Raw genomic sequence first — 143285 nt, forward strand, 5'->3', positions numbered from 1 at the left:
ACATATATACCTAACATCTAAGAACTTATTTATGTTACAAGACTGAACATTGCTATTGACATTCTCAGTCATACTTACAATATCATAATAAAATACAGAAGAAAGTGTGAGAACACATTTTTGGTCTTCCCATGGCCTTCAGGAGACTCAATATCACTGAATTACAAATAATAACATCAACATTTTTGTCTAATCATTTTATTTCAAAATACTGAACCTCAAAATAAATGACTGTAAAGTGACATTGGTGTTGTCTTACCTGAGAATCAAAGCATAAAAACTATTTTCAATTCTGCATGGGTTCTGCAGTAATGTTAACAATGCTCTTATCAAACACGTCATGTTATTCCTGTCCTATCAATTAGCCACACACGGAACATGTCACCTATTCACCTATTCACCTATTCACCTATTCACCTATTCACCTATTCACCTATTCAAAGCACATTAATTCACCTTTGACAAGAGATTGATTGAGGAGTGTAACATAAATATAATTCTGGTTATTTATTTAAATTTAGTCTAATTTCCCATTAAAAACAAATTGAAATACCCTCATATCTGATTCTGGTTGTTAATTTAAACTGAATTATCAATTTCCATTAAAAAGATATTGAAATATTGGTTAGGGTAAATATCCTTCATTAAACTCTTGGTCAAGAATTAAAGGGAAACCAGTGGTATCTAAATCCTTAATCATGATTGGCATGTCTACCTTACATAACACCAGACTTAACCCAGAGCTCTGAATATAATAGCTTATTTGTCAGCTTCAAATTAATCAGATCAGGTCCGTATAACATTATGACAATCTGGTATGGCAATCTGAGCGTGAGGAGTAAAAACTAACTGACTAGAATAGAAAATGCAGCCAACAAAGTAATTGGTCGGCCACAATCACAAGACAACCGACGGGAAGGAACAAGGCTGTCGTTGGCAACCACACCAATTTGCTCATTTGTCATGCAGCTGACGTGTTAATTATAAATAATGGCATTGGCTTAATAGAAACAGAACCGTACACACTGTAGCTATGACCCCGATAGGAGTCATAGGCACAATAGCAAATTGAACCCAAAGCCTTTCAACACTCTGAGACCATTTGATTGGTAAAAGTAACATGGTGAATCTCACCTCTAGCCTATCCAACTGCAAGATAGCTAACATCTGTTAGACCCTTTCAGATCTCCACAAGGGGCAAAGGGTGTAGGCCATAGGAGTCTTTGGACTGGGATGTTATGACATAGTGATGCACCTGGAAACCACTAGGGAGTTGCTATCATGGTGAAGTGGAGCTGATTAGAGAGTCCGACAGCACCTCCTTCCATCCAAGTTGACAACTTATTATTAACAATGTTGTTTAGTGATGACTAGTCTGGGTGGGCTGGAGCTCCGACGTCGCAGAACATTTAAGTTTTCAAAGTGAAGGTTGAAAACATGGATATAAATGTTCCAAACAACATTTCCAAATGATGGCATTGTTCAATTTCCTCTCATGAGCATCAGCTACAAACACATTCTTACTATAGACAATTCTGTCATTACACCCTTCAATATGACTGGCCTATACATTTTAGATAATTAAACAAGCTCACACTTTAAGTGAACATAAAGAGGAAACTCGTTATATAAATAAAATTCACGTGAACAATTGAGCAGAGGAAAATATTCATAAATATTAATTTTGAGGGAGGGAAAAATTAGTCATTTGTGCCGGCAGAATAATGAGCAACAGCACCTGGAAAACCAACAGTCTGCACGGTGCGTGTTTGAGGAGAATTTGCTGCTTTGAATGGCAATAACTGCTGCTCCAGACCTCAACGCAATTTGGAGGGTATATACTGCCTGTTTTCAAGTGAACTCACAAACTTTCACGGAGCTGGCATCTGGGAATGGTGAAGCTGTGTGTGCAGTCTTGTCTTGGCAGAGATGTCAAAAAAGGTACATTTTGAACCTGCAGTTGAAATCAAAATTGATTGGGAGTTTGGTCATTTAGTATTTTCTGTGACAGAACACTACATTTTCATGTAGATTTTTGTTACACCACATTATTTTATCAGGCTGTTCAGTGAGCGGAGAGCTAAATAAGTGTGACGTAGCTCTGATGACCTCCCAGATTAAGAGAGCTGTGCACCCAAAAAATACTTTAAGACATTGATGAACACATTTTACATATTCGGCATTGCACATGCTTTTTCGATAGAGAGGTCCGGTTTATTAGGTGGCATTTGTTTTATGACCTTGAAAGGTTATCTTTTCCAAATGGTGTTTTTGGAAGCAAATCTACATTGTTCAGTGAAAGACTGTGTGTGACAGTTGCCATGTAGACACTTTATTCTTTAGAGCTGTCTGTAGAGTACTGCCGTGGATACACACTTTTGAGGCTCTCTGCCATTCTAACATTTCAGAAGATGTGCCTTTTTTCTTCTCTTGAGCGGCCAGGCAAAATTGGTTGCTGCTTCTTCATTGCTTTACTTCTTAATATTTTGGCTGTTGCTTTGTCTACATTGTGCTCGATGTTGCTACTGTATACTATGCAAAACGTATATGAAGTGCTTCTAAAACAATAGTTAAAAGTGCCAGAACATGACAGGAACAGAGATACACAACTGAAGAGTCATGTGGGACTTGAAGTGAATTCCGAGGAACCATTTATGGCGTTGTGGGAAGTGGGCTGGACCGGTATATACTGTGTGTGAATAGCAGCAACAGCTTCAGAGGACAGGCTGACTCTCCTCTGTTTCAACACCCCCCAGCATCCTAAAATGTCTCTCACTGTGTGTGTGTGTGGGGGGGGGGGGGGGGGGGGCTGTGTGTGTGTCTGTCTGTCCCTCTGCGTGTCACACTCTGCCTTGTTATAGGCAGGTGTGCGCTCTGCATAGTCGGCTGCACCAGAAAGAAATGGATGCTATAAATAAATGTACCGGTTATATTTGTCCACCGGCCGTACGGCCAAGTCTGTGATCCACAAATCAGAGAAGACCCCCACAGAGGACCTGATCTACGACTGAATATTAAATAACGAGGAAGCTATTTTCAGTAACAGAAAAGGGGAGAGTGAGAATCTTCAACTTGGCTCTACTGTTCTTCTAAGACTGTGGCATGTCTTTGAAAGGGCATTCAATTCAACCATAAAGGTTATTGAGTTTTCCAAAAACACCTGTTGTATCTTGATATAATTGTCTGAATATTTTCTTTCCATGAGGGCTAGGGCTGAAAAGTGATTTGGAGCAATAGTGTGGAGGTGGGCTTACAGTCTGTGTCTTTGTGTACTTATGTTCTTAGTTTTCCCTTCATCTTCCAATGCCACTGCATTACTATTTAAAACACATCCTAATGTAAAGCTTCTTGTCAGCTTACAGTTGAGTTCAGTTAAAATCTTTGCGTTCAGGTACCTGCTAGGCCTCTCTGTGTTCTGCCTGTGAAGGTAAAACAGTTTAAACTGTATGGAAATTTTTGCATTTATCACATCCATCATGAAAGCTTATTGCTCATCACAGTCATCATACATTTGGTGAACTGCAGATTGGAAAGTCGTTTGTTAATTAATTAAGTCATTATTTTTAATTATTGATCTGTTCCATAATGATTGGCAAGGTCAGATGGGGAATTCACTTTTGAAAGTGCCTCTTACATAAAAAGATGTATGTTTAATTTGGCTTCTCATCTCGTTCTGGAATGCCCCATATTTCTTGGGATACCACGTTTAATCATGTAGCAGAGGCTCTTATCCAGGGATAATAAGGTTAAGTGTTTTACTAAAATGTTTTACTATGCCCACTCAGGGTTCAGGGTTGGGTAGGTTACTTTTTAAATGTAATCAGTTACAGTTACAAGTTACCTGTCCACATTTTCTGAGATGCAAAGCAAAAGCAGGATCACCGCCTACTTGTATGGACGGATCGGTGGCTATGCAAATGCAAATCATCATCCATCATTTGGCAAAGTGCTTCCCAACACATTTTATCCTCACATGTTGTGATAAATTCCTTATAATGTTTTATCTTGAAGGTAGTGCCATGTTACAGCTATCAAACAAATAGTTGCCTAATCTTCGAAACTCTTCCTGGCTGATCGGTGCGTTTGACAAATAGACCTTGAAAATGTATAACACCAGGTAGGCCTATAATTGTTCTGAGAAAGATGCGTCGAGTGGATAACTAAATCACATTTTATATGGGTAGGCTTATATTATCGTAGATACACTCTGTTTTCACCAATAAAAATAGCGCTTCGGTCACTAATCTGGTTTATGCGCGCCCACTTTCGCGCGCATGATGATCACACCCAACAACTGAGGCGCGCGATTGTTATTTTGGTTCAAATAACGATGTTTTTAAAACATTATATAAAAATATCAAACATACAAAGTGTCATAATTATTTACCACAACTATTCTTTTTCAAATGAAATAATCCAAAAGTAATCATATCATTTTCAAAAGTATCTGTAATCCGATGACAATATTTTAGTTGGTAACGTAACGGATTAGAGTTACTGTTGTTTTGTAAATTTGTAATCAGTTACTCCCCAACTCTGTCCGGGACTAGTGAACCAGCCCAACCTATACTTGACCACAATGATACCTGCTAACACTACTAAGGTCATAAAGTGTTATTTTAGATTAATGTTAACCTGGGCTTCCATAACATTTTAATCTCATTGATGCCAACAAAAGGTCCACTGGCCAAAACCGTCCAGTGAAAAAAACACATATCGTTTTGAATACAGTAAACAGTTCTTTTAAATTTTTTTTTTAAATGTTTCCCTATAATTAACTAATGCATGCTCTGAGCTTGGCTGACGCTTTAAAAGCATGCTTAATTATGAAATATTACAGTACAAATGACTCAGATTCCATTATAATATTATTATAATTACACACCCCAGTGTCCTAGGAATTAAATTCATATGAAACTAATTTGTAAAATGTGATTACATTCAGTATCAAAATATGACCAGGGCATTTACCACTGTGACCTGGTCATGTTTATTAGCACCGTTGGTGGGTGGAAACACAACCAACCTTCACCTCAGTGGTTCCAAGATCAATTCCATTGAGGCCAAATGTTTTCATTTTGTTAAGACCTTTTTCTAGACATGTGATTATGCTATTTTGGTCATTACTGCTTTTGTAACTTTAGCCTTAATCTTAATCCTAAACCTAACCTTACCCCTAAACCCTAAATGCAATGGGTAACGAGACCTCTTTCATAGTCCAATGCAATCAGAACAGAATGTTCCATAACATAACGTGCATTAGGGCACCCACATGATAGCGAAATGTTAAGGACCAAAATATTAGAACCATGTTAAGTTGCAGTGTAATATCAATGGAGATACTGACTGTTAGTGTATATGTTAGTTGTAAGTGAACACAATAATATGGCTGCAATTACCGTATTTTCCAACCGAGACAAAAAAAGTATCTGTAATTGAATCATGCTGCTTACACCTCTAAGGTTTTGCCTGTGGTTAAGGTTATGGCTAGGAATTGTAGAATATTGGTTGTATAGGATTAGGGGTGGTGGTTGAGGCTTGAGTCAAACTTTAACCCAGATATGTAAATTAAGCTTGGTTTAGGTTTGTAGATCAGACCAGGGTTGGATTAGTCCTTCTGGGTTAGTTGATGACCCATTGCTAAGACCCAAATTAATTTGACCATTTGTTTACAAAAATATGCTAAATGGAGAATCTCTTCATTTAATTTCCGTCTAGAGACTAAACAAATGGTTGAACTGTGTCCTCCCAGTGTTGTGATGCAGTGAAACAGCCTCTGTTGAAATCTAGACATACAGCCTGAAGAGATCAGAGAGAGGCAGGAGGGAGTACAGCCTTGACATGCTTCAGAGATTAGTTAAACACACACACACACAGACATATGCACACAGATGTCTTAACAGTAAAGCCTACTTGTGAGGACAACACTTTACTTCATATTACTATAAAAATGATTTTGCCTAAACCTAACTTTATCCTCAACCCCCCAAAACCCTAATCCTAACCCTAAATCCAAACACATATTTTAGATGGTCTATCCTTGTGAGAACACAAAAAGTGACATATTTAAAAGAACAAAGTAACAATTACAGTGTGTCACAAACCAAGCATTGTCTCCCCTGACATACTCCTACTGTGTGTGGGGTTAAATGATTGCCAAATGTCGCACACACACTGAACGGCTTGCAAAATTATACATCACGGAGTGAGCAAAGAACTTGACTTGTGAGCAGAGATCCAGTGCAACCCACTCATAAATGACATTAAACACGTAACAGTCAGTGTTGGACGCAGAAATTACACTTGAGAGGTTGCAAGTCTTGACATACAGCAAGCCGAAATCCAGTGTCACACGCAACAAATTAGTTTGAAAGTATTTATCGAAGCCCAAAGTACAGACGTTTCTGTCATCTCACAAATTGACCCTTGCAATATTACATTCGTACTGCCTCATCCAAAAAGTATGTTCCCACAATTGTATTTTAAGAAATAGCAGGCATTGTTACAGTACTGCCTGCTGTTCACTGACAGTCACATTGGCAGCCACATCAGACGATTTATTTAAAGCCAATATGCTGCATCAGTTGGCCTGAAAGCATCAGTGCCACCTTCATTTACCCGAAAGATTTACAATTTATTATCCCTTTCTGTGGTCCTGAAAGTTATTAGATGTATACAAAGGTCTTGTCCCAACTCAACTACAGCCCAGTAGTAAGGTTTCAGGTGGCAACAAAGGTACAGAACATGCAACTTCACTGGCTCCAAACAAAGCAGAACACATTGCCTTTAGCATTAACAACGTGTGTGCTTCTCATTTCGTTGAGGGGTTGACCTGAGATTGACTTCTCTTTAGTTTTCATAAGAAATACCACTGTAATTAAGAGTCCAGATTTTCTTTATAATCGAAAAACACACAGCTCAGATGTCCACACATTCACCGGTATGGCATTATAGAGAACAAGGATACCATAGAACTCCCTTCCATCTTCAATTACTCAAGCAAACAGCAAATGCAAAGACTAAAAAGACAACATCTCATGGCACTAGAAAAACTGTTAAGAGAAACACAGACTTAGTTAAGAACGTTAATCTAAATCCCTCCTGTATGGAAGCGCATCTGCTAAATGACTAACATGTAAATCAAAAAATAGAAGCTGCAGGGGCAGGTGCTCAAGATGATGTAATGGCACAAAATACAGATGAAGAAATTATTTTTGAAGTTAAACTTCAGAGGACCTTGGACAGTTTTAGATTGCTGGGTGGTTTAGTTGCAACAGGGTTTCCAAACTAAGATATTACTGTAGCCTCTTGTAGATACAACTAGCTTGCTACTTATTCCTGCTATGAGCTTTAACACAAATGCTCACCTCTAAACCTTTTCAGTTTCCAGAATTACTTAGCTCTGCATTACATATTCAGTTAGAAAGCAAAGGGAAGTGAGGTACGTAATGTAAATAAACACATATTTTTCTTTCCTCTGCATGTTCCACCATGAACAATGTCATTCATATGTACTTGTTTCATAGCCTAGTTACTAAGCAAAGTTAATAGCTTGGTTACGGTGAGCCGAAATGGCTCATTGTTTTTGTTGCTTAGTACTGAAGTACACCCCCTAGACAGGAAGCTTCGCTAATCTAGCAGGGACACTTTTGGTACTTTTTTTACAATCTGGAACTTGCAATTCAAACTCCTAATCTTCTTTTTATTGAAAACATTAAGCACAAGGCGGCTTAGGCTACAGTAGAAACCTGTCATGTTAGGGTAGTATGTGCTGGACATGCTCAAACAACGCAAATAAACAACACTAAATTCAGATGGATCAGTGATGAAATTATACAATTGGAGATTATGTTAGAGGCCTAGTCTAAAGACAATGACCCTCATTCATGAAACGTGCGTATGATCATTTAATCGAAGGAGCTGGTATTCATCAATGTTATCTTTGTCGTATCCTTACGATCAAACTCACGTCGACCTGATCTTATTTTCCGAACAGATGGTCGGTGACCATGTAAACCAACGTCAAAAAATCAGATCATGCTTGATTCGCAATAAGACCATCATTATCACGCAAAACAACAATCGTAACAGCCTCAGTAACAACAACCACAATTATAATTATAAAAATATGTAATATAAAATAAGATGACGAGGAACATATATACAAACGTTACACGTACCACAATACCAAATGTTGTTTCATTACCTTATATCAATTTATTTCACTTCATTCTGCATTTTCTCTCTTCTGTTGTTCATGCGTTTGTTATGTTTGAAATGCCTTTGTGTATGTAATGCACTAGACAAATAAACCTGCTTTGCCTTGCTTTTCCTAAGTCACTCAAGCTGTATACTTGGAGATCATAAATGGTCGTTCATTTCGGTGGCTGGCATCTTGATTAGCAAACAGGTCTTAAATTGACTAGTGAGAAGATAAATTAACCAGTTGTTCTGGATTGAGCAGTTACCCTAATGGCAGAGCCTGCTCTTTTAAAGGACTTCGGCTCTGGGCTGAGACGCAGAAGTGTTCTGTAACTGCACTGATTTCATCTTGGATAATGACGAACGGAAAATGAATGCAACAGCAACCACAATTTGCAGATCATGAACCTGCAGCACTAATTAGCTCAAAGAAGGGGAGTTGTCAACCATAATGGGGAGGCCTTGGAGTTGGAAGGCTTCTCCCGAAGGAAGACCATCTCAGTCTTGTCAGTGTTGATCTTGAAGGGGTGGGCCAACATCCATGCTGAGCATAGGCGCCGATACCGTGGGTGCTCCGGGGCTCGAGCACCCACGGAAAATAGCGAGCACCCACGGAAAATAGCGAGCACCCACGAAAATACCGAGCACGAGCACCCACGTGTGCCAGACCGCCAGTCTGCCAGTAGGCTACATTCATTTAAAATTAAACTTGCCGTTGGTGATATGTAAAGCGTCTGTCACACTGTGATTGGTTATGTCGATGTTAGTGACAGCGACATAACCAGTCGCCTGCTCCGGGTGCTCCCTATCCACCAATCACAGCGTTTCTCAGATGAAAAAATGCCACTATCAAAAACTCGTAGCAGTAATTAGGGAGAAACTCCCAGAAACTATATGTGTAGTTTTTTTTAATCGATATTTAGATAATAGCGCAAAACATTCATTTCCTACGAACTGATCGCGGTTAGGCCTACGTGTCAGTTAAACTTTTCATCTCCAATCCTGTATTTGTGATAAGTGGTACATTTTGAAAGATCTACTTTACGGCTTTATTAATAAGTAAATGAATAGGTGTGCGTAGTGCGTTTATATATGTATATATAGGTGTATATATAGGTATATATAGGTGTGTATATATAGGTATATAGGTGTGTGTATATATATATATATATATATAAATGGCGTGCGCCTATGAGCACCCACGGAGGAAAACATAAATCTATGATGCTGAGATTGTGACCGAAGTGATTTGATGTAAAGAGAGAAGAGGACAGAGCCTAGAACCAAGCCATGTGGAACACCAGGACTATGGAACGCCAGCACTCAGATGCTACGGGGTAGACGTTGATCTTCCCATGCCATGCCAGGTAGGATGCAATCCAAGAGTGCGCAGAGGCCATTGGGACGATTTGTTTTCCACCATTTAACCCCGGCTGCACTCAGCACCCTTCAGCTAGCAGCATGAGTGGTGAACCGTCAGGGAATGTGTTTATCAACGTGTAATGCTCATCTGGGAAGAGCACCTGGAGGATAATAGGTGACAACCATTTGAAGCCTGAATGCAGAAGTGACAATGACAGCATGGAATTCAAAAGAGAACAAAGAGAGGTGAGCAAGGCGGAGAGGGAATGAGAAGCCCTGTTCAACCACCACCAACAGGAACAGATGCTGAGAATGGCAGCGTAGGCTGGAATTAACTTAGCCTAGTTGACAGCGGATCGACAGTTCCAGACACTGCGTGAGACCAGGTGTTCAAGGTTGTGCGGGCAGGGATCACAAGATTAGAGGAGCTTGGTTCAATGCCCCGGTCCAAAGAATCTGTGTCTCCAAAGAAATCAAAATGTCATCTTGATTGAATCCATATAAAATTGTGTTTACACAAGCACATTTTTCAGCAAGAAGTCTGTTGTGAATAATCTGTGACATGAATATATGTTCATAAAAGCTTCACCCAAGCCACATAGCTCCGCATTAAGGTTTTAGATAGGAAGAATAGGAAAGAGATGTATGATAAATAATTAATATTAAATATGCACATGCATTGCTATTCCTCTGCCTGCCCACAAAACAGGAACTACAGACTGTATCTATAAATAGTGCACATATTTACTGTAATTGTTTTTTTATAGGATAGTTGCTATGCAGAAGAGTCATTGTATTTTTATCCAGAGCGACATACAGGAGCAATTAGGGTTTAGTGCCTTGCTCCTGGGCACAACAGATAGCTTTATGCATTTCCTGTTGGGAAGTTAAGACTGACTAGCAAGTCTAAGTTAAAGGCTAAAAGCAAAAATCGGAAACTAAAAACTTTTACAGTAAATTTACAGTATACCAGAGCTGGGAAGAGCTAGCTTTCTCTGTTTGCAAACCATGCTGCAAAAGGGCTGTAGGAGGGAGTACATGTAAATGAATTATCAGTATATAAAACTCTTGACAACAGACCTAATGTTGTTGGACAATGCCTTTTAATTCTGCACATCATGGGAGGTAAGAGGTAGCCTAAAAAAATCATTATTTCATTTGAAAAATAAAATGACTAAAATGTGACTAAAAGTCTGTCCTTTTAGAACTCTGTCATTTTAGTAAGTGTTCTATGAAATTAGTATATTTAGCCACCTCTTATTTCTACTAGATACACATTCAGAATACCTTGCTTATGTACAGTAGACATGTCCCCCAGAGTTGTAGTAGACTGATAAAACTAAAACAACCAAAAAGACTAAAAAGCTGCCAAAGTAAATTCTGCAATTGCTGAATACTCCTATAATGCTCTACTTTGCACAACTTAATATTGTGTTTGTATTTCTCAGTATTTTGGTAGAATGATTTTGCTAAACTAGATGTTCTGTTCTTAAAGGGGTAATCCTCACAATACCACAAATTCCTATAATATGAAGTGCAATGCATATATACGACAGCATCACAATGGTCCCCTCAGACAGACTGGCTAGGTGAATTTACCCTCAGTGGCTAAGTAGTAACAATGACATCTTCATAATAATAAAAATATCATCATGTGAACTATTTACGTAGTTATTAAATCAATCTAGGAGTTTAACTTTGTTCATGTTCAACTAGCTCAGATCTGTGTGAATCAAGTTGCTATGGCAACGTCCAAGGGATGCTGGAAACTTGGGAAGAATGGAGACAGCTGCTTTGTGTCATTGCAGTTGGAAGAAGAAAGGACATTTATCACTGGGCACTTTGAGGACATTCAAACAGAAAAACATACACTTTATCATAACCAGACAGATGGGTGTGTTCTAGACATATTTGAATACCATATCTACTGACGTTATGACATTTGATTTGGTGTTCCCTCCTCTCCAAAGTCAAAATATAGTCTGTGGTTGTGAGGTGTATTCTTATTCTTCTAAAAACAAAGGACGGTAGCAACAGGCATTGCCTTTCAATCTACAACATGATTACTGAATACTGTGCCATTAGTCTTTTTACCATTAATCACAAAATCTTCTACAGATTATATGTTCCCTAGCCTTAAACCTAACCCCTAACCTTAACCTCAATAACCAAACTTCTATGCCAAAACTTAAATGCCAAATCCTAACCGGTAATGCTTAAACCATAGGTATTCAACCCTCTCCTGGTGACCCCTGAGCCATTCCATCTATTAGATGTATCCTGGAGCTAGCACGCCTGAATCAACTTTTTAACTAATTAACAAGCCCTTACCTGTTGAATCAGGTGAGCTATTTGAGGGCAAAAACTAAACTGTGACCTATGACTAACAACATTGCAGGGACTTATTTTTCAGATCTTTGTGGAGACATCAGATCCCCACATGTAACACAGATGACAAACACTCACACATGCAAACCCTCCCCAAGTTTAATGGAATCAATTAAAAAGAAATGTAAGATGAAAGACAGGATCATAAAAGGTTGTATGTTTAGTGACACAAAAAGCAGATTTGTCATGAGCAGAGCTTAGGTGCATCTACAGGGAATACTCCACGGTGGTACCTCAGAAAGCAGCCGTTCCTACATTTTGCCATGGTGTACCTGGGAAAGCAGTAGTGTGTGCTTTTAAGCGTACGGGTGTGTGTCTGTTTGAGGATTTCCTCTGCACATGCATTTTTTGTGTGTATTTTCACGTGTATGTGTGTACTTGTGCAAACTGTGTGGATTTTTTGTAAGTGTGTGTGTGTTTTTGTGTCGGGAGGCCGACTGATTCATAGTGACAGCGTCTTGAGGAGCGTGGGCAGGGAGACCAGAGAATCCTCTCTCATAAGATGACATCACTGCAGCCCACTGCCGAAGTGCACTCTATTAGCACTGTAGCTCTGTATGCCACCTGAGACACAGCACTCCCTGTGTGTGTGTGTGCATGTGTATGTGTCAGAGTATGCAATGCATTGTATCATAGGATCTGCTAGTATCTTTTTTTCCACTGCTAGAAAATCACTAAAGACATATATTTCAATAATCTGTCTTCTTCCAATTGATTTTATTTTCAGTCTCTGTATCACACAGACACATATAGTTGATGTATTTGATTCCCTGCATGCAGAATCCTCTTGTTTAATAGTGGCATATGTGTGCAGTCTTCATGAGCTTCCAGTTCAAAGATGTTCTGTGAAGAAATAGACCTCTTGTGCTCCTTTTTCTTCTTTTCTCAGCAGGGTTTGGGATAAAGCCTGAGGCTTCTAGGTAGAGCCTTCAAAACAGATTTATATCTTTTGTTCCATATGCAGTACTACCTTTATCCTGCATGACAATTAAATTGACTTAAGGTAAGATAAAGTAAAGAGAATCAAAAGGGAAAAGAGAAATGTAAAAGAGCACTTGAACGTTTTCCACATGGTGGCCGTAGTGCTGACAACTTCTCTGGCATAGCTGGTGTTAATTAGGGGACCAAGCATCAAAGTTGCTGGAACCCTCTTATGTTTGTACGTTTATTATTATTATTATTATTATTCTCCAGGGCCATTTTCAGAGGTCCATAGATCGGTCCCCTCTAGTTCAAAACGCTCCAAACTTTGCCTGATTGTAGACAAGCCATCATGGTACCCATACTCCTCATGGTGGCGCTGTAACACTCAGTCGAAAATTGAAAAAGTGAAGCTCAGATCTCATGAACCGAATGTCGTAGAGACATGCAACGAAGTTCCAGATATACCCCTTCTCATGCTGACCAAAAAAGTCTCTGGGGTCTTTCAAATTTGCCCCTGGGATTTTCCTCCATTTTGAATTTGGTGAAAAACACGTTAACGACATCTCCGAGCCCGCTGAACGGATTTGCATGCCGTTTGGTGTGAAGGACCTTTGAACCATTATCTTTAAATGTTATGTAAGGAAGGTTGATATGTCAGACAATATGGCTGAAATCAGCGAATGAAATTGAGCTTGGCGGGTCTATGACTATATAAGGCCATAAATCCACATGGGAATATCTGACAGCTACCAAACGAATCATGCCCATTAACATCTCTGACACAAATGGACAGCAGAAGTCAAGTATAGAATGACCTTATGGGGGCGCTATAAACCTCACCAGTGTTTTGCGTTATTTTGACATCTTAAATGACATCTCCGAGACCGTTGGATAGATTGGCATGCTGTTTGCTGTGAAGGATCTGTGGACCATTTTCTCTAAAATTCTGTAAAAAAGTTGATAACTCAAACAATGTGGCCACAATGCGCAATTTAATTTGACATAGTTGTGGCAAATCTTATATAAGGCTAAAAATCCTAAAACGGTTATCCAAGAAAGATGCTACTTGCTTTACAGATAAACACCAAAGCCAGAAATGAACCCTGAAAGGTATAAACAGCTAGCTCTCATGGTGGTGCTACAAACCTCACTGATTTTACGAGATTCATCAAAAAATCTGCCAAATATGTCAGAGACATAACTTTCTGGAGATGTTAATCACTAAATGAGGTAACTGAGCCAAACATTCTTCAGCTTAACAAGCTAAACCCTTTCCCATTCAAAGTCAATGGTATTAGGAATTCAGCCAGGGTGACATTTCATTTTGGCCACTTCGTGTGCATGTGACGTTAGAGGAAGAGGATTTTAGCTGTCACTCAGCTGTGTGGCTAATGCAGGGTGGCTAACGCAGGGTGGCTAATATATGCACTCCTCCCTCCCCACTAACACACACATTATATTCTCTCTTCACACACAATCCACACACTCCTCCTTCCACTCCTCACCAAGACACATTCTTTGCTCCACACACACATTCCTACCCTACCCTCTACTCCATCCCTCCAAATACACTTTCTCCCGTCTCTCTTTACACACACTCTTATATGTCCACATAAAATGACACACACATTCTCCTGTCACTCAGCAAACAGACATTCCTATTTTCATCCAAGAAACCCAACTCCTCCCCCACAAGCACAATGTCCCATATCTCTATACATAACACATACGCACATTCTCCACTTTATACAGACATGGTTTTTGCCAGACCGCATAAGTGAAGCTGGCCAAGAAGAGTGAATGTCTCTTACTGAATAAGTGAGGGAGTGATAGGCTATCCCTTGTTAAAAGGCGTAGTGGTTAGAGACACAGACTGCCATGCAGCCAACTGCTGTTCCAGCCTCGCTGTAGACAAAACAAATGACATATTAGGATTTGTTCAGAATAGACAAAAACTTTGCTGGCTGCAACCTTCAGTAGCTGTGTTATAGTATGCCTAAAACAAAACAGTTTACAGTTATGTTGTAAATGTTTCAGGTGGATTTTCAAAAATATACATCTGTCTATGCTATTTGGGGTATTATAGATCACAACCCATTCAGACTATTTGGACTGCCAGCAGGCCCTGTGGTGTAGTGGGGACATTCCGGTCCTTGAATATTGTGACCCCAGTTCAATTCCATTCTCAGACATTCCAAAGTCGGTATCTCTTGAATGTTTATCCACTAGGTGCTTTTCAGCCTTCACACAACAATACATATCTGAAATACCATGATTTTCATATATCTGAGAGAAGAATTGTATTACTTGACCCTTTTATACTGTTATTGTTTTCCAAAGAAAGGAACCAGCCATGGAGTGATTGGAGTCATTGATTTAGTAGGCTGTAGGCTGTATAGCTATTAGCTAGCCATCTATAGTAATCTTTGTACAACAGTACACTTTAGTTCTGATTACAAATGTTTTGTTGCCCACTTTATCTGAGCAAAATTATAATGGCTGGGGTAAAATTTACATTTGGAGAGGATAGAGAGCTGTAGTGACAACCAGTAGCCCCTGTGGTGTAGTTGGGACATCCATGTTCTTCAATATTCAGACCATGTTTTGATTCCCCTCTGAGATGTTCCAAATTTTGTATTTCAGAAATGTATATCCACTCTGTACTTTTCAGCCTTCACACAACAATATATACCCCCTCTGTAATACCATGATTCTCATATTTTTTTCCAACGAGACGAATCAGCCATGGAGTGATTGGAGTCATTGTTTTCGTTATAAGTAGGCTGTATAGCTATTATCTATACAGTCTTTGTGCAAGACTACTCTTTAGTTCCGTTAATAAATGTTCTGTTGTCCATGTTATTTCAGCAAAAATGTAATGGCTGAGATAAAAGCTGCATTCTGCTGTTTAAATAGCATGATTAAAGACAGTCTGCCACATAGAAAACCAGGGATTGAAACCTGCCAGTGACAACAATATTCTAATCGGCTGAACTAGGATTGCCTGGTTCTTTTTCTGGTTTCAAGGTCTTTTTGTTTTTTTGTGATTTCCTCTCCTTCGATTGGACATCCTTACTATTAGTGGCATTGGCCATTTTTAAATAGCAAAAACTGTCTTTAGTGAGAGAATGCAGTGAAATGCTTCCTGTGCCCCGCATGGCCCCCTGAAACGCTGCTTGCAGCTTTAATTAAGATATTTCTTGCTCCTCTATGTTCTCTCTTTTTCTTTTTACCCTTTTAGAGCAAAATCTTGCAGCTTCAGTGAACAATTAAATCCTAGAGCCTGATTAAATTATGAAGTATCTAACATTAAAAAAAAGAGATTTTGTCCTCATGTTCTTAGGGCAACTGACGCCTCTTTTCTTTCTACAAAAAACATTATTAATTTCACTGATATAGTCACACAAGTGTTTCAGTGCCTAATGATAAGACACACTAATTGTCTTTGTGCAGTAACAATTACAGATGGTGAGTGCTAAATTAAAGAGTAATGAGCATGAAAATAATCTTTGCTACTGTTTTGTTTAGAAATTATGAATGTTTCCTGAGTCATCAATTTTATTGTCTTGATAAGAAAAAACATCTACCGATAAAACATGAATGTATTATAAAAGTGTCCTTTTTGTGCATTTGAGCAATTGGTTGGCATGTATGTTTGTTTGAGGAAAAATGAACACTGAATTTTCTACTTGACCTTTCTCTGTCCATTGGTAGTGATAGCAATAAAAGGAAAGCTAATTTTACATGGGAATATTTCTGTGTTGGTAAGTGTATTATTTATATTTGGTTTTGTTACAGAGTACATTTGAGAACAATAAATATTATCATGGACATTCAGCAAAATGTGACAACCAAAATTTTTTTGGGATCATCTACAAAAAGAGAAAACAAGGCCTTGTGTAAAATAGGCGAACATTTAAAACAACAAAAACATCAAAACATTGTGACAATTACCTTTCATATGGACAACCATTGCAGTTAAATTATAGGTTGTTAACCAAGCAACCTTTTGCGGAATAGTGTACCTAACACTGTCTGATTATTCCTGTTACATCCTGCTTTTGTCATTATTAAGCACCTATGCAAACAGCGGATAACTCATGTTGAGTGTAATTATTTTGAAGTAGGCCAGCATAGATGACGATTATTTTCATCAGTGTAGGCTGGAAGAACACTTCATGACACTTCTACAATGTAATCAATACCTAATTTACAGTTACAGACATTCCTTCTTGTTCAATCTAGCCTGACCAGATATGTGTGTCACATGGTTTATTTGTTTTCTCAGAACAATGTTTCCTAATCAACCAAGTGGGGCAGAATTCAGGACTGGGTTCAGTAGATACGAAACTGTGTTAGATCACCACCATGTGGTATAACAGCCAAATTAAAGAATATAGCAATGGCTGACATCTCATGATGACATTGACTAAAAGTGAATAACTCCACAATGTCGGCATCATATCCTTTTATTGCATCCTTGTGATCGTTTAATCACAGAGACCTACAGGGACTAAAAAGATCAGCAATAGTCAGACAGGTAAAGACACAGGTAAAAAATACAGTTAATACATTCTGAACAAAAAAACCTAAGGTACATGTTATTTTTGAAGAATCTGGGCTTGTCAAAGACTAACAGAATAGATGAGCTACTGGATATCTTAGGCCGGGACATAAAGGGATTTTAGGGTTTGCCAAACAAATTCAAGAAACACAAAATTTGAAGAACATTATTCACAGGAATACAGTTGAAGGCAAAATAATTTCACAACATTAATCTTAAGAGTATAACAGCAAAATATCCATTAATATCAGTTGGTTTAAATGGTTTATGGAAGCTTTCCATTTAAAAAAAAATGAAAAAACTAATGTATTTGAACACAGAGATCATCTATATTGAAAATGACTCATGTTGAAAGCCGCATCATTCTGACTGTCAACCCCCAAGCAACTTTGGTAAATACATTGAAAAAATAGAGATAACACAACATAACTCCACAACAGAGTTAATATAGTTCATCCACGTTCTTCATTGGCAAAACCCCCAAAACTCTATCAGAACCATACAGTATACTGTACATAAATAGATCCCAGTTCAAAAATATGGCTTGTCTAATTTTTTTTGGTCTACTCATCCTTAAATGCACAGTTGCAATGTATTGGATAACAGTCTTCAAAGAAGTCTTCACAGGAAATTATTCTCAAACTGAGGCCCAGATTTTCTTCCTGACCATGACATCATACCAATAGGAACAACGCCTGGCTCTATTAGTTTAAAAATGTATTACCTATACGTGTTTGGTAACCGCTGGCTTCCTCGTTTTCAGGTCTGGCTACCACATAAATCTCTGTACAGCTGGGTTGTTTGGCCACTGAAAAGTCTTGTAGACAAAGATGTGAAGTGTGGCTGCATTGACGGCGGTGTAGAGGAGGAACTCCAGCCCCAGTCTGGTGAGGGAGGGCAGAGGCATGTGAAGGCGGTAGAGCAGGTACGGAACAATGAAGTACCTGAACTCCAGCAGCTTCTGAGGAACTGTGGCTGCCAGCAGACACAAGAAGAACGCCAGGCTCCAGAACAGGGAGCGGTACTTCAGAGTGTCCATGAAGTTCCACGCTGCGAACAGGTAGGCAGGGATGAGGGCGTAGCGCACCGCCTCGTGCTTCTGGAAAATCCTATTCCACACATAGAAAGTGAAGTGCCGGTTGTCAGCTAGGAGGTACTTGTGGACGTAGGTGAACTTCCACACCAGGAGCAGGCATACGCCTGTGATGAAGAGGTAGAGGAAGGGCTGCTTCTTGAGGGTCTGAAGGAAGCGGAGAGCACGGCTGTAGCAGAGGGATGTGGGGGCAGAGAAGAAGAGGGTGAAGGAGAAGAAGTAGAAAAGCTGAGGGAAGTTCAGGCAGGCCTCGTGGCTGGTCCGGTCGCCGACTACGATCCCGTCGTTAAAGGCGACGAATGTGACGAATCCCACGGCGACTAGGACGTACGGCCACGTCACCAGCAGCACGGCCTTCACGTGATTGGCAGTGATCAGGAATTCCAAGAGGAAATGCATCACTCTCTTCACGCCGCTGACAGACAGAGGGATCTGTGAAGGCGACTTGTCGTCCTTCTTCTTCGACTGTTCCATCCGCCATGTCTCGTCCATCTTGTTGGCTATCACTGTACCGGCACAGAACGCTACCCAGATGATGTTGGTCTGGCGAAAGAAGATGGCAAAGACACTGAGAAGTGCTGAGGCCTTGTGGCAGCCATAAAGCGTCATGAGATAGGTGAAGAGTATAAAGAACGTAGAACCGGCATCTGTGTAGTAGAGAAAGTTGAAGAAGTAGAGCACAGGGAACATAGACAGGGATAATGCCAAGAGGACTCTGCGAGACGCGGTCTTTGTCTGGAAGAGAAGACAGAGAATGGTTGTTAGAATTAACAGTGGAATGCAAGTTATAATGAAATACATTTTTAAGTCTTCAATTCAGGCCTTCTTTTACCAAGGTGTGCATGAGCTTGGCAGAAGCAAAAGTTTGCATATTACCTACAGTGTCTCTCCAGAACAGGAGTTGGTCACTCACAGAACAAACATGAAATAAAAAATAAACATGTTATAAGCTAGGTACCTTTTCCTTGAAGTGTAGCTTGCAGATGATGAGATAGAGCAGGTAGAGGATGCCACAATTGAAGAGGAGGTTGATGAAGCGCAGCATGGCAGTAGAACACACCACTTTCCCTGTAAGGTCTGCCAGCCAGATCACTGGCTTAATCACACCCACGGATGCGAGGTAGAGGCCTGGGAGAGTGGTAATCATAGGGTCCCACTAGAAAAAGAAGTGGGAAGAAGAGATACATTAGAGGCCAGATTTTTGTTACATAGGCCTATACTACATCACAATTGCAAAGCGTTTTAGGATTCATGCAATGGCTTCCCATTAACGTCACTAGCGAGAGTCTGGTCTGTATGTCAATGGTCACAGATTGCTTAAGGTGGAAAGGTCTGTCAACCTGTCCCACTGTATGTCCAGAGATCATGAGACTCACGTTATTCTGGCAAGAAACAATGCAACATAAAGGAAAGTGAATTGCATTGAGTAGCAAAAAAAATACCTCGTTAAACTTCCCGTGGCAATACTTCTGTGCTTGAGGAACGTGAAATAGTTCGTCCATATAAGGCTCCCTTTGCTCCCGTGTTATTTTGGAGAACAGAAGACATGAAACCAAAAAGTTGATGCTGCAAAGAGCAGTGAAAATATATCCTTCAAATTTCTCCATGTTCATCGTTTACCAATTCTGCTACACGGAGATCAATGAAAAATGAAATGCTAATAGGCCGTTGGCTAAGAAAAACGTATTATTACATGTTAAGTAATAATTAAATTAAAATAAAGCTACAAATCTAAATCTTTCTGTAACTAGCTAGCTAGCTAAAAGGCAAAAAGACAGTTGAGATTTTTAGTTTACAGGTCCGTCAGTGAAAGAGTCCGTACGCAGCATAGAAGCTGTTTTACAATGAAAGGTTCATATAATTATACAAAGTAAACAGATTCTCTATAGTGGGCTGTTTTAATCATACGCACAATTATCTTCAAGGTATAACTGTATTATATGTATTGACAAATTTAACAGCACAAACTAGATTTCGTTAGTAATCAAGACCGGAACCTTTCTGAAGGCTTGTGTTACTATGTTATTGTTCCCTCTACAGTGAAATATTTTTCAACCGCATGTAAGGTCGTCTACCTCGGCGTTTTATATCCAATAATTCCTATTTCTTCAGTTATGCAGTCAACCCATGAATTTGAACTATTTCCTGACCACAGTGTAACTCAGTTGCTATTCAAAGATGTGAAAAACGCGTCCGAATTGAGAAAAAATGCAATGGAAGGAAAGATCAATGGTGCTTTGATAAACCCATCTATGGTAAAACAATGGGGCTTGCTGGATATCTTAGTTTTAAAGAATGTATGCCTGCTTAATTGGAGTTGATGCATTGATCCACAAACCGATTATTTGACATGTTCCCGTTGCAGATAGTAAACCCCTTCCAAGTGCTAGTGGCAGCTAACAAAGCAGTCCACTTACATAGAATCGGAAAAATGAAGACAAGGAGCTTGTATTCTGAAATAATCTACAACCTTTCACCCACTAATAATGTAAGTAGCCTCTGTAAGTTAGCTGAGTAATAATTACTACGTGGACTGAATTTTTTTTTTAATAACACTTCACTTCAGGACCTAAATAAGACATTTACAGTACACACTATTCTTTTGGAGCTCATATATGTAGTTTTTGTTAAAAACGTGCTGTTTATGACATCAGGGTGTTGGTCTGCATACACCAACCTAAAAACGGCAGTATCTGAAAGTATGACACACACACATACAATTACACTCCTTTCAAAGTAGTATTACATCCGATTTTCTCTTAACGGATATTTGTTTCCTTTAGATTTCAGAGGCCTTTAAGAGGTTTGGGATATCAGACAGTGACTCTGCAGTCCTCATTGTTCTGGTCCATCCAACAGAGGAGACACATCATGTGACTGATGTCATGGTCAAGGTAGATGGAAAACAGATCCCAGTTGAGGATGTCTCTAAGATGACTGACACTGTTCAGATCAAAAAGGTTAGTCTGGATTTCCTTTAACCCTGCAGTGTTGGACAAACGAAAGACTCAGTCAAAGTTACTAGCATTTATTGCACTTCACTCAGTATGTTCTTATTTTTTTCAGCTGTACAAAACCACACCCCAGGAAGACAAGTGTCTTCTGGATGCTGTTGTCTGTAGGATGGCAATCAAAGATGTTATATAGCTCCTCTAGAAGACATGTCAATATATTGAAACTTTCGTGTCATTGATTTGTGTTTCTGAGATTTTTATATTGATGGTGTTACATAAAAGCAAGTATTTTCTCCTTAAATATATCACAAAACATGTATTTGATATAAAAAAAAAAACAGGACTGTTGAAACCAGTTAGAAGATATAGATGTGGACAATGTGTGAGGACCAACCTAATTTATATTTGTCCATTGGTTTCATGACTTTGGAGGGACACAACATACAAGAAACAGTACCCTCAGTAGGTGTAGGGACAGTGAAGTTGGAATGACTATTTTTGCTGTACAATCAACACATGAAAATACCATTAAAAGATGAAGAATTTCATCTTTATTTCTGTCCATTTTAACACTTACATGTTACCAACTAAGAGTTCCATCCCCCCATTTTACCTGTGGCTGACCGGTTTGCCTGATCAGATGTTTTCTATTGCATTGATTGTTCACACTTAAAAGAGCTGTAAATACATAGTCTGAGTTGCTTGTGCTATGAAAGAAAAGCAAGCGCTTGGATTCTGAAATAAAAGAGGAAATAAATTTGAACCATAGAACAAACTTTCGGCATAGCCAAATCAACAGTTTGGAATGTCCTGAAAATCAAGAGACCACTAGTGACTTCACCAATTGGCAATGACAAGGTCTGCCAAGGAAAACAACAGCAGTTGATGAACGAAAATTGACCGGAGCTGTGAGCAAAAAACCTAAAATAAAATGTCAGTGAAATCAACAATCTTAAGAATGCTGGGGTGTCACTAACTGTTTGCAGAAGACTTCAGCGGCAGAATTTTGAGACTGAAGTTTAGAAACTCCCCAAAACAAGCAACAGCTCAAAATGACGGTAGCAAAGGCTTGGAAAAGCAACTCAACAGATGACACCAAGAGTCAGTGGGTCACAGACTCAATGCTGTTATTCTTTGCAATGGATTTGTGAGAAAATACTAGCCTTCATACTTACTCCCAATACTTATGCTCGCATGAAATGGGTCACCCTGAAAGTGATGTTATTAATAGTACGGTTAGGTTTTATTCCAGATGAAGACAAAGCTGTCCTCTTTCCTGATCTGTTGTTTTGTAGGTCAACATTTTTCTATAGGTTGACTTATTTGGGAGATATTTTGGTGCTGTAAGTCACAGAGACCTTTGTTGGAGTATTAGAATCCAGGGCAGTGAAAAAAGACAGCTTCCAACAGTATCTGAGCCATGGGAGAGCACTCTAGGCCATTCATCAGCTTTCCTTGAGGGTCGACAAAGAAATCCTGATTTACCACATAAAAAATTTCACATGGATTTAAAAATAATTTTGTTACAATATACACTAAATAAGCAGCGTGGATACCACTAGACTATTCTAAGGATATTTAAAATTGAATCATACATGGTTTACTGTAAAGTTTCAATACACAAATAATCCATCCCATTAACTCACTCTTGATCTCACACCTTTCTTTCATCCCCCTGGTTCAGGTGGGACAGTATTGTCCTGACGGTCCGGTCTGATTCAGGTGGGACAGTACTGTCCTGACGGTCCGGTCTGATTCAGGTGGGACAGTCCGGTCTGATTCAGGTGGGACAGTACTTTCCTGACAGTCCGGTCTGATTCCGACGAGACAGACCTGTCCTGACGGTCCGGTCTGATTCAGGTGGGACAGTAATTTCAGCCCAGCCCAGAGACCCAGAGGAAAGAAGCTCCTAATGCAGAACTGTGACCGGTCTTGTGGTGTCAACAATGTTCCCACTTTCCTTCATATTTTAGTATTGGGATTTCTTACTTTTGGCCTTTTGTGAAGTTACAACTCACAGACACTCGTTGTTTTGCAACATGGTATGATCTGCAATCACTACATTGTCTCCAATCCCATAGTTGAGTAAGCACAGGGAAAGAAACAAATGTCAGCAATTCCCACAACTACGCCCACCTATTCATCTGAAATAGAACTATTCACATGTCCACGCTACACAGTATTCAGTCAATTATGTGTATATAGGCACGTACCAACCAAACATTTTGATATTGTGTCGACACTAGTTCGTAATTCCCTAGATCCAACGATGAAAACCGCGTTACCTGTGAGGTATAGATATGACAAGAACAGCCCTATTTATACCTAGTTTATGCAGTCTTTGTCCTGAACCTGGACAGATTTTGATTATTCCCACATCTGTAGATATGTAGACAATTTAAAATACATTGTAATCTGATCTTACAAATGTAAACACAAAATCAGGTGAAGACGCGGGACGCTTGTTAGACCAGCTATGAACAGAGCGTATCTAGTTTATAATGCAAATAATGCAGTTTTTGTATTCAGATTCTGATAATAGAATTGAGAAAACATTAGAATCACCTGATCAAATGATTGCTATGTAGTATGGATATGAAAATACAAAAAATATAACATCAGAGTATAAAAAGTCGAATCCAGACAAAAAATGAATATAGTTCTAATATTCATTCTCTGATATTCAATGAAGATAAATGATACTGCCTAATTTCCCCTAACTATACATATATACAGCGAGGGGAAAAATAATTAAACCCCTGCTGATTTTGTACATTTGCCCACTGACAAAGGAATGATCAGTCTATAATTTTAATGGTAGGTTTATTTGAACAGTGAGATACAGAATAACAACAAAAGAATCCAGAAAAACCCATAAAAAATGTGATAAATTGATTTGCATTTTAATGAGTGAAATAAATATTTGATCCCCTCTCAATCAGAAAGATTTCTGTCTCCCAGGTGTCTTTTATACAGGTAACGAAGCTGAGATTAGGACCACACTCTTAAAGGGAGTGCTTCTAATCTCAGCTTGTTATCAATTAAGCAGATTCCAAAGTCTCCACCATGGCCAAGACCAAAGAGTTGTCCAAGGATGTCAGGGACAAGATTGTAGACCTACACAAGGCTGGAATGGGTTAAAAGACAATCGCCAAGCAGCTTGGTGAGAAGGTGACAACAGTTGGTGCGATTATACGCATATGGAAGAAACACAAAAGACCTGTCAAATACTTATTTCACTCATTAAAATGCAAATCAATTTATAAAATTTTTGACATGCGTTTTTCTGTTGTTTTTTTTGTTATTCTGTCTCTCACTGTTCAAACCATTTAATCAAGGAAGTTCGTGAGCTCGTCTTGGCCAATATTTCCACCACTCAGGATAACCACCACATTCCTCCCAGCGATGTCAGGGATTCGGTCGTTAGCGATGGCGGCGAACGCTGCGCACCCGGACGGCTCCACCAGGAGCCCCGCACCGTACAGGGTTGACACCGCAGCCTTGATCTCCTCATCATTCACCAGAACAATGTCCTGAACATAACGTTGGCACAACTCATAGGGCAAGGTGCCTGGGAGTGACACAAAAGTGTTTGGATGTAAATATGGTACCCCTGCAATCGAGTTGGTTTTCCTTGAATAAATAAAGAAATTAACTAACCTAAAAAAAAGAGTTGTGTGTCTTATGGTACACGCCGCATCAGTGAGTTAGGTCAATTGTCCTAGATTTACTTGGGTGATTATGTTTTAATCCAGGTGAAGACAACATTGTTTTGATTGGTTTGGATTTAACTAAGTCTCCTCCTCTTAGATGTACTTTACCTGCGAAAGGTGGAGCCAGTCCAGATGCAATGCTTTTGCTGTCCATGCCAACAGGTTTCTTCTCAATGAAACTTTTGTACATGGTGCAGGCTAAGACAGGAAATTGAGGATAAAACTAATGGTAATATGTACCTCAACACTCAGTATATCGTCCCAAAATGTTGAGTTGAACCACTATAAATTCACCTATAAGTGGTGTATTAAAAGTACAAAGCCCTGCCTTATTGTCTAGGTTTACCAAATAGGTGTTACATACCTCCTTCTGGCTCTACTCCATAGATCCTGGTCTTCTCACACCCAGACAGTTTAATGGCAGCAGCTACTCCAGCAAGCAGACCGCCTCCTCCACAGCATATTACCACCACATCAGGCTGAGGCATCAGCTCCAGTACCTCAAAACCCAGACTGGAGAGAGGAACACACATTTACTTTTGCCTCAGAAAAGGCCTGGATTGAGCTAATTGTCAACTATTGAGTACCTTGCATGTCCTGCGATTAAATCCGAGTCATCGTATGGGTGGAGGAATGTCATGTTGCTTTCCTGGACACAACGATTCACCACGTTCATCAGACAGGTCATCGGCACCCGTTCCACATCACATCCAAAGCTCTGGCAGGAGAACACAGCAACTGTTTCCAAAAACTCCCTGCTGTGTTATTTTCAGATGTACAATTCCAAATGAAACAACTAAAGACATAAGAGGTGAATAGGAAACAAGAACCATACTTGTATGAGTGTTGCTCTGGATATGGGGGCTGTTTCTGGCATCAACACTTTCCCTTTGGAACCATAGTGTTTAGAGGCATATGCAAATGACTTCCCATAGTTCCCTGCAGACATGGTGACAAAATTGCCACCTTTTGGTCTCCTGGCGAACTGGTTTGCCACTCCTCTTATCTTAAATGAACCTGGCAATTAATGCAATGACAGAAACTGATATTATTTCATTACCCTCAATGTCCAACGTAAACAATCTCAATTCCTACATCTACCACACAATAGCACTTGTTTTTTATTTTTTATTTTAGACTTTCAGCAGACAATTAATTATACAATAACTAGATGGGACAACCAAACAACCCATTAACCCAGTACCCATTTTTCTCAATGAAGTATCATTCAGCAAAGTCAATGAAGGGCAAGGCAAATAAAGAGTTTTTTTGGAATCTCATTATGCAGGTAATTTAACATTGTACAGTATTGTAATGTAAATGTACCTGCCTACTATTAATACACAAGTGTACCAGTTCTCTGCATGTTCTCCAGTTTGATGTGAATATTACAGGGGATGTTGAGCGGTAGTGTTGTTTGGCACCATGGGATCATGGGTGTGTTGATGACTCTCAGTGGACTGGTCCTCACAGTCTCTCTGGCATCTCTCAGCAGATCCAGGGTAATGGATTTCACTGACATTGTCACATCCCCCATGCTGGATGCACGACCGCAAAGTTCTATCAAACAGGTTTTGATTAACCGTTTGGTTAATCCAAGACAGTAATTGCATTTGCATAGACAGCTAGGATTATCCTCTGATGACCTACATTGCCAAATAAATTCTGCATACTTTTTCATTCTTCTGCTATTTAAGACATGGCAAAATATTTTTGGGATAAAAAATGTATTTGGAAAAGGCTGATTTCGTTACAAACAAGTTTGTTATCGTTGGTGGAATTTACAACAGACATACAAACACGCAGTTTTTGCCTATAGCAGACATACATTCAAATACATTTATATAATTATAGGTGTAGGTGTATATGTTATGTTAAATAATTCTATTTCACGTACCTTTTTAATTTCTAAAAATATGCCAATAATTTTCGACACTTCACGGAGCAGAATAACTGAGAAAAATGTTACAGTGTGTTACAGTTATTCTACGACGTCTGAAACAAGAGTACGGATCCTATTTTACGGAACGTTTTTTTACTAGTCGGGCATGGTTTTGAGACGGACCGAAACTTGATTATATCAGGACAAAAATGAATTAGTGAGCTTATTGTACAACAAATGAACATATATTAACATAGTGAATAAATAATAAAATTATGGGCGTAGTTAGACATGTTGTTTGCGCGATGTCTGGTGGAGTTGACAGCTCTGTCGCGGCTTTGTTGCTCCGAAAAAGAGGTGAGATATTATTTCTCTGTCGTACAGTACTCACGTGTGTTGATACCAGTAGTTAGCTTTCCAAAATGTATTTAGACGATTAAATTGGGAATGTCTTATTAATGTGTGTGTAGGGATGTTTGTAACGGGTTTACGTCACAGGGTACCACGTTACTGGAGTTTTTATGAAGAACTGGGATTCCCTGGATGAAATGGGTGTGTGTTCTTCGGAAAGGGACTGCGAAGACGCCTACAAAGTGTGCCAGAATCTTGACATACCCTTCCATAAAGTTTCTTATGTCAAAGAGTACTGGCACGAAGTGTTCACGTGGGTAGATGATTGTGTCATCTGTATGATTAAAAAGACTTGCAGTCTGCTTTTCACTCACGTTAACTGAAATTTGTTAGAATTCGTTTGGTGTCAAGGTTACAATAATTGAAGCGTACGTATGTCAATTTTCGTTCTCTTTCTTATACTCTCTTGTCTCCGTCTACTCTCTTTAGCAATCTTTTAAATGAATATGAGCAGGGTAGGACACCGAACCCAGACATTCTATGCAACAAATATATCAAATTCAATCATTTCTACAAGTATGCCATCAACTCCTTGGGTATGTCTCCTAATAAACCAATAATTCACAGTAATATTAGTATGCATAGCATTATAAAACATGATCAAAATTATATCAAGTACAATTAAAGAGACTGAGCATGTACAAAAAAAGTAAATATTCTTGTTGATTATCTCCCCACCAGGTGCTGATGCCATAGCGACTGGCCACTATGCCAGGACGTCACAGGAGGATGACGATGTGTTCCAACAGAGACTTGTAGCTCCTACCCCTAAACATGTGTTCAGAGACCGCTTTGAGATCAGGAACCGTAAGAACAACCCACTCTTTCAGTGCATTTATCACACCAAGACGTGATTTATTTAGAGACATTCTTACAATTTGTATTAAGTACAACCCTGTGTTGACAATATAGGGATTTCTATTATAAGACTCTCATTGTATTGGTGGCCCAGTATTTTAACACTTTGTTTTCTGTGTTGAAGCGGTGAGGTTGTACCAGGGAGCAGACCGTTTTAAGGACCAGACATTCTTTCTCAGCCAGATCTCCCAGGATGCATTGCGTCATACAGTCTTTCCCCTATCAGGACTCACCAAAGACTATGTGAAGAAGATGGCAGCTGAGGCTGGCTTCCATCATGTCCTGAGAAAGAAAGAGGTAACTGAATACATAGATAGATAAACCTCCCTTGTTGTTTAGCTTTAATGCTAATTATGCTGTATTTACATAGTTTGCTGTATTTAAATAGATTGCTGTGACTTACAATGTCAAAATGTAGGGGTCTTTATGGCAATACTGATTATCTGTTCCCAGAGTATGGGGATCTGTTTTATTGGAGAGAGGAACTTTGAGGATTTCATTCTAGAGGTACGGAATGAAAATACACATAACATGAACTGTTTTAAGTTAATTATTTCGATGGACTTTACCTAGTCATGAATAAACATGTATGGAAATGTATTAACAACATTTGCATCTTGTTCTTGTCAGTATTTAGATCCCAAGCCAGGGAACTTTGTCTCCATTGACAATGGGAAGATCATGGGTCAACATAAAGGTGCTGCTGTCATATCCTCAGTTGTACCTTGTGTGTTACCTCGTATGTTCCTGCTTTATCTGTAAATAGTACTGCTTATCCGTTGGTCTCTTTAGGTTGGTTCACCTTGACACTAGGACAGAGGGCCAGGATTGGTGGGCAGTTGGACGCATGGTTTGTCGTGGACAAAGACATCACTACTGGAGAAGTGTTTGTGGTAAGTGTTCTACCATGTCAACACTGTTATGATTAGCGGCCACCAGTCCCAACCCGCCTCACTGTAGTGGATCTCCTGGCTCCTTCACAGTTTTTTTCCCCTTCGCTGTTCGTTTTGAATGGTAGTCTGATTGTAAGCTCTCTAACATCAGGGTGCGACCACCAATCACCCGGCACTGTTTAGAGACACGTTGCGAACTGACCGTTTTCATTGGATAACGGAGGACCCTCCCACTGAGCTGATCCAGACTAAAATGATGGAGTGTCACTTCCGCTTCATCCACCAGATGCCTCTCAGTGAGTCCCATGACACATTAGGGTCAAACTCCATTTTTTATTAATTGCCATTAACAGTACATATACCGCACATTGCTTGAAAACCGGCTACAGTTAATGAAAATATTAATAATTATTATTTAATTAAGTATTTGGGACAATGTGATAACACAGTGTGTGTATTTCAGTTCCTTGTACTGTGACTTTAAACATGGATGGCTCTGTCTGGATTATGCTGTCTCGGCCAATCAGAGCACTCACACCTGGCCAGGTAATTTATCTTTTGATTCCTGTTTCATGAAACTGTCAAGCTGCTTGTCTCACTTTTGCAATCCGAACAGTTTGTTTATGTGCCTTCTAAGGGCAAGTTTTTGTAATACTTTTTCAAGCCAGTTAAGATCCGTTAATTGGCGTTAGCTCTGTCTTTAGGACTTGTGCCAAGTCATGTAGCGGTACAGTGGTTTTAATTCATCTGCATGAGCTGGTGTGTTAGGGCCACAGTATTATTTATTTAGGTCCTGATTAGCCAGTGAACACAAGCCTGTCGTTGGCCCAACAGACCTAGCCAGCTGCTCCAGTGTGTCGCCGGTTTCCCTGACAGGGATTACTCCGGACTCAAGTTGGGGTACAAAGAGCCTCGTCCACGCTTGGATTGCGTCCTTTCTTCGTGTTCTATCCCATAACCCACTGCTCTGTGAAAACAATATGGCCGAGACACATTTGTCTTGAAGCTCTGGGCTTGATGCCAGCCTGAGCGTAGATGAATAGAGGTGTGTGTGTGTGTGTCTGTGTGTCTGTGTGTGTGTGTGTGTGTGTGTGTGTGTGTGTGCGTGCGTGCGTGTGCGCACGCGCATGCATGCATGAGAGAGCAAACTTAGAGTTTAGGTCAAAGGGCAACGGGCTTCAACACCCGGAATCAATGTGTCCCAGTAATGTACAGTAACTTTTCTATGGCCATTTCATCTACCTCAGGGGACATTGGGTGAATAGCTTCCGCCAGTGGTCTGCTCCTCTACTTAGTCACTTCTCTCTCCCCAGTTTGCTGTGCTCTACAAGGGGGACGAGTGTCTGGGCAGTGGGAAGATCGTCCGCCTTGGCCCCACCGAACACACGTTGCAACAGGGACGAGACCTTGTTAAGGGAGCCTCTGTGGCCAATGAGAAGACACCAAAACCAGTCAGCTGAAGCTGAGAGACTTCCTGGATAGGGACCTAGACCAGAACTGTTCTCTCTCCACTTAGACCTATCAACACCTCGTAGTCACACTGCTGCCCGTGGACCCGGTCCACTAGCCTCGAAACACTGGTCCAAAAGTCTGTTCTACTGTAGGGCACTAGAAAATGTGAAATATATTTTATTATTGAGTGCCTTTTACTGTGGTGTAATTTCACCTCTTTTGGACTACTTTAAATATACACCATGTAAATAGAGATTAAATGTAATTCTGAAATGATGACCAAGTGATCACATTTCATATAGTAAGTGTTTTATTGTGTTTGTCTGGCTAATGGAAAACCTCAGTGAAGTTGCTGTTCCATGTTCTCTTCCACTATTGCCACAAGGGGGTACACTCACACAGACTATACTGACCCTTCCATACATTTTCCATCTGTTGTTTCAGATGGCAACATGTAAATATTCATCTCATTTAAGTTCATTTTACTCTTGTGCATACCTTCATTTTACAGTGATATGATTTCCATTGGTGTAAAAAAGTTGTAAATGAGTAAAAGTGCCATTAAACACAAACAGTGCAAAAATCTCACCATCACAAGGCTACATTATGTATGCCATATTAAAATATTTGTGTGATATAGGACATGGAAGAAGCTTTGAAATATAATCTATAGATTTTCCAATTGATGATTTTCATGGTATTCTGACAGCATTATATAATGGATAAAATAGCAAGAATAGTTGTCAGTAATAATTATCCAACACACCTGGACTTAATGAACTTTTTAATATATTCAGAATTGATTTGTCAAGTTCTAACTCCTACAATAGCAATTGACTGACCAGAAAAATTTAATTTTTCCAATAGGTATATCATTTTGAGGATATTTTCATGGGACAGTGGTCAGAGGCATCTCTGAAACAATGTGCCTTTTTCCGAGATGAAAACCTCTTAAGCTGACCTACCCACGCCTTCATGTCAAGACATTGGTTAAAAAGGCAATAATACTTGTTTTATGACAAAATTCTAGCGGCCCTCAAACACACAATGCACGTGTTAACTCTCGATCTGTGGTGTTATAACAACGGTCCAGAGGCGCAATTGTTATCAGCTCAGGACACTTCCGAATCTCAATGAGAAAGCCCCCTGCGAAAGTGTCCCCGGTGAGGGAACAGCAGGTTTATGCTAATTTCCTCACGGAGGAGGGGAGCCGCGGAGCCATTTTGTAGTCATTTAAAACTTGTCCGTGGAATGAGACGTCTGCGCTCTATGGATATGGATACAAAGTGTATTTTTCCACTTTAAAATGTCACCATGAAGGATAAAAGAAAAACGAATTGTTGGGAGAGCGAGTTAATTTTTTTCTGTAGGTGTTTCGATGAAGTTTAATGGGATTTGTTGGAGTTTTACACCATGGAATTATCGAGGTATTGGATCTGGGTTTGTGTATTATTCAATGTGCGGTTGCTTGGATGTTTCGAGCTGCACCTTTCGGAAACTTTACAACCTGGGGCCGTTTTGGCAAATTTATCGCTGGGGTCGGATTGGACTTATAAAATCGACAGGACTTTAACTCCTAAATACATTCAGAACTTTTTACAAGTAGAATGGCAAGAAGGGGTTCTCCTTCTGTCCCGAAAAGTGGATTGTGCGCGTTTAATGAAGAACCCGGTGCCTGTCTATATCAGGACAGGCTCTTTGACATCTGAAAACTTTGTTTTGACACATTTCAATATATTTGTGCATGGACAAGACTGTTTTATCAAATACAAAAGAAAGAGTACAATAGGTAAGCCCGACATTCACATCGTTAACCTTTCCAAACTGGAAGCAACTTCCTGCTTATCCGCAGGTAATATGCTCTTGAATGTAACAGAATGGTTGCCTGCTTTTACTCGGAATACCACTTTATCTTCCTTATCATGTACTACTGGGGAAGGCTTAAAAGTAGTTTGTAAACACGGGAATGTATTGTTGGAAAATGATTACTGTGTGAGGCGCGGGGAACGGAGCGAGTTGAATTTGCATTGTGCACTGCATTCTCTGAGTGACGGGAGCGTCCGCGTCTCTGCGTGCGTAAGGTTGCGCTTGGCGACAGTGGACGGAGAGGGGCATAAGCCAATATCGTCACCCAGTGTTCAGATTTTGCCTTACAAATGGAATCACCGAAAACGTAGAAATGTGAACACACCTCCCCAATTTCAACTCCCTAACTACCAGGTCTCTGTCCCTGAAAATGAACCAGCAGGTACTCGTGTCATCACACTTAAGGCCACCGATCCGGATGATGGAGAGGCTGGTAGAATAGAGTATGGAATGGAGGCTCTCTTTGACAGCAGATCAAACGACTTTTTCCTTATAAACCCTCAGACAGGGGCTATAACCACCGTGCAGCCTTTAGACAGGGAGGTCAAAGACACGCATGTCTTCAAAGTTATGGTAACTGACAATGGTTCCCCACAACGCTCAGCCACGTCTTACCTCACAGTTACTGTCAGTGACACCAATGACCATGGGCCTGTGTTTGAGCAGACGGAATACCGGGTAAGCATACGAGAGAACGTAGAGGTGGGCTTTGAGGTCATGACCATCAGGGCAACAGACGGAGACGCGCCCTCCAACGCGAATATGATCTACAAGATCGTAAATGGCGACGGAGTCAACGCAGGTTTCGAGATCGACCCTCGTAATGGGCTGGTGAGGATCAGAGAGAGACCCGACAGAGAGACAATGTCGCAATATCAGCTTATCGTGGAAGCCAACGACCAGGGGAAGGACCCAGGGCCACGGAGCGCCACTGCCACTGTCAATATCTCAGTAGAGGACGAGAACGACAACTACCCCCAGTTCAGTGAGAAACGATACGTGGTCCAGGTTCCAGAGAACGTGGCGGTCAACACCAAAGTCATCCAAGTGGAGGCCACGGACAAGGACGAGGGAAACAACGCTAAGGTCCACTACAGCATCATCAGTGGGAATGTGAAGGGACAGTTCTACATCCACTCCCCCACTGGGGTCATCGACGTCATCAATCCCCTGGACTATGAAATGATTAGGGAGTATAATTTGAGAATTAAAGCCCAAGATGGAGGCCGGCCTCCTCTGATCAATGGGACAGGGATGGTGGTGATACAGGTGGTTGACGTCAACGACAACGCTCCGATGTTCGTCAGCACGCCGTTCCAGGCCACGGTGCTGGAGAACGTGGCCATCGGCTACTCCGTGATCCATATACAGGCTATAGACGCCGACTCCGGGGACAACGCACGGCTGGAGTATCATCTCACCGACACCTCCCCAGGTTTTCCCTTCACCGTCAACAACAGCACCGGGTGGATCACAGTCGCTGCGGAGCTCGACAGGGAAACCACAGAGTTCTACACCTTCGGCGTAGAAGCCAGGGATTGTGGGATTCCTGTGATGTCATCTTCGGCTAGCGTGAGCATCACAGTCCTGGATGTGAACGATAACATCCCAACCTTCACGGAGAAGGTGTATTCTCTGAAGATTAATGAGGACGCTGTGGTAGGGACCAGTGTGTTGACGGTGACAGCAGTCGACAGGGATGTCAACAGTGTTGTAACCTATCAGATCTCTAGCGGAAACACCCGGAACCGCTTCGCCATCACCAGTCAGAGTGGAGGCGGGCTCATCACCCTGGCGCTACCTCTAGACTACAAACAGGAGCGCCAATACGTCCTGACGGTGACGGCCTCGGACGGCACGCGGTACGACACGACACAGGTATTCATCAATGTCACGGACGCCAACACACACCGTCCCGTGTTCCAGAGCGCCAACTACCAGGTGATGATTAGTGAGGACCGGCCCGTGGGCTCCACCGTGGTCATCATCAGCGCCACGGACGAGGACACGGGTGAGAACGCTCGCATTACCTACATCATGGAAGACAACGTGCCCCAGTTTAAGATCGACCCCGACACGGGCGCCATCACTACACAGATGGAGATTGACTACGAGGACCATGCGTCGTACACGCTGGCCATCATCGCCAGGGACAACGGCATTCCTCAGAAGTCTGACACCACCTATGTGGAGATTATTATCCTGGATGCCAACGACAACACGCCGCAGTTCCTGCGGGACATGTACCAGGGGACCGTGTTTGAGGACGCACCCATCTACACCAGTGTGCTCCAGATATCCGCCTCGGACAGAGACTCCGGGACCAACGGCAGGCTCAGCTACACCTTCCAGGGTGGAGATGATGGAGATGGGGACTTCTTCATCGAGCCCTACTCTGGGATCATCAGAACAGCCAGGAAGCTGGACCGAGAGAATGTCCCTGTCTATACCTTGAAGGCCTTCGCTGTGGATAAAGGGATTCCCCCTCTGAAAGCAGCAGTTGACATCCAGGTGTCTGTACTGGATATTAATGACAATGCCCCAGTGTTTGAGAAGGACGAGCTGTTCATCCTTGTCGAGGAGAACAGTCCTGTCGGTTCAATCGTGGCTCGGATCAGCGCCACCGACCCGGACGAGGGAACCAACGCCCAGATCATGTACCAGATTGTCGAGGGCAATGTCCCTGAGGTCTTCCAGCTGGACATCTTCAACGGCGACCTTACGGCCCTCACGGATCTCGACTATGAATCCCGAACCGAGTATGTAATTGTGGTCCAGGCCACTTCGGCTCCGCTCGTCAGCCGGGCCACGGTCCACATCCGCTTGGTCGACGTCAATGACAACGACCCGGTTCTGCAGAACTTTGAGATTATTTTCAACAACTACGTGACCAACAAGTCCAATAGTTTCCCCTCGGGGGTCATAGGAAAGGTTCCAGCCCATGACCCAGATGTATCGGATAAACTCCACTACAGTTTTGAGACGGGGAATGAGTTGAACCTGCTGGTGCTGAATGCAGACACTGGGGAACTGAAGCTCAGCCGAGATTTGGATAACAACAGAGCGCTGGAGGCACCCATGACTGTCTCAGTATCAGGTAAGAGACCCATTATAACAAACGGCAGATCCAGTTATGACCTGTCTTACTACCTAATGCATAGGTCTTCAACCCTCTCCTGGGGACCCCCCCAGCCATTCCATCTATCAGATGTATTCCAGAGCTTGAGCTGAAAATGGTTGAAGTCCTATGACCTAAAGCGAATGCACTGTTCATATTATCGTGCCGGCCTTCTATTAAGCAGGGTTATAAAGACTTAGTTTGCTGCATTCTAAATGTAGCGACATGGCTTACTCAGCTGTAATTTGCTTTGCATGGTATGAGAGAGAGTTGATTTTAAATTAGGTGAATCACAGCTCATCTGATTTTCCAGTCACATGAAACCATTTGTTGCTTGCAAATTGGAGTAAGTGGAAGAAGTATAAGTGGAACAGATCCTCAATATTACAGTTTTAATATCGCTTGGAACACTGAATGTGGACTAGATGACCGTGTTGTGTTGAAGCGAGGTGGAGGGTAGGGCTGTATGTGCTTAGTGGCAGCTTGAGGCTGTAGGAGGATCTGGTTCTGCTGCTTTGTACTGTTTGTGGTGGTTGATGTCCCAGGTTAATTAAAAGTGCAACTGTGCCCAGCGCTCCTATTGTATAACCAGTAATGTTATGTTCACCGCAAAAGTGCAGTTTGCCATTTATCAATCTAGCTATTTGCTATCATGCTTATTTTGACCCTTTATCTCTTTGGTTAGTGCATTGTTCAATACAGCGGCACTTGTCTTTGTCATGCATTCGCTAACTCTATACAGTAGCTCTCTACTCTTTACTTTGATTTGTCAGCAGTTCATACAGGATGATTTTCATTCTGTTTGGCTTTAAACCAAGAGTGGCTTTTTGTGGCTTATTATATTGTGATGTCTATTCAGACTTTTTAATAAGTGTTAGGCGGGTTTTCTACGTTCATTGGCAAGTTAGGCTGAAATGACACATGTAAAAGAGGTCTTCTGAAACATACAGCAGTAGACTTTGTTCTTTAACGTTAAAGATTACACCAAATGCAAACAAGTCCCACCCTGGGAGAGACACTGCTTTTTTTCAGAGGCCGGCTATTGTCGTGCAGTAAGTGGGTAAGACACATCCTTTCCCAATGAGAGAATGCTCTCCAAGGGTGTCATATATTGACAGCTGTTTGTCTTTCTGTGAAGGCTGCTCTTTCAAATCGCATCAAGTTCCTTCTATATGGCAAACTGCCAGGCATCTCATAATCTGTCCCTCTTTTTTTCCCTCTGTCACACTCCTTTCTCCTTAGGCTAATAAGAGTGAAACCTTTGGAAGCCTTTCTTCTCAACCTCTTTTTTTGTTATCTCAGCAACATGTGTCTTTCTGCGCAACAACAGACCGGTTGAGTGTCCAGAGTTGTTGTGGTCAGGGGTGGACTTTTTAAAAGGGCCTTAGCCCCTTGTGTCCCGCATTCTGGGGCCCTGCTTTCGCATTTGCACATAACAGTTGGGTCTCTTGTGGTCTCCTTGACAACGCTGCCCCCCGGCTGTCCCTCTAGGGGCCCCCCCTGCCCCCTCCAACAGACAATCAGTGTAATGTGCTTTACACACACGTGTACACACCCACTCAAATCCCCCTGCCGCACTTCACTTTTGTGGTTTTCAAAGTTCCATTTTCTGCGACCTAAAGTAATGAGTGGATAATTTATTTTCAAATACTCTGGCCACACACTCAACCCTCAGTACTACTCTAGACACCCTGAAGTCAAATGTTAGGTAACTGTTAACACTGGAGCCCTGACCCCTCACCCCAGGCCCATGGGACAGGACGGTCCCTCATGGCCAACACACTGACTCAGGAACCTCGACAGCTTGCCACTGAGTCCTTCACCAACACACGTATACTCTGTCTTCGATCGATCTCTCAGTGAGCCTCTTTTATATAATGGAGTTCTTGTTCTAAAAAAACAATGATGTTAGTTAAGTCTGATCTGCTTCTTTCAAAAAGAAACTTGAATGGTTGGCTGGCTACAGTGGTGTGACGCTGAACGCTGATTTAATTAGAAAGCCTTGCCAGTCTGTTCACCTATAAAAACTGCACGTTTCGAAAACGTTTTGTTTCACCAAGTGTTATCTCTTAGTCTGAAGCGTGGGTAGGAACAGGTGTTTACCCAGAGAAAGGGTTGAAATTGTTCATCTATCCCTCCCAAAACAAGCAGTACTCCCGACAGTCTGATATCCTCTTAGATAGCGCAGGTTAACATCCTAGACTCAACACCCTCCTGTCTCCAGCCAGCCTCACCCGTGACGAATGGGTAGGGGCTGAGTGTTCCCACTGTAATACAATCCCTCTTATCTGACGAGCTCAGCATTCAACAAGCTCTACCCCTTCCAACTCATCTTTCTTTCCCTCTATCTCTCTCTCTTTTCCTCTATCTCTCTGTCAACCTCCCTCTGCTTCTCTCGGTTGTTTTATTCGAAGTAGTCTTCTTAAAAGAAGCCAGTGACTATGAATTGTGTGGTCCCTGATTTCTATGTCAAAGCCCCAGTAAGTGTTTCTGAGGGCCAGCCTTTCTGTGATAATCAGTGTGTTTGTGTTGCCCTCAGGGCATCACGGAGAACAGTGATATATATATATCTAGTGTAACATTGCTCTTCTGTTTGCCTACTCTCAGACCAACCATAATGATTTGGAGTGATTGGTGCTAAATCATTATTTCCCCTCCATCTCACTCTTTCTTCTTTTTGAGGGACTGAGAGCGAGCGAGCGAGGGAGAGCTTGAGGCTTGCCACTACACGCACGCACTCAGTCTCCCCCCTGGGGGCCTTCAGCTAGCGTCACTTATAGGACTGGTTTGGCGTTTGGAGGGAACCATACAGGAGTCGCGTAGTTGGGCTTTTTAAACTCTCTCTTTTGGTTGAACCGCTCCAACTTTCTCTCTCTCTGCCACATTCTCTATTTCTCTCTGAAGTGTATCTCTATATAGCCCACAGGGGGTCTACTATTTCCACTAAATCCAACAATCAGATTTGTGCTGGTCTCTAAGAGGGCTGAGTGCCAGAAGAGGTTAATTGTGTGAGAGCGAGGAAAGGGAGCCCCTGGTCCAGCTGTGTCGGTGTGTATCCCAGGCCTGTCACAATACCACCACTGCCAACACTGACAGCACTTAACCAGCTGCTACAGAGAGGGACAGTCAGACAAAGAAAGAGAGGCATTACAGATGAGTGTTTCCAAAATGGCTGGTCAAGACTCACTAGGAACATAAGCTTAATCTGTTTATAGTCATACTGCTATAGCTAGATCTAATAAATAATAATAATACATTAAACCTATATAGCGCTTTTCTAGGACCCAAAGACGCTTTATATCAGTTACAAAACCAAACAGCGTCCGAGGACAGAGAGATCTGTCTAATGGAGGATGACAAGTTATGACTATGCATTCGTTTAGTTCATATACTTGCATTACCAAAAATGTAAAACAAAAAAAGAACAAAGAAGAACAAAATAAACACTTTTTGCTCCAATTGCTATCAATCTGGGTCCATGTTTTTCAGTGTTAGCCCATCTTTCATAAGATCTGAGTCATTTCCATACTGTAAGCCAGACATTTCTCAGACATCTATCCGAGTTTGGGTCAAGGGTCATTTGTAGAGACACTGGAAGGAGCCCCAAAACATCACTAACCTTCTATATGAGCGTAGCCCAACCCTGGAAGCCTTTTTGATGTCAGAGGTGAAAGGTTGTGTGTAAACATGGTGGGTGGGTCACCACACCTGGAGTAGACCCTCTTGTTAATGGATGACAGGAGCAGAATGGCTGACAGGAGGAGAAAGGATGACAAGGTGGGGACAAGCCATGTGGGGCGGAGGGGGGGGGGCTGCCTAGGTAGGTATTACTCTGAGTGCTCATAAAAAAGTTATCTTGCTAACCTTTGCTTAGCAGACAATGTGTAGAAATAGAATGAATGGGATAGACACTTAAGTGACTAGAGTTGGGAAATCCTTTATAATTAATTTGACCTTATCTGAAATCCAGGTTGAAACGTTCCATACGGAAGAGAGCGTTATCATAGGCTTTGTAACAGTGCTAAAGTGTATCCAGCTTATTTTATGTGTTGTAAGCAATTCTCTGTTCACAGGCCCAGTTGGTTAGACGATTCACCACATGTGGCTGTATATTGGGCACTGAATGTAACTAATATTATTACCAAGCAATCTCCCTGGACATTCCTACTCCTCTGTATTATGCCTCTCTCTGTCACTCTTTCCCCTCCCTCCCTTTCTCCCACCCTCCCCCTTGCTCTCTTTATCTCACTCTGTCTTTCTCTCTTTCTCTCAGGAATGTCCTCATTATGAGTCACCAGAGTGGTTTTAGTTCCCTGCCCCTGGTAAGGAGGCTATATATGTCCTTGGTGTCTGTAGGAACACTTATTAGATTACAGCGACATTCTGCAAAACACACAGACATCTCATTGGTTTGGGGATGAAAGTCTTTGAGCAGAACAGCTCTCTACAATAGCCAGGATAAGGAAACTCTCAACTATTGGGAACTCAGCGTTTGATCCTTGTATTGCAATACTGATATTGTTTTATTCGCCTGTTAATAAAGTCTAATAAGGTATATCTGATGCACCAGTAACCATGAGATTGAAAAACAATCTGTCTTTATACTGCAATTACTTTAGTAGAACTGCAGAAAGCAAGAGTAAAGACGGTCAGGGCCCAGGAGAGCCAGCCTTTATTAACTCCTCCATGGCTTCAGGCTCAAATCCACCCCAGCCTTCTCCTGTAAACGCTAACCCCATGGCTTTAGGCTTGACCCTGTCCTTCCCTGTCTGTTGTACCTCAGAGCAGATGAGAGAGTAGGGCGGGAGAGAGAGACTTATACAGAGAACGATGAGAGGGCTTTGAATTGTGATCAATTTAGCTGAAATAACAGTGTGAGCCTGGTGAGCCTGCCTCGCTTTTTGTTCAATGAGCGGGAAAGGAATCTGATTCATGTTTAATCTTGCACGCTGAGGGGTGGGTGTCGCCTGTGTGTGTGTGTGTGTGTGTGTGTGTGTGTGTATGGGAGGGAGGGATGTTTCTGTCATAGGTGTGTGTCAAGGTGCCTGACATTTTTGGGAAGCTTAGAAAAAGTGTATCTGGATTTAAAGAGCAAGAAAAGGGAGGAGCGCCTGAGAAAGGGGTTAACCGGGAACAATGCAGAAACACCTAGATCACCGATCGGACAGATCCGGCTTCATTTACACCATACCCTTAATGCCCTGCTCGCCGATTACCTGAGGATCAGATCGGACCACTTGTTTCAAGGTCCAGGAGTGCAGGGGACTGTTGGGATTGATTGTCTGGTGCGGTGTGTTCAGCCCTTCACCACCCGCAGGGAAGGCGACACAGGCCTTGGTTGATTCACAGGCCTTGTGGCTATGGATGGGGTTCCTGACAGAAAAGGCAGGGTAAGGAGGTTTTATGACCACCAATAGGGGCCTGAATGGAATTTCGGAACCCGGCCATGTGGGTTATGTGTTACCAGTTGCCTTAGAACCATGATGTGATATGGCTAAAACATTCATGCTAGTAGCAGTGCAATTCTGAGCGTATCGGATGCATGTTGTGGGAGCTACGCTATACAGGAGATGTAGGCTGCTGGAGGCTACCTGTTTCAGTAGAGCAGCTGGTGCATGCCCCTGCCATTTTGTTTTAAGACCAGATGGAAAGTAACATTTCAAGTTGTGGGCAAAAGACATTCATCTTCATAATAATTGATGGATTCAACATTACACATTTTCTCCAATGAGCACCAGATTTGCATGAACAACGGCCGCACCCAATTGCCATGTACTAAGCCATCGAACTCTGATTTAAACTATGGATCGGAACTTGATGAAAAAGGTCATAGAAATTGCATGCCTTTCATAAGATTCTTCCCACATTTATTGCAGATCAACCCCTCCTACTGCCATAAACCCTCTTACATATTCACATCAGGGTCTTTTGTCTTGGGCAGGACATTCCTGTCAACGTGGGGGGGGGGGGTTTCTATAGGTGAGATTATTAGAGGTGAGAAATGCCCCTTCACCCTGCCCTCAAACAGAGGACCCCTAATCGTCCACGGAAACACGCGAGAAAGCGACACTGCAGTCACGTTAGCGTAAAGTGCGTGGCGGCCTTCAGCCCTGTGAAACGATCTTGAGTCTGTCAGCGTTCACACAGGATTAGGACCAGATTGTTTGCCAACAAACACTTCTCTGGGTGGAGAGTGGTGAGGCGGGTGAAAAGAGGGAGGGCACCTGTCCTGTTGATGGGTGGTTGTTTGACAGGTGTTCCTCCCCCTTTCACCTGGGGTGGGGAGAGGTGAGACGGAGGTGTGAACCCGCCGATCTACATCGCCAGAGCAGTTTCTCTCTCAGACCCATCGCGGATACTCTGACACATGGACAGAACACACGCATGCACGGGCGCGCACACATGCTCGCGCACGCGAGCATGTGTCCATGTGACGGGACCAATGCGCCGCGGGACCCTGATTTCACGGCTCTAGCCTGGCTGGGGGGGACGCATTTGAGTGTAACACAACACACCTGCCCCTCTCTGTCTCTCCAACCTAGACAATGGAGGTCTTTGTCCTACACACCGAGGGGCTGGAAAAGCATCTCGTTCAGCCAACGGCACAACAGTGTGAAATTACATGGGTCGGCTCTACAGTGACCAACCACTGGAGTGTGTGTGTGTGTGTGTGTGCGTTTATTATTATTTTTTTTGGGGGGGGGGGGCTTTAAAGTTTCTGTGCCCCTTCTTAGCAGGGCAGTGAGTGACAAGGACCTGAGGGGTGTGTGTGTGTGTGTGTGTGTGTGTGTGTGTCTATACCCCCTGCGGTGCAGAATCCCTCTCCCCTCCGCTTTTCAACTTTGAAAAAAGGTGTTGATCCTACTCAACGTCAGTGAGTGGAATGTCCAGGCCGAGCTGTAACTCTAGAGCACTGTGATTACCAGTACACAATCCGCCATGTACAATACTCTGTATGAATCTGATAACCTGCCCTTCATCTACACCCACCTATTAGAACTTGGCAGTGCCACTGAGAGACAGACTTAGGATGAAATATCAGACGTAGTGACTCATTTACAGCGGGGACAAGTAAAATGCGTTTGCAGTATTTACAGTGATTCTTATCTTGAGCTCGGTCAAATATTTTCCTGTAATTACGGAAAACAGTGTAAAATATGCAGCGTGTAACTGCTGTTACGACAAAAGATGCAGCGAATGCAGGTGTGCAAGTCAGTGGTGGTTTTGTTTCCTCAATGCTGAAGTTCCCCATGGTTCGTTTACGTTACTTATAAAAACATTTCAAAACAACAGCAATAAAAAAAAAAATATTAACCGTCTAATCTGACAAACGTCTCTCATTCCACGATCAGATGGAGGCGTTCCCAGGTCACAACACCTCCCTCAACAGTTACCAAAAGTAGCTCCCTGGAAGAAAGGCCACAATCACAAACAGGGATGCACTGCAATACTAACAGCTAATGAACACGTTTAGTGTAAGTAAAAGCGTCGCTTGAATTGGAAGCAGGATGGAATGAGGAAATGCCAGCAAATATTTAGAAATATAATAACGTAACAAAGGCAACAATAACTTATAAAGGCAACAGCCAACACAGTATCGTAGAACAATGAGTCTCTCATATTGCAGTGGCAACTGATACAGTAGATTTAGTAGCAGTATCGTTGTAGAACATCTGTCCTGTCTGTCTGTATGTCTGTCTGTCAAATCCTAATCCTTCTAGGTAATAGTTAGTGTTTATATTAACATGTTGCTACATGGCCTCTGCTCAGTACTCAACAAGAAACATAACCTCAAAACAATTGCTCACATCTGTAATAGGCATAATAGCGAATACAGTTAATACATTTTTTAACCCCCACAAACACACAATCATCTGGGTGTTATTTTACAACCATCTGACAACCTTTGAAAGTCCTTCCTGATGGCAGTTAATCGCAACAACATGGTGTAACCAAGCACCTGCACACACACACATACATTTGTATTTCCATATTTGTGAGAACCAGCATGTTTTCTCTAAATCGTAACCTAAACCCTAACAAACTAAAATCCCATTAGAACCCTAAACTTAACCCTAACAAACTAAAATCCCATTAGAACCCTAACCTAAACCCTAACAAACTAAAATCCCACTAGAACCTCAAGCCGAAAATGCCTTTTATAAAAGTAGGGGCCGGCAAATTGTCCTCCGAAGTCATGATTTACAGTTGATTACTGTACTTCCCAGGACATCTGGTAAAACATGCAATAAAAACACAAACACCACATACAACAAACTCACATCCCACGCCTGTATCGCCAAGCTGTACCAGATACTAGACCATATTTAAACATATCAAAGGCCCTGAATAAGGCAAGTGTTGAATGGGCCGAAGTCTTCTAGATTTTCTCATCCCTTCCAGGTGACGTATTCATTCTGAGAGAGGAGCGGACGCTACACAGACCGATGTAGTGTGTCCTGTTCATTGTAAAGGTGTCGGGCTACCAGCGCTCTTTGAACAGGCCATCCTCCAGTTACTGTTAAGATGGTGTCACCTGTTACCTTACACAACATGATAGACATATTCAGTTCATGACCCCTCCCTCTCTGCCATGTGTGAATGTGAGGGTGTATCTGTATGCCATTTCACAATAGGATCCTTCCCAACTTAACACTACATCGTTCAAACCTTCTTCAATTAAACTTACTTTATACCATTGTGTGTGTGTGTGTGTGTGTGTTCTGCTCCCTGTTGGGATCAGAGGTCTACAATGGGATCCTGGGTTGGCATGAGTTCCATGGGACAGCGGTGGTGAATGATGTCCGTACCGCTGCCTCTCTCTACTGACTCATAGAGAAACCATTTAGATCAGTGCCCTTAAGATAAGCTAGTTTCCAGGGGAGTGTCTGTCTGTGTGGGTAGTGCTGGAAACCACGAGGAAGGCTTTAGTATCTCGTCTCCCGTGAGAGGAGGGCCGGTAGTGAAGAGACGGGGTGGGGGTGGTGCCATCGGGGTTAGTTGGCCAGCCCCCCAGGTGAGCTGACGACTGCGTGCCAGTCAGAGGACTGCCCATGAACCTCAGTGCAACCGTTCAGGCTGCTGGCCAACTGTACTCGCTCACGGAGTGTTTCCACTGTGCGGACAGCCTGACTTGCTGTCTCGGCACACACACAAACACAGGTCGGCTGCTGTGAGCTACTGCAAACCACTGATGTTCGGTTGTTCTGGATGGTGAGGAGTCTGGGCTGAGTCTTACAAAGCCTGATTTATTTTCAAAGACCGTTTTGTCATTAAGGTGATGACGTCGCTGGTTGAGGAAAGGCAAGTGTGTGGCTGTCTATATTTCGTTCTTAATGCACCCATTGATCTATGGATGTATTGATTTTGAAGGGATTTATGTACCCTGCTTTTGAGAGGGAGGGAACGGATCCCAGGGTCATGACCCTATTACCGACAGTGATTTGACCTTTGACCCTAGAGGTGAACTAGACTCCAACGTGTCTTGTCTTAGCAGCATGGGCAATAGAGCTGGGAACAATGAGGTCAGCTGCTGTGACACACAAACACTCGTGCATTAGAGCAATCTATCCTTGTGGGGAAACTGCATTCTGATTTCTCTGCACCTTAATTATTACCTTGCCATAACCACTAGCCTTAATACTTACTCAAACCCTCTGCCTAACCCTAATCCTTAAGCTGTAAATAACCTTTTTTGTGGGGACTTGTGAAAGGTCAATACAAGGTCAAATAGTCTTTGTTTCACTGTCCTTGCCGAGGTATTCGGGGATGCATCAGGTAAGTAAAACACACACACCCCTCCCCAGGACAACACACAATCATCTGGGTGTTATTTTTACAGGCGTCTGGCATCTAACAACTCTTCCTCATGGCAGTTAAGAGCAACAGCACGGTGTTACCTGGCAGAGCCCACACACACTTTCTATCCTCCCACTGTCTCAATATGAATACAATTCAGTTGGAGTCCAAAACCTATTTCCAATGTTCTACGGAAGAGCAGTGGTTCCCAGGATTCAGTGTGTTAGAATCATTGATCCTGTCCTGTTTGCTGTGTTTGGATTATCTTGTCTTTGACTGACTGAAGGCTAGTATTTACCCATGCATAGAAGACAGTGTTAACCATTGACTGACATTCCTCAGACACAGGGTCCTTGTCTCTTCATGGTAATAATTATCTTAATGAACTATTTCCCAGCAGTTGTAATGACGGTTCCTCTGTAATCAGTATCCTCCATTTGGACTTTAAAAACAAACCTATCTGATCATTAAAATCTTAACACAATGACAATGGCAAAGGGCTTGTTTTTACATGTCAAAGCCCCCAGTAGACCAACACATCTCCTAGCCACTCCCACTGCTTCTCCTCAGCTCAAAGGCCACTCCCACTCTTTCTCCACTGCTCTTAGGACACTCCCACTCATTGTTCACAGCTCCCAGGCCACTCCCACTGCTTCTTCTCAGCCCCCAGGCCATTAGGGGCTAGGTGTTGTTACCATAATGGGCTGTCAGGATTTACACTGACTGGAATGGGCTACAAGACAATGGATGTGAACTGTGCCCAACACATTCAGACGCAACATGTTCCTGAACTCAGTCTCTCTGTGCCACCTCTACTGTCAGGTCTCCCCCAGGCTGTTCCCCTGTCTGTGTTCCGAGTATAAGACTGGACCTCGTGGGGGTTCTGGGTTGGTCCGTGGTGGGACATGGAACTCTGTAGCCAGGTCCAGTAGGGTGGGAGGCCCCAGTCATGTGGATGATGTGAGGAATGAGATCCTTCAGCCCGGGTGATGACAGTTTCCATACTGGTCTGATGCTGCCGGGGCAACAGCTGGCCTCTGCTGACACAATTAACTGACCTCCTTATCCCCATCCATCAACACACACACAGACACAGTACAGTTCAGCATGCTAAGCTGAGACTGAACTGGACTTAAACGGAGCTAGCTCTTGCATGAAGTCACACGTCCTGCCTAGACACTGTTTAGCCTACAGCCCTGGGGGGCCGTCCTCTCTCGGTTTACATTAAGGTCGGTCGTTTGACCAGAGGTGATACTTTGTATACAGTATCTAGGTGCAGACCCTGTTTTCCTCTACTCTGGTGTAATGACACAGCCATGTCGAGGGGATGTTAGTCCACTGAGGAGAGTGGTAACTGCCTGAAGGAACACTCTAAACACAGGATGGACTTTAGCACTTCCTCGGTCTGGCCTCTTGCCATGCAACTTCAAAAACACTGAGCTATACACCTCTTAAGGAATAAAACAATCTGTGTGTATGTGCGTGCGAATGTAAACGCACGCGCGCGTCTCTGTGTGCGCATTCGTGAGCGTGTGAGGGGCTGGGGAACCCGTCGAAAACCCGGCAGCGTGTGTGTTGTGACGTGAGGACTTGCATCATGTGTGCTCTGACAGTTTCCATTGGGCTACAAGTTTAATAGGGTGTTGTGGCGGTGTCTTCAGAAGGTTGGTATGAACTCAGCTCATGGTAAACACACACACACACACAGGCTGAGACTGATGTGTGTGTGTTCTATTTTTATAGTGATGATGTGTTGCTGATACATTACATTGTCATCGTGGAAGTCAAACTACAGGCTAGATTCCTCTCTCTCTCTCTCTCTTTTCATAGATCACTCGTTCGTCACTCTTTGTCTGCCTTTTTCTCAATTTTCTTCCTCCTATTTTGTCACCCTTTCATACTGTCATACACTCCCACACTACCCTGCTCTATCTCACCCTCCTGCTATCCTTCTCTCTCTCTCTCTCTCTCTCGCTCTCTCATTATTTATCCCAAAAGCCTTTAGAAGGTTGATACAGCTTGCTGGGTTATCGCTATAGCGACAGGAAGCCTCTCAGGGCTGTTCTGGGGTGGTGTGGGGTTCCTGCCCTCAGGTCATATATTATGGTTGTGTCCTGGGTCTGGAGACCTGGTGAATGAGAGACCAGCGCTGGGTGTGTCGTCTTGCAGTGGACCCCTGCTGATCTCTGGGACTGTAGGAGGGCCAGTTCAGTTCTACTAGCACTTTCAAAGGAATTAGATTGGCCAGAACCACCCGAATGGAAGATGAATGGAAAATAATGTATTGAAAAGCCATGGGCCTAACAGCCTGGCACTGGTTCGCACCCTCAAATAGGGCCCGTTTGGACAATCCCGGTAATGCCTGGGAAAACATAATAATAAACACCGTCTAGCAAGTGCTTCTATCGAAAAACGTCTTGCGGTCATGCGCGCACACATTTTAAATGTGAGTGGATCCCAGAGGGTGCGCCATGACTCGGTTACAGGACACGGTGGGTGCCGGGACGTTAAGGCGACCAGGGCTCGTGTTGGTGGTACGGGTGGAGCAGGGATGGAGCGGCAGGCAGGACGGGTGGCGGGGGGCCGGGGCTTTGAGGGACGTGGAGCCGGGCCTAAGTGGACCAGCTGAGGAGCCGGTCATAAGATCTGTTCAGAGCAGATCACAGGGGGGCCATGAGTCAAACGGTCCTATTCAACCTCCGGGAGGGAGGCGCAGTGAGGCGTGACCGTGCTCTCACACTGGCCGGCCGTGGGCCCCAATGCCTTAAGCCCCGCCCACCCCACTGGCGGTGTAGTCCCTAACCGGGTTTTTATGAGACATGACTGCCAAACGGTCTGAATGTGTAGCCCCCCGTCCGTAGCAGTCTGTGGCACACTGTCTCACCCCGTGTCACAGGGCCCATTTGATTTACTAAGCAGCTAACTGAACAGGTAACAGGATAGTGTTGTTCTGTGGTGTGAGAATCCAATGCCTTAATATAGGTGGAGCCCCATTGGGTGTTCTCTTTAAGACCCACTAGGTCTTAAAGAGAACCTAACGTTGCGCTCAGTCTCTCCAGGCCCATGTTTAATCCTGCTGACTTCCCTTTCTCCTGTCATTCCCGCTCTTTCTCCGACTTTCACTGCACGCCCTCGGTCTTTTGCCTTTTACTTTTCTTCAACTGTCATTCTTCCTCCCTTTTCGCTCCCTCTCTTTCTCTCCCTCTCTTTCTCTCCTCCCTCTCCTTTGGGCCGGAGTCAAGTTACAGTCATTGTCCGTCCTGGTTACTGATAAACAGGAGGCTTAGTTACGCGCCCGCGGATGATTGGCCCTTTTGAACAAAGCCAAGACAGGGTTGCCCGGGCGACACGGGGACTTGTAAACGTGAAGAAAGTATTGAGCAGCTCATGGAGCCGTGTAATGAGGGGGAGTGAAGGCATTTTCACAGATATTACCAACACACAGCGAGAGATGGGATGTCCCCCAACACCCCCAGGAGCAGTGAGCAAGCATTCCAACGCTCCCAGTGTCAGACGTACACATGGAAAGCGAAGGCACCATCATAGAGTTATCAGTGTCCGCCTTCCTCCAACTCTTCTTTTATCGGCAGTTCCAAGGGCCGCGCAGCACTCAGCCAGGAGACTGATTTAATAGGACTTTATGGAGGGGCCGTGATGTCATTGACAAGCAGACTCTTATTGTATGAAATTGGCTGTTCCATCAGTGGATGTCTGTGGCTCTAATGGGGTTTGAGATCTCAAGTGATTCAGTGTATTACCCTGCGGAGGCAGGGTGCAGTGGCCGGAGGATTGACGGACATTGTCTCCTCACTGTTTGGTGCTCTCCGATGTTACGACATGAAGCCCTGGATTGTAACCGTGTAGACCACATACGAAGATATCTCCGATTCTGTCGGATTTATCTGGAGGCACAGTTTGCATTCCTCCCTTTGGATCTCCTGTCACGTCTCTGAGTAAACCAAATAAAAGGTGAACAAATGACTGCTGTTCAAAGAGGCTGTTATAATTGTAGTTCTCACCTAATTAGTTGCGGTGAAACTCCCCCACATTTTCAGCACTCTCATCGCAAGACATCTTTTGCTGCCTGTTTGCCGCCAGGCAAGCCTTCAGCCACGCTCATATCTCTAGGAAAGGCTTCAGTTGTAAACCGTTCATCATTCTCCGGATGTTTAAAACTGTCACAGGGGATTTGACAGCTAATAATTATCAAAACACAGTAGAGTCGGTCACAAAAAGTCAGATTTTACTTTTTTACTTCCCCCACCCCACCTACCATAAAAAATTATCCTATATAAAATAATTTCCAGAACTGTTGTCGTTCTCTACGCAACGTGAATATAATCTGAACCAGAGTATATGTTAAAAAACCAATCATATGAAGTGCCGGTCAATACAGCCTTTACGTTTCTGAACTTCAAAACACCTGAAGATCAGTCTGTCATTTGTGCCATTGAGATATGGAGCCAGAACCACATGATATGGGCAGGCTTAGGGCCACCTGGTGCTCCTCTTGGCTCACTTATTGATGTTTTAATTGAGTTTTGACTGCCTGCCTCGCCCCCTAACTCTCTCTCCGGCCAGGACCGGGGCAGTCTGAATACGGCAGTAGCAGGGAGGCAGCCCTGCTCCCCCCTTCTTTCCCTTCACTGTGCCTTGTTTGGTTGAGGTTCCCCTCTGCAACAAAGCTCTACTGAACCAGCCCACCGCATTAACTGGGGTTTAGGAGGAGAGAAAGAAAGAGGGAGAGAGGCAGTACAGAGAGAAGAGGATTAGGCAGGGAGACAGACCAGAGGAAGGCTATGGAGACAGGCTAGGCCAGGTGCTCCCTTTTACCCTCCAGCTTTTGGCTGGCTGACTGGATGGATGATAGGCTAGATGGATGGCTGGATGGATGATAGGCTAGATGGATGGCTGGGTGGATGATAGGCTAGATGGATGGCTGGATGGATGATAGGCTAAATGGATGGCTGGATGGATGATTGGCTAGATTCTTAGCTAAATGGATGGATGAATGATTGGCTAGATGGAGGGCTGGATGATTGGCCAGAGGGATGGCTGGATGATTGGCCAGAGGGATGGCTGGATGATTGGCCAGAGGGATGGCTGGATGATTGGCTAGAGGGATGGCTGGATGGATGATTGGCCAGAGGGATGGCTGGATGGATGATTGGCCAGAGAGATGGCTAGATGGATGATTAGCCATCTGGCTGATTGGCTGGATCAAACCACACCACAGCATTTCTGAGGGCCAGCCTACACAGGTGTTTTACGGCTTTTCTGGGTTCATCTAGGCCCTGTGTGTGAGTGCGTGTGTGCGTGTATGTGCATGTGTGTGAGTGCATGTATGTGTGCGTGCGTGACTGTTTTAGTTCTGAAACCTTACTAGTCCTTCCAAGTTAGAACAAAGCTTATGACTGAATATTATGAGGGCGTCAGTTTGCAGTGGAATAGAATGTAATTGTGGTCTTTTTCAGATTGAAATGAAGCTTTCTGCCTGACTGGGGGCGAATAGTTCCTGGCTCACCGGGAGACTCTTTTGATGTGAGAGAGAGAGAATTTGAAAGTAAAGGAATAGAGAGGTATCCCCCCTTCCTCTTCTCCTCCCCCATCCTCTCCTCAGGGGAGCCGTTAAGTCCCAGTGCATTCTGGGCGTCAGTGAGGGATGACAGGGAGGACAGGAATGAGGGGAGAAGACCTGCTATGTCTAGTCAGTGGAGGAGTGTCCTCTGATGGAGTCTAGCTCCATCCCTCTGTCTGTTAGGAGGTTAACAGGCTGCCCAGGTCCAAGCAGAATTCTTCTGACTTAGTTCTAATGCTCCCACCGTGACTTATTTCCCTTCATGTCTACCTCCATATCTCTTTCCGCTTATCTCTTGCCATAATGCCTCATATTTTCCTTTTTGCTGAGAATAATCACTTCAAAAACCTATAACATGTACCTAAAGTGGACTCTTTAAAAATGCTTGCTCTTTCTGTTGTCCTACTCCTGTGGAGGAAGGGCTGGCCAATCAGCGGCCTAGAGGGAGGATAAGCTGGCCAATCAGAGATGTGCTATTCAATACCTAACTACGCCTGCACCATTTTATTTTGTTGTACATGCAGTTCCTATTTAGCAAAGCTGCTTTTTAACATGCTTCGTGACTATACTTTCACTCAAGTCGTAGGTAATAATAGACACTGGACAACTTTAATTGGAAACAGATTTCATGACTAGGAGTCACTGTGGGAGAGACAACACTCACTTCACATCATCACATGTCTGTATTCTATCTCACCTCAGACACAGATGCCTTTCATTCTGCCGGCTTGGACGCTCGGTGCCGGGCCCTGCCACACACAGCTTAGACACATATCAAACACCTGCACTGCTTATTAAAACACACACAGTTGTTGAAGCATCCGTGTTACTGCATGTTGACTAGCTACCTGTGTGGTGTTGATGACCGCTTGAAATTGGAGGGAAATGAATTGTTGTCAAAATGGAGGGAGGAGGGATGTTGTCACAAGAGATAGAGAAGACAGTTTTGACCGCCCTTGGAACTCACGACACACCACCTGATCTTAAAGTGAGACTGTTTCTTTCAAAGGGAGAGGCGTAGCTCTTGACCGGCGCTCTTCAGAAGTACTCCAGAGGTTTGTTATTACAATGCTGAAACATGTCAGAACCGTCATTGGAAAGTAGTTAAATTTCATGCTGCCTGTTGACCGACATGACATATCTTTTTTGTCAGACTGATAATAGAAGGACCAGGTTCAGTTTACCTGTCTGACTTCAAAAGATGGCTAACCCCACTGTTCCACCATAACACCTGGATACCATTGGTTCCCACAGCCCCTTAAAAGTTTGTGGGAAGGAAGGCATGCCTTTAGAAGTTCCCGGTTGCTCAGTGATGGACACCAACACACAGTATCCCTCAGCCCTCCACAAAGGCACCAATAACATCATAGATTAAGGGAGTTCCTGAATCTGTCACAGGTGACAGTGTTCCTGGGGAAGAGCTTCGTCTGAGTTATTAAGAGCAGATTTTGGTGTAAGACAATTACACACTGCAGCCTTAGCATTCTAAGGAGAAGGAAATGGCAGCAGATGACATTATACCTGGCAGCTTTGATGGGGATGAGATAAAAAGCACCTATGAATTTAAATGTGATAGGCTTCCGAAAAGTGCACCTAAATAAGCAGAGTGTGATTTTAAAATTGACATTTCAGTGAGGGACTCCTGACATTCTGGTTATCTGGACTTGCTATGCATGATGATCAGCGTATGTGCAGGGAATGATTCACAACATATTTTCAGAAGCATACTCTTCTGCCAGTCGGCTAGTAGAATATTTGTACTTTCATTAGGCCTTTCTGAAATTCTGGCGATAAAATCGCCAAAACCTTTTGGCCGGTCAAAGTAAGTTCATATTAAAAACATAAGAACACCAGAGGAAGTGTTTATAAAATGATTAACTGAGCGTTTCTTGGTGGGACTTTGGGTAGGCTGCTTTGAAGCAGGGAAAGACAGGTTTCAGACAATGATACACAGTGTTTTCTGTAAATAATGCGGGGCTCAACAGGTACTTACTTGTCTTTCTTGTGAGCATTTTATTTGAAGGATTAGGATGTTGACAGAATCAAACTATAACCAAGCATTAAGGCTGATTAAAGCTTTAATACAGACATTTTTTACATGTCCTTCTCCCCAGCCCATGTCCTTCTCCCCAGGTGCTATCAGGACCATATTATACTGATATAAATTCATATCAAAACCCATATGTGGAAAAACCCTGCTAACTCCTCATAGAAAAAATGTGTACTAGCTACTTACGTGCATGAATATTTGTTTAAACATGACATCCTATTCTGATTCAGCCATTCTCTTCTGTATTCCTGAACCTGAGGCTTGCGCTTTTAAATCAAGTCCAAAATAGATGTATTTATTTTTTTCTAGCAAGTGAGCTCCTTAATATGAAAATCATATGTCTGTCTCTGCTGGGGTTTCTTCTATATTTTCAACAATTTTGACACTGAAGGATTTTAATTCCTCTTTCTCCCTGCCTAAGCAAGTTCTCTCTGACTCTGGCATTATAACGAAAAATAAAGGGAAAAGTGATGCTGTTGGATGACTCCTCCATTCCCCAGCCTCCAACTGACTCCACCATTCCCCAGACTCTAACTGACACTCCTCCAATCCCCAGCCTCTAACTTATTACTCCAATCCCCAGCCTCTAACTGACTCCTCCAATCCCCAGCCTCTAACTGACTCCTCCAATCTCCTCCAATCCCCAGCCAGTCAACTTCCACTGAATCTTGAATTTCATTGGAACAAAGTTCTTTCAGCTGCAGTATGTTCTACAAGCATTGATGTAAAACTCCAGTCCATATTGCACCTTCATTAACCAGTTATTTTTTCTGGCACTGTCTGTCAGGTTTGGCAGGGGCCTGTATATTCCCCTTTCACATAGGTGGTGACCCTTGTGACCTAAATAACTATCATCTAACCTTTTCCAACCTTTTTGTTCTGTGATGTCCTCTTCATTGACATGTCAAAGGCTTAGGACACTTTCAATCACTTTATACACATTCAGACATTTTCCAGGCATTTAATCGTTATATGACAGAAAACTGGTTAAAGAAAGAGGAGAGCGTTTTTCCTGAAACAGTAGCAGGTTGGATTCAAACCCATCCTGCAGCAGTACGAGTGCATTGAGGCAGAGGCTTATATCACTAGATTACCATAGACCACTGCATTTTTTGTTTTACAGTTGTTCATTATGCAGTTGTTCATAGTGCACTGTTTTGTACTGCAGGAAACCATTTTAGTAGCCATTTCTCAAAGTTGGCTCGTCCTCTTTGTTGTAACAAAGGTTGATACATTGCTATGTTTTCATTAATAAAGCCCTTTTACTAAAACTCCCACTGTACCTTAAATCCTTATTGACTTTAAGTCATAGGAATTACCAAACACAGTCTCCGGGATGAATAATGGGAAATTCCTTTCTTCTCTACTAAGTAAATCAGATTTTCATATTCCTGTATTTCAGGACTCGTCCGTGAAAGATAACTTGATATAGAATGACTCCCTAATAAAAGAAAGATTGTATATAATAAAGGGGAAAGATGGGAAGGGAGGTGTGTTGAGAGGGTTGGAGAGATGCCGAGAAACATACATTTTTTAGGGGGTAGATCAGCTTAACCGTGGCTAGTAGAGATCATCAATCAACATTTCTTGCATAATTTCAAATCCGCCTTTTATTTTAGAGAGTTTCCACTGCAGCAGAAAGCAGATGTGTTCCAGGTGGGAGGTCTATAGCTCTCTGAGACAGAGAGAGAGAGAGAGAGAAGGATAGAGCAACACAGAGAAAGAGAATGGAAAGGGCGAATGCTGTCTGAGTATACCGTAACAAAGTTATCACTGTGTGAGTATATGGTCATATAAAAAAGTAAGTAAACCCCCTGGAAAGTTTTTTCTATACATATTTGGACATGTGGATATGCGAGCTAAATCTCAGCCACATTAATTGATGAAGGTAACCCTATTTTACATGAAATAGTTTATGCATTTAAAGTGTAATTCCCATATGCAGAAAAAGGACAACCGTACCTACACCATAAAACATCTGAAATTAGAATCAGGTGCGCTCAATTAGGTGAACATTTCTAGAAAATCGTTAGAGTAACTTGGGAGGATTTAACTTTAAAATAGGTTACTTATATCTGTCAATAATTATGGCCAAATATGTAAAATAATTAAAATAAATTAAAGACAACTTTCCAAGGGGTATGTTTACTCTTTACAACTTGATATGGTCCTTAAATTCTGTTAAAGAGATCAGAACATTGTATCTTCTTTCACCACCCAACAGAATTCAGGATAGCTCTTTTTCAAAGTACTTTTTCTTTCATGACGTTTAAAATGGTTGCCAAATGTTTTGAGTAGTTTTGACAGGCCTGATTGACTGTGCTGCGGTGTTGACATATCTTGTATTTTCTTTTGATTCAGTCGGCTGGTTTCTCAATTGTGTTGTTGATCTGCTGAGTGAGTATCTCTTTATCTACAGGTCTTCCATGTTACTGTAACAGGCCATGTCTATTACACATTAGATAACTCTTCCTTGGTTTATTTTTACCTTCCCAGCACTGTTATTTTGGATCTGTTTGTCATCTGCTGTCTTTCTCTCTCTAAAGAATAATCACTGCAACTAAGCTTTTCTCTCTCCCATGTCCATCTCTAGTAGTATATAGTTTATGTATCTAACAGAGGTGAACTATTAAGCTTGACTGTGAGCGTACAGTAGGCTGATTATATCTGTTGTCATAAATCTATACAACTGATAAGGAAAGTATAAAGTAATAGGTAATGAGGTTTTATCTTGTCAGGAACATACCATAAAATCCTCATAGAGCGTTTGTCAAATCATGCTGTTTCTGTTATCTTTCTTGATACATTTGTCTTTATCTAGTTAAGATCTCCCTAGTTACTGTGTCTCTAGTTCATTACATTTCCAAAGCTTTATTGGCATGACAAAGACATTTTGAAGTGTTGCCAAGGCAATACAACGATACAGAATAAAATAACAACAACCACAATAATGATACTTAATATAGTAATAATATAATGAATGATAATAAAATATCATATCTAAGTAAACACAAACATATACCTTTACATAATAAAAAATAAAAAAGGTATTTCAATGGCTGCCCCTAACATTATGGCAGGTTGTCACCTATTTGGCTGCTAAAAGTGAGCAATTGGGTTTTTCTCTTAATAAGTATTGGATTTTTTCTTTATCTGGTAGGCTCACAAATTCTTTATATTTATTATCCTTTTTCGGGAATATATTGCTTCTAATTTCTTTCATCACAATGTAATTAAAAGTGATGCTCGGTCCTTACCTCTCTCTGAGGGCACAGTGTGCATACCCTCTCCTCCCTGGGTCTCTGTAGTTACTGTTTCACTCTATCTCTCTAGTTACTGTCTCTCATTTTGATATATAACCCACAAAGAAACGCAATATTAGTTAGAAAATGCTATCAAATGTTATGCATGTTGGTGTAGCCCTACTTCAAACCATCTCTCTCCTTCTTTCTCTCTCTCTCCATTTCTCTCCTTTCTCTCGTCCTCGGTCCATACGCCTCCCTCTCCCTTGCTCTGACACTCGTACCCTAAGACCTGGCGATGTAGAAGTATTTAGGTCAACAGTTGGAGGCTGTGCTGTTGCCGTGGCCACCATTCTACCAGAGTCAGTGTGCATCTCCGTGCGAGACTGCCACTCAGGGTGTCAGGTAGCCCCTGCCTTGATCTGTTCCGGACAGACCCCACCCCATCTCCCTTCCCTTCTACCTCCCCCCCAGTCCTTCCGTTAGGGTGTGGATGGCGTCCCATTGACAGCGCTCAAAGGTCAGTGTGGCCCCTTACCCACTGACTAGCTGTGGTTAGCATTGGGGAGGATGAACTGCACCCAGATCAGCGCCTGAGGGCAACGTCCACCCTTCCACCTGGCGACAAGTTAACCACCTGGATAGCATGACCTCTGACCTCATAATGAGGGGGAAGTAGAGGGCCATAACTCGATTAGAGGGAGAGAGAACAGCGTTAAAGAGAGCTGGGTTGTATATCTTAGCAGTGAAATCTATTAGGACAGAGTGCATTTTCAAGCGAGACAAGCAGAGTGCTTTATTTGCTGCACATCTGAGGCATTAATAAACCCTGTGCAACAAGACTCTCACAGCACCCTGTGATCTCATCCACACGTTTTGTGAGACAGAGAGAGATAAAGAAAGCACTATTGTGGACCTGTGGACTGTCTGATTGGTTGTCTTTAAGTTCATAAATACTCCCAGACATATTCTTTCTCACTGTCTTCCTGGCAGCAGATGAACGTAGCATGACACCTGGTGAGTTACTGGCCGATAATTTAATAGACAGTGAAAATGACACTCCCTTGTCACTCTCTACACCTGTCTCCCCCGCTACCTCCCCCATTGCTTCTTAATCTAATAGACGGGCGAAATGCAATTTGACGCTTCAGTCTGAAACTAAGGCCCTTAGTGACAGCTAGCAGTAGAGCAGGCCGTTGTGTTCTCCCTATCTAACGATCTCAGGTCCAGTGTAACAGTTCATTGAGCAGGGCCCTATCTGAGAGATGGAGGACAATGGCCTAGTCTGAGGTGGGTTGGATGGAGTAACAACAGTTAGCCTTAACCAATCAGCTGTCCTTGTGCGTCCAATCAAACTGTTAGTGCTTCATTTGCAGCCAATCAAACTGTTAGCGCTTCATTTAGGTCAGGTGGTGTGCCGCTGTAACTGCGGTTACTTTCTTCTACCTGGGTCTAGCCAGAACGGGGACAGAATCTGTAACAAGGAAGGCCGTTCCCTGGAGGTGGTATGGTTAAATGACTGGGGCGACACGGGGGTAGCTGGAAGTCATATTACAGCGCTGTAGCAGGGATTATGTTCACTGATCTGGAATCACTGTGTTGTAATCCCACCTGTTAGAAGGCTATCATAGGATGTTATATTCTGTTAGACCCCCTCTACTCTTCCTTTGGTGAAAGGAGTCTTTTGTGCCCTGCCTGTTTCCTGGTCTGTTCCTCGCAACTATGGCAGAGAGAGAAAGAGAGATGGAGAGAGAAAGAGAGTGTTGTTTGTTAATGGTTAATGTATCACTATGAAGGCTGGTCCCAAAGACATTGAATAGGCTCTGAAGTGCAGGGCAATTATTTTCTTCACTATTTTTGTTTTGGCCCAACTTCCGCAACAAATCCTAAAGTCCCCAGTGTTTTGAGTAAAATGTTTTCACCAGGAAAACTGTATGCGGCATACTATGAGTACCTGGATGGACACACTATCTGTAAGATTTCACAGATTCCGGCCAGGCACCCAAGCAACCTCAGAGGAGTAGTGAGCAACATTCGTCACCATTAATGTAATGTCAAAATACAGTTCTGATTGACGATAAAAGGCTGCAAAATTGAGTAAAATACTAATGTTTAAGTGAAAACAATATTGACTGTATTATTGCATAGAAACCATTGAAATACAAAATCAATTTTTGTTCTACTTTGAGGTTATATTACATGCCAGGTAAAAAAACAACATTTTGCCCTTGAATATGTTTAATTATTATGTTGATTTAATAATATTTTTAGAAAATGAATTATTTGCATAAATCATTAAATTAATCTATATCCGTCCTTTCCGCCATTCTCAATCTCCTGGCAACTTTCCGCATTGGTTTTTCCCAAAGATGTTCAATATTACTTATTCGTGATTGATGTAATCTAGAAATATCAACAATGTTCTGTCCCAGAAATGGAACAATTTAATTTTTTTCTCTCTTCACCTAGTTTTTGTGTAGGTGGGTTTATTTTCCATCCGCATTTTGGTTCCGATAATCCTTTTTGTGCCCCATTGCAAATCCTGATGACACCCCATTGTTTTGAGACATTGTTTCATTCTTTTCCCTGAGAAAAGAAAAAGGTGGTTTTCACAGGTATTTGTATAAATATTATATATTTCTAATGTGTATGAAAGCAATCTGTGAAGTGGCAAATGGTTGACAGCTAGACCAGTGTGTAAACAAAAAAAAAATCTATTAAAACCCTTTCAGAAACAATAAAATATGCACAATATTCACAGAGCTCACTGCATAAATGTACTTCCAGTACCATTGCAGATAAAGAACTATTACTTTGGACAAGATCCCATGGGACTCTGGTAAAACGGTGGTCAAACTCTAGTCAGAACTAGTGCTATATTAACTAGTGCCTTTTCAAAGGCAGTCGTTGCTCCAGCTGCTGCCAGTACTATAGCTTCGGTGGTCTCTCTATTTTCCTGTGTGAACTCAATCACTCTGCACATTCCTATAGAGTTAACCATTGATCCTGGAGCATGGCTCTATTTAAAGGGCCTCTGGTCACGGACGAACAGGGCAAAGGCCCTTCTTGCTGTCCCAGAGGCCTGTGTTTAAACTGAAGCCGAAACGATACTGTCATATCCAGTAGGCTGTCAAGAGAGTTTATAAATGAAGTTGCTGTAATGAATGTTAGTTTTGGCATTCATAGAATATGCTCCAAGTTCTGTCCTCACTCATTGATACCAGTTGTTTGAAAATACGATGTGAGCGTTTCTGGAGAGATACCTGGTTGTCTGACTCAGACAGTGAGGCCCCAGGGCTGCCGTTCATCCTCAGCCATCCACAACCATTATCTCTGTCAGACAGTTTAATTCCTCTCAAAACACACAGACATTTGCTGTATCAGTTTGCTGCGGCAGGAAAATAATCATCAAAGGAAATGTGAAGAGTGCCGATCAATGTGTATTATTTTGTAAGAGTTGATCCAGTTTTTGTAAGGGCAAGTCTTTTAAAATACATTCTACAATTGGAATTGTAAACTTTAAAGGCCTTTTTAAACCTTGCCCTTCAGGAATAGTCCCTCAACAATGGAATACATTAGAATACATCGTCCAAGAACTTTAGAACACATAATTTACTTCCTCACTTTATTAATCTAGTAATTTTCTTAATGAATCATCTCATCATGAATAGGTAGATTCATTCTGGTATTGTTGTTATAAGGTTTCTGTCAAGCAAACAGGTTTTTGTGGTGTGTGTGTGTGTGTGCAAGTAAGAATATTTCAGAGATACCGGATAGATTGAGAGATTACTCTTTCACTTTTAAATTGTTGAGAAAGCTTAACTGTGCACAACTGACTGTGGTCAAACAACCTGTTTGTTTGCTCTACACCTGATTGTACAGGTGTTTCAGAATGGGTTGGGGTGACCTAATGAGACTCTAAGCACTGATTGGTCGGTGGGTTGGGATTCATTGGTGGGATTCAAAAATTAGATTTTTCAAGGAGAGAAAAAGGTTGTTTGGATTGTGGTGTTTTATCAGCAACCACTAAAAAGCGCTCCGCTTTCAGTGGTTTTTGGTAGTCGCTGTACTTTCAAGCTTTTACTGCACAATAAAACATGGTTGCCAGTAAAAAATGGGGAAAATGTTTTACAATGACTTGCTTTCTAGTTTGTCTGTTCTAATAACTGTTGCCTCGCTCAGGGGATAAAACCCTTTTCCTCATATTACAATCTTATTTGACTCTGGTAAATGTCAAAGTGATTTAAAGATTCAAATTTCCACCACAAACAAGCCAATGCAGGGAATGATTGGTCTGTGAGTGGAATGCAGGGTTTGTGCTTCACTCTACCCCTGTCTCAGTGATTTAAGAGCGGGACGTACCACTCTCTACCTGCTACGGGGGTGTCAGAATAGTCTTACTCAGGTGCGGTTGACAGGTTTGCGAGGGGAACCTGTTGGCTGCCTTCTGTACAGATGAGACGTCTGTTGTTTGTTTTACCACCCTCTCCAAGCTTCTTCTGGTATCTGTAAAAACACTGCTGTCGTTGGATGGAGTGACCACCAGGGAGGTCTATTCTACAGTTACTGTTGTATTGAGTCACCTGTTACTTCCTATGAGGACTTAACTTTTAATATGTGTATTAACAACATTTAGAAAATGAATAACTTTCTGCAGAACATTTTGTCCGCTGCGCACAGACCGCTATTGACAAAATTGTTACCGATCTGCTGTGTGTGTGTGTGTGTTGTTTTGTGTTCTGGGGGGGTGGACGGGTGGATGGGGGCAGATAGTGCCACAGGCCAGGTTGTTGTTGTCAGTCAGAGTGACAGCTGTGAACCGTGGTGAAACGTCCCACCCAACGTGGAGCTTCCGTCACAGTTACCGTGGTAAGACCTCCAAACCACATGGAAAGGCAGGCGTCAGGCCTACCACCGCTTCACATTCAGGAACCGTTGGTCATAGCCTCGTAAAACAGGAGGTTCCTACACAGTTTTCAGTACCTGTGCGGTCAACTGGGTTCTGCCCAGAGTAACCCTGAAGTACTCCCCTATGTGCATTTAACCAGTAGGTCTATGGTCTCATGAGTTTTGTCAAGTACCCTGTTTAGGTAGGTCAGTCACCCCCTTGGGTCCTACCAGTGTTGAGAAACACTGGTTTAGCGGTTCTCTCACAAAGGTCGGTTCTCTGCTGCTGGTTCTAGTTATTACTCAATGTGAAATGAGTAATGAGTTATTTATTACACAGGATCTTGATATTTTATTAATCCAATAAAGAAAATGGCAGCGTAATAATTTCTATGATTCGTCGACTGCTGTTTTATAGCATGCAGTCTGGACTGGCTGAGGTGACTAATACAGCAAGTTGACACACTGTGACAGTAATTGGTTGTATAGTGTTTGCATGATATATGACTGATAAACTTTATGACTAGTCTATCAGGCTTATGATTGGATTCATGATAACAACTCAACATCGTCTTGATAAAAACACTGTTAAACAGGAAAATGTCTAGTGATCTCCATGCTTATTTATTAGAATTTATTAGGATTAACCCCTTGAGATGTATCATCTCGTTTTGCTTCCCAAGATGTAATGAAGTTCTTTCACCAGCGATCTAACTCACAGCGCACTGGGTTTCAGTCTGAGTGACACCCTCAGATACAGGTCCGGAAAAAGACCGCCGCACCTTTTTCTTTCCTTTCCAAAAAAGTTGAAAAGGGACGTTTTGAGTGAGGAACAAAAGGGTTAAAATTAAGAGGCCACTGCAAATTGAACGCTTCTGTCCCTCACTCAAAACCTTCCTTTTAAACTTTTTTGGAAAGGAAAGAAAAAGGTGCAGCGGTCTCTTAATTTTTTTCTGGGGTTCTACTCGTTGGGGGCTGGACATGCGTTTTGTGTTGTTTTTGCCCTCAGATTGATCCCAATATAACAGCTGGCCTGATATAAATAACATCTCTTCCTCAGTATCACACTGTCGTTTTTTCCCCTCTCTCCATCTCCTGGGAGGTCACGGGACCGAGAGAGGAAAAATGTGTCCCGTCCTGTAAAACTATCCCTATATTTAACCTCCTTCTCTGGTTGTAAACCCTCGTCCGCTCAGCGTTGTGTGTGGAGGGAAACAGGCGGTTGGGTGGATCAGCGGGGTTTGGTCATGACGTAGTCCGAGAGAAGTAAGAGTGGCTACAGCAATGTGAACGGGCGTAATGGCCGATGCTCTGTATTCCATGGTCGGGTGCCACTCTGGGTAAATAGTTTAGATAGCCTTCTGAGGACAGTGAGAATAGGCGCTAAGCCACTTGTCAAACACATCCGTCAGCCCACAATGGAGACGACTTGAGCTGTGCTCTCAACGGTTGCGGGCTTTAGAATGCTACTGTTGTCTTTAGCCGAGTGCCAACAGCTAGTGTCAGTCAGGACCTCCTGGCTGACTGGAGCATCTTACACCTGCCTCTGAACTGTCTGTTGGAGCGCGTGTCTATCTGTGTTTCAGTCAATCAGCTGCTTGATCTGGGCTTGTTATAATAACAGTATATACCACACACAGACAGACAGACCGACAGACAGGGAAGGACAGCGGCATGGAGCTAGGTCTACTGTGTAATGACTGGCTAATGTAACAGATATTCCCTGTGTTAGTAAAACCCTGTCTTCTGAATTGAGAAATGTCATCAGTTAGGTTCGGGGCCTCAGCAGTTGCTGGTGGACATCATTTGTTGCAGACATGTGCATGCGTGTGCGTGTGTGTTTGGGAAGGGAGGGGTGACTGTGGGTGTAGCAGAGTGAAAACATGCATCCTTTGTCTGATAATCAAGTCCCACTGGCAAACACTTAACAGGCGAATGGGCCACGGTTCCGAGGCAGGAGACTGCGGATGGAACACCACATGCTCTTTAATATTAACAACTGAAACGGACCAATAAGACAGTGCGGCCTACCACTCCCCCTGAACCACACACACTCACCGCTGTGCTAGCCTGACCGTCCCGGCACCCAGCCGCGGTCAAAGGTATCGGCGCGCGGGGACGTGGGAAGGGCGGGTGGGGATGAGGTGGACCCTGAGGAAGGACCCCATTTGGGGCCGAGTGACTGACAGCACCGGCCGCTCAGAGCCCCCTCCCAACCCCAACACACCACTCAGCGGCACAACTAGACCCCTGCAACCCGATCCACCTCCCTGGGACGTTTCAGCGGCGGCGTCTAGCGTGGTGTTCCAACTGCCGCAGCCACCTGTTGGCGACTCTCCCCGATACCGCCGATACGGCAGCACTGGAACGCATGGCCCTGCTCTATAGGCTCTGTCTGCATGCTCTGTGTTCGCCATGTGTCTTTGACTTATGTAGCCGTGCCGTCGGAATCTGTCACATGAATTCCAGCCCCCCCCGCCCCCGGTGTGACTGATGTTGTTACGTTCCTCCCAAGCGAGGCATTTCGTCCATTCGACGACTTCCATTGGTGGTGCTTGTTTATTGGGAGGCGTTACCGACCAGGTGGGACTTTTTGTGGCTGCCTTCTTGCCGTGGATGTCAACAAATGGCTTAGCTCTGCACTGTAGGCTTTGCATAGGTCAGTCATAGTTCAGTCTTCCCCTATAAACCCGAGGATATTGACCTGGCACACCCTATCCCAGCTCTGTAGGCTGAAACGGTTTAGTCCTCTAGCAGACCCACTGATGCAGAGCGACTTTGGTTGTGTGCTGTGCGAATCTCAGGGATTCAAACCAGCAGAATTTCAATTAAATGTCCAACGCCCAACTACCGGGTAAATACTTGTTTTGTAGGACACGCACTATTTCAGTTTCACAAAATCTTAATTTCTTACGGGTGGTTTTGAATCAGGTGAAAGCACAAGATTAACAGGTACCTACTTCATGATATCTAGTAAATGGAACCTTGGAAAGAAAAAAAAAGTGGAGCTACTCAGTTCTTTGCAGAGAGGATGCTGGCAAAGACTCAACCCAATAAAGACCAGTCAATAAAGACTTCCCATGTCTCACGGTAACATAATGTTTTTCAGGAAATCACTGAGACAGTAGCAAACGTCTCTGGTTTTCAGGAAGTGTTGGGCTTCACACTCCAATATGCGGCCCAAATGACACCATACTCCCTACATAGTGCGCTCCTTCCAACTGGACTCCTGTCATAATGAGTGTATGATATAGAGAGTGCCATCTGGGATTCACACTTTGAGAAGTGAGATATGCCGTAAAAATGCCCTAAGATTAAAGATTGAGTTATTCATTGTATAAAATTACGCTTTTCTAGCCTGGAGGGGAAGAATGTTTTTAACCTTTTAGTAAATGGGTAACAATATACCAAGCACTTTCATGTCTGACAGGCTTGATAAAATGGTTCTTGATTCAAATAGTCTATGTCTACTTCAATACCAAGTGACAACATGAGTTGAATTAATGTGACTGAACTAGTTGACCCTGATTAGTTGCTTAACACGCTGTCAGACGCTTCAAACCATATTAAAATCTTAACCAATCTTAATGCCTTTGATCGAGTCAACAAGTCCTGTTTTGCTTTTTAAGCTTTAACCCCTAACCTCTCCTGTCTTTGTCCAGACGGTCTCCACCGGGTCACAGCGCTCTGCACCCTGCGAGTCACCATAATCACAGACGACATGCTGACCAACAGCATCACTGTGCGTCTGGAGAACATGTCCCAGGAGCGCTTCCTGTCTCCGCTGCTGTCCCTGTTCCTCGAGGGCGTGGCCGCCGTTCTCTCCACCAGGTGAGGACCTCTGCTCCTACATTCAGTTGAAAACCATTCCCTGGAATATTCATCGGCATCAGAAGGGAATAGCCTCCGGCTGGGATGTCTTTGAAACCTTGTTTGAAAGGCATTGAATTGTATCCGTTGTTCTCCGCTGAATGGTCGTTTCAATGACATTTCTCTGATCGGCGTTCTCCTATTTCTGCCAGCCGCCAGGCCGTCTTCGTCTTCAACATCCAGAACGACACAGACGTACGTGGCGCCATCCTGAACGTGACCTTCTCCGCCCTTCAGCCGGGGGGAACCCCTGGGAGGTACTTCCCGTCCGAGGAGCTGCAAGAGCAGATCTATCTGAACCGTACGCTGCTCCGCCTAATATCGTCGCAGCAGGTAACCCACTCACAAGGTTATCTTCCTGAAACCCAGCAGGTACCACATAGGCAGGGCTGCCTGAACCTCTTCCTGGAGATCTACCCTCCTTTTGATTTTAACTCCAACCCTGTACCTAGAGGTCTACCTAGAGGTCTCCAACCCCAGTTGTGACTAACCTGATTTAGATTAAAGACTAAGAGTAAGTTGTGATAGTTTGGGGTTGGAGAGAAAACCTGCAGAACTGTAGATCTCCGGGGATGGTCAGTCCAGCTATAAGCACTGCTTTGGAACTGGGTCATGTACAATAGACACCAAATGGACAAATAAACTGTCTGAACTGTTCAGTAAGAAATGATTGTTGTCGTTTTTAAATGTTTTGCTGCAACATGCTGTTATTGACCAGGTTTCACTGATATGAATCAAATATCTTTTTCATTTTATTCCAATACCAAAGTATATATACATTCGAATTCCAGGTGCTTCCCTTTGATGACAACATCTGCCTCAGGGAGCCATGTGAGAACTACATGAAGTGTGTGTCCGTGCTGAAGTTCGACAGCTCCCCTCCCTTCATCTCCTCGGACACTGTCCTCTTTCGGCCCATCCACCCCATCAATGGTCTGCGGTGCCGCTGTCCCGCGGGCTTCACCGGGGACTACTGTGAGACAGAGATAGACCTGTGCTACTCAGGACCCTGCAAGAACAACGGGAAGTGTCGGAGCCGAGAGGGGGGCTACACCTGTGAGTGTCCGGAAGACTTCACTGGTGAGTGCTTTCACGGGGCAGACAAGTCAGCTTCATTGTCTTCACTAAAAACTGTTTTTCTGTCCAAGACCACACTTAACTCGGATAGGGGAATCCAGCCCGAAGAGTTTCACATTCTGCGGTGGCACTGGTCACCTTAAATTCAAATGATATCCGCCATCGAAATGTAGATACTAGCTCTCCCCTGGTCGATCCACGTCAGCCATTTTGGCTCCAGATCCAATGGTGTTTGCCAGCAGCAGTGTTGCAGATGACTGCGGTGTTGCAGATGAGTGGAAAGCATGTGGTTTGTCTCAATGGGATTTATATTGGAGTTGGAATGTAGTCTGTCTGGCCTGTCCAGGTATACTGCTGGCCCTTCTATCATATCGCTGTCTCTGTGTCTGTGAGTGATGGGAGAGGCTCAGAGCTGTCAGGTTCTCTCGGGACAGTTTTTATTACGGAGTTGGCAGGTCAACTGAGCTTTCATCTGATAGCAAGACCATTCCATCTTTTTATCACTTCATCTCTCTGTCAAAACAATGAGGTCCTGTCAGAGGAAATAACTCTGTCTCTGCCCCCCCCCCCCCCCCCCTCAATTCCTTATCAGCTTTAATGGCCTGATTATCCCACCCCGCATCCACGTCTCCTGCCCTCCAATCGGTGCCTAGCCTTTGAAGGTCACAGTTTAAGCTCAGCTAGGCCAGAGCCATTACACGTGCGCTGACAGCAGGGTCCACTGTGTCCGCCTTGGGTTTCAACATCATTCCCACGTTACAGGGAAACAGATCCTCCTAATTCTCCTCAGGAAACAAGGATTATCCCGCAGAGAGAAGGGTTATTAGCCGGGTCCAGACCTGGTCCAGACAGGGTCCAGAGACTGGGGTTCTGGCGTCCCACGCCCCACCCAACGCATACCTGTCCCTCCCCTGGCCTGGACACGACGGTCGGCACATGACACTGAGACGGACTGGATGGTGATGGCGGCCGTCTTAGATGAAGGAAGCAGTGGAGCCAAGATGGCCTCTGTTGGAGGGAGGCTCCCAGTCTGTCAGCAGATGAATCAGGTCTTGGATGGCTTGCGAACTGGAGCCAGTTTCCTTTCTCATGAATAGACAGAATTTCGTCTGTCTGATGTGTCAAGTACATGGTTGTGGTGTATTGAACGGCTGGAAAGAGTGGTAGGAATGCCAAGGGGACGCTCCTTGAGAAACACAGTTGCGCACAACAGCAGCTTCCATTCCGTGTACTCTCCCTCTTGAAATGTGTCTTTATGTGCGCGGCTACTGGCGTTTTCTAACCGAATTGACCTGCCATAACCTGTCTTCCATAGGCGAGCACTGTGAGGTGAATGCCAGGTCGGGCCGCTGTGTGCCCGGTGTGTGTAAAAACGGGGGGAAGTGTGTGGACCTCCTGGTGGGGGGGTTCATGTGCCAGTGTCCCCCCGGGGAGTACGAGAAGCCCTATTGTGAGATGACCACCAGGTCCTTCCCCGGTCAGTCCTTCATCACCTTCAGAGGACTGAGGCAGAGGTTCCACTTCACCGTCTCCTTTATGTGAGCAACCCTATTCACTGCCTATCTCATGTCATTATCTCTATCTGTCTGACCAGTCTGTCTATATCTATCTATGTATCATTTATCTATATTCATGCATAGTCTGTCACCCCCTGTCCTCTCCTCAAACATGTCAACAGATGTGTTAACCGAGTTACATATTATACACGTTAGTTTGTGCAGTTGATTGTGGCCCGAACAGACACTCTTTACATCAGTCCCTTGGTAGAGTTCAGCAGGGCGTGCAGAGACACATCTCCATTGTGTTGGAGCTTACACAAAAACTGCTTACATTATAACACGAGTGTGTGTTCCCTCTCTCTCTCACTCTCTCTCACACACACACGCACACACATAAACTCTGTTGTAACGCCCCATTAGTCATTTCACATATTTTCTCTTAAATAACGTTTTCACCAGGTTCATTTACGGCAGGTTTCTACACTGTCAGACAGCCTGACGCGGCCCGGATCAAAACGGGTGGGCGTTCGCGGCAGTGTAAATATTGTGTTGGATCGATGTTCAGTCCGTCAGAAATTCTAGGCGGGGTCAAGATCACAAAAATGGGTTGATGTGAAAAGCAGAAGGCTTATCGGTGAAAAGAGTTAGGACAGGGATGAAAACAGGACGTGTCCCGTGAAGCGGGTCTCTTATCGCTGTTTACTTTAATACTTTTTCTCTTCCTGCCCCCTCTGCCCCTCGTTGCACCCCCCATTTCCCCTGTGGCATCTGGTGTCTGACTCTTCTGCCCTCGATGCCCTTTAAAACCTCCACAGAGGCGGACACACGCACACTCTTACAGGCCGCCCATGGCAGGGCATATTTTTCCCACCTCCTGTCTCTGGACCACCCGTCTTATGACCACTTCCTGTGTTGTTTTTCCAGTATTTTCAGATATGATTCACCCATTCATGACACCTCTATCTCCAACCTTATGCGTTTTTTCAGTCAGTTTGGGTCAGACTTTGTGACAGACGCCGGCCTGCCGAGTTTGAGATTTTCTTAGAGATTTTTGAGAGTTTGAACGGGCACCATTTTGGCTCCAAAGTGTCTCCTTCTGTGCACGTTGGAGTAGAAAAACTGTATTCTGACCTCTTGTTCATCTTGTCCCCAGGTTTGCCACCAGAGAGAGGAATGCCCTGTTGCTGTACAATGGCAGATTTAACGAGAAACATGACTTTATCGCTTTGGAGATTATTGAGGAACAGGTCCACCTCACCTTCTCTGCAGGTGAGAAAGTGCAGCGTGTGTTCACACTGCAAGTGCTGGAAAATAACTTGATAGCTTGATTAACGAACCCAGCTGTAAAGATATCACTAATGTTGCTTTCACAAACTGCTGGGTAAACCCAATTATCAGCTGAACTTCTTGACCAGTGTAAAACACACACACTATTTCATTACAATGTGTTTCCATCATTTGCTGGCTTGACTGGGTGTGTGCGTGTGTAAATAATGGGTGATTTGCGTCTGTTTTCCCTCAACAGAGGCCAGATCAGACTGATACATAGCACATGCACTTAACCCATGCCTACTTATGCCTCAGCCCCGCTCGCTCACAAACACACAAAAGCACACGAGCCTGGACTGCGTCTCCGTTTTCCTTGCGCTCGAACACACAAGCACGCGCGCACGCTGAAACACACAGCTCCATCGGCGCAGCCATTACCAATGCCCCGGAGTCATGACGACACAGTCGATTAGAAAACACAACGTCTCGCTGCATTTAAGTCATTCCGTCTTGATAGAAATTCCATAACTAATGACTGGGACACAGATACGGTCTTGCGTTGCTGTTGACTGACTCTGTGGGTAAATTCTTCTGCAGGAACTGCTGCCTTCGGTAAACAGACAGTAAAGCCCTGGGTAAATCTGGCGTGATTGTTGCCCCGCAGACGTTGTGAAAGAGCACCATTGATATGGTCTGAGGGAAGCCGCGCTCTCCTCCTAGTGAGGGTGATTTATGTTGACTGGGTGAAGCTAGCTGGCTTTGTGTGTCTGGCAGCGATATTATTCCGCCATGTCGGGGATTCGTGGCTTATCTTCTGGAATGGACAGACGCAGGAGAGGAATAGGTTATGTTGAGCTTTTACAAGACGCCATCGAAACAGAGTTTTTCGTGTTATCAAATGAGTATTGTTTGTTGGTCGTGTGCGTTGATGATACTGCTTCCATATATTTAAGCAATAAGGGCTTAAGGGTGTGGTATATGGCCTATATAGACCACGATAAAGCTCTGTAATTCAGGCACTATGCCAAATACTACAAATCCCAGAGATGCCTTATTGCTACGGTAAAGTGATTAGCCCTGCAAATAGCTATTAAAAAATAGCTTGCTGTTTTGTCATACCCTTGTTATAAATAGGGTGATTTGCTGATTAGCTGAATCACGTGGTTAAAGAGACTATACCACAGGTATGACATCAAATCAGTTTTGACTGCTCTAACAGCGTTTGTAACCAGTTTATAGTTGCATTAAGACATATATATCACAAACTGAGGTTTTTGGTATGTTGTCAGTATACCACGGCTAGGTGCTGTGTATGGGCACTTTGAGATGTGTTGTGTCTAAGAACAGCTCTTAGCCATGATTTATTGGCTACATACCACTCCCCTTCTTGCCTTATTGCTGAAATATACAACAGCTTTCAGCCAATCAGCATTCAGGGCTGGAACCACCCAGTTTATATTAGGAGACATTACATTCCTTTTCCAGGAGCGCCTAGAAGTCTGGCATGCAAGGTTATGTCCATTCAACAGATAATACGTATAATTCTATTACCGATAACTTCCCCTATCCTGTCCCTCATCTCTCCTATCATGACCTCCTCCCTCTCTCCCCCATTCCTCCAGGAGAGGCTAAGACAGTGGTCCATCCCTTCGTTCCTGGAGGGGTCAGCGATGGCCAGTGGCACTCTGTCCAGCTGCACTACTACAACAAGGTAAGCCTCTGTACGGTCCGGCCCCTGTGTCTCTCTAAAGAGGTGGACAATGAACGCACGTTTAGACAATTAACGGACAACCGGATGGAGGCGGAAGGAGAAGGTCTGCATTCCAGGCAAAATTCACTGACACAGTGGCCTTAGTTCAGACAGAACACACCACGATTTAGTTTAACCCTTTATTAGAGAACTTATGTACACAAATGTACATGCAGTGCCTTGGCATTAGTTTCTGCTGTAAATCAGATTTTTCGGTTAAAGCGATCTGACATCAGCTGATACGGTCTGACCAATTACCACACAGGTTTTCTGGCTGAACGGAATATGCCAGGTAGTTGTGTGCCTGGAAATATGTGACTGTGGGATATCCAAATGAATTAGGACATGTTTAGCGATGTACCATATGGAAATGGTACGCATGATTTTTATCCTTAAGATTCTGTTGTTCATGTGTAGTCATATATTACATTTGACCTCTTCAACACAGGGAATGGTGGATTTCCCCCCACAGCTCCTCTGGCCTTGTTTTTTCATCAACGCCCAACCTGAAGTATAGGGAATAACACCCACTTCATATCTCGTATCAAATTCAAAACCAAAGGTAACATTATATTAGAAAGGCTTTCACAGCAGTCAATTGCGAGGTGTTATTTTTCCACAAACTTCCATATCCTCGGGGCCATTAGAGGTACAATAGCAAACAGACAGCATCTCAACTTTGTCCAACCTAAATCTTTATACTGGCCTTTTCTTACCTAAATTAAATCTCACAGTTCTGACCTAACTCCTAATGCTGATGTTTTGCACATTTTTCCAACCTGTTTCCAGGAAAGCTAATAAGTGCTGTACACTGGAAGGTATTTGTCATGGGTTGAAGCTCCAGAATTGCCTCAGACACTTCTGGAACAGAAGACACAGGCTTCTTTATCTCCTGATTGTCTTTGACGCCTGCTTTCCTGTGTTCCTTTAACCTTGTTGTATCAGGCATAAAAAATACTGCTTTGTGATTAGCCAGTCTCCTTGCATGGTGCGAGATATCCGCTGTCGGGTTTCAGACCTGCGTGTTGTTTGTGCGTTGTTTTTTTGTTTGTGTGTAGTTTGGTTCAGTGCTCCTGAAGAGTATACAGAAAAGTCTCAGTTGACACCCGATCAGCTAGAAGCTACCAAGCATTGTCATATAAATGTAAAATGATTAAGACTATTGAAACTGTACTTTAGAACAACGGCTTCAGGGTTTTTTCATTCATGTATTGTTTAGTGTTTTCAGTGGTACATTGAGTAATTCAAGCGTCAAGTATGAAGCACTTGTGGAGAGCTTAGAGATATTAGATATTAGAGGGTTCTCAAATCCTTCCATGTATTTCATCTATTCAAGAGTAAGCAAGTCTCATTGAACTTGTGCAGAGCCTTTGATTAGGCCCATCAACTGTGCGTGTTCAGGGCCACAACAGTGTTATGAAATGTTCAGGGGTCCCCAGGGGATGGGTTTCTTAACTATGTTAGTGAGTATCATGTAGGTCTTCATTGCTTGCGATCATTTGCGCTGTTCAGACTTGAGGTATGTCAGTCAGTCTTTCTTTCTGTTTTGTATTGGGGCTGGTGTGTTTGTTGGGTTATAGTGCCATGGAGATGGGGGGGATTAGTTTCCATGTTATTGCCAGTCTGAGCAGATAGTCTGTCTCTAAACCAGCCCCCCCCTCTTTGTTATTGACTCTCCCGTGACTGAACCTGCCGCCTCTATGTTACTAGTATTCTGTTGGCAATGTGAAACAAACACACAACACACAGAGGCACGGGTGAATACACAAACGCACAAACATGCATTGGCACACACATATATAGTCACGCACACATTGACTCTACAGGTGTCTGTATTAGCGGCGTGCCGTGAGACCACCAGGCTAGCAGTAGTCCTCACACACAGCTAACTGAAACCCTTAAACCGGCCATGGGATTTTAGGAGGGCTGTGGGATGCTGTTTTTCTTCTTCACTTTTCCGTTCTGTTTTGTGGGATTACTTTTGTGTTATCTCTGTTATATATCTGTTTTTTTTTTTTTCGCGCCTGTTAAACATAATACACAGCATTGCAAACGAAAATGAATACCACTGCTTAGGAAGAGGCTGGGATGAATACCACTGCCTTAGAACAAGGAAGAAGCTGGGTTGATTACCACTGCTGAACTAGGAAGAAGCTGGGTTGATTACCACTGCTGAACTAGGGAAGAAGCTTGATTGATTACCACTGCTGAACTAGGAAGAAGCTTGGTTGATTACCACTGCTGAACTAGGGAAGAAGCTTGGTTGATTACCACTGCTGAACTAGGAAGAAGCTGGGTTGATTACCACTGCTGAACTAGGAAGAAGCTTGGTTGATTACCACTGCTGAACTAGGAAGAAGCTGGGTTGATTACCACTGCTGAACTAGGAAGAAGCTTGGTTGATTACCACTGCTGAACTAGGAAGAAGCTTGGTTGATTACCACTGCTGAACTAGGAAGAAGCTTGGTTGATTACCACTGCTGAACTAGGAAGAAGCTGGGTTGATTACCACTGCTGAACTAGGAAGAGCTTGCCATGACCAGGCTTGCTGTCACCCTGTGTTACACTTGGGCCCAGTGGGATTGGAAACAGCCAAGCCAGGTCGGGGCAGTCCAGACAGGACTGGGGCCTCCACCTTGAGCCACACTAAGCCCATAGGGTCAATACTTTTGAACATCAGAGCCTCCAAGGGCTTTAAAGAAATGATCTACGGGCGTGTCTTAAAAGCCAGCTCCTCCACACATTGGCCCAGGCCAGAAGTAGTGCAGGATGTAGGGAATAGGGCGTCATTCGGGACACTGCTCATGATATTTTTATGGCCTGCTCAGGACGTCTGCTCGTTATTATGGGGTCAGTGTGTGAGGTTGTAGTGGTGGCCGGTCCACATACCCATTGACCTTTCTCCCCAAGCCACGGGTCAGAGGTCGCAAGGTCTGTGGGGGGAGGGCGCTGGGTCACCACGGCAACGGAGGCGCATGCATTGTGTTGAGTGATTTACGGTGTTGTGTGTGTGTGTGTCTGTGTGTGCGGAGAGGGGTTGCCGGGCTGTTGCCGGGAGGGGGTGCCCTCACAATTGAAGATGTCACACAATAGAAGGCATTTTTGAAATTCCTGCTTTACTTAGGATGCGGAGCATTTATGTCTTCAGGACAGTAGAGTAGGCCAAGACACACGCAGACACACACACACTCACAGACGCACACACACCTGAACAGGAAACATGTAGAGGGCTATCCTTGGACGGTCAACGTTTTTACGTTTCTGAAGCAGGAAGTGACATCATGTCATCTTTCCGTCACATGGACTGGGGAGGAAGTACGCTGAATCACTGCAGTGTATTTCTGTACCAGTCTGTTATAACCTGACCTCACCAGTTGGAGTGATACCGTGGCAGGCATGGTCTAAAAAGGTAATGTAATAACACTTTAACCAAGACAAGATGGGTGTGAGTTTCTGGGCCACGTACACAGGTTTTTAGTGCACGGCCTAGATAGATTGCGGGCCTGGCAAAGATAAATCAGTTGTCCAGGTACAACTCTGGCTAGGCTGTGGTGGGCAGCTTAGCCATCTGGACCATTCAGGGACCATTTAGATATTTGAATACATCTTGAAGATGTCCATTTTATTTATGTATCTGAATTGAAATATTTAAGATGTGCGTGCGCTGCCTGGTTGTGGTTGTCTGTGTACTTATGTGTGTGTTCTTTTGTAATTGGTCTATATCTGGGCCTAGTGTCAGATATGTTATAAGTTGACCTGCTGTGGATGGATTAAAGGACATGATGTGATTAACATTGCTATCTGCTAACATTAGCGTCATGCCCTAAGAGGTGCATTCTCAGACACAGGCAGGCCTAGCTAGCTCTAATAGCCAGCTGCTATCACACCGCCGCATCAAAGCCTTCATCATCTGCTCTGGCTAATCAGGCCGTAATATCATCTTCAGGCCTTTATAGATATTAGAGGGTTCTCAAATCCTTCCATGTATGTCATATATTCAAGAGTAAGCAAGTTTCATTGAACTTGTGCAGAGCCTTTGATTAGGCGCATCAGCTGTGTGTGTTCAGGGCCACAACAGTGTTATGAAATGTTCAGGAGTCCCCAGGGGATGGGTTTCAGTACCACATGACAGGGTTTTTATGCTGTTGTAATGGACAGGTTCTAGCGGCCCAGCCGGAGTTGGAGCATCTGACTGGACTGTGGTCAGTGGCACCAAAGGGCCGTAGGAGTTGGCCAGTATCACAGCACAATACAGCGCGTTCTGTCCCACTCCGTTACATTCGTGCTAGCTCCACGGTAACGGCCATGGAAACCGAGGTGGGAGACAATGGGGAGGCTGGCGGGGAGAACAGGCGGCTGGTGACAGCGTAACCGGGGAGGTTGGGTTCGGAGCAATGGCTGGGAGAGACAAAAATGGTTTCCATGTGCTTGGTGGCATTGCATTTGTTTAGTTTCAGCCATTGTTAGGGGTTTTGCTACCCTCACCAGGCTCCGGTGAAGGGTGACTTGAGTGGTGTGTGAAGGTCTATGTGTGTTTGCCTGTGTGTCTGCCATAGCGTCCTTTCATTTCACACACTCTCAGACTGTTTTCTTAACCGAGAGCAAGCCTTCCTGATGGTGTGCGTGGGTGCGTATGTGTGTGTGTCCTTGCACGTTCACGGAGGTTATATTTATGTTTTTTAGGTTAAATCCAGTCTGTGCAGGGAGTGTTTTGAAGGAAGCCCGGCTTGTTATTCTTGGGCATGTCTTGAGGCACATTACTCCAAAGCTCAAAGGCAGAGGTTATCATCATTGACAGAACCTCAGAACTATTAAAAGGCTCTGTTCACAGCTCACAGCTGGACCAAGTTATCGCTTCAGAACATAGAATACTGTCACTGTCTCTGAATGCGCTGTCGGTTCCTGTCAGTTAACATACAAATAAAACAGACAAACGTACAAACACACACACACACACACACACTAGTTGTGGATCTTATTGGATCTAACCCAGCCCTCTCTCTCCCATGGTCTTCCCAGGACAGCCTGAACCTGCTGGGGTCAAGCGGGGGGCTGGGGGTCCCTCTTTATACTGCCTGGCTGGAGCTGACACACAAGGAGGTACTGTAACATGGCCTCTAGTGTCTTGGCTCTAGTCCTGGTGCTACGTCTAGTTCTGGGGTTAGTTTCACTGTAGTCTGGGTTCTGGGGCTGGCTCTAGTCTGGTCTAGTTCTGCAGCGGGCCTCTGCTACTCCGTCGCGTGGCCGACAGCTTGCATGTCTGTACGGACTCCATTCTTTAACATTCCCTTCTGTGCTTACTGCATTGCATTTTCTTCTTTTTAATTACACCGTGGCTTGACCAAAAACACACCCATTGAATATGATGTCATGACATGTTGTCCCAATTGGAATACCCAACATAGCACAGAAATGATAATAACAGGATGATTATGGTTATAACATGGATTAAATACTGCACAGTTCGGCAAATTTCTGAGGAACCAGTTTTGCCCCGGTGCTTTCAGAAAAACAGAAATGATGCGCCTGCCCCCGAAAATGTGGCCTTAAACCTGAGTGTCTTCTGCTGCCTCTCAAGCACGGACCTAGCTGGAGCTCCGCGGTGGAGGGCTTCAAACTGAGATGTTTATTGTAAGCAAAGGAGCGTCAGGTTTCAGCCAATCAGCCGTCAGGATTGGCCCTGGCACACAGAGAGGGATTGTGTTCCGTGCTGACATTCGTCTTCTGATACGCCTGGTCACATGACCAGAAAGGGGGAAAAGAAATTCATATCAACAGGAATTTTATCTAGTCCCCCTCGCCAGGCGGTATGGCACCATGAGCCTGTGGCCACGCTGTGTGTGTGTGTGTGTGAGCGTAGCCTGTTGACAGCTGCTGGATATGAGGTGGCTCTGTCTCTCTTTCGTTGGCCACACCCTCAGATGTTGGCATGTTTGCCCTGGGAATCTGTACGAGTGCACTTCTGGGCATTTTCCTCGTCCGCGTGTAATTATGCCTGCGTGTGGACATGCTAAACGCGTTGCAGTTGGCAGCTCAGCTCCCGAGACGTGCCTTTCATTTTACGCACCTCCACGCTCTCTCTTAGCTGAGTGAATATTTATGTTGGCAGGGTTCGGGCCTGGCTGGGTCCTGGGTTCTGTCAGTGAGGATTAAACACACAAAAGGATCCTCTCTGTGATCGGGCTAATAGCTGAACGCCTGTTTGCTGATTGTGTCTCTTTAACAGTGACTGTCAGTTTGACTCTTTGTCAGTGGTACTAGCAGAGAGGTTCAATAGGAAAATGACTACTTCCCGGCCTTTACTGAAATGGATCCACTACCATATATGTATCACTGGTACTGAGACCAGGGCATTATGACCTAAGCATATTGTGTGTGTGTGTGTGTGTGTGTGTGTTATTGTAAAAAAAAAAAAACATGGAGTTAATGTGTCATATCTTCCAGATTCCACCTGCCATGCATGGCTGTGCCTTTCTCAGTGGTTTCTTCTCTTTCTCTCCCTCTCCCTTTCAATCTGGCACATATGACATTTTGAGTATACAAAATTGGAAAGACTCGACTTGTTTTCTTTGCATATTCAAATAGCGTTATGGGTATTCAAACATTGCCTCTGCCCCCCCCCAATGCTTTCATCCATCTGTCCATAGCCACTGAGGAAGCCAAAGATTCCACACATCTCATGTAGCATGACTCAATGTAAGAAGGAGTCGCAGGGAGAGAGAAGGGAGAAGGAGAGAGAGGGGGGAGTGAGAGAGAGGGGGGAGTGAGAGCATGGTCAGAAGATAGAGAACTAGGGAGTGAAAGAGGCTTCTGATGGAGAGAGTTGGAAGTGGGTGTACAGGGGGTTTATTCTGGGTGCTATAAACACCTGGCACCTTTCTCCCTGTCCTCCCCCTGTCCTCCCCCTGTTCTCCCCCTGTCCTTCCTGGGCTTCTCTATTACTCAGAAGACGTGTTAATATGTAGCAGGGTTCCGCTGACAGACATTCTTATGGGTGTTTGAAATGTTCAGTACTCCTAAGCTGGAAGTAAAGCCTTTATTACAGTAACCTTTCACGCGTTCAGTACGTTGGGGAGTTGAAAGGTAGACATTCCAACCACCTCCTGACGTGAGCTTCACCAGACCTAGCACACCTGATTTGATGTGAGCTAGTTAGGATTCCCTTGAATGGGCGAATGAGATGAGCTCGTTTATGGCCACAAGAACGTGTGTCCGTTTTAGACCAGGTCTGAGAACAGCTGGCTTAGCTCTGTACCCCTGGCCATCTGCCCCTGCTACAGAGAGAGACTGAGGGTGTGTTGGGGGGAACGTTGATAGATATGTGGCTTCAAGAGAAAGCATGAGGTAACATATAGGGTTGAACGTCTGTTGTCTTGTCCTGTGGGAGGAGAGCAACATTGTCACTATGTGTATATCCTCAGGCAGTGTGTGTGCGTCATACCGAGCTCTAGTTTTACAGTGCCAGAAGGTAGGTGAGCTAAAGGTCTAAGAACACCGAGATCGCAGACACCCTACTCCACACACGCATACACAAACACACACACACACGAACGCAAAGTCAAGCACTGCCTTGTCCCTCCCTCCAGAGAAGCACAAAAAGGATGTCGGGAGATTTAGCTTTTCAAAAAATGCTGGAAGCTGAAGCGGAAGAGAGATAGTCAGAGAGGGAGAGGGAGAGAGAGAGAAAAAGGGAGAGAAAAAGGGAGAGGAGAGAGGTCGATTGCATTTCCTTTGAAACCCAAATAAAATCAGAGCTCCAGCTCCCAACTTCCTTCAGTATGAAAATGCCCCCCCGCTCACTCTTCCTTGCCTCAACTAGCCTCACACACACACACACACACACACACACACACACTCCCTAGTACCGGCCCACAGCTGCGCGCACACACCATCCCACTTAGGTCCCAACCCTGCCACCCGCTCTTCAAAAAGCACTTCTGACCGGGTTCCCGTCCTGACAATAGCAGCGTTGCAAGTTCTCATGAAGTGGCTGGATTATCTTTTCCGAGCGGTTCCCTCCTCTGGTGGGTAATCTGATACATCCACCACGGACCTCGGCCTTCCCCCCTGGCTGGTAAAGCTGTCATGTGACAGGCAGACATCTAGACAAGCTAATAGGTGTTATGTTGGATGGACGCTGTTCGTAAGTCAGTGTTGAGTCCCGGGGCTAGCAGGCCAGCACGGCGTTCGCCCGTGTTTTCCGCTCTGTTTGCCTCTGTAAGTGTCACATCAAGCCTTTGTCAGTAACCGGATGATTTGCCTGGTGGGCTGGAGGGCAGACATTGGCTACGGCGCGGAGGGCTCGCTTGCACCGACTTGTGCGAGAGTTGAAAGAGACGGAGTTTGGGGGTTTACACACAGGCAGGGGAGTGAGGGTGGGTGTGCTCGGTGTGCTTGTTACGCCCATGCTTGTTGTTCCCCCAGTCAGTTTGAGAGGGGTGTGTGTGTTGGTCCCAGTCTGTTTGAGAGGGGTGTGTGTGTGTTGGTCCCAGTCTGTTTGAGAGGGGTGTGTGTGTTGGTCCCAGTCTGTTTGAGAGGGGTGTGTGTTTTAGTCCCAGTCTGTTTGAGAGGGGTGTGTGTGTGTTAGTCCCAGTCTGTTTGAGAGGGGTGTGTGTGTTAGTCCCAGTCTGTTTGAGAGGGGTGTGTGTGTGTTGGTCCCAGTCTGTTTGAGAGGGGTGTGTGTGTGTTGGTCCCAGTCTGTTTGAGAGGGGTGTGTGTGTTAGTCCCAGTCTGTTTGAGAGGGGTGTGTGTTTTAGTCCCAGTCTGTTTGAGAGGGGTGTGTGTGTGTTAGTCCCAGTCTGTTTGAGAGGGGTGTGTGTGTTAGTCCCAGTCTGTTTGAGAGGGGTGTGTGTTTTAGTCCCAGTCTGTTTGAGAGGGGTGTGTGTGTTGGTCCCAGTCTGTTTGAGAGGGGTGTGTGTTTTAGTCCCAGTCTGTTTGAGAGGGGTGTGTGTGTTAGTCCCAGTCTGTTTGAGAGGGCTGTGTGTTAGTCCCAGTCTGTTTGAGAGGGGTGTGTGTGTGTTGGTCCCAGTCTGTTTGAGAGGGGTGTGTGTTGGTCCCAGTCTGTTTGAGAGGGGTGTGTGTGTTGGTCCCAGTCTGTTTGAGAGGGGTGTGTGTGTTGGTCCCAGTCTGTTTGAGAGGGGTGTGTGTGTTAGTCCCAGTCTGTTTGAGAGGGGTGTGTGTGTTGGTCCCAGTCTGTTTGAGAGGGGTGTGTGTGTTAGTCCCAGTCGGTTTGAGAGGGGTGTGTGTGTTAGTCCCAGTCTGTTTGAGAGGGGTGTGTGTGTTAGTCCCAGTCTGTTTGAGAGGGCTGTGTGTTAGTCCCAGTCTGTTTGAGAGGGGTGTGTGTTAGTCCCAGTCTGTTTGAGAGGGCTGTGTGTTAGTCCCAGTCTGTTTGAGAGGGCTGTGTGTGTTAGTCCCAGTCTGTTTGAGAGGGGTGTGTGTTAGTCCCAGTCTGTTTGAGAGGGCTGTGTGTGTTGGTCCCAGTCTGTTTGAGAGGGGTTTGTGTGTTAGTCCCAGTCGGTTTGAGATGGGTTTGTGTCAGGGTTCAGGCGAGGTGCTTAAAGTCCTGGAATTTGGGTCTTAGAAAACAAGTACTGGACTTTCTTTAAAATCAAATATTTCTCAATATAGCCCTTGAAAAGTATTTTTTGTGTGTGATTCTTTAGCTCAGAGGTTTCCAATATAAATTGCCAACAAGTCCCAGTCTGTTTGAAAGGGGTGTGTGTGGTAGTCTCAGTCTGTTTGAAAGGGGTGTGGTAGTCCCAGTCAGTTTAAAAGAGGTGTGGTAGTCCCAGTCAGTTTAAAAGAGGTGTGTGTGGTAGTCCCAGTCAGTTTAAAAGAGGTGTGTGTGGTAGTCCCAGTCAGTTTAAAAGAGGTGTGTGTGGTAGTCCCAGTCAATTTAAAAGGGGTGTGTGTGGTAGTCCCAGTCAGTTTAAAAGCAGTGTGTGTGGTAGTCCCAGTCAGTTTAAAAGCAGTGTGTGTGGTAGTCCCAGTCAGTTTAAAAGAGGTGTGTGTGGTAGTCCCAGTCAGTTTAAAAGAGGTGTGTGTGGTAGTCCCAGTCAGTTTAAAAGGGTTGTGTGTGGTAGTCCCAGTCAGTTTAAAAGGGGTGTTTGTGGTAGTCCTAGTCCGTTTAAAAGAGGTGTGTGTGGTAGTCCCAGTCAGTTTAAAAGAGGTGTGTGTGGTAGTCCCAGTCGATTTAAAAGGGGTGTGTGTGGTAGTCCCAGTCAGTTTAAAAGAGGTGTGTGTGGTAGTCCCAGTCAGTTTAAAAGGGGTGTTTGTGTTAGTCCTAGTCAGTTTAAAAGAGGTGTGTGTGGTAGTCCCAGTCAGTTTAAAAGAGGTGTGTGTGGTAGTCCCAGTCAGTTTAAAAGAGGTGTGTGTGGTAGTCCCAGTCAGTTTAAAAGAGGTGTGTGTGGTAGTCCCAGTCAGTTTAAAAGAGGTGTGTGTGGTAGTACCAGTCAGTTTAAAAGAGGTGTGTGTGGTAGTCCCAGTCAGTTTAAAAGGGTTGTGTGTGGTAGTCCCAGTCAGTTTAAAAGGGTTGTGTGTGGTAGTCCCAGTCAGTTTAAAAGGGTTGTGTGTGGTAGTCCCAGTCAGTTTAAAAGAGGTGTGTGTGGTAGTCCCAGTCAGTTTAAAAGGGTTGTGTGTGGTAGTCCCAGTCAGTTTAAAAGAGGTGTGTGTGGTAGTCCCAGTCAGTTTAAAAGAGGTGTGTGTGGTAGTCCCAGTCAGTTTAAAAGGGTTGTGTGTGGTAGTCCCAGTCAGTTTAAAAGTTGTGTATGTGGTAGTCCAAGTCCATTTGCCCTGTGCTTTTCTCTGACCTTCTCCTCTTTGTTGGTCGCCGTGGGGATCAAGTGCGTTGCTATGGCACCAGCTAGGCTATCGTCCCCAGAGACGAGCTCGGAGATGAACAGGGGGAATTTTCAACACCCCAGAGAGAGAGAAATAAAGGGGGATAAAGAGAGAGGGAAAGAGGGTAAACTGGAGACTCTCCAGGGGGCTGTCTGGGAGCCAAGCCCACTTTTAGTCAGGCCTCAGAAACTCTGTTGAAACTGACACTGTATACAGACACACGGACCGACATGGGTCATAGACTTCAGACAGGCTTCAAAAGCAACAGATTTCTAAATATGATGGCTTTATTTTAGAGTATATTATCTCTGTCTAATAACTTTTGGTCCCCAAATATGCTGGGACTGTTTTTCAAAGGGGCTGTAATTTGTGTACATTTAATTTATTAAAGCTTTAATTTACTAAATCTTATCAATCTCATAGTCAAGTCCAAATCCAGCGTGCTAGAGTAGTGAGCCAAAGCAACTAACGTTTTTACTGTCCAAATGGACCGCACTGCACATACAGACATACAAAACGTACTTTGCGAATGCTAATTGACAGTCAACCATAATTTATATTGAAGCGTTATTCCAAACGGCGGACTTGTTTACAAGTGTTAACAGTAAATATCTCTCCATCAGAGCCTTACTAATCTGTGAGGTCAGCTGTCTGGTTCGGACTTGTCACCTGCTTGAGAGTAGTGATTGACAGGGGCTGGTATGTGGGTGGGGTTGAGGTCAAGTATGGTGGGGGCCTTATATTGGGGCGAGTGCCCGTGTGTGTGTGTGTGTGTGTGTGTGTTTATAAAGTGTCTCACAAAAGTTTTTGTAATTAATTTAGAACAATTTGCTGATTTCATTTTTCACTTTGACATTTTGGAATGTGTGTTGATCGGTGGCAAGCCCTCCTGATTAAATCTATTTAGGTTTCAAGTTGCAACACAATAAAATGTGGATAAGACACATTTGAGAGCCGCTGTGTGTCTGTGGGAGACAAATGCGAAAGGGATGTACAGTTATAAAGGGCTCCGCAAAACGTTCCCACACAAACGTTTTGCGTCTGAATTTGACCCGTCTTTTGGGTTGCTGTTGTTGAAGAAGCTCCCGATGGTATTGGAGCTGGTTGCCTGTCATTAAACCCGGTTGGGTTGTTCAGGGCAGCAGGCGTTAATGACCAGGGGCCTCATACGTCAAAACATCCTGCTAGTATACTCTATTACCTCCAGGTATATCAGACCCCTATCCTGGACTGATATGGGGCTGTGTGTGTGTTTGGGTGGGTGTGTGTGTGTGTTTGGGTGGTTGGGTCGGGGGTTGTGGCGGTGGGTGTTCGTGGGAAGTGCCCAGCAGCTGCTCCCTGGGCTGTTTGATGTTGGACCCCTATACAACACATCTGGGCTGCATCTGTTTCCCTCCTTCTCTCCTTCTCTCTCTTTCTTTCCTCCGATATCTCCCATGTAATCTCAGCTTCGCGCTTCGACACCTGAGGGAGGTGGGGGGGGGGGGTTGGGGCGCCATGCGGGAGGGATAGAACAACAAACCATTCTGACTGACACATCCTATCCTTGTTTCCGCGTGGTTGAACGGACCTAACTCTCGTCAAAGAAGGTCACGCGGTTCAGACGGTAGCATGCCGAAACGCCACGCTGGTCCCATCTGGTGGGCCGGCCGACCTCATGGATACACCAACCCATGAACAGGGAGGAGGGATATCTGTGGTAGCCATGGTGACCCCAGGGGGCACAAAACAGAACAGGCGGGGGAGGTGCCAGGGGAGGTGCCAGGGGAGATCGGCATGGTGCCAGACACTGAGGAGGTTTTTCTTAATAACTTGATAGAGCACAGGTGAAGTTGGCATCGTGCTGCCCATGTGAATGTCCTCTCTTTCTCCTTCACGCTTGTCGTTTTTTCATTCTTATTTTATTTAATATTTATTATAATTATATGACATATTAAATAGATGGAACACTTTAGACCAAATAATCTCCTGGCAGGAATCAATCCTTAGCCCAAATCAACACCGAGCCCAAACCTTCAATCTCGAATCTTGTAGATTTTAGGAGTAAAAGTAGTATGCATGAAATTGGAAGCTCATTTATAACTGTATTCTGGTGCATTTTTGGGTTGACCGATAGCCTGTATTTGGAGCTAGCAGAGTGTATGGACAGGTACTATTGGGTTCCGTTCTTACTCTCTTCGTTTCGAAGGAAAAGGTATATGCACAGATGGGTCACTTCAAAATAGATGCCGAACCAAAAACAGTGATTACAAAGATGAACAAAACATAGAACTCTAGGCACAGGGATGACTTTGAAAAATGCTCCTTGAAACCTCTCTGTATTATTCTGTTACCGTGGAATTAAGTTATATTATATTGGACCTGCCCAAACACAGCCCTTCCTCTGGTCCCCCTGGGCACACACATGTACAACACACACACATGTACAACACACACACATGTACAACACACACACATGTACAACACATATACACACATGTACAACACATATACACACATATACACACAACAATTTTCCAGTCCACTGATGCTCAGTGTGTTTGGCTGCCAATACGTGCCAATCCTAGTATAGAGTTGTGTGTCCACGCTCGCGTGTGTGCTCGCGCATGCGAGTGTGTGTGTGTGCTCGCGCATGCGAGTGTGTGTGTGTGCGCTTGCATATGTGTGTGTGTGTTCACGCCTGGGTGCGTCACCATTGATGTGCCGTTCTGCGTGGGAGTGACCTTACCCCTCCTCTCATTAATCATACAGTGACACCAGACTGACAGTGTGAGAAGGTGTTCTGCTTAACACGAGTGTGTGTGTGTGTGTGTGTGTGTGTGTGTGTGTGTGTGTGTAAAATTATAAGCTACGTTCCATTAGAAACTTTATTCCCCATGCCGGGGATTGAAAACAGGTTGGCAATGGCGAGCCAACAAACAATTTTTACAGAATGTGCCACTGAGATTTTAGTTTTTTCATTTCAATCGCCAGCAATTCAGCTTTAATTAGTTTTAATTTGGGAAGTATATCCCCCGAATGAAATGAGATGGTATGAGATTGTGTGTGCGTTCAGTCTGAGTGTGCTGTTGTTTTCAAGTGCTCTCTCTCATTGTGCACACTGCTGTGTGGACAGTCCAATGTGTTGGCCCACCGTTGAATCAGGTAGCCCACTCCTTCCCTCACCGTAGCCTCCCGATGTCCCTAAGAAGCCCGGTGTCTGTCCTCAAGGCCCGGGCCGTATCCCACAACCCTCCAGGCTGATACACATTGACCTGCTGGCCTGTCAGTGGGCTGCTGGGTCTATATCTTCCACTATAGCTACTTGCTATGTAGTCGCTGAGCACTCACTCCACTTCCAGAGCTGAGAGGGGCGATGTTCATTATCGTCTCTAGCGTTCAGCTCGCCGTTCATTCGATAATACTCCTTCGTTTAGCGCCGGCCTCCGTTGATTTTGGCCTGCACCGGATTGCAGGCGTTTAAGTCTGGCCTCGTGTTATTTGACCAGGCAACCGCTTCCCGTCGGGTGGAACGTTTTTTTTTTTTACTCATTGTTCGGTCATTTCTGTGTTTGGCTGCCAGTGATTGTGTGTGTGTGTGTGTGTGTGTGTGTATTAGGGCTTGCTTGCGTTGTCGCTCTCACAAGCACCTCCTCATTTGGCAGTAAGAATGTACCCGTTGCTAGTTTCCCCTATCTCTGCTCCCTGATAGTGTGGAAGGAGAGCCCCTGTGCATTTCTCTGTCGGCTCTTACAGACAGTTGAGCCAACGGCGTTGTGGCGGTGTGAACAGCCAGTTCCCAGTGTGCTGTAGCTCTTAAATCAGGAGAGGCCCTCTGCTGTGTCCTGGTGTGTGCTCTGCTGGGTAACGTGTGGTACTGGGCTGTGCCGTGGTACCAAGAGAAGTTGGCTCAACCTCAAGAATAGAACGCCGCCTGCTAAGCTCTCCGCCTCTTCGTCAAAGTTCAAAGCGTTTGCGCTCTCTCCTTTTTCTCGTCCACACCCTCCCTCCTCCACACCCTCTCTCTCTCTCTCTTTTTAGCACTCTCGCACTCTTTCTCAGCCTCTGTTCAGTGTCTCTCTCTCTCCCTCCCGCTATGACCCTGAGAATATCTCTGAGGTAGAGACTGCGTTAACACAGCGAGGTACGCCCTAAAATGACTTAGGTCCTCAGACCAGATTGGCGGGAATTACATGTGTTAAGCGTTCCTACTTGAAAGAAGTTGGTCTATTTGTGGAGTCAGACACTGTTGGCGTTGTGTTGCTGTTTGCGAGCTATCCCACAGTGCCCTGCTTGGTGGGATGCTGGACCACGCCCGCCTGCCTTTCAACAATGCATCCTCTCCATTGTCACGCGTCCACAGGAAAGGGATCAAATACCTTCACTGATGAACGCACCGTCCCTGTGCAGCACCGTGTGTGTACGTGTGTTTGGTGAGAAAACCTGAGGGATCGTAGGATCAGGGATAAAATATATGTAGATTGAACTATATAAAGAGAGGGAGAGAGAGACTGAAGCATACTGTTGTTTAGATAGGTCTTTATGTGGAAAATGTGAATGTGTTTAGTAGCGGTGGAAAGGTTTGGAGCTGAAGGAGTGGCAGTGAAAGTGCTGATGAAGGTTACTGTGTCCTGGAAGCTCCCTTGTCTCTCTCACACGTCTCCCTTGCATCTTCTTATCCCCAACGTTTATCTCATTCCACTTCTCTTTCTTTTTCCAACTGTCATCTCCCTCTCTATTTGTGTCTCCCCCCCTTCCCCAGTCTGCCTTCCTGAACACACAGTCTCCTATTACCTTAATCTTATTTGGAAGTGAGAAACAATTTGCCATTCCAGGCTCCCTCGTTCCCTTTGTAGCCCAGCCTTAAAGCACTCAGGACTGATGCCCTTGATATCTCCTGGACACATTGTAGTCATCTACACTGTGATCTGTGTTAGGCCATTGTAATGTCGGGTTTGTCGTCAGAGTGGACTAGGTACCTCTTGACTTCCGCTCCTTAGAGAGAGAAAGAGAGAGAGCTAGGTAATCTAATGATCTGACTGGTGGCTTAGGCTCCGGGCTGAAATCCTGTGAGAAACTACTGGGCTTTAACCACAAGCCCGTTTCTTGGCTATTGTTCGGGACATATTTCAGGGAATAAACGCTCAGCCGGAGCTTTGACACTGCGATTAAACCCAAGGAGATTAGGTAATCAGATTGTCTAATCTGATCTCCATTTCTCTCAGATCAACATTCATAGCCGATCAGGAGAGCTACAGTGTCTGTCGTGACCTGATTAACGTTACAGCCCCATCACTGGGTGTGAATAACTGTTATATATCACGTTTGTTCATTTTTGGAGTGCAGCTGCAGATGGTTCCCAATTACTAAAGAATTAATAAAAAAAAAAAAAAAGAAGATTTCCCCAAAAATGGGCATCTTTCTCCTTCCTCTATTTTTTGTGTTTATGTAAAAGGATCCCTAGGCGGTAGCTAGTATTTCAGGAGTCCATACAGAAACCAAACTACACAAAACATCACAGAACTATACATTGTTCAAAACAGAAAGGAAACAGTATGTTCATGTGTCTGGTGTGTTTACTCCCTGTAATACTCACGTGACCTCTGACCTCTGCGTTCCAGCCCAACATCGGTCATCTGGGAATCCCCCACGGACCTTCGGGAGAGAAGGTGGCTGTGGTTGCTGTGGACGACTGCGACATCGCCATGGCAGTTCGCTTTGGCAACCAGATCGGCAACTATTCCTGTGCCGCCCAGGGTACCCAGACTGGCCAGAAGAAGTGGGTCTCTCTCTCGCCCTCTAACTCTTTCTGTCACACCCTCCTATTCTCTCCGCCGCTCCATCCAGGTGAATCGTTGGTCTCCTGTATGTTAGACTGACTGATTTGAGAATGGATTTTAACGGCAGGGCGGCAGTTCACTGCCTTCATAACAAGATGTGGCCTAGCTGTCCTCACTGTTAATCTGTCTGAAGTCACATGGTCCATGTTGTCAGTCAAACCCCTCAGACAGAGCCCTTCACTGCCTTGTGTACCGCCCAACTGTCCGTACTTGGATTCAGACTACAGTCCAGTCTCTGATGAAGTTTCCAGCTAATTGTTTCTGTGTCTCAAACCAAGAGCCTTCTAACCTGAGTGATGTGAGGCGAGCCAGCAAGCTTGAACACATTCTCGACCGGGTAACAGTGAGGCGGCATTCTTTTAGAACCGGTCTCGCCACTGTGATGGATCCAGAGAACACGCTGTGGCCCCGATTCATTCTGAGGTTGACAGCCGCCCTTTTAGGTTCCACGCACGCGCACGACGTCTTACCCCAGCGGCTTTTCTGCTGAGGTTGGCTAAAAAACAGTTGCACAGAGGCAAAAGGCCATTCCAAAATAACATGTGTTGGGTGACAAGCGATCAGCACATACTCGGTGGTAGGAATCAAGTTCACATGGCATTATTAGACCGTATGATGTTGGACTTGTTGTTTAAATCGATCATATGTTTTGCGTGATTCTTTGGTACTGCGTCACAGTAAGGAAAGTTAAGCACAGAGTGTTTGATGATTAGGAGTTAGGAGCTTGTGTGTAAGCTAAGCGGCTTTTTTGGCCGGGCGTCTTTGCTTCCTGCTAAGTCTTTTGGGCTGTAATGTTGTGGAGCAGGAAGCTAGGTACTCGAGCTGCTCGGTCAAAGTGAGTTTTCAGTCAACAGGGCATGTGTCAAATCACCCTTACTAGGAGCATTGAGTAATTTATAGAACAGAGGAACAGTATGTTGTACCTTATGAAATGCTTGTCCTGTCTTTAGTAGAAAGAAATGGGGTCCCAAAAGTATGTCACTTTGCTTGTAATTCATGTCCATTATCCATTAATGCTTTAACAGTGGAGGTGAGTCTTTAGCTTCTAGGTCACTGGGGCGCCATTTTGGATTAAAACCTTAACAGGAGCTCTATGATGAAGCACAATGTTGTGTCCGCTCTGACACCGTTTCCTGTATTCTGTCTTCCAGATCACTGGACCTGACGGGGCCACTGCTGCTGGGTGGGGTTCCCAACCTGCCTGAGGACTTCCCAGTGAGGAACAGGGATTTTGTGGGCTGCATGAGGAACCTGAGCATCGACAGCAAACCCACTGACATGGCCAGCTTCATCGCTAACAACGGAACCACGGCCGGTAGCGCATATCTTTGTTTGTTTGTCTGATGTCCGTCCATGAACTAACACCTGAACTAACCCATCCAGATGTCCATTATCAGGTCATTTTGGAGCGCTTTCATCGTCTTTAATGAATGGAGCTGAATGTTTCATTTGTTGAGGCGTCTAATTGAGATGTTTTGTGGTCCATGAAGGCTGCCCTGCCAAGAGGAACTTCTGCACCAGAGATGTGTGTCAGAACGGAGGAGTATGTATCAACAGGTGGAATACCTACAGCTGTGATTGTCCTCTGGGCTACGGAGGCAAGAACTGTGACCAAGGTGAGGGTGTGTGTGTGTGTGTGTGTGTTTGTGTGTGTGTACGCATGCCCTTGTCTGTGTGTGTGCACAGCTGTGGCTTTTACAGTGAGGGTCCCTCAGGTTGAATACCCGAGTCAGCATCTGTTTTTGCGTTTCAGTTGGTTGCTTAAGGAAGTGAAGGAGGACATTGTGGAATTAAACTGGCTTATCTTCCTGTGAAGGGAAAGTCTCTGCCGGTGTAGATGAATGCATGGTATATGTGTGTGTGTCAGGATGTTGTCATAAAGCAGTTTATTTTTTATGGAATCTGTCCCACGCCAGGGTAATAGAAGCCAATCTCTTGCCAAAATAGATCTGAGATTAGTCATATCGTGCTGAGCAGCTGCTGGAAGTTAGATTAATAGTGAAACAAAGAACTTAGCCCAAAGACCTGTAGTCTGTTTCACTGATGAGTCAAGTACTGACATAGACTTTCTTGTCAGTCCTGGGATCAAAACATGGAACACACTCACTCACACACACACACTCACACATGTGCACACACACTAACATGCGCACTCACATGCACACACACACACACTCACATGCACACACACCCACACACACTCACATGCCCACACACTAACTCACACATTGGATGACAGTAACTTGCCTGTTTCTGCAAAACAGCATATACTTTTTTTTAAAATAAACAATCCATCCCTGTCTTTGGCCCCGTACCTCTGCAATGCCAGTCCTTTGATCCCAGAAGGTTCCATGGAGGAGAGAACCGAGCTCCTGTAGTGTTTCTATCAAATAGTCATACAGTATGGAACCCATTCATACAGTATAGGACCAAGTCATACTGTACGCAAGCCAGTCATACAGTATAGAACCCCTACTGTACATACTGAATAGAACCCATTCATACAGTATAGAACCCAGTCCTAATGTATAGAACCCCTTCTTACTGTGTAGAACTCAATCATACTATATATAAATACACATTCATACAACAGGTCTGTACTGCGCTAGTGATTAATGGGTGTGTGAGTTGCTACACAGATATATGACCCAAGTCAGTGTGGGGTTACATAACTCGGTTAAGATGACTCTGCTTTGATCCTGTATATTCTCTTGCTCATATCCCGGATGGCTGTGGGTGAATGTGTGTTGGTGTGTGAGTGTGAACATGCTCTAATGATATTGATTTGTGTTTGCAGTGTTTTCTGAGTGTTTTGTGGTCAGGTCTTGTGTAAGGCCGGGAGCTTGGTGCTGAAATGGCGCATGTGTCTAAAAGGGTTAAACTGACTGACTAATTCTGTGCCTGTCCTGTCTCGCACACAAAGGAGTCCAATGGCAAGTGGAAATGCTGTTGTGTGTTTGTGCATGTTTTGTCAGGATGTTGTCATAATGCAATATATTTGTTATGGAAGCTGTCCCACTCCAGGGTAATAGAAGCCAATCTCTTGCCAAAATAGATAGTTATATCTACCGGAGTGAGATGAATGCTCCAGTAGGACGATGAGTAATAGTTGTGCTGAAATATAACAGTAAGAGGATAGCTTTGATTTCCTCTCTAGGGCCAGCTTCCAAACAATGACAACACACACAGTGATAAAATATGTCCTCCAGTCATCTGGGCTGGATGGGGTAGCTGTGTAGTGGCGCCAGGAAGGAGATACAGGAGCTGAAGTTGGACTGAGGAAAATAAGTAACATGGAGTGGTTTGGCTGCTCCTCAATCCCCCTGAAAGTATCCTGTGGTATCTGGCCCCAAGAGGTTAGCAGCAGATCCTTCAATTCTTGTAAGTTGTAAGGTGATGCTACCATGGATCAGACCTGTTTGTCCAGCACATCCCACAGATGCTCAATCTGATTGAGATCTGGGGAATTCGGAGGCCAGGGCAACACCTTGAGCTCTTCATTAATTTCCTCAAACCATTCCTGAACAATGTGTGCAGTGTGGCAGCGTGCATTAACCTGCTGAAAGCCACTGCCATAATGGGATGTACCTGGTCTGCAACGACCTTTAGGCTGGTGCCACTTGTCAAATTGACATCCACATGAATGCCCAGACCCAGTGATGCAAAAGAAAACGGGACTCATCGGACAAGGCAACCTTCTTCCACTGCTCCAAGGTGCAGTTTCAACACGCGCGTGCCCATTGTAGGCGCTTTCGACGGTGGACAGGGGTCATCATGGGCCCTCTGACCGGTCTGCGGCGACACAGCCCCATACGCAGCAGGATGTGTTGTGCTGTGTGTTGTGGCACTTTCTGACTCTGCCCAAACTTTGACATGTGCCCTTGTCAGAGGACTCAATCCACCTGTGAGCGGCCGTAATGGTTCGGCTCATCAGTGTACGTTGTGGATTTACTTGTGGTCACATTACCAGCTGATCTGTGTGTGTGTTTAGGCCTCTCAGGTGCCCTGTACCTGGAAGAAACACAAACATTTCACCTTCTCGGTTTTGCACGGTGTACATTGTTTAGCTTTTCGTAGACGTCGCAAAATGACGCATGTTCAAAAATGTAATAGTATCCAGAGTGTCTGATTCGTCAGATAATTACAGTGTGTGTCGACTGTGTGCATTCGTAGAAATGTGCCCTGGGGAGAGGAGGGATATGGGAAGAGAGTTTAGGCTGAAGGTGTCTTACAGTGAAACAGCTAGCGATCGCACAACACTTGGGTTGTGCGCCGTGTCGATAAGAGGGAAACATATTGGTCATTTCTTTAAAAGGTGCTTACAGTATTCCGCGGTGTGTTCAGTGTCAATCTGATTTCTTCCCCCATTCCCAGTCATGCCGTCCCCGCAGCACTTCGACGGCCAGGCCCTGGTGTCGTGGAGCGACCCTGACGTCACCATCGCCGTGCCCTGGTACATGGGGCTGATGTTCCGGACGAGGCAGGCCACCGGCACTCTGATGCAGGCTAACGCCGGAGACTTCTCCACTGTCAACCTCCTGGTGAGGAGCAGCACTGATACGCAATGACGACAACAAAGCCAGACTGTCAGAGAAAGGCAGTTCCGACACACAGGCCACCTATTCAACTTCTATTGACCATGTAACTCGACTCTCTCTTCCCCTCCCTCCCTCAGATAAGTGGTCAGTACGTGAGGTTTGAGGTGTTTCTGGGCTCCAGGCAGGTTGCGGTTCTTGGCTTCCCTCAGGTCCGTGTGAACGATGGAGAGTGGCACCATGTTCTGGTGGAGCTGAAGAGCTTCAAAGACAGCAAGGACATCAAGTACCTGGCCCTGGTTTCACTGGACTATGGCATGTTCCAGGTGCAGAACCGCTTACATTCTGTTGAACAGAACATTTGTTAGCCTCATGAGTTGTTGATGAAATCCTGAGTTCATGAAGCACTATTTTGTCGTGGTTACCAGCGAGGTCTCACTTTGTGCGTGTCTTCAGGGGACGGTGGAGATTGGGAATGAGCTGCCTGGGCTGAGGCTGAGGGCCCTGTATCTAGGTGGTCTTCCTGGTGAGGGGAACCGTGTCCACGATGGCTTCACCGGTTGTATACAGGTAGACTGAATGTGATACTGAATGTAGCGAAGTAGACGGTTCCACTCCTCCTTGCGCGTCCGTACCTGGGACTTAACGGAACGCGTGTGTTTGGTCGCTCCCCAGGGTGTTCGTATGGGGGAGACGTCCAACAATGTGGCCAACGTCAACATGCTGCAGGGCTTGAAGATCCGTGTCGAGGAGGGCTGTGACCTGGCTGACCCCTGTGACTCCAACATCTGCCCCGAGAACAGCCACTGCAGCGACGACTGGAGCGCACACACCTGTGTCTGCGACCCAGGTAACACACACGCGCGCTGGACCCACCCGAGCCTGTTATCTATTGTCGCTTCACAGCCTTTGTCCGAAACCTGTTTGCCGCACCAGTGTTGTCCGTCTTTTCGTTATTTAACGCGGCGTGATTCGACATCCTTTTGACCCGGCGCGACCTGTGACCTTTCCCAGGGCACTTTGGAAGGGAGTGTGTCGACGCGTGTCACCTCAACCCCTGCGAGCACGCGTCCGCCTGCGTCCGCAAACCCAGCTCCTCCCACGGCTACACCTGCGAGTGTGGACAGAACTACTACGGGCAGTACTGTGAGAGCAGGTGAGAACATACCAATACGCTCCCCAATAATGGTCCTGCTGCCGGTACTGGGAAGGTCCTTGTGAGCAAGTGCCTGTGTGAGTGCCTGTGTGAGTGCCTGTGTGAGTGCCTGTGTGTGTGCGTGTGCGCATTCGCGTGCATGTGCGTGTCTTGGAATCGCTCAAGGCTGCAGGGGAAACACACGGTTCGCATACCTCCAATTTTAACGCAACATCCGATTGTTCTCATGTCAGCCTAATCAACCTTTCCACCCCTGCCTTCCTCTCGGCTGTTTTACGAATATGCATCTCGTCTTTCACCCGATTGGCTGTTACAACGGTAGCACCGCATGCCTTAATTCAGAACAGTCCTTCTCCAGCACCTGCTGTGAGTCTCCCGGCAACGAAGCCCAGATGGCTTCTCAGAGATCTGAGCTCTTTAGTGGTTTTTTTCCCCCCTCCTCAAACTGGTCCCAGATCTGCCTTTGATTAGAGCAGGAATCTGGCGTGAGTCTCAGACCCAGGTCCCAGGGGTTTATTGGTCTGTTGTTCTAGACATTAACTGGGTCTTGTAACAAATGTGTTGTGTGTGTGGTGTGTATTGGTTTGGATGTGAATGGGGGTCTGGTAGCGATCATGCATGTGTGTATGTGTTTGTTTTGGCCATGAAAGGAAGCACAGAAGGTCAGGTGATCTTTAGACCAGCTTTGCCTACATAAGCTTCAGGGGCGTAACCGGACCCAGTTTTAGCGGTTTTAATTACCCAGCTGCAGCTGACATGAAACTTGTGCTCTTGGTGGTAGATTCTTGGTAATTGTTCTGACCCCTATGTCGTACATGGTTTCCTGTCTGAGGCAAGGTGTAGGAAGTGCTGTTTGAGCCTCCATTGGGCTTTGAGCTCCACAAGAACTGCTACAGGAAACAACTTAGCCCCTATCACACACACCCCTGACGTCCTATCTGCCCTTATCGGACCCTGCCATCAGCCCTCACACATGTTGGTGAACGAGTGTTTGACTCCATGTGTAGTCTCACTTCAGAGGACGTTTATACTAGATTTGACCGAGTTAAATGCGGCTGGCTGCGAAGACCTGTGGCTGTGAATGGACATTGACAGCACTCGGCCTTGTATCTTTTGATCTCATGTGACTCCTCCCGGATGTGCTTAAGTGAAATGTTAACGGGTTGTCCTGTCAGGGTGGAGAAGCCGTGTCCTCGCGGGTGGTGGGGGAACCCCATGTGTGGCCCCTGCAACTGTGACGTCACCAGAGGGTTCAACCCTGACTGTAACAAGACCAGCGGAGAGTGCCGCTGCAAGGTGAGAAGACCAATGCCAGTGTTCTACTTCACAGGCCAACCAAGGGTTTTTCAAAGGTTTCTTTTCACAGTTCTCAGTTGCCAGTTTCCTCTTGAAGTCCAGTTTTGCTACTCCAGTACAACACACCTAGTTTGTTCACCATATTGAAATCATTCATTCATCCCAAATGAACCATCCTTAAAACATTGGGCTAAATACTAGTGAAAGAGAATTCTTAGCCTGCTAACTGTTACTGACTGTGCTAACAACGAATTGCTAACTCTACGCCCCCCATGCCCTCCCCAGGATAACTACTACCGGCCTGCGAGTGAGGACACGTGTTACCCCTGCGAGTGCTTCGCTCTCGGAGCCCACTCACGCACCTGTGACCCCCACACCGGTCAGTGCCCCTGCAAGGCTGGGGTCATCGGACGCCAATGCAACCGCTGCGACAACCCCTTCGCTGAGGTCACCGCCACCGGCTGTGAGGGTACGTATACAAATACAGGCGATTTCTCCCATGCGCACGTTAACTTGGCCTAGCGAACGCTAAGAACTAGCACCAATTTCACCAGAGCAAGGTGTCCACTAATACAGACGTGATGCTTGGGCGACTCTCTCAAGAACCAGATCCATCCTAATCTGTCACCGCTGTGCTTGAACTTAGATCTCAGCCTTGTGGCAACCATACGGGAGGTTTTCACCGTCATGACCACGTAATCAGACTGCATTACTTAGATTGCCACGACACAGCCGCCAGTTTAAACCTGGTTTCTTTTTTGGATTAGGCTACCAGGCTTGTAATGCTGATGTGAATGATCTATTTACGTTGTGTAACTATTTAGGATTACTGCTGTAATATGCTGGCCTGTTGAGCTATTTCACAAGGCTCGCAATCGTCATGTCTGTAACTTTAACCCATAATAAAGTCCAAGGCACTAATTGGCACTCAAGATGTTTTTTAACACACTGCTATCACCATACTCAGTAAAGCCCCCTCTTTCTCTGCTTGTTCTTTCACATTCAAGAAATTCAGCAGACGCACTTATCCAGAGCAACTTACAGTACAAACGTAACTTGTGATCTGAAAAAGGTCTCCTAAAACCGAAATCTCCTTTGGCTATTAATAATTTCAATCTTCTACAACCAATGACTAGAACAACTTTCACTCCTTCAATTCCCGTCAGATGTTTTTTACATTATTTATGTGGTTATGTTTGTTGTCCTGTGCTCTGTATGTATGGCTCTGGCCAAGTCGTCATTGACAATAGGAATTGGTTCTCATATATAATGGTAGGTATTCCCAACCACAGATGTAGGATCAGGTTACCTTTACCACCATAGTTATCATAACCATGTGGGGATCACACAACATCTGACCCTGTGTCAGTGATTTGGCTTTAGGGAGACCATGTTTAACTGTGTGCCATCTGTCCCCCCTGATCTCTCAGTGGTGTATGAGGGCTGTCCCAAAGCCTTCGACCAAGGGATCTGGTGGCCCAAGACCAAGTTCGGCCGTCCAGCGGCCATGAACTGTCCCAAAGGATCTGTCGGTGAGTTACTATGAAGTCCAGACATTACACCGCAGGCTCACTCACCATAACACTCAACCCTCCTCTTACCGTACCAAATGCTTCAAAGGTTTTTATTCACAATGATGTTCTGGCTGCAGAATGGACATTGTGTTGAGGAGTCTCTCGGTTCCTATCAGCTCTCTCAGTGGACTGCTCATTAACACAGCACGACAAACAGGCCCTTTCATTGGTCCATCGGGAAGACTCTGTCATTGGCCAATTGGTCTCTGGAGGACAGCAGACGGAGACTAACGCTGGCTATTTTAAGGAAGTCTTGGCGAACTGTTCTGGGAGACACATTCATAATGCCACTTTGTGTGCGTGTGGGGGTGGCCCGTTGGTTATGGGGTGGGGCTCTTGCTTCCCATTGAGCCAAAGCAATACAGTTAATAGGCAGGGCAAAGACGTAACCTTGTCAACCTGGCACCATTAAACCACAGTAACCCTGTCTTTACCCCCTCCCCCAGATACCCCCCGTCTCCACGGCAACCCTTTGTTGCCCAGCCAGTCTCTCTCTTGGTACATTTATATTGGGCGACAGGACTTGGCTCACGTAAACCGACGGCCCTCTGTTAGTTGTAACTGTTAACGTGGTTCTCTGTTCACCCCTTGTTTGGGATTAACGATAATGACTGGGCTTTTAAAGGATTCTTTTCCAACTTATGTGTAGCCATCACCTGGTGCTAGACTGAGGGCTTCTTACTACTATTCCTCTTCCACTCTTTTTGTTGTTTCTTCTCTCTCTAAGTACTGCTATCCTTCAACGTGTTTCTTTTCTCTCTCTAAGTACTGCTGTCGGTCAACTTATTTTCTCGCCCCAGGAACCGCTATCCGCCACTGTAATGATGAGAAGGGCTGGCTGCCACCTGAACTATTCAACTGCACCACGGTCTCCTTCTCCCAGCTCAACAAAATGGTGGGTGGCCCAAGGACGGTGTGCCTCGTTTCTATGCATTCCAGAAGCTTGTGTGCGTATACACAGTGCTTTTAAATCTCTGCCCGAACAGTGATACAGCATTTACATATGAAAATCTAGACATAGGACTTAAGCTTTCTTGTTTTCTGAACACAGATACTGTAGCTTATCTCAGCCTGGTCACATGTTATTTGGATAAGGCAGGCTAATAGTTATGACTGGAACAGAATTGGCCTGTATCAGTATTAATTTGTTTGATACTTTTCCGTTAAGTCCATTCCAGCTCTAGTCCTCATCTCACCAGCCTCCCAGTCCATATGCTGCGTGAGTAGCTGTCTTCAGTCTGTCTCCTTGACCCTCTGTTCTCCTCTGTGCTCCTCTGTTCTCCCAGAATGAGGAGATGCATCGTAACCAGTCCAGGATGGATGGGGAGCGCTCCAAAGCCATCGTCCGCCTGCTCCACAACGCCACCAACCAAACGGACAGTTACTACGGCAACGACGTGAAGACGGCGTTCCAGCTGCTGACCAGGGTCCTCCAGTACGAGAGCCAGCAGACGGGCTTCGACCTCGCCGCCACAAGGGACGCAGAGTTCAACGAGGTGCGGAAGTGTTGCCCAGGATGGATTTGATCGGTTCGGTATTGTGTACAGCAGGACCGCTGTTAAATGAATGGATTTGATTAGACCGCCTGGCTGACAAACCAGCGCATTGCAAAATACTTATTTCTACGTGCCTGCACAGTACTCAAAAATATTATCTTCCTCTGAAGGTTGTAACTGTGTCTTTGTGTCAGGGAATTAAGGAGGTGGTATCTGCCCCCAGAACAGTGTTTTATTGAACAGTTACATAGAGGGAGACAGTCACTATGGGAGCACTGGGCAGGCCAGGAAAAATAGCGGCCTCCACAGGCTTACTTCTCGTAGCGTCTGGCCCATTTCAATAAACCCAGGTTATTATATTATATAGGTGATGGGTGTCTGGGAGTAGTTTGGTCTGCCAGGAATAGGGGATGGACTATAGAGTACTGTCTGACTGACCTGCTCTCTATCTGAACACAGAACCTTGTGAGAGCGGGCAGTGCCATCCTCGACCCCGGCACCAAAGACCACTGGGAGCACATCCAGCGCACCGACGGGGGCACCGCCCTCCTGCTGCGTCACTTTGAGGACTACGCCAACACGCTGGCACAGAACATGAGGAAGACCTACCTCAAGCCCTTCACTATCGTCACGGAGAACATGAGTGAGTGAAGTCACATTTACCATCTGAAGAACAGAGGATTTCAGAGTCCGGGACCAGTATCACTAATTTAACACTGTGTGAACTTCACTGCAAAAGACCTGCATTTATATGAAGTGAATTTGAAACATGTCTATATTTTTAGACATTGAGCCATTCCCCGATATTGGTTCATCCTTTGTTTTCTCTCATTCTCTGTCCTAGTCATTGTTCTTGATTATCTGGACTCGTCCGTCCCTGAGCCGGCCTCGTTCCCTCGCTTCCATGAGATCCTGGAGTACTACCCCAAAGAGCTCACGTCCTCTGTCCACTTCCCTCATTTCAACACGAGATCGCCGGTCCCCAACAAAGGTACACTGCTCCGTAAAATGAAAAGTGTCTTCTGTCAAGTCGCAAATGGCATAATAGGTGGACTGGCTGCCGTTTTGAGTGTATCTACAGTTGTAATGCAGGAAATATAAGCAGGAAGTGGATCCATCTTTCTGAGAAGTGATTGGTTGAAATAGCTCTAAAACAATTGCCTGGGCCACATCAGTTCAATGAATGAGCCTCATTTCGATTAACATTGAACATTAAACGTGGGTTTGAAGTTCAAGCCCATTCTACTCACGGTCTGTTTCTATAGTCTGCTCGTCCTACCAATAACTTTGGCAAACTGTTTGACTGGGATTCATGAAAACAGCTGTAACCTCTTAAATGAACACAACCAGTGATTGTGGTTAAACTCCAAAAGTAGTTTGCTCAAGCCTCATACCATAAACCAAAATGATTCATCCCTGTTGCATCAATGGCAATCTACCATGTAGGAAGCATTTCATGTGTATACGCTATGTGTAACTCCCTTTCTCTCTCTCTTTTCTATTCTCTCTCGCACTTCTCTTTTTCTCTCTCTCTTCTATCCATCTTCTGTCTCCTCTCTTACTCTTCTCTCTCAGCTGAGCCAGACCCGAGCGCAGAGCCATCTCAGACCCAGTCCCCGAAAGAGGAAGATCACACCCTGTCAAATAAAAGACGGCGCCACGTCGAGTCCGCCCCTCCGCTTGTTGCCGTGGTAACGGTGTTTAGGTCATTGGGTCAGCTCCTCCCTGAGAGATATGACCCAGACCGTCGGAGCCTCAGGTAACCAGGGCAACACTACGCCACGTAGTGAAGTGTTACATGACCGCACTTTGCTTTCCACTAAGGCTATGTAGCTAATCTTGTCATCACAACAACGACATAACCTGTCAGATTAATCATGTGAGGCAGTAGATATGGCAGCTGTATTTGGGTTGGCACAAAGTGTCGTTTACTTAAGGTCAGCTAATTTCCTCGGCAAACTGCGGGTGTTTGTCTCACATATCATTGCCATGCTGTCTGGGTCTTTCAATGTATACGTTTGGACCACTCAACGCGCTGCCTAATTTATGATCCAACCGTATCATTTCCAAATGAAGCCTACACACTGAAGGTACACTGTGGAACAGTTGGTTCGGTTTGTCATAATATTTTTGCCTATGTGTGTGATTATTGCTGAGCTGGTACCAGAGGGCACCATTTGGCACATCGCCAAGCGGCCACCAACTTCTGGGATATTATATGTAGGGAATTCCTTAAAAGGAGATAGCTTCAGGCTGTGTGTTTGTACATGTGTAAACTTTACTTGAAAAATCAATGCATTAGATTGTGCTCGCTCATTCTGGTTCATTTGTGTGTGTGTGTGTGTGTGTGTGTGTGTGTGAGCAGGCTGCCCAACCGTCCAGTGATCAACACCCCCATAGTAAGCACGGTGGTGTACAGCGAAGCCTCCCCCCTCCTCTCCCCCCTGGACCCGCCCATCACCCTGGAGTACACCCTGCTGGAGACGGAGGAGAGGACCAAACCTGTGTGTGTTTTCTGGAATCACTCCATCACGTAAGTAACACACAAACGCACACACTCACAGTCTCGCTGTCTCTCCCTACATAGTATTTAATCTGTGTGCGTGTGTGTGTGTGTATGTAGGGTTGGAGGTACTGGAGGCTGGTCTTCTAAGGGCTGCGAGCTGCTAGACAGAAACAACACCCACATCAGCTGTCAGTGTAATCACATGACCAGCTTCGCTGTTCTCATGGACATCTCCAAGAGAGAGGTAGGCTCCCATGGGCATGCTCTGGACGTAACGCTAGATATGGCTCTGGCCTGTCAGCTAATGACTGGGATCACTGGTCTTCCTCCCCCAGCATGGTGACGTGTTGCCCCTGAAGATTGTGACGTACACCACAGTGTCGGCCTCCCTTGTAGCCCTGCTGCTCACCTTCATCCTGCTGGCTCTGCTCCGGAAGCTCCACTCCAACCTCCACAGCATCCACAGGAACCTGGTGGCGGCCCTCTTCTTCTCGGAGCTCGTCTTCCTCATCGGCATCAATCAGACGGACAACCCGGTGAGTTACAGTCAGCCGCCGACACCTATGACCCCGATGCTAACCCATCAACTCTGACCCCCATCTCTGAACCTGATTCTGACCCTTAACTCGTCCCCCGGACAGTCAGACGATGAGATGACCTTAGATGACAGACCAAATGAATGGCCTGTAAGCGCTCAACTTTAACCCCTACCTCTGAATTCCTGACAACGACACTGGTCTCTACCCTCTGGTGCTCTGAACACAAAATGTGGAGAGCCTTGCAGAGCAAAAAGAACATCAATTATCATTGCTGGTCATGTGGGTTATTGAATCCCCACGTGTTGATTTCCAAAGGGAAGGGATAACCTGGGATAGCCCGGGAATGAAGCATGACATTTTTCTTTGCTTTACGAGGCTTAATCACTATTGTTGAGCTGGGAATAGGTCACGCTCGGCGGGAATATCGCTGTGGGAAGTCTCTGAGGCTGTGTGCCTGAACACGACGCCGTTCTTGTTCAGAACCATATCTCAGGGTTCAAAACGCACGCAAACAACACAGAGAACCTCTTCAGTCCGCCCGCAGTGGTTTTCCTGTGCCTGTGGCTGTGCCTGTGCCTGTGGCACAGCGCTTTCTGTGCAGGGATTTCTGTTTCAGGAACATTTAGAGCTAAAACGTGTTCTTTGCCTGCAGCCAATCCAGGTCTACCGCTGACAGGAGCTTAGTGTCACAGGTCCTTCCTGAGAGTTGCTCTTTGTCTGCTAGATTTTTCTAGATTATACATATAATGCTAGGCTAATAGTGCTAGAGCTGAGGAATTTACTGTACTGATAAAGACTAACCACACCTCTGTTGGATCCCGCACGTAATTCACCCTCTGAGGTGTCTGATGTGGTGTATAAATGGGAAAGCTAGCCTGACGGTTCCATCCCAATCAAGTAATCCAATAGCGTATTATTATTCTTTAAATTGTTTTTTTTTTTGTATGAAGTTGATGCAATTAACCATGAAATGTATTGCACATCACCAATGTGCCCGCATACACACACACACACACACACACACACTGCTTCTAATAGGCCTGCTGTCCCTCCAGGCCTGTGATAGAGACATGTTGTTACTGGTGCTTAACTGTTTAAACCTCAGAGATGTAGTCCCTGTCACTCACACACAGGCCTGTGTCTTTCTCCATAGTCCTCCTATAGCCAAATCAAGTTTAACTACATTATCACTTGTAACTAAGGATGCGGTCTGACTCACTCTCTGTGCTTATCAAGTGCTGTGTATGTGTGTGCGTCCCTGTGTTTCTAATGGTAGGGAAGGAAAATCTGTCTGGTCCTCAATTTAACAAGGAGCTTTATCTGACTTTAGTTTAAGTTTAGGGTTAGATTTAGGCAAACAATTAGTGCTAGTTAAGGTTAGGTTTGGCCTTATGTAAAATAGTTGTTTTTAATGGTTCAATATTGCCGTTGAGCACCTTGATAGTAAAACCTATGTGTGTTTGTGTGTAAGCGTGTGTGTGTGTGTGTGTGTGTGTCACTGCAGTGGAATGTTCAGTCTCAGCCTTGGGCCATCTTCTCTCCCTCCTTGCTAGGGGGTTTCCAAAAACACTGCATTCTTCCTGGAATGAGAAAGAAAGGGAAGGACAGAGAGATGGAGAGGCATAGAGGGAGGGCCCTGGCTGTATAACAGGCATTGGATTAATAGTTGGTCGTAATCGGGATTTGAACAGCGGTCCCTGCTGATATCTGAGCCTGTTCCTCTGTGTGTCTGTATATAGTTTGTCTGCACGGTTATTGCCATCCTGCTCCACTACTTCTACATGTGCACCTTCGCCTGGATGTTTGTGGAGGGCCTTCACATCTACCGCATGTTGACCGAGGTCAGGAACATCAACCACGGTCACATGAGGTTCTACTATGCCATGGGCTGGGGTATACCTGCAATCATCACAGGTAAGGACACCACACCACACACACATACACACGCAACACTTACAGTCATTGACCCCAGTAAATCACTAAGTCAAGGAATACCTGAGTTCAGGTCTTTTGAAAGATTCAGGCATTTTAAATCACTGATTTGATTAATACATTATTTTGTATAATAACTAACAAATTCACTATTTATTTTCTCCAACAATAATCACATTTAAATAATTTTCTCAATTAAATAATAATAACTAAATAGCTTTGGAAAATGAAATCTGAATTCAAAATATTGATTTACAGGTATATATAATTTAAAACATTGTAATTTATACATGAAATGTATCAATAATAATGATCTAAGTGCTGTAATGTGAATGTGTGAATGTTTGTCATTTCTTTTGCATTTGTGTGCACTGGGCCGTGTTCCAAAGGATCAAAAATGCAGTTTATCTTAAGTGAATTGTGACTGATCTACAGATAATATTCAGTCGTTATTTATGATGCAGATGATTTGCAGATCAGTCAGTTATCTGTCGCCTGCGGTGGTTTTGTTTCTGTGGAACACAAACTTTCTGTTGAGCAATAGTGATTCAGGTGTCTTGAACAAATTGTTTATAATAAAGAATTAAAGCAATTAGGAATACACTCATTGTAGTGAAAAGACTAGTTTTAAATTAAATTATTATTATTTTGCAAACCGCACATAGTCCTAGACACTGGTATGAGGCAGAAACCATTTTGCTGTGCTGCTCTTCTGCCACCCGCCAATCACCCCCTCACTGTGGAGAACCTGGGAGAGAAGAAAGCTGAGAGAGATACAGAGAGTATGGAAAGACAGAGACAGTCACACTGAGAGAATGTGTGGGACAGTGTAAAGAAAGAGAAGAGAGAGAGACAGTGAGTGAGCTGAAGATGTAAACTCAGTGTAAAAAAAGAGGAGAGGGACAGTGAGTAAGCTGAAGATGTAAAACATTGTAAAAAAAAGAGAAGAGAGAGGGTCAGTGAGTGAGCTGAAGCTGTAAAACAGTGTAAAGAAAGAGAAGAGAGAGGGACAGGGAGTGAGCTGAAGCTGTAAAACAGTGTAAAGAAAGAGAAGAGAGAGGGACAGGGAGTGAGCTGAAGCTGTAAAACAGTGTAAAGAAAGAGAAGAGAGAGGGACAGGGAGTGAGCTGAAGCTGTAAAACAGTGTAAAGAAAGAGAAGAGAGAGGGACAGGGAGTGAGCTGAAGATGTAAAACAGTGTAAAGAAAGAGCCACCCTGAAGTGTCTTTCTAGTCTCCAGTGGGATCTCCTTCTGTCTTGTGGATTTCCTCTGGGTGATTAGATGTTTAGATCTCTGCCTGACCTCTGTGCTGACCTCTGTCCCGACGTCTGCGCTGACCTCTGTCCCGACCTCTGTGTTCTGTTCGAGCCTATATCACTGTCTATTGGGTTAGCCTGTTTTAAATACACCACAGGCATAATTTGGTTTAGTTTGAGGGCTCTAGGAAAATGTCCTGCAGTTCTACATTGAACCTGTTTAACCACACTAATGACATATTTTAGATGGGTTATTCATTACCCCTACTACTTAAAGCTTTGTAGTGGCATTTTACAGCTCCTTCAGCCTGAATTCTGGATGTCGGTCATTATAGATCGGTATAAGGTATTGCAAATTATTCTTTATTTTGTTACCTCTGAAATGAAGAAAGATCCCATGCGGCCCCATGAAATTGTGACCACCCAAACTTGTGGGTTGGGAAGCCCTGCTTCACAGTGAACAAGCCAGTCTGATTGGCCGACATTCCAATCCTTCTGTGTTTAATGACGGCTGAACAGAGCAGCAGCTAACTCTGTCCCATCTTCAGGTCTCGCTGTGGGTCTGGATCCTCAAGGCTATGGGAACCCAGACTTCTGCTGGCTGTCCGTCCACGATACCCTCATCTGGAGCTTCGCGGGTCCCATCTCTGTAGTTGTCCTGGTGAGTGCTTCAGCTAAATGGTGGTCTTCCTAATAATTCAGGATCATAACTTTCTGATTCGTTTAAGTGATGCCCTTTTGGAGTAGTTGGAGGTCTATTTTCCATAATAGTCAAAATATTACATCTTGAAAAGCAGTTCCTACGTGATTGTGTTGGAAATCTTTAACCTCTTATCTTGTCTGCCCTTTCCTGATCTTCCATTTCTTCTGACCTTTGCCCTCTCTCCCAAACTCCTCGGAGAATGCCGTCCTTGTGTTAGCGATGTTCAGTTGGTGGTTGTGAGTTCATTTGGTTTTGACTGTGTAGTGATCTTTTTCCCCTGGAAGGTCAACATCGTCATCTTTATACTGGCAGCTAAGGCCTCCTGTGGACGGAAACAGAGGTCCTTTGAGAAGTCTGGAGCCATGTAAGTATTAACTTATTGTACACACACACACACACCCACACACCCACACACACACATTTCCGATTAAGGATATCCAAAGTCACTGGGGTCAAAATGTTCCTTTTTGTCTTCCCACAAAGGTAGAGATTGCTGAACAAGTGTGTGTGTGTGTGTGTTGTAATCTTCCTCCTTAGTCCCGCCCTAAGGATGGCCTTCCTGCTCCTCCTACTCATCAGTGCCACCTGGCTACTGGGCCTTATGGCCGTCAACAGCGATGTCATGACCTTCCACTACCTGTTTGCCATCTTCAGCTGTCTGCAGGTGAGAGGCCAGGGAGGGCGTCGGGGTCAAAGGTCATTGGTCATCCGCTGTACCGTAGACTGGCTGAAATGGGCCCCCTTACAGTGTGACAGTGAAATCCATTGGCTTCAGCTGATAAAGTAGGAGTCGGACTATTGATCTGCAGTGAAGCCATAATGAATAGGATAACATTGTCAGGGGGAATCTGATCAGCGCTCCCATCGTGATCTGAGAATAGAGTTTGTAACACTTTCACTGACCTTCTACCTTCACCGCTTTCTCTCTCCTTGTAGGGTATCTTCATCTTCTTCTTTCATGTGATCTTTAATAAAGAAGTCAGGAAGAATCTGAAGAATGTCTTTACTGGGAAAAAGGCTTTAGCGGATGAATCCAGCACTACCCGAGCGACTCTACTTACTGTAAGTACACACACACACACACACAGAGAACACGCACAGAACACACACAATCGTGCGTAGGTGAAAAAACTATCATCAAACGAGATGTACTTACCGGTCTCTCCTCCCCCCTCCCCCCCCGCAGCGGTCTCTGAACTGTAACAACACGTACACTGAGGACGGCCCTCTGTACAGGTCAGCCATCGGGGAGTCCACTGTTTCCCTCCAGAGCACCGTCAGGTCAGCCAAGAGTCACAGCAGCTACCGTGCAGCTTACACACTAAGGTACCACGGTGGCGGTCGCATGGCAATGGCACAACTGTCTCTACCTCTCTGTCTCTCTCTGTCTCTCCGTCTCTCTGTCTCTCTCAGTCAATCTGTCTGAATCTCAGTTAAATCTCTTTTTTTCTATTCTCTCTATCTCTCTGTCTCTCTGGATCTCAGTGAAGTAGTTTTTTTTCTATTCTTTCTCTCTGTGTAGCCAGCTTGCCCACACTAACCCTATTATCTGGCCAAACCATTCCCCCGCTCTCTCTGTCCCGCTCTGTGCCCTGATCTCTTTCTCTCTCTCCCCTGATCTTTCAGTTTTCCTGACAGTTTTTTCTGTCTTTCCGAATATTATTTCACTTCGCATGAAAGAAAAGCATGGCTCAGCTTAACTTGGTGGTTCTGTACAGCAGGCGCACATTCCAGGAGAGACACACACACACACACACAACTATGGCCCAGCCCAGCAGGTGATGAGTGGCTGGCTTGGGGGGGATGGGTTAGCCTACAGAACCTGGTCCAATATTTCCGACACACAGCCAGCCTCTGGCGGTTGGCCTGGCTCCAACCCCAGCAAGCCCGTTCGCTTAGATCAGAAAGCAGAAGACAGGTTCGGCTACGAGTGCAGTATTTCATGACACCCCCCGGCTAATGTCTCAATCCATAAGTACTTGGCAACAGTAACTCGGGGAACAGCGATAAAGCTGGGGGAAATTCCAGTGTGCAGGTGGAGCGCTTGCAGATCGTGGACGCGGTCGGCTCCGTTTTAGTGGGTTCAAAGGCTTCGGCGGGTTTGCACCTGACTGGAACTAACCCGTGTCGACTTGATCTGTGACGCAGGGGGGACTCGGGTCAGAAGCCCAGTGTGTCGTCTGGGACAGCCAAGGCAGCACATATCAACATGGACGGATCTCTGTTCCACAGGAACGGCACTAAGGAGGGAGACGGTATGGCCAAACACCTTCTCACTCCCAGTTGTCCTTTTCAATAGAGCCAGGTGCATGGCAGTCTGTGTGTCAGTATTCATGGGCCGCTCTCTCTCTTTTTCTTTTGGTTGCTCTCCCTCCATCTCCCCCACCTCCCTCCATCTCCCCCACCTCCCTCCATCTCCCCCACCTCCCTCCATTTCGCTCCATCTCTCTCCTCGCCTCTCCATCTCCCTCAGATTCGGACTCGGACAGTGAGTTGTCTGTGGACGAGCACAGCTCATCCTTTGCGTCGTCTCAGTCGTCCGACAGTGAGGACGATGACTTGGACATCAAGCCCAAGTGGAACAACGAGAGGCAGCCTCAACACAGTACCCCGAAAGGGCCCGGCACAGCACCCAAAGGTACCCCGTCTGAACCCACGACACCGCTCAGATCACCGACGGCCTCTCGTTGGGGGTTTCATTCGCGTACCAGAAGGGTTGCGTTCATCATTTTACGTTGCTGTTTATGTACAGCCAAAGCGCTGACACTCCCCCCCCCCTGTCTGATCTAGTGGATGCGGTGTCCAATCACGTTAAACCTTACTGGCCCACGGAGGCGACGACAGCCAGTGACAGCGAGGACCCTGGGGGGGCGGAGCGGCTGAGGGTGGAGACCAAGGTGAACGTGGAGCTGCACCAGGAGAACAAACTCAACCACATCGGAGAGACGCCCCAGGACGCGGAGACCCCCACCAGGGAGAACGGACCTCCCAGCATACCCTCTAACGGGCCCTCTAATGGACCCCCAAGCCTGACCAACAGCAACCAACAGCTGGAGCCCAAGAAGGGTGAGAGACCCCTTCTTTTGCAGTATACAATGTATTCTTTTGTAAATACATTTTATTTGTTGATTTGTGTTTGGTTGTTTGTTTGTAATTCATTGTAAATCCTGTAATTCATTGACTCAAATATTCAGTCTTTAGACGTCGTGATTGGATGAATGAATTGCACCTTAACACGAATCCTTCACTCCTAAGGCATCCTGAAGAACAAGATCACCTACCCCCCCCCTCTGACCGACAAGAACATGAAGAACCGTCTGAGAGAGAAGCTGAGTGACTACAACCCCCCCACCATTTCCTCCTCCATCCCTCCCCCCATCATCCCTCCATCCAAGACCCCCTCGGTGGCGTCCAATGACGGCGTTCGCCCGGTGTCCGTGGGCAACAGCCTCATCAAGCCTCTGATCGCCCCTCGACCGCAGCAACCAGTCCGGGAGAATGGAGGCGTGGCCATGAAGACGATGACGCTCAACGGCGGCAACGAGTCCGACTCAGAGTGGGTAGTCAAGCTGGCAGCGTTACGAAGATCAGGGCCGCGGCCGAGCTGCTAATGGCTCTGAATTGGCCACTTCACAGGAAGCAGAATTTGTATTGGAATAGAAATGAAAAGAATTCTAGTGGCTTATTTGGTGGTCATAATAAGTCATGTTCCATTGACTTCAGGCAGGATTAACAATACCGTGATTTATCCTAAAACTATTTTAAATAACAGAGTCTAGAGATAGCCTAAAGAGAGTGATGTGTTTAGTCTATACTGATTCAAAATTCCTTTCAAGTGTCAAATTCTGCTTCCTGTGGCCTGTTCAAAAGTTTCAGATTCTGAACTGAACTGACGCTGTTGATGATGTCACGAGAGCATCAAAATGACTGCGGTTGACAAACGGCTGACTGATCAGAAAAATACAAATAAAATAACAACCTGTTATTGTATATCAGTCAGTCCCAATTCACCCGCGACAGATTGTTTTGATTTTCTCAAACAGCAGCTTGATTTAAACTCTAGTTCTCACTTGGAATTTAGCGGATTGCATCTGAGATATGTCAGAAATACAGCAAAATTCTAATGGTATGCATCAGTTGAGCATGTAGTACAGTGATGCACGGCCTGGCATGTATCAACTCTATAGTTGTCTGGTAGAAGGGACACGTTTTCCAGTGTCGCATGTCTGATAGAGCATGTGATCATGAATGAATGTCTCCAACTAGCATACACGATGAATGAATGTCTCCACCTAGCATACACTATGAATGAATGTCTCCACCTAGCATACACTATGAATGAATGTCTCCACCTAGCATACACTATGAATGAATGTCTCCACCTAGCATACACGATAAATGAATGTCTCCACCTAGCATACACTATGAATGAATGTCTACACCTAGCATACACAATGAATGAATGTCTCCACCTAGCATACACTATGAATGAATGTCTCCACCTAGCATGCACTATGAATGAATGTCTCCACCTAGCATACACTATGAATGAATGTCTCCACCTAGCATACACTATGAATGAATGTCTCCACCTAGCATACACTATGAATGAATGTCTCCACCTAGCATACACTATGAATGAATGTCTCCACCTAGCATACACTATGAATGCTGCATGTTATCTGCACTAGCTACTGCAGTTGTCTGGCTTCCCTGAAGACATCTAACCCAGCATGTCTCCCCACCCTCCATCCCTCCCTCTTGTCCTCCCTCCACCTTTCTCTCTATCCTGCCTTTCTTCCCTCCATCCCTTTCTTTCTCCCGGAACAGTGGCAGTAATGAAACTTCAATTTGACTCAGCAGGAAAACCAGAGTCTCTCTGCCCTAATGAGAGGAGGAGAGGACTTCTCCATGGACTAGAGGAGATTAGTGAAGAGGAGTAGAGGGGATGATGGGAGGAGAACAGTAAAGTAGAGAAGAGTAGAGGAAGTAGGGGTGAGGAGAAGAAAAGAGGAGGACGCGTGCCCCTGGACAATGGAGGAATGACCCATCGAGCCTCACCTCTCACCCTTGACCTCTCACTCTTCTCAGCTCCTAAGGAGAGCAGTATTACTACAGGGCCAAGCCTGCCAGTCAAAAAGACAATAAAAGGGAACGTATGTTTGGGACAAAACTGACTAGAGGAGGGCCCCTACCTGCTGGACCTAGGGAATCTTCTGTGCCAAACCACTGGACGATGAGGTGAAGAAAGACTAGAATGATCCCCAAAATGCACTGCAGGCTCAGGAGGAGTGGCTGCTGTTGGATCAGACACTTCTAAGAGCCTTTGGACTGATACGGTTGTGGGCGCATGGATGCATGACCACTGTGTCCCAGAACGGTCAGATAGTTGCTGTCCAGAGAAAGACTTCAAGGACTAAAAATCTTGTGGAGTTCTACAGGAAGATCAGAAGAAACCAAGACTCACCAAGTGCCCTGTTTCTTCAAGCTATGCGTACGGACAGCCTTTCACCCAATACTTTTAAAGTGTAATTAACGTGTAGATATTGAAACAAAAGAAATGCTATATTTTGTATTGGAACTGTGTCATCATTAATTAGAAACAAAAGTTCATGTTTGTAGATTTTAAGAAAATTGCATTTGTATAAAAAAAAAAAAACTTCCAGGAATCCTTCCTGACTGTGGAGAAATGAAGAGCTGTAATAGGACGCGTTCTTCTGTGGCTTGACCAGTAAACCTGTGCCTTTTCACTGTGCAAACCCCTCCCATCTGCACTCCAGGCAGGCCCAATAAAAGTATTTAACAGAACACATTTGTACACGTCTGGTAGTACAGATAGACAAGGTAAAAAGCCTTGTGATTATTGTTTGACTAGTACCCTAAAGGTTTCCTAGTCAGAAATCCCAGAGCCAACATGTTGTGCCCTTGAGCAAGGCACTTAACACTAATTGCTCCTGTAAGTCCCTCTGCATAAGAGTGTCTGCTAAATAACTAAATGTCATGTAAATAGATGGTATGCGGGCCTCTAATATCAAATGAACCACTACACAAGTAATGCCTTTATACCACTTCCTGTCATGTGATCAGCACTGTTCAAAATGCCCTTTTTTGTATGATCAAAGACACTGGACTTGTTTCATGTTACATATGTATATTTATTTTTATGGTTTCAAGACACTGGAAAAAAAACAATGATTGTAACTGTAAAATTAAAGATGACACGTTGAATTTTTAAATGCCTTGTCTGGATCTTGACTTCAGGCATCCCCCCAGGTCAGCCACTGGCCCGAAGGAGGAAGATAAACCTGTGACAGGAGGAGAACAGTGAAAGAATGACAGTGACAGAGAATAAACAGGGAAAATGTACTCTCAATTTTTTTTTCCCATGAAAGGAATAATGGCTGTCCTAATCTCATAACGGGTTCTGCCTGGGCATTGCATTATAGTGTCCTGCACTGTGCCAACCAGAACTGTGTGCTAGTCTGTCTGGCTGATGGATTGACCTGCTGTGGCTTTTAGAGTCCAGACAGTGACTGAAGCCCGGACCAGGACTGATCCTTTGTGGATCATTGGTGCCTACAGGTCCTGCTGTTTTAGTGTGTCATCCTTCCCGCCTGGTTGATGGTTACTGTAGTTTCACGGAATGGTCAACCCTAGACAACAGACGCACAATCCCTCACGGAAGTATTCAGTGTGCCAATATGATAAATGCCACATTGAAAGAGACTCAACAATGACATCCGTTCAACAGGGCAGTGCGCAATTGCAGGCGTGTTTTAAGTGGAGCCTATCTTGACACCCTAAATTAGATGTGGCATTTATCATATTTTCTTGGTCGTTCTTAGACAAAATGGCTTCATTGGTGATGAAAGAAGTGACCCGTGGTTTAAGAACTGTCAGTGAGTGTTTATGATGACGGAGGAGGGGCAGGAATGTTTCCTCTTCCACCTGGCCAGTGTTTCTCTAATTATAATGAATACCAGGACGACCTGATCCTGGATCATTGCACCTGCTCTGAGATGTGCCATGACACAGAAACAATCTCTCTTAGCTACACTAGTCTAGTCTTAGCTTTAACTAGTCTAAGACCCAGATTTATTTCTGATCAGGTTAGAAGTTCAGAAGAAACTGCCCTTAATCATAAACCAGAACATCACCCTTTAAAGTGAATCCACGTTGTATTAAACCTCTGACATGCATTCTCATGGTGTAATAGCATAACCCACCTAAAAGCAAGTGGCGTTACCTGTCTCTCAATTCTGAATTCCAGTGTAAGCCTATCACCCTATTATTGGGTTTCTGTTTACTGCACAAGCAGGGATCTCACACACACACACACACACACACACACATTGCCAGCAGCACCAGATTAAGACTGAATGCACTTAACGGTGGTAGTACCTGAAAGCCTGCATGACAAATGAATGGTATGAGGCGCACTGCCCTTCTGCCTTAGAAAGAAATGGGAACTATTTCAGGAGCAGTCATAAACTGCACCAGGCCCCAGTTCAGACTCCGTACTACCTGAAATAGTTGAAATACATTCAGCTTCTTCTAGTCAGATCGTAGCGTCTTCCAACTGCAATTTATAGACTATTTGAAATCATTTTAAAATGGGGTTATAATGAAAGAATCATGAACGTATAGCATGTGTGGATGTATTTCATTTTCTTGTTTCCAGCACTGGCTTCGCTGATAGCAACCTAACTGAGTAAATTTGACTTATTACTGGGTTGTGTGGTGGTTCTACCTAATATCTTAACATGAACACACTGTCTGTCTTTCTCTCTGCATGAGGAGGAAACCTGCGAGGCCCAGTAGCGCGGTTCAGCTCAGCTCGGCTCTGTGTCGTGTGATAGGGTATACGTGTGGGTCAGGTTACTGGTGGTGGAGTCAGGGGACGTCAGTCAGCACAGTGACCACAGGTTCTACCACAGACGAACAAACCTGGTGTGGCTCAGACTGTAGAGGAGGTAGTAAGAGTTGGGGAGAGAGGCGCTACAGTCCCTGGTTGACCCCCCGAGACCAACAGCGTTCAAACCTCAAGATTTTTTGGGTCAGAAATCCAGTATTGTAGCCAACTCTATATCTTAGTTTATGACTTTCTAATCATGCTCTGTGTGCATCAATGTCGGTTAGTAGAGACTACACTAGTCTGCTGTGCCTCACCTCGGAGTCTCTTAAAGTAGGGTTCTCACTTAAATAATTCAGCTTCATCCCCGGTGGAGAACAGTCACACAGCGGGAGCCTTTTGTCCTTGTTGGCTCAAAACGTCCTATGACAATGATCCTACAGCGCCACCTATTGGTTTCTAAACAGTATTACACCTGATACATTGATATTGCAGATGCGTGTTTCATTTAAATCATTTAGCAGACTGTCTTATCCAGAGTTATTTGCATTAGTGAGTGCATACATTTTGTTTTTGTAATGGCCCCCCTAGGCAATTGAACCCACAATCCTGGCTTGACTACTTGGACATAAGATATCAGGGCTGATGCGTATGTATAAGGATTTGATTGAATCATTCTTGGTATGCCCGAATTCAACGTCTCTCAAACTTTATTGTGCCAGGCACTAGCAACACATGGCCTTGTTCCTCTGGGGATCACTTGCTTAAGAAAAATATTGTCTAAAGTCCGCTTATACAATTGTATGTTTTACTAATTAAAGCAGCACCAGCGTGATTCACAAATGTTAAACAAGGACCAATCAGGATGTTTTCGCAAAAGGGATTCTTTGTAAAAGTGTCTTTTTGTAAAAGGGATTTTGGAATAATATGAAATTTGTACTGTAAAAGGATAATTCAGTATGTTTGTAACATTTCCATGTTATTTATGCCTTCTTTAAGACCATTTTGTAACTAAATTTTGTAACTAAATAAATAAATATATTTTTTGTTCTAGTTTTCGTGAGCAACCACTGACAAACCACTCCAAGCTGTTTTATAATTGACTCAAAGTGTGGTAATCGTGATTGCATAAGAAGAAAACATGTGCAATAAGTCTTCTAGAAAACCCTCATTTGGGATTAACAGTTTTCTTAATAATGTGGCTGACTTAGGGTGCAGTGAGGGTTTGGAGGGAAGAGGGAGAGACTTAGAGGGAGGGGTGAAGGGCTAGGAAGGAGATGGAAGCTTTGGGTTTTTAGCATAGAGAAAGATAGAAGACTAGTGGGCAAAATTTGAGCACATCAGGAATTTTCACCATTTTAAAGTAGTCAAACTGTTTCTGACTTATTTATTACTTATTTGGCAATAATGATATGCGGGGCTGTATATGTAAATTCTGTGTGCTGCTTTTTTTGCTAGATCCCTTATGGAATTTGTTAATCTCAATAAGGCTCAACCTGGCAGAATAAAGGCTCAACCTAGCTGAAAAAATGTGTTGGTCCAATGTTTCACCAGCTGAAATAAAAGATGCCAGAGAAGTTCCATACACACAAAAGGCATATTTCTCTGACATGTTGTCACAAGCTTGTTGACAACACTGTGTCACTGAGAATTGTTATTTTCCCAAGATAATTCATCCAGCTGACAGTATTGGCATATCAACCATCTGATTAAACAGCGTGATTATCACACATGTGCACCTTGTGCTGAAATATGTGGCTTTGTGACAGAGCACAATGCCTCAGATGTTTTGTTGGAGCATGTGTTTGGCATGCTGACTGCAGGAATGTCCATCGGACCTGTTTCCCCGACATGCAACGTTCATTTCTCTGCCTCATCCCTACCAGCCATAACGTTTTTCAATTCCTCACCTGGCCACTGGGATTTGACAGTTCCAACAGTCAATTTCTTGATAAACTTGCTTATTAGCAACCAGAAGAAGCATACAGGCTTCAAGTTAAGTTGCACATGACCAAGTGAATCAATTAAAGCAAACAACACTTAGTGAAATGCCGAAGCACAAATGTTTACTATGAAAGTTACAACCCCTGAATTAACTCACAAGTACTAAGGTGGAAAAAGTCAAATAATCAATGACAGGGCTGAGATAATAAACTGTCTGGACTGTCTGTTCCTGGTCCAATCATTGGTAATCAGAGGCAACCAGAGGGAACCACTGGTAGACCATACCATCACTGGTACTAGACTGAAGACTTGCATTATCTTTCTGGAGCTCTTGTCCTCACAATAAACAGAGGTTGTCAGATAGTCATCACCACATACCTGTGAAGGCCAGGCACACCCACTCTACAGTATATCAACTTTATAAGACTATAACAGTCCTAACGACCAGTACTGAAACATACACAACTCAGATTGTCACTTATAATACCCGTAGCATTGCAGTTCGTGTGTATTGTGCGTTCAGTCTGTTCATAGATGACGACACAGGCGGATCCTTGCTTGAGAAGTTCAAAATGAACTCCAATGAAGTGCAGTTCAGCTTTAATGATCTCATAAGGATATAGTATCATTTTCACTTTGCCAGTGGGTGTGAATACTACGGAACACATTTTTAATGTGTTAAAACAGATACGGTCAATAAAAATGGATGATCAAGATGATCTACTTATAAATATTCTGCTAGTTTATCTAATAACCTGAAACCAATTTTCTCTCAGTCAGAAATATTACTCTGGACCTACTTTTTATAACAGCATCTCCATTCACATTGCTGTGTTTTCAGTTTGTGTTATTATCAAGTCCAAGGTCCACTTATCTAAATATGTCCAGAACATGAATATTAGTAAGTGGTCAATTTCATGGACATTGCGTAAAATGTGTTGCTTGTTGATTTTTAGAGCTGTTTTAAGAGGCAGATTAGTGGTGGACATATTTAGTGGTAGTCAATGATATTTGTTTTAATGAGCAATTGGTACTAAGGCAGCCAAGAGTGGTCTTATTCCAATGACTGTTTCAGGACAAATGTAATAATATAGGCACATTTTTATTGCTGACAATGCCCTCAGAGCCAACAGCTAAGGGAATTCAGATTAGGTTACTTTGACTAACTACATTCCTGTTACTCAGGACATACTATGATTCCTCTGTCCTCTGTTGCTTAACAGCACAGAGAGGACTGGAACGCTACCAAACCCAGACTACACACATACATACACACATATAACTGCAATACATGATGCACACTCATACACTTGTAAAGAGAACAAAAATGGATCCTAATATTTTAGATTTAGACAACATGTATTCAATAGAACTCCTTTGATTGTTGAACATTTGATATTTGTACCTAAGATCAAATATTTGTCAGGTGTTGGCCTTTGTCTCCATTAGCACACTGTATGATAGGGTTGGTGTGATTTTATGCTTTCCGATTACTTTTCACTATTCATCAGATTCGAATTTTGATAACACTGATCTTAAAGAAAAAATATAAATATTGGTATGCAGTATAATTTTTATGATATATATTTTTTTTATCATTGCATTTTTTTGTTTAACATTTTTTACTGTATAGACATATGAAGTTCTAGAGTAGGATCACTCTTTACAAAACTCCTTTCTCCAAGAAACCATTGTATGGATTACACTGAGTCAAAATATTAATACATTCATTGGTCTAATTTTTTGGTTCTAATTTTATGAGCAATCCCCCCCAAAAGCCCTCCAAGCTGTTCTATAATTGACTCAGTGTTGTAATAGTGATTGCATAAGAAGAGCACATGTGCAATAAGTCCTCTAGTCTAGAAAACTCTCATTTGGGATTAACCGTTTTCTTAATAATGTGGCTGAGTGTTAGAATGCAGGGAGGGTTTGAGGGAGTGAGGTAAGGAGGTAGGGAAGGAAAGCAGAAGGGGGAGCCAGGTAGTGGAAGAGAGGGGGGAGGGAAAGATGAAGGATTTGGGTGTCTTGCATAGAAAAAGATAGAGGACTAGTGATCAAAAGCCTGATATAGCACCAGTATAGGAAAGGAAAGGAAAGACCAAACCTCCATCCATTCCATAATCAAACACTAATCTCCTGTACACTTTTGTTGGTCAGAAAGGACGGAGGATATGTCAGGTCAGCGATATTCCATTTGCTGCACCTAGTTATCTACTATCTGATCTGGGGTTAGAGCCACAGGAAGAGGCTAATGTCAGACCAGAACCACACATTTGTTGGCCCAGTTGGTTCTTGACTGAGTATGCCTATAGGTGTGCTGTTATCTATTTTTATGGATTACATCAATCTCCAGTCTCCTCACTAAACCTGTCTCACAAAGGGCTGACATGAGATTCCATGATTCCTTTCTAGTGTTCTTATCTCATTATTAGGTTTCACAAGGGTCAAAGTTCACTTTGTTTAGACAGCCAGTCCAGTTAGATGTAGTGTGAACACAAAAAACAGCAGATCAGGCTGTACAACAGAACAGAGAGCTATCAGCTGATTGAGAATACAGAGAAGACCATTGTATGGTGACAAATGTTTGCTATTGCGTTAGCTACAACTGCATAAAAGGACAAATGGATTATATAATGTTTTTTAGCTTATTTCTGTAAATGATGGGCATTTGGAGTTCTGCCTTGTTTTTTTTCAGGGGAAACATGCCACGGTTTGTATTTTAAAACACTTCACAACTTTTTTGTTATATCATTAATTGTTTTTTCATTGCTGATAATATACACACATAGTATTTGTAATTGTTTTTTTTTGGCATATGTGTTTGTTTTGTTTATTAATTAACTTTTGCATATTCCATGACTAGTCTGATGGAAGAATAGGCCTCACTGTACTGTAAATCACTGTATAGTAACTATGTAGTCATGCTAAAAACTACCAGTAGCATATGGATGGTGCTTTGTTGTAATATTATCCAACAGCAATAGAGGATGCTGTGGGCATTGTCAAAGCAGAGTGGGAGGTACAGTAACAATAGCAAGGGCTGTCTTGTTGATAATTTGGAAACCCCATAAGCGGCCCCTTTAAGAAAGCGAGTCTACTGACATTGACGAAATTTCCTTGTGTACGAGCTATGAAATCAACAACAGAGACTGGTTTGAAACGGTACTGGAGGAGACAGCATACGAACTGACATTTCTACAGAAGCAATCAAGGCTGCTTCGGGACATAAGTCGCTTTTGGTCTATAAAAGAGCGGATTGCGATGGCGGGGCTGAGGCAAGAACGGTTGAATGAACAGCTTGTGGCGTGATAGACGGAGCGTTGGCTGTTAGAGCAGTTTGTAACTGGAGCAGGTGTACACAAGGATACATTCAAAGACAATTCTCAGTGTTAATGAAACTTTGCTACGATTTACGTGCTGGGTAAGAAGACATTCTATTTTAATTGAAATAAAGTCCATGTAAATTAGCTCAACAGGCTTTGCACGTGATGTTTTTTTCTGTTATTGTCTTCTGGTTTTAGTTATAGGTCATTCAGTTCTAGGCTATTGCGGATTATTCACATTTTTATTAGAGCCCAAGTGTTATACTAAACCCTGTTTCGTTTTAAGAAGATAGGCCTATTTAATTTATAAATAACTGCTGTTTGTAAGGCTAGGCGCTAAAACTAAATAAACCCCTATTGTAAAAACGTTGCGTCGCCATAACGTCAATAATGAATTGTGCGAAGCGAAAACAAACATAACGGACTTATTACGAACGTGTCATGGTGGCCAACACCTTGCTCACACGATACTAAGTCGCAAAGCGTCGCAGATACCAGTACAGTGTAACCATTTAACTCTGGTCCTTCGGCCATCCTGCTTTTGAATTATCGCCGTTACAGGCCTATATCAAGTGTAGTCTTTTGTTACTGTATTTTGTTGTTTGCTGCGAAGCTTATGACAGATTCGGTACCTGCCCCTCCTCACCCATATGTGGTTTGCCTGATGGATTTTATTGACTGGTGTTATAAGCGGAGTTGATATGGTGAATGTAATAATAATTGGGTCAGCTTGTTTCGGTCATCGTTCGATTACCCGTCACAGGTCGAATAGCCTAAATCACAGCACATTATTATAGGCTACGTTTTATTATGAATTACCCCAATTTATTAAATAGCTTCTGAGGACCTTTACGCCCAAATAAATAATTAATGTAGTAATATTGTATAGGCAATGGCTACCATATATGATATCTGCCTTGCGTGCATTAAAGTAAGGTAATTATTCAGCGGTGTAGGTTAGGCCACTGTGTGTTGTCATCCTGATTTAGCTTAGCATCCATCGCAACAATATGTGCTCAAATGGGCCACGTTTAGTAGGCTAATACAATTTTCTGGTTGCATTTTCATTTCAATAATTTAGCAGAAGCTCTTATTCGGAGGGATTTACAGCAGTCACATTCCAAGCTACAGGTTCTGGGGATATTTGGTTAACAATGAGGTTGACAACAGGTTGGATAGGCTTGCTGGGTTTCATCTGAAACGGGACCCGTGTGAATGTGCGCAAAATTCAAATGTATGAGAGGGTGAATAACTTGGAATGACAAGTACATTCAGGAGTACATTTTCACTTTGGAAGTTTCTTAATGTCTGTGAAAAAGTAATTGTCCCTCGCAAAATGAAAGGCCAGAAATGTGTTAAAAGAAACAATGCTTGATATTCTATGTTACTGTTCATGGAACCAACCAAACAACCTCGTTACAACAAACCCAACTAACCCTGGCAATTTGACAAACTTAGTGGTGCAGTTTTAGCGCAGGCATTGTCAACATATTAAGCCCTAGATGTTCAATCCTCTTCTCTGGGACCACCAGACATTTCACATTGTTGTAGCCCGGAACCAGCACGCTTTATTCCGTCTAATCATGTGTGGTCGATTTGAAATAGATCAAATGCATGGAATGGTTAGGGTACCCTGAGGATAGGGTTGAAGACCTGAATATGCCATCATTGACTAATGGAGCCGTTAATGGTTAGCTGGAGTCATGTGAGCACCCCATTGATATTGTCAAGCTGCTCCAATATCACCACCAATCTCAAACTCAATCAAAATGAGGTTCAGATGTACAGGAGGTGGTTAGAGGGGATGTACTGCTTTCTTTGTTTCAATAGGCAATAATGGCTTGCCGCCACCAGTTTGTTCGCAAGGTGGGACTTCTGGCTGGGAAGAGATTTCAGGTGGATAATGTAACTGGAGTGCACCTTTAAATAGTTGGGATGCCTTGTTCTATGGATTCCCTTTATATTCTCCAGTATTCACATTGTCCATTGTGTTATACGGTTAGAATGTGGCCCTCCAATAGTACTAAACAATGCCAGTCTGTCCAGTTCCTGGAATGCTGTTTTCTCAGAATGTCTCTTTTTTTCTCTTACAACATTGAGAGACATTATGTTGGTGTGGAGCAACTTCAAACCTATAGAGTTTTTTTTATGTCCTCTGGCATTCAGCAGATTCACATCAGAGGTGGGACTTTCACTTTAGAGAGACAAGACCGTATTCATGGCGTCCATTGCATTGTCTCTCGTTGGAGTGTAGACTGACATTCAGGCAGGAGGACTATGGCTCTGTGGGCCTGAATATGTGTGAGATGTGTGGTTATCAAGGTCTTATTTCTCTGTGTGATCCAAATCCCCAGAATCTTTTTGGGCAGGTTCCCACTAGGAAAAATGACATTTCCATCTTAGGGTTAGATTTGCTGTTATTTTTTAGGTTTAGGCATTACCATTTATTGTTTTGGGGGTATGTGAAGTTCATACACAAAAGAGAGATTATTGAGAGTTAGGATTAGGTTATGGTTAGGTTTAGGGTTAGTGAAAAAGCAACATGGATCCTGGTTTTCTGGGTCAAGGTATAGATCTCAGGTCCCCACAATAATTAAAAGACAAATGTGTGTATGTGTGTCCACTAGACTCTTTTCAGCCCCCACCACACCACATAGAAGTGTGTGTGTCTGGTCTGACTTTGTATATTTGTTGGGCTGTGTTACTAAGCAGTATATCTAATAGGCCTCTCTATATCCCAAACTTCCCCAGTTCTCTGAACAGCATGGCTTTACTTTATAGTACCCTCTCCCCTTACCTGCTCTTGTAACTCGCCAGATGCTTCGGTAAGCCGATGATGGGGAATGACCCAGCCTACAGGTCTGCTGTAGGCTATGCAGTCATTATCCCAGTAGGAAGATGCACTGATCTGAGTTCAGGTGGTTCAGCATCCTCAGTGATTACAGTTGGGATGAGGTCAAAGGGCACCTGGTCCTAGATCTGCCGTAAGGAGCAGCTTCACTTATCTCAAGCGTCATTAGCAGGAGCTTAGTGATTCACTCTCCATAGGTTCATTAAGGCAAGCAGGGGATTGAAAGGAATATGTATAAGCACACGACTCGCATAGAAGGCGCAAGCCCCCTCCATATCGACAGCTGGACCAGGATCCCACGCCTCGGAAAGTCTTGTGTCATGTTAGTAGTGTTTTATTACTCATAGGAACAAACACAGGAGAAGGAGAAGACGGCCACCATTTTACATTAGAATAAATCTGTAGCAAGATCCAGTGGCTGGCAAATGGGTAAGAGGCCCGGCCAAAGAGGCTGTTTCTGCCGTATGATAGGCTGTGTAGGTTGTCATTAACGTTGATGATAATACCGGTCAGCTTACTCTTATTATCACTTAGTTTTTGATGCAGGACTTGCGAATGAGCCAATGTGTTTCGGGTAGGAGAGGTGAGGAGTCTCTCTTCTTTCTCCCCATCTTTTGTAATCGGGAGAGGTCAGAGGCATGAAGGTCTGATTGGCTCTTCTGGGCACACATGGTTATATTGAGATCTGAGTGATGTTGAGTACCATCACATCTCCTCTCTCCCTCTGTCTCCTTTCATATAATGGATGGCAGGTTTTCCATTTCACTGTTCCTCTGAGACCTGCTGCTTCTGGTCTCCAACTAATGAAAACCTGAAGACCAGAGATTCAAAGATTCAGTAGATCTAACAGCAGTACAGAGCACAGTAATAACCCTGAGAGTGAACGTTGTTAACGCAGCCGATCAGATTTCTAGGGGAAGTTGTGTGAGTGGGTGAGAGCTTTTGTGTCACTCGCCAAGTTTCCACTTGCCCCCTCAACACAGCTATAGATTTATCATAGTATCTATCTGTCTCTCGCTTTCTCACTGTTTTCTCTCTTTCTGTGTGTGATGACTTTTCATAATGTTTACGTTCAAGACTGTAAGAGGCTCCTTCTGTCTGGTGGATGACCCCTTTGGGAGCAGCAGTGAACGTCGTAATCAGAGATTAAGACTAGGAGAGTCACACTTAATCCCTCTCATTTTCCGAATGTCACATCATATCATGACGGGGACGGTCAAAACGTTAAACACCAGTAGGGCCCCAGTTGTGCGCCTGTGTGTGTGTTTGTGTGTGAGCGTCTGTGCGCATGTGCGCATGTGCGTCTGTGTGTGTGTGTGTGTGTGTGTGTGTACTTATTAATTCCAGTAAGGCCAAAAGCCTTTAATTAATACTGATGTTGGTAAAGATGATCTTTGTGTGATAGGCAGGGCTTCTGCATTGGAACGAATATAGTTTCAGGCCTACATGATTCACATTTATCAAGTTGTTAACTGTTATATTTTTGGAGACTGTGTGCGCGACAGTGTGTTTCCTGTTTTTCAGTCCAATCTGATTGGAAAGGGAACATCATGTACATTTGGCCAGTCCTCACTTTAACAAGAATCTTCATATGACTTGAGGTTAAGTTTAGGGTTAGAATTTGGCTTGTATTTAGGGATAGGTTTAAGCCTTAAGGGTTAGTTTCAGAAGTTCAGGTTAGGTTAATATTAGGTTAAGGCTAGGATTTCTCCTTGATGGTAAAATGTGTGGATGTGAAGAGGTATGGCCTCCTCCAGCCTACCGCTTTGTATCTCGTTTTGCGGTTGGGATCATTTCCTGTGCGGTAAGAGATGTGGGCCTGGCCTGTGGCAGCTAGCTGATGACTCAACCGCTGGTGGACCTTAGATTGAAACCGCTACATCTATTTGTCTGTGTCCCAAATGCCTCCCTACTCATTTTCATAGCTCACTCAGAGCCTAGAGGGCTCTGGTGAAATGGAGTGAACTGTATAGGGAATAGGTTATCATTTGGCGCACAGCCCTGATCATTAGATTGAGTCACAGAAGGCGATGACACAATGATTAAGGGTTATGGGCTGTCACTGGATACTGGAGAAGAGATAATATCTGTAGGCTGGAACGGCCAGGCTACATTTATTAGAATGCTCTTTTCTATCTGATTTACATCTCGGTTTGTGATGCACCTTTCCTAGGCACTTATTTATAAAACCGTACTGGTACCAGGTTATTTTCCAGGGTTAACACCTGAGCTCTGAATGTCATTGTGCTTTTAGGGTTGCTGTACACCATGCTAAGGTAAGGCCGCCGAAGAGAGGGGTGTTGAACATGCTAAAAAGGCTTGACAAGATCCGGTTCAGAGGTCCGAAGAGAGACGACTTCCTGGATCTAGCCGAGTCCCCCAACACGTCAGACAACGAATGCAGCGATGACATCCAGCTGAGACCGGGGCCTTCACTGAAGACACAGGACACGGAAGACCTCGGGGACCCTGTGAGTATTCGCCGCCGTCTTCTTTCCCGGAGCCCATTACAAGGGCCAACAAAGCTTTAGGGACAATGCCTGGCCCTAGGTCAAGTCAGGTTTCCCGGAAAAGAACTCTAGCCCTGGACTAAAGGTTAACTGTGGTTGAGGGTGTCAAGGTCAGCCTTTGAGTGTATCACCTCCTCATTACTGTATCTCCATGACCAGTAAATCTTTCCACGGATGTTCTGCTTGTCCTCATTTGACATTGGATTTTTTTCCCACAAAGCTACTGCTGGCGATGATGGTTTTTGAGTGGGTATTCACATGACGTTTACGCCGTTTGGCCTACGCTCTCGTGTGTGTGTGTGTGTGTGTGTGTGTGTGTGTGTGTGTGTGTGTGTGTGTGTGTGTGTGTGTGTGTGTGTGTGTGTGTGTGTGTGTGTGTGTGTGTGTGTGTGTGTGTGTGTGTGTGTGTGTGTGTGTGTGTGTGTGTGTGTGTGTGTGTGTGTGGTTGTGATCTAGACTGGAAGGTTATCGTTGACCTGTATAATACAATGTCCCTGACACACCTCCACACATCTGGCTGCTCCTGGGTCTTAATGCCCATCGGCTTAATGTGTGTGACACATAGGGTGTCTTTAAAGTGACCAACTGACTGATGAACAAATGAACCACTTACAAGTAATTTAACTCATTTGCCACTTCTTATCATTCTCACGGAGGTGTTGGTAAAGGCAGGGATCCTGAAGTGTTGGGGGCATTTTCAACTCTGCTCTGGGTGCAACCATGTAGAGTTGATGCAAGGGTGAAACTGAGGGTAGAGGGCATAGATACACAAACTTTGCTTGGAACAGACTTGGCAATGGGGCTGTTGCCTCATCTGTCCATTTTGGGGAATCCCCTGAGTGCCTTTTGCAGGTGACGCTGGCGTCTCATGTTTACCATTGAACTTAAGTGGAAAATAGCCCTTTTTCTAATGCAGACCTGCACACTGTCCCAACAAGGTCAAACTCTCCCTGTTTTTGGGTCTTTGCAGTGTTTCTTGGTCCCCATAGGTATACTAAGGCAGAGAGACACTACAGTCACTCAGTGATTTCCACTGTCCTTACTAAATACGTCATTAGTGTTGATGATCTCAGACATGTGGACTGTCATAGGGGAATATTTTCGACTGCCCTTTTTGTGCTTCAAGTATCATCCCCCAGACAATGTCTCCACTCATACTAAACTAGTAAATTCAGTTGATTGAATGATTTCCTTAGAGGACGCTTTTCTGTTTACCAATAAAAACATGCAATCTGTGATTGTCTTTTGTTTGCCGTGCCATCATGCTTTATCCTTCTAGGTGGAATGAACAAATGTTCCGGCTTGTGTGTGCTGCTACTTCATTATGTTAAATGCACTGACTATGAGAAATGTCAAAGGCTTGTTAAAACACTTGTGTGGTGGTTTGTCTCCTGCTGTGTACAGTATGAGTGTGTCTGTGTGTCTCTCTCTCACTCACACACTCTGTCTCGGTCTCTCTCTGTGTGGGTAGCTGCTCACTGTGAAGATGTAAGATGTCACTGACTGTGGAGGAAGCTTCTGGAAATTACCGTCCTCCCTCTACATACGCACGTCTTCCATTATATTTGACATTTTGGTCATAATATATTTTGTATCCAGAGTTACTTTGTGGGTTCTTCTTAAGATAGCAGGTGGGACAACCTAGTAACAGTCCACCTTAATCAGTAAAGTCAATACTGAAGGAGGGGGAAAAGAAGGGGAAAATCCAAGTTCATGCTGCTAAATCCCGGACCCTCCCCTTGTGGTGCCTTTAAGAGCAGAAGGGTCATGAAACAGGATTTGGCCACTCAGATTTTCTTTTCGCTCATACGTCTGAAGGTTTTCAGGTCTTGAAAATAAAATTGCATAACAAGAACTAATTAATAAATAATTCCATGTTTGAATGCTTTACTTTACTCAACAAAAACAAATAATGATAATCTCTACTAAACCCTATATCGTTAGTGTTGATGATCTCAGACTTTGTGGACGTTCCTTGTTGTGAGGGGATAGATTTTGTGCTTTTCGTGCTTCAAGTACCATCAGCCATCCAGCATGCCTCCTCAAATAAAACTAGTAGATAAGTCACTTGAATGATTTCCTTAGAGGCCACGTTTCTGTTCACTGCTGTTTTCTAATAAAATTATTATATGGTAGAGTTTATTTTAGTTTTTTTTAGCTGCTGTTTAAAAAGGTATTTACATTTTGCCTCCTTGAGGAATGTTCTGTTGACAGATGAGTCATATTGAAACTTGTTGGATGGTGTCCTCCTATGTAACGAAACCGAAAAGGATCTACAAATGTTGCTGAGTTAAGGCAGTTCTATATGGAAGAGTGGGACAAAATTCCTCCACAAAAACTCAACAACTACAGGAAGTGTTTTATTGAAGTCTTAGCAAATGAAAGTTGCACAAGCAGTTCATGAGTGTAAGGGTACAACCCACTTTTCAGATTGGGCCATTGTGCTTCATAACTGGACACTCAATCCTTTTGAATACATTTTCTTTTTTTTTGGAGAGAATGATTTCATGTGACATTTCAGTGACTACATCACCATAAACATGTATATGAATGATAAGGAACCTACATTCATACATTCCACTGTAGCTAGCTTGCTAAAAGTAATCAAAATGAGCTAAAAACAGCATATTATTTTCCCAAATGATGGAATTATACTGTTTTGTGCACATTCTGAGAGGGAGATGTACCACATTTTAGGTGCGACCCTCCAGACCTCTGTGAAGACCAAACGCTGGACATTTGGTAAGGCGTTAGACTCCACATCTATATCTGGTTGACCAGCACGAGGTAATCCTCTTGGTTAAGGCCACACTGGGACGAGTGCCAGAGATACAGGGTCACCAACCGTTGCCACACTTGCGTTTTTAGTAGTGGTGTTGCCGACGCTTCAGGTTACTGGGGTTTAGCCGTTAGCGTTAGGTCACCTTTTAGGCCTGTGGTTTCAGGCTACGGTGGTTCCCCCTCTTCCCTCTGTCCTCATCTATTTCCATCTTCCTCTGACTGTTCTGTCTGTCTCTTCTTTCCGTCCCGTCGGGGGTTACATGACAGGAGGCTTTTGATGGATGGGTACGTGTTTATTTTCAGCTTGTCTGTAGCCGAGGGTAACATTGGCCAACACGGACAACGTGGCAGGGGGCAATTCCTCAACTGAGAGATCCGGTTCCACCAGGTCTTTGCTTTCTCTGGTTCATTATCTGATACAAACCTGGGATGCAAGTGCTCCATCCACATGACATCGGACTGTCCCCATGTGTGATGAATGCTGATGAGGTACCTTGTACAAATCAATTCTAGTCAATATTCTGCTAAACGATGGAACCCTCGGTGTTGCGTATCTCGGTATTGAGTGGAAATATTGAAACAATTCACGACTCTGCGGTGGGCCCCTTCAAACTAGAGCAAATCTCTGCATGCATTTCAGTGGCCTGTAGATTAACCCTAATCTAAGGAATGGAAAGCACAGGACCGGTACTTTCTGGTAAAGAGACAGGAATTCACTCCAGACCATGGCTCATGCACTGTCTGCCATGCATGGTGGTTTGACCATTTAGCATGGAAGGAAATGCATCAGCACGAGCAGGTGGCTTATTTAGAAGTCTGTCTGTCAAACAGTGTCGCTATTCAGCTGCTGTACAACACCTGGGTTCCAGTTATCTCCTGGGGCCACTGTTTAACACACACACACACACACACACACAAACCTTCATTGCTCTCTGTACACCGATCCAATTAGAGCTGACAAATACTGTAGAAAAAAGGATTCTACCACCATGTCATTGATCCTTAAGTGATGCTAGGGGTCACTAATTGGTCTGCGATGGTGAGGGGGAGGGGCTAGATCACTCATTCAGGAGACCACACCTGCTACAACAAAGCACCAATGAGTCGGGATCAGAAAACCTTCAGACTCAAAAAGCATACACAGCAAATCATGGCAGTTTCTGACTTGTGGATAATCACAGAATGTTGAAGTGCCTCCCTCCCCAATGATGTGTGTCCCTCCCCAGTAACATGCCCACCAAGTCATCTATAACATGCAGCCATCTCCCCAATGATGTGTGTCCCTCCCCAGTAACATGCCCACCAAGTCATCTATAACATGCAGCCATCTCCCCAATGATGTGTGTCCCTCCCCAGTAACATGCCCACCAAGTCATCTATAACATGCAGCCATCTCCCCAATGATGTGTGTCCCTCCCCAGTAACATGCCCACCAAGTCATCTATAACATGCAACCATCTCAAACACACGCAATCCTGCCTCAGTGCTACAATTACATGATTGCCTTTTTGTTTTTTGTATCAAATCTCCTTTGCCCCTCAGGACCAGATCACATGATGTGGGTGTCTACCTCCGCTTCCTGCTTCAGACCCACCCAGTCTACTCCCTCCCCTCTCATCTCTCTCCATCCCTCCATTGTCTGTCTTTCTCACTCGGTTTTCCCCACCTCTCCCCCAGCCCCTCTCTCCATCTGTTTCTCCTCTTCCGCACTTCTCTCTAGTTCTCCCTGACACGTTTGGGCTGCAGGACGAAGAAACCCTCTCTGCCTGACCTTTCAGTTACCTTCCTGTCTTTTCCCTTTATCTAAAAACCTTGTCGGTCGCTGGCTTGCGTTCCGTCCAGGAGATGTTTCCTTCATCCTGCTCGTTTTGTCTTCAATGCGGCGTGCGTCTCGGGGGCTTGACAGGCAGCTCGGTATATTACGAGTCGCTGCGGTCCGGACTGCAGCAGTGAGAATCCACTGCAGTGTTCCTGTGTGTGTTTGGGCTGTGGGTATGTGCGGGTGTTGGGCTGCGCGTTTCTGGCTGCGCGTGTGTTCTGCCGTTTCTGTCAGCGGCTGGGTCCTCCTGAAGGGACACCCTGCATGTGTCAGAGTGCTGCTGGCTGCTGCTGAACCTGCGGTGCCTCAGAATAGCAACACAGCACTGCAGGTTCCACACTCTCCTCCTTTCTTCTCTCTGTCGCCTTCTCCTACACCCACACCCCCTCCTCTTCTCCTAGTTATGTCGCTTCCTCTGTAACTCTTACCCTTTGATGTCTTCTCTCCCCCTCTTCTCTCACTCTCTCTTTTCCCTCCTCATAATCCTATCCTGTTCGGTAGCCTGTGAAGTTATATGACGGCGCCGATGATTTTTAAGAGCGGGCTCATTCAGGGAGAGCTGTAGTCATCTGTGTTGTGTTCAGGCTAGAGGACAGGTAGTCAGTTGTCAGGGACCTCCTCTGTAGCGTGTTTCAAAGCGAGGGAGACGCGCTGCCCAGGTGAGTCATCGTAGCGGTGATCTGGCGCACGCGCCTCCATGTTGACCCCACGCGAATCCCGCGTACGCGTGCCAATGTGGATCTTGTGCTCTCTGTGCAGGTGGGTTCGGTCACCATGGCGGCAGCCATTCAGGACTTCCAGCGGAGCGAGCAGGACCGCCTCAATGAGGTGAAGGGTCATCTGGAGATTGCCTTACTGGAGAAACACTTCCTACGTGAGTAACCCTGACTAGGCTGGCTAGTTTTTTTTCATAGGGAGGTGATTGGGGAGGGCGGTGAATGGAGGAGGGAGTCTGGATGCTTTGTAGCTTGACGTGAAGCAAACAGAATGGAATTCTCCGCTCTATGTCTTTATATTTCTCTCTTTTTAACTCTGCTGGCCAGCTACTCTGGTTGTGCCTCTGGCCAGTGTGTCGTCCTGCCCCATTAACCCCACCCAGAGATTGGTACACACTGTGCCTAAACTCCTCTGTGGTGGAGTAGTGGTCTGTGATGTAGCTGGGTGTGCTAACCTGTGTGTAGCGGTCATTGTTTTAGCTTTACAGTCAGCTATTGTTGATTGCCAGTGCTGAGGTTTCCACTAAATTGTTACTCCCCGCTATGTAGTTGGGCAGTAGGCATTAAAGCTGGGCAATATGGAGAAATCCATATTGGGATAAATTGCCTTCATGTGCAACAATTTTTTTTTTTAGGTTAGCAGTGTTCTCAATTTGTTCTGAAGCTGTCTGTCTGTTGCGGTTTGTATCTTGACATGACATGACAGTTAAATTAGTCAGCATTAATGATATCTGACCTGAAGAGGATCTAGAGGGTCCTTATGCTTTTTACACAGTTCTCTCTCTCTCACTCACTCACACACACACACACACACACACACACACACGCCCACGCACGGATGGATGAGAGGCTCTGCAACCAACAAGAGCAGTGTCTCATCTCCACCACTCAGACAGACAAAATTAGTCCCTATTGTCAAGAGTGAAGTGTCATTGTGGTGTTGGTTCATTGATGATTTAGCATGGTCTTTCTCAGGGTAATTTGCCCTTTAAGGTTCAGCTTCACTCAACTGTCTTCCATGGCAAATTTATAACAAGCAGAAGAAATGTTGGTGCTTGGGGTTGTAGTCACTGGTTAGTTGAACTGGTGCAAGGATTTCGTTCTGGGTTACTTCATACTGGTTGGCAGTAGAGGGCTGTGATCTTTGTGAACCAGAGTGGATTTTGTTTCTTTGTAGCACAGGTTCCGACCAGGCCCCCTTTCTCTAGCCTAACCCCCTTTTTGTAATTTGTAAGAGCGGTGGAGCAAATAAATCCATTATCCACTAAATTAACTTTCCTCCATTCCTCTTACTTTTTGCTCTGTTCATTTGTTCCCTGTTCTGGTTATATTTGCCTCCTGTTGGGTACATCTCCTGATTTCACTGTTAGCAGGTAGCAGGACAGAGAGGGGGAGAGTGAGAGGGAAGGGCAGGGTCTGGGGGATGGGGGGGGAGAGAGGGGGAGAGGGAGGGAACATTCCCTATGTTTGAGTGGATGAGATTCAGACGACCGGTAGGTACAGAATATTTCATTACCTACAATCTACATTTCACTGTTGTTCCATATTTTCCGTATTTCCTGGACATGCTGCACCTGTCTTCCAAAAATGCCTGAGGAACAGGCAAAATAACATCTTACTAATGTATGTCCCATTAAAACAGCTTGTTGGCTGTGAGGTAATTCTTGCTCTTCCTAAAAGCTAAAACAACATCTGGTTAGACTGGCTAATAAGCTGCTACAATTCTGAGACAGTCTGTACGAGGCATGATAGCACGGACTAAAAGATATTATCCTGACCAAATGCTGCTGAGCTCTGCCAACCAAGGTCATGTCCTAAATGGCTTCCCTTTTCCCAAGGGTCTGGTGGAAGGCGGTGAACTGTCTACAGATGCTGTATCTTAATTTGACCCAGTTTCTTACGGCATGAATGTTTAATTCATGCGAATTATAATGAGAATTGTAATTAATGCACATCCTAAAGGTAAAGGTTGATAAATGTTCCGCTAAGGGAAATAAACTCAAGACATTTTGAAGGTGGTGCCCTTCGGGTGGTGTAGCGATCAGATCAGTGCTGTGTGTCACGGTTGATTGCCGTGGTTAGAACGTGTAGACATCCCTTGGCCCTACTCCCTCACCCTTTGAATATTGTCTTACATTGTCACGTCCTACTGTACATGCACGTTTTCTTGCCCAAGCGAGGGAGAGTGATGATCGTGTCTTGGCTAACGTAAAAGCTAAAGGTCACCTGACCAACCAGGTCATCAAGAGCGATCCGCCAATGTTGTCCGTGGTTACTGCCTGAATTAGCGCATCAACATGGTGTCTGTTTTCAATGTCCACGCTAAAGCAAGTTCTCTTTTCCCGGTTGAGTCCTCTAACCATCAGTGTGTAATGCTCGCCCCTAGCTCCCATCCTCCAAATCAAACCAGTCTGATCCCCTGTCCCCCTCATCCAACTCCTCTCATCCACCTCCTTCTCAACCGACTCCTCTTCGCCTCACCTCCCCTCGCTAAGGCAGTTTAAATAATCACTCTTCCCATCGGTCAGCCCTCTCTTCTGTCTCTCCTCAGTCTCTCTTTCCGTCTTTCTGACGCGTTTCAGCCCCCCCCCCCCCCCCCACGGTCATTCTCTTATATAGTAGACTCTGCAGCCTAGGGCTTATCAACACGCCTGCTGAGTTCCTCTGTTGTTTACTGTGGTGGCAGAGCCGTGTCATGGGGGGTTGCGGTAGAACACCATTGTGTTCACCGCTGGTAGAACACTGTGCGTGGTCAGAAGTGCACGGTGCCGTTTGGGATGGAGATGTAGAGACATTGAGGTGATGACTAGTTCGCCTGTGTGTGTAAGTTTCAGCTGAGTTCCTCAGGCCTTTGCCTGTTTCGCTTGACCATTACAAGACCCAGTCAGAGTAACATATGCGTGTTTGGCGTGCGGGGCAGCCGAGGCGTTCATTTCTTTAGGATTACTGCGTTGTGCGAAGGATCTCAGAGGCTGTAGTATGGCCGGATTTCTGGGTTGTGTAAAGGAACTCTGGGTCGGTCTGTACAATAGCTTGGCTAAACTGATGCTGCGCACAGGGCCCGAATGGCTTAGAGGGCGTGTTTATTGAACATGTAACAGGATTAGCTCTGTGTGGGATCAGGAAGAGACTATCGGGGGGGGGGACCCATGACAAGGCAAGGTCCCATAGCAAACCATGCAATAATATATAGGAGCATGCATACAGTACAAATGGTTCAAACCCACACTGACCTAAAGTGTTCCTGCATTTCACATGTGACCCTTTGGCCCAGTGTTTTAGTTAAGTCCAGTGCACTGCATTGAGAAGTGTCTAAAGACATGTAACTTGTATGTGAACAGTATTGTGCAAGATGAGTCCTCCGGTTTCTACTTGGTTGCTTGATGTTATAGATGAATTGGAGCCTGTAGATAGAAAACACGCTAGGTGGCTCTGTTGCGATCAGTGTAATGGATACCATTGTGGCGAAAGCTACGCTGGCTTGGTCTGGTTTTTCCGGGCTTGTCGGTTTTGAAGAGGCAGTGTGGTAGGTGTGCTTTTTTTGTTGTTGTTCTTTGTATTCTGGAACAATTCAGCATTTAGTGTTTACATCCATGAGAAAACCGAAGCATGGCTATCCATCTCTCTGCTGCTTCTTATAACAGCCGAAGGCCATCCTCCAGGTGCTCATTAAACCCCCTGACAGTATCTGGTCCCCTGTAGGTACCCTTTGGAAAATGTTTCCCTTTTAGGACACCAACACAGTTCAGATGTAAACAGCTAGTCGAAATCCGTCTAAATTAAGAACGGGCTGTCTAAAACTAGCCAAGGCACTCACCTTTGAGTCTATACATAGACAAGGCTTTACCTTTGAGTCTCTACATAGCCAAGGCTTCACCTTTGAGTCTCTATATAGCCAAGGCTTCACCTTTGAGTCTCTATATAGCCAAGGCTTCACCTTTGAGTCTCTACATAGCCAAGGCTTCACCTTTGAGTCTCTACATAGCCAAGGCTTCACCTTTGAGTCTCTACATAGCCAAGGCTTCACCTTTGAGTCTACAGTGGGGAGAACAATTATTTGATACATGGAAATGTGATTCATACAATAGTTATCAAGACAGTTGTGTTTAAAAAAGCAATCCAGTCACTTGACTGTCTGTTGAAAGTCTTCCAGCTGAAAAGTCCCAGCTAATCACAGCTAATTCTATCCTATTACAACACCTCCTTTAACCAGTGTCCTGCACACCTACATCACGTTTTGATTAGGATTGGTGCTGATAGAGCTGAGACAGGGTGAGATCACCTTTTAAAATCTTTTTTGGGAGGACAATTTCAATGAGTGGGATTGTTTGTGTGATTGTGTGACTGTAGTGCTGATACTTATGTCATGCAATAAAATGCAAATTAATTAACTGTCTGTACAATGTGATTTTCTGGATTTTTGTTTTAGATTCCGTCACTCACAGTTGAGGAGTACCTATGATAGAAATGACAGTCCTCTACATGCTTTGTAAGTGGGAAAACATGCAAAATCGGTGGTGTATCAAATACTTGTTCTCCCCACTGTATACATAGCCAAGGCTTCACCTTTGAGTCTATACATAGCCAAGGACTTTCTTTACTGTTAAATCTATACATTACATACATTAGTTTGTTTTGGGTCAGTCACAGTGGTCAGGTATTCTTAACGGTAGCCCTAACCAATTTAACCCCCTTAATAGATTAGAAACTATAGTACCAATCGTAAGTCACCAGACAAAGACAGAAGTCAACACGCTGCCAGGAGAAGGGAAACGCCTTAGTAACACACCCTTGGTCGGTCTGTCTGTCTGTGTCCGTCCGTCCTGTCAGATTGTTGTGATGGGTGACAGACCGAGAGGAGAGCATGGTCCCTCTGGTTGTGTGGCCATGTCACATCGTTGCTGTATTACCACTGCCTCACGGTGGCCCCTGGCCCTCAGAACACATTAGTACCATTAGCTCGCACTCTCCCTCCTCTTGCGCTCTGTGTCACGTCTCGTTCATCACATCGCCTCGTCCCCGCGACGCTGCCGTCTTGTCAGTGGGGGAAATAAGGCCCCTCTGCTAGGAAGACGGTACACCAAGGAGCTGTTTGAATGTCCCCGTTCAGGCTGGTTACTGACTGAGCCCTTCCTCGGCTGCCTCTCCAGACTTGTGTTGATATGTCACGGTGCTGATATCCGGCTCCTGCTCAGTTGGTGGTGTGGTTAACTCTGCAGCAGCCCTCTGCTGTGTGTGGTTGTCGGGGGGGGGGGGGGGGGGGGGTTTCTTCCTGATTCTGTAGCGTTTGTTGTGCAGCATCTCTTCAGTCATGCAGCGCGGCAGATTATAAGACCTTGCATAATGGACGCTTTAAATTATGTAAGGAGTTCAGCTCAATACATAAATCAGTAGGCAGCAGTAAGCAGCTGGCAAGCAGGCTGGGTCCTCCTCCAGACCTGGGTCTTCTCTTGCGTTATTTACAGTGACACGTCTCTCCCTGGCTCTGCTGGATAACACTGTAATTATGCTGCTTTGATTGCACTGCGGTTAACTACAGGCTACTTAATAATGTATATGGAGATTGGAACATGGTCAAACATGGTCAGTGATAAAGTAGTTTAATCTATATAGAATTGAACTGTTTAGTTTATTAGTCCGTTATACGATGATACCGGAACTGTGTCATTCTTTTAGTGCACTAAGAAGTCTGCTGGCTGGTATTTGAACACGTCCTTATTTACAGCTACGGCCTGGGGAAGAGTTAAAACGGGGAGGAGAGGGGTTGAATGAGCCCACTGGAAGCTAGAGATAATCATGAGGGTATAAGGAGCAGAGTGGAAATGTACAGGGTAAACATATCTACTGTTATGATCACTGCCAGTCAGGACATTAGTCATTCTGAGCCTTTCGGTGAGCTGAGGCTTGTGGCTTCAATCACATGAAAGACATGGCTTATTTAGGTACCAGAAAGCTCTTTGTTTCAAAATATTGAAAAATATGAAAACAAAATGCAAATGTATGTAAAGCCAAAAAGTTGGCTAGAATTATGTTAAAGATCTAAAATGCATGTTCAAATTGGTTCCATCTTACCTGTCCTTATTAGATAGCCTGCTATGTTTTCCCCTCTTGTTGTGCTTATTGATAAATGTGAATGGAACGATGTGCTCCTTCCACTACTTATTGTATCTGCAGTGTGGATATGCAATCTTTAGTTAATTGTTTGAGCTAAAAAAGTATGTAAATCATGGAACGGCTCCGTTCTCCGATGTGATTTGGTTCACTACAGGACCCCCTTTGAGATCCCATCTGAACGCCAGCACCCCACAGGGCACAATTCTGTTTTCTTAAATTCTGCAGCATCCTCTCATCCAGGGCCTGACTCTGATACTAATAAAATCATGATTATTAAGGTGTACCAGTACCAAGACACTTCAGGGGTGCTGGGTAATTTATGTAGTGGCAACAGCACAATTATCTCACTTGTGCATTTTCTCAACAAATGTTGTTTCATGACAGATCTAGAGTGTCATTTATATCTACATAGTCTGTCTACAAGAGATTAACAGTGATGACAAAAAAATCAGACTGCGCTTGTGTAGCAACTGTATTTTATAATCATGGCTTGGAGGTAGAAGCTGTGCATGTTACTGTCAGTTTCAGACTCTGAGTAGTATTTGGTCTACGGCTTTGGTGGCTGATATGAAAGAAGCAAGAGTGTGGAGTGCAAACAAGATGTTGTTGTCTGCAAATTGTCTGGGGTGGATTGTGAATTGGGTCTGAGGTCTCTGGGATAACGTTTTTTATTGTACCATGACCAGCCTTTGAAAGTGTTTATGGCTAGAGTTGTGATGCAGGACGATGGTCATTTAGGGTTGCCTCTGTCTTAGGCATGGGGGACAATAGAGGTCTGTATTAAATACCTGCTGGCTGTTCTGGGTATTCTCCCTGCTATTCCTTTTGGACCCACAGTTAACCTGTTTAAAGATTTTACACACCTCTGCTAAGGTGAGCAACATCACGTGATTGTCTTGACTCGAGGTGTTTATATGGAGGGCGGATTCTTGCTGTCTCGCGTCGTCGTACGTCTCGTAGCTGGGCGTCATTTGTAGTCTGTGATAGTTCACAAGCCCTGCCGCATCCGACGCGTGTCAGTGCCAGGGTAATAGGATTCGATCTTCGTGCTGCATTGACGCTGAGCCCGTTTTATGCCTCGTTGGACACCGTTGCAGGATTTTTTGTAAACGGCATGATTTCTGTCCTGCTTCGTGAAAGCTGCTGCTCTAGCATTTAGCTCTGTGTCGATGTTGCTTTTGACACAATGCTCCTGGTTAGGATACGTGTCTATGGTCACTGTGGCATGGAGTCTTCAACGCAGTCAATGTTATCAATTAATCCGTTTTGTAGAGGCATGCCGTCAGTTGGCGCTAGGGTGGCAGAATTGCCTGCTTGTTGTGGTACATGATTCTAGTTAGAATTCCCTTGTGGAATGATTCAAGCTATTTTTTTTATATTCCCCTGTTCTTTCTTATGCTGTTTCTCGCTTGATCTTTAGGCCATGTAAGGATATGCATGCATGCAAATGTGTTCGCGCACATCCATTAAACCATGACGTGTGCTGTCTGTTCACTTTCCTTTAACATAACCGTTCACCGTCTTCGCCTTGTTTACTTCTAAAGCAGCTATTAGCTTCTTCCCGTAACATTCTTAAAAGAGAGTACCTAAATCTGTATGTGGACGCGCCGTATGCACGCGCACTTACGTTTGTATAAGCCTGTTTGTCAGTCTTTGTGTGTCTGCGCATATGTGTGTATCTATCAGTGGGTGATTAGAAAAGGGCAGTTGGGGAAGAATATTGATCGGTCAGCCAACCAGCCGCTAACATGACACTGGCCTTCAGTATTTATTCTATTGCCTAACGCAGCGCTTTCTCGCGTCTGTCCTCAGGGACCCCCAGCCATCCCGTGTAGTCGATCTATTCAAGAGCTAGCCAACCTGTTTCAACTACTCATCAAGTCCTTGAACCGGTGAACGATGAGCTAGTTCAGGGTTACCGCCGCATTGTGAAACATCTGGGGGTTTCCGAGTGATTTCCGAACCACCAGGCTATCCTACATGCCACTCTGAATAATGTGCCCCGTAAATATCCCCAGTCACTACCCACACTGGGAAATCTCTTTAAAGGACACACCGGTTCCTTCTGGGCCGTGTGGAGCTGTCATCTGGACGCCTCTGGAGGTCGGAGTGTGTGCCCGTTTCAGATGATCAGAGGTTTGTGTGACTGCCAGACGCAATTCACCTAACTATACACTAACTATGACCCTGATTGTAAACTCAACTCTTGCCGTCAATTTATCAAGCAGTTGCTCATCTGAAGGTAGTTTGTTGATAGTGTGACCTTTTTTTTTTTTTTTTTTTTAATCATCTCTATGTCAAAGTAAATTGTAATGGATTGTGTGTTTTGAACATAAAATTAAAGTTGAGAGTATGCTGCTAGCTTATATCCTGGAATCTCCATATGTACTGCCAAATTCTCTCCCTCCATCTTTTTGTTCTCTCTCTGAGGGGGGTCTGTTAGATGGAATACAACATCAACACCTAGACAGGCTTTTTCTAACAGCTGTTATGCTTTGTAATGTGAAATGCCCAAAATGCATTGACTATTCCGATCAGCTTGGTAAAAATCTGAATTGGGCTGGCACTGTGAACAGGGACATTTATAGGTCTTTTGGCATGAATTGATCCGATCTTGCGCAGCATCTCATTCAGGTTTAGGCCTGACCAGTGACAGGTCTATTCCAGAATGTTAAATGTATTGCTTTTCTGATGCAGGTCTTTGTGTGTTATGGCGTATTGTCTTGCTGCATTCCCCAGGTGCTTCTACGATTAAACTCTTGGGCAGATTGGCTGACATTGTCTTTCAGAATTCTCACCAACCATAATGGGACCTATGTTATTCAGAACTTCAACTTGATTTTTGAAGAACACCTGGAAGCACTCGCCGTCTCCAGGATGGATAGTCTATTGACAGATTAGTATTTTGGGTGACATGGGTTTTGTCTGTTCACTGAACCGGTGGAGCCAGGTAAAACACTGTGTCATTGTTTTTAAAAGCCCTCCTTTGTCAAGAGTTTAGTTATGCCATGGCAGGATAACACCAGTGACTACATATTGGCTCGAGGAATGGCATGGGGGAACGGGCATCAGGGTGACATCAGGGCCACAGTGGGCTCAAGGTGGTGTCCCTCACTGTGGGTCGGGTCAGATGAAGTCCATGTCTTTATCGTTAAGTGGGTGTGTCTGGCTGCGTGCGTGCGTGCGTGCGTGCGTGTGTGTGTGTGCGCGCGCGTGTGCGTGTCTGCGTGCGTGCGTGCGTGCGTGTGCGTTCGTGCGTGTGGCGTGCGTGTGCGTGCGTGTGTGTGTGTGTGTGTGTGTCTGGCTGCGTGCGTGCGTGCGTGTGTGTGTGTGCGCGCGCGTGTGCGTGTCTGCGTGCGTGCGTGCGTGCGTGCGTGTGCGTTCGTGCGTGTGGCGTGCGTGTGGCGTGCGTGTGCGTGCGTGTGCGTGCGTGTGCGTGCGTGTGCGTGCGTGTGCGTGCGTGTGCGTGCGTGTGTGTGCGTGTGTGTGCGTGTGTGTGCGTGTGTGTGCGTGTGTGTGCGTGTGTGCGCGTGTGTGCGCGTGTGTGCGCGTGTGCGTGTGCGCGTGTGCGCGTGTGCGCGTGTGCGCGTGTGCGCGTGCGCGCGTGCGCGTGTGCGCGTGTGTGTGTGTGTGTGTGCGCGCGCACGTGTGTCTGGCTGGCTGCGCGCGCGTGTGTCTGGCTGGCTGCGTGTGCGTGTGCGTGTGTCTGGCTGGCTGCGTGTGCGTGTGTCTGGCTGGCTGCGTGTGCGTGTGTCTGGCTGGCTGCGCGTGCGTGTGTCTCGCTGGCTGCGCGCGCGTGTGTCTGGCTGGCTGCGTGCGCGTGCGTCTGGCTGCGTGCGTGCGCGTGCGTCTGGCTGCGTGCGTGCGCGTGCGTCTGGCTGCGTGCGTGCGCGTGCGTCTGGCTGCGTGCGTGCGCGTGCGTCTGACTGCGTGCGTGCGTGCGTCTGACTGCGTGCGTGTGTGTGTGTGGGGGTCTGGCTGCGCACGCGTGTGTGCGTCTGGCTGCGTGCGTGCGTCTGGTTGCGTGCGTGCGTCTGGCTGCTGTGTGCGTGCGCGTTTGGCTGCGTGCGTGCGCGTGTGTGTGTGGGTCTGGCTGCGCATGCGTGTGTGCGTCTGGCTGCGTGCATGTGTGCGTCTGGCTGCGTGCGTGTGTGCGTCTGGCTGCGTGCGTGTGTGCGTCTGGCTGCGTGCGTGTGTGCGTCTGGCTGCGTGTGCGTCTGGCTGCGTGTGCGTCTGGCTGCGTGCATGCGCGTGTGCGTCTGGCTGCGTGCATGCGCGCGTGCGTCTGGCTGCGTGCATGCGCGCGTGCGTCTGGCTGCGTGCATGCGCGCGTGCGTCTGGCTGCGTGCGCGCGTGCGGGTCTGGGTGCGTGCGTGCGGGTCTGGCTGCGTGTGTGCGTGCGTGTGTCTGGCTGCGCATGAATGAATGAATGAATTGTTCTGCTGGTCAAACCTCATGCAGTACTTCTCCCTTCATTCCGAGCTCTTTAAGAGTGATTGTCTGCAGGGCTGGTTGTCTGCAGGGCTGGTTGTCTGCAGGGCTGGTTGAGTTGCTGCCTCGGCCTTGCATGTCTCTCCTTGGGCTCTGAGTGCCAGGCGACTGAGGGTCATGCCCTCTGAAATGGGAGCTCAACACGTTGGGACTCAGTGGGTGGTTTCTGGTCAGTATCAAAGCTCAGACGGGGGGGGGCGGGGGTGTAAGGTGAGCAGTCCAGCAGTGTGGGGTCTGGATTCGTGTCAGAGATGGAGAGCTGCAACGACCCAGACCTGACTTGACTCATTGATGGCGATTGGACAGACTTGATTGGTTCTCATAAGAGCGACCACCGCCTCAGTAACTTAACCTGACAACCCCGTCTGTCCCATCCTCCTGGTTCATTAGAAGCGTTTTCCTGGCCGCTTGTCCATCTCTCTGTCTGACCACTCTATCTATGCTGCCTTTCAAGCCTTGTGATCTGTCTGACCTGTCTGGTGAAGAGAACAATGAGGCATGCGAAACAATGTCCTCAGCTATTTCAGAACAATTTAACCACACCAACATTTGAGCAGGCGTCTGTCCCTGTTTTTAGGCCATGGTGGGATGTTGTTGTGGGTTACTGGCATCCATTGTTGCCAGGAAAGGAAGTGAAACAGACACACACACACTCTACTGTTTCCCTGTGACCCAGGGTAAACTGCACACACACACACACACACACACACACACACACGGTTGCGCCATTTGGAAGACTGGTGCTGTGTTCACCTCGTTGACCTGCTGATGGGATGAATAGTGACAGTGTGACTGGCTCTGACTGATTAGTCCAGCATATTCAATACCCATTACACAAGCAGGGAGGGAGGAGGTGGGGCTGAGGTAGAAGGAGAGACTGAAAGACAAATTAAAGGGAGAGTGGTCGGTGTAGTGTTGATCTGAAAGGGTTAACGAGGCAGGTATAGCTGTTGGGTGGATATCAGCCTGGCCAGAGGTGTCTGTGGCCTCGTGTTAGTTATATTACCCAGCATGCTCTTCTCACCCAGCCTGTTATCCTGCCCCCCCCCCCCCCCGTCAGCTAATAGAGCCTAATAGGGTTACATGCATTCTGAGGCGTTGAGCCAAGAGGTCTGCGCTAAGCTACTTATATCACGCTAAACTTGCCGGGTCAGAACCGGACCTTTTGCCCCATCATACACATTTTCATACATCTGGGTTTACAGTTCCAGTATGGCGTTGACTGTGGGGCAGAGGGAGACACCAGGCATCGTTCTGGTGTCATGCTGTGTTGTCTTACGTTGTTTTACTTGGTGTCTTTCTCCGATTGGTTGCCGTCTGACTCTTTTGTTGCCGTGTGCCTTCTGTCTGTGTTGTCTGTCTCTTTTTATATAATCCCAGTTCCCTGCAGGCCTTTTGCCTCCTACCAGGCTGTTACTGTAAAGGAGACTTTCTTCTTAATTTGACTAGCCTGGTAAAACAAAGGTCACCACAGGCCGTGGTTTCACTGGAGAGAGGAACAGAGAGAGGGACGGGAGGAAGAAGGAGGTGAAAGCGGGGATGCACAGAGATGGTGGAGGTGGATGGGAAGATCAACGACTCCCCTGTAGTCGGAGTCCTGCTATTCAAAGAGGGAACTCAGACACTGCTTTGGGGGCAGCTGGCGGTGGCATGGAGGACTGCTCCATATTTGATGAGGGTTAACAGGTAGAAGTGAGTCTGACAGGGAGAGGGTGAATGAGGAGTGTGGCACAGCAGCGTGGTCTCATCTCATACAACTCATTAGACTGATGGTTGTGGTGGAAATGGTCTGAATTATACATGTCCATAAAGAGGGGGAGTGGCCTTGTCCTTGATCTCCCCCTCTGTCTCTCGTGCCCTCCCCCTTCCATCTTTCCATCTCTCTCTCACCACACATTCAGTGAGTGGGCAGACCTCTATTGATCCTCCTCCTCATTGGTTTCTCGTCTGTCCTTCTTGCTGTGTGATTTTGGCCCCTGGTGTGCGTGTTGTTTGGGTGTCTGTGAAACTGGTAACAAGTCTGTAAGGGGCTGATTTAAAGGGCTCAGAATTGGGACCTAAACAACAGATAGTTGAAGGTTTTATAGAAAGACACATCAAAGGCAGTTGGGTAAATTATCGTGTGTGTGTGTGTGTGCGCGTGGGTGTGCGCGTGTGTGTGTGCGCATTATACAGTTGTAGGTATACAGAGCGTTCTGTGGCGTGGGTGTTCATTTATAATTGATATCTCCAGTGTGAAAACATTATGACTGTTCACAGTTACTCTGACATTCAGAGGACATGAGCATTCCATTTATTTTGATGTTATGACTTCACTCTAAGGTTAATGCTACATTTCGTGTAATGTATGAACCATGAATAGCCATGGTAGCACCATGTTGTTTCTAGAATTACCGTACTTTTCAATATTGTTACCAGACGTTGGAATGAAAGCTGATCGTGGAGAGGTCTAGACCTGCTGTATGAACAGAGAACAAGAGGATGACAGCGAGGAGGGGCCAAATGTACCAAATCATATTCTGATTTCCGCGTTCTACTGTCTGTCTTCTCTCCTTTTCTCAATATTGCTCCTTGTACAGACTATGGTCTCCGGGAGCGATGGAGGCTTTCTGCTGCAGTCCGCTTCATTAAGACCTGACCAGAATGCTCAAATCTGGGGACACGAGAACAATGCAACTGTTAAACCATGTAGCCTTTTAACTGCTGCAGGTTCTCATCCAGATTGCATTTAATATGTGCCATCTGTATAAGATCTCCTGTTCAACTCCTTTCATAAATGTGATTTATCGAAGGACCACTGGGTTCAAAGGATCCATTAGCCAATATAGCCGAGAGCAGAGCACCTGCTAATGTGTATCAGGGGAAATGTCGGGACACGTCTGGCCTGCTCTAGATCCCAACAACTACCCTCTCCTCTGCTTGGGTTAATGAGCTGCAACCTCCTGTGTAAATCGGTGCCAGCAGTTTGTATTTGTGTTTCACTAGGATCACCATTAGGCCCGATCTAGGCTGCAGCTAGTCGTCCTGGAGTCCGAACGGCTGTGTAGCCAGGGACCAAAGATGAGCAGGGGCACCTGACACTACTGGAGCCAGCCAGGCGAGGAGGGAAATAGAGGGAGTGTGAGAGGAAAATAGATGAGTTAAAAGACAATAGCCTCCCCTGGTGGCCCGTTCCCAATCCAAAGCATGTCCGATGTCACGACATGATGCTGTTGCCGAGGGTCTGGTTTAGAGACGCCAAACCAGAAACGAGGGGGCACCAAAGAAAGGGTGAGCTTAACCGCAAGTTCCGCCTCCTTGACACCTCTGTTTACCTCTTACAGTCATCGGGTAGAGCTGTGAACGGAGGCCCAAGGGACAATGGATATGTCCTAAACGACGCCATAAAACCTAATTTAGTGCACTACTTTTCACCAGGGCCCATAGTGTTCTGTTTCTCAATAGGATGCCTTTTGGGACAGTGAGGATGTACTGTAAGTGGATCACTTTCATATGGCGATTTATCATTCTACAGGGATTCCAATTGAATCGCATCTCAGTTTTTTTTCGGAAACGCCTGGTTGTAACCATGGTTTGCTTTTACATCTCGATTTTGGCATATTGTACTCTGGGATGTATTTGTCTGTCTGGTTCATTTCATCAAAGGGGAAAAACAGACGGCCATCCTCGTCTCGCCCCCCCCCCCCCCCCCGGCGCCGAAGACGGTCTTTTAATGTGCCGCGATGTGCATTTGTGTTTTCCAGAAGAGGAGTTGAGGAAGCTACGAGAAGAGACCAACGTGGAGAAGATCAGGGAAGAGCTGGAGAAGGAGCGGGGAAAGAGGGTGGAGCTGGAACTCCGAATAAACGAGGTGCTCAAATCCAGGTGGGTGAGACTGTAAGAGAGAGAGACATTCCCAATGCTCCCACCCCCCCCCCCCCCCTGTTGCACACTGCTCCACTAGTCAGCCTGTTAGGAGGCTGTGTGCCTGCTTCCCCCACTTCTGCAACCCCCAAGCCTCATCTGCCAGCCTGCCAAGTAAGTTGTCTTTCGGTTGGGTGGATCACGATAACCCTGAGGCAGCAATGGGTAAAAATAGCTGCCCTTGTGGTGTGGTTGTTACATGGCAGGGAATTCCGTGAGCCCTGGCTGTGTGTGTGCCCTGTGTGTTTCTTTTTGTGTGTCATAACCAAGTCACGTGGTTGTATATCAGCCCAGGGAATGATGCAGCGTATGTGTAAGTCTTTGGAAGATCCCATCTGTGTCCTTTGGCTCTGGATGAATAGGTTGTTGGAAAACCCTTCCATGTTATCTACTGACAACAGAACGTTCCACCGTGTTCTCCCTGGCCTTCCAGTCTGAACCACAGCTGCATAGGCAAGATGCTTCAGAAATACGATCTACACAAAAAATCCTTATATTTTTTGTAATCTATAAACACCTCATATAGATTATATTGATTTTATTTTACACAGGGACAATGAAGAACATGACAGGAGTTACAGGAGAGTCATATCAATCCCCATATTTTAATTTTTTTCTCCCACCAAACCA

At 44.9% G+C, this 143285-nt stretch overlaps 6 protein-coding genes across 15 annotated transcripts in view; 4 read left to right on the forward strand and 2 right to left on the reverse strand.

Moving 5' to 3' along the window:
* Nucleotides 1-17327: 17327 nt before the first annotated feature.
* alg10 (ALG10 alpha-1,2-mannosyltransferase) lies at nt 17328-20423 on the reverse strand. Its single transcript, XM_010900784.3, has 3 exons — nt 19976-20423; nt 19492-19689; nt 17328-19268 (listed from the first exon to the last, which is right to left on the reverse strand). The coding sequence occupies exons 1-3, from the start codon at nt 20144-20146 to the stop codon at nt 18210-18212; spliced, it is 1428 nt and encodes a 475-aa protein (XP_010899086.2). The 5' UTR covers nt 20147-20423; the 3' UTR covers nt 17328-18209.
* A 148-nt stretch (nt 20424-20571) lies between these two features.
* On the forward strand, nt 20572-22248 carry tprkb (Tp53rk binding protein). The gene is given in 4 exon segments (NM_001303906.1): nt 20572-20788; nt 20899-21021; nt 21317-21493; nt 21600-22248. Coding segments are annotated over 4 exon segments (522 nt in total). The 5' UTR covers nt 20572-20647; the 3' UTR covers nt 21681-22248.
* Nucleotides 22249-24749: 2501 nt separating this feature from the next.
* srr (serine racemase) lies at nt 24750-27200 on the reverse strand. 4 transcript variants are annotated; one of them, XM_020042995.2, is made up of 7 exons: nt 27098-27200; nt 26554-26760; nt 26036-26217; nt 25788-25918; nt 25565-25713; nt 25309-25398; nt 24750-25058 (listed from the first exon to the last, which is right to left on the reverse strand). In XM_020042995.2, exons 2-7 carry the CDS (start codon nt 26735-26737, stop codon nt 24817-24819), a joined length of 978 nt encoding a protein of 325 aa, XP_019898554.2. In that variant the 5' UTR covers nt 26738-26760; nt 27098-27200; the 3' UTR covers nt 24750-24816. The 4 variants fall into 4 exon arrangements, with proteins under 4 accessions (XP_019898554.2, XP_010899082.1, XP_019898555.2 ...); XM_010900780.3 differs by lacking the exon at nt 25309-25398; XM_020042996.3 differs by lacking the exon at nt 27098-27200 and having other exon boundaries at nt 26531-26646.
* A 5-nt stretch (nt 27201-27205) lies between these two features.
* On the forward strand, nt 27206-31019 carry trmu (tRNA 5-methylaminomethyl-2-thiouridylate methyltransferase). Its single transcript, XM_010900785.5, has 11 exons — nt 27206-27439; nt 27581-27746; nt 27923-28029; nt 28175-28300; nt 28476-28648; nt 28805-28858; nt 28982-29048; nt 29144-29244; nt 29396-29540; nt 29708-29790; nt 30558-31019. Exons 1-11 carry the CDS (start codon nt 27358-27360, stop codon nt 30702-30704), a joined length of 1251 nt encoding a protein of 416 aa, XP_010899087.1. The 5' UTR covers nt 27206-27357; the 3' UTR covers nt 30705-31019.
* A 900-nt stretch (nt 31020-31919) lies between these two features.
* On the forward strand, nt 31920-110636 carry celsr1a (cadherin EGF LAG seven-pass G-type receptor 1a). 4 transcript variants are annotated; one of them, XM_020042893.3, is made up of 38 exons: nt 31921-35659; nt 64898-65066; nt 65258-65438; nt 65897-66185; nt 67498-67720; nt 68835-68950; nt 70573-70661; nt 75720-75800; nt 87140-87297; nt 88510-88673; nt 88849-88974; nt 91733-91899; nt 92034-92219; nt 92350-92463; nt 92569-92743; nt 92908-93049; nt 94225-94345; nt 94631-94814; nt 95776-95877; nt 96720-96814; nt 97206-97415; nt 97875-98058; nt 98260-98406; nt 98991-99174; nt 99781-99948; nt 100039-100165; nt 100257-100457; nt 102200-102374; nt 104197-104309; nt 104636-104715; nt 104889-105015; nt 105288-105413; nt 105538-105677; nt 106500-106606; nt 106825-106989; nt 107142-107417; nt 107607-107907; nt 109182-110636. In XM_020042893.3, exons 1-38 carry the CDS (start codon nt 32110-32112, stop codon nt 109204-109206), a joined length of 9288 nt encoding a protein of 3095 aa, XP_019898452.2. In that variant the 5' UTR covers nt 31921-32109; the 3' UTR covers nt 109207-110636. The 4 variants fall into 4 exon arrangements, with proteins under 4 accessions (XP_012995581.2, XP_019898452.2, XP_019898453.2 ...); XM_020042894.3 differs by having other exon boundaries at nt 109215-110636; XM_020042895.3 differs by having other exon boundaries at nt 105538-105632.
* Nucleotides 110637-117210: 6574 nt separating this feature from the next.
* The window catches only part of gramd4a (GRAM domain containing 4a), a 35386-nt gene continuing 9311 nt past the window's right edge, over nt 117211-143285 (forward strand). For 2 of the 4 annotated variants that reach the window (XM_020042896.3, XM_010886974.5), the window contains exons 1-4: nt 117211-117568; nt 122576-122792; nt 128191-128305; nt 142496-142616. In XM_020042896.3, coding sequence (XP_019898455.1) covers nt 117540-117568; nt 122576-122792; nt 128191-128305; nt 142496-142616 — 482 coding nt within the window. In that variant the 5' untranslated portion in view covers nt 117211-117539. Of the gene's footprint in view, nt 117569-122575; nt 122793-126482; nt 128091-128190; nt 128306-135257; nt 136398-142495; nt 142617-143285 lie in introns of those variants that run through there. The other 2 variants (XM_020042898.3, XM_020042899.3) reach the window with 2 other exon arrangements.

This window comes from Esox lucius, chromosome 23 (genome assembly GCF_011004845.1).
Source record: "Esox lucius isolate fEsoLuc1 chromosome 23, fEsoLuc1.pri, whole genome shotgun sequence".
Lineage (NCBI taxonomy): Eukaryota > Metazoa > Chordata > Actinopteri > Esociformes > Esocidae > Esox > Esox lucius.

What these genes read in the sequence shown, in the direction of transcription:
- alg10 (XM_010900784.3), bottom strand. Translation starts at nt 20,146, where the DNA reads ATGAACATGGAGAAATTTGAAGGATATATTTTCACTGCTCTTTGCAGC. An exon ending in GCCACGGGAAGTTTAACGAG is followed by an intron (nt 19,690 to 19,975) that starts GTATTTTTTTTG and finishes TTCTTTTTCTAG; the next exon opens with TGGGACCCTATGATTACCAC. An exon ending in AGCTACACTTCAAGGAAAAG is followed by an intron (nt 19,269 to 19,491) that starts GTACCTAGCTTA and finishes CTTCTCTTCCAG; the next exon opens with ACAAAGACCGCGTCTCGCAG.
- srr (XM_020042995.2), bottom strand. Translation starts at nt 26,737, where the DNA reads ATGGGGGATGTGACAATGTCAGTGAAATCCATTACCCTGGATCTGCTG. An exon ending in TTAATCGCAGGACATGCAAG is followed by an intron (nt 25,714 to 25,787) that starts GTACTCAATAGT and finishes TCCTCTCTCCAG; the next exon opens with TCTGGGTTTTGAGGTACTGG. An exon ending in TGGAGTAGAGCCAGAAGGAG is followed by an intron (nt 25,399 to 25,564) that starts GTATGTAACACC and finishes TTCCTGTCTTAG; the next exon opens with CCTGCACCATGTACAAAAGT.
- trmu (XM_010900785.5), top strand. Translation starts at nt 27,358, where the DNA reads ATGGGCGTAGTTAGACATGTTGTTTGCGCGATGTCTGGTGGAGTTGAC. An exon ending in CCGCTTTGAGATCAGGAACC is followed by an intron (nt 28,301 to 28,475) that starts GTAAGAACAACC and finishes TCTGTGTTGAAG; the next exon opens with CGGTGAGGTTGTACCAGGGA. An exon ending in ATGTCCTGAGAAAGAAAGAG is followed by an intron (nt 28,649 to 28,804) that starts GTAACTGAATAC and finishes ATCTGTTCCCAG; the next exon opens with AGTATGGGGATCTGTTTTAT.
- celsr1a (XM_020042893.3), top strand. Translation starts at nt 32,110, where the DNA reads ATGGAATTATCGAGGTATTGGATCTGGGTTTGTGTATTATTCAATGTG. An exon ending in TGGAGCTGACACACAAGGAG is followed by an intron (nt 75,801 to 87,139) that starts GTACTGTAACAT and finishes TCTGCGTTCCAG; the next exon opens with CCCAACATCGGTCATCTGGG. An exon ending in CTGTCCCAAAGGATCTGTCG is followed by an intron (nt 95,878 to 96,719) that starts GTGAGTTACTAT and finishes TTCTCGCCCCAG; the next exon opens with GAACCGCTATCCGCCACTGT.